This window comes from Desmodus rotundus, chromosome 4 (genome assembly GCF_022682495.2).
Source record: "Desmodus rotundus isolate HL8 chromosome 4, HLdesRot8A.1, whole genome shotgun sequence".
In the NCBI taxonomy this organism is placed as follows: Eukaryota; Metazoa; Chordata; class Mammalia; order Chiroptera; family Phyllostomidae; genus Desmodus; species Desmodus rotundus.
This window is the reverse complement of record NC_071390.1, coordinates 175,258,933-175,403,111: the sequence shown is the minus strand read 5'-3', so window position 1 is coordinate 175,403,111 and position 144,179 is coordinate 175,258,933. Positions and strand designations below refer to the sequence as shown.

Genomic DNA, 144,179 nt, shown 5'->3' with positions numbered 1-144,179 from the left:
CTTTCGTTCATTTGGGGACTTGATGGAACAGCTCTGAACACTAAGTCCTGGAGCTGCAGCGGGGAGCAAAGCAAACCTCCTCCCTGGCCCGGTTCGAGGGCTTCTGGGGGGCAGCGGGCCTCAGGCTGAAGCCCTCAGACAGGTAGCTTGGCCTTTCTGAGACTCAGTTTCTTCATCTGTAAAATGGGCATCATCCCACCTCCCCACAGGATTGCTGAGAGGCTCCAAAGTAAAAGATGTAAAAGCTCTACTCCAGTACTCAGGGGTTGGTGAGTATTCCTGGGGGGGAGGGAGGGTTCTTAACTTTCCCCGGAGCTATTTATCTGCAGACAAAGAAGGTACCAAAAGCTGGATCAAGTTACTCACTCATAAACGGGCAACGGGGAATTTCATAAAGAGACCACTGTGAGCGCAGTGACTTATTGAGTGCGGAAGACTGCTAGGGCAGGGCAGAAATCACTCCCACTTACACTTGAAGAGCGTGGTTCACAAAGGCGTTTCTGTAACGCACAGCACGCCTCCCCCAGAGTTAGCCTTGCTCAGGTGCGATGTCAATGGGCGGAAGCTGCTCGCCGGTCTGCCCGCCCTGGAGCTGAGACACTGAACTGCATAGTCAGGGTCTTCATTCCTCACAGAACTCGAGCGTACACTGAGAATAACTGAACCCAGACAAGGGGAAAAAAACAGCGAAACGCCCATCTCTACACACGGGGTACAAACTGATGCATACACTGCAGACGCCGAGCCCTCGGCCTCTCTCAGACAAACAGGAGTGCCCCCTATCCACGGCTTCACTTTCCACAGCTTCAGTTAAGTGCGGTCCGCTGCAGTCCGAAAACATCAAATGGGCAATTCCAGAAGCAGGCAATTCATTAAGATGAAAACTGCACACCTTTCTGAGTAGCATGATAAAATGGCGTGACATCCAGCTCCATCCCGCCCAGGACAGGAATCACCCCTTTGTGCAACTTTCCCACACTGCCTCCTCTCCCTGCCCATGAGCCACTTAGCAGCCATCTCAGTTATCAGACCCACTGTCTCTGCGTCAAAGTGCTTGAGTTTAACCCACCCTTATTCTACTTAATAATGGCCCCATGGTGCAAGAGTGGTGGTGCTTAGTATGCCCAAGAGAGGCTACAGTGTACGTAGGTACAGGAAATGTCCTGGTACATATAGGGCTCGGGAATCCACCGGGGGTCGTGAAACGTAAAACGTATACCGCACGGATGAGGGTATAGTAAGATCATATAGTAAAGATCATATACTTTTGCATCTAGTCAAGGTCAACTGGTTATTGGTTGAAATATGGGATGGGGGGAGGGGAGGCAATGTCACAAGGGGAAAGTTCATTAAAATATGTCTGGGAGAGGGGTGGGGGATGAAGGCATTTAATAAAGTCTCTTGACACTCATCCTCCCAAGTGGAGAATCTTATGAGCTCCCTCTCTTGGATCGGATCCTGCTCGGTGCCTGGACCAGTTTTGCCTCTCTGACACCCCATCTCTGCCCCTCTCATTGTCCATGACAATCTGAGTTTACCCCAATCTGCAGAGTTACTGGAATGGAAATATCTAGTTGATAAGAATTCTCCATTTCTCCTTCTACAGTTGAGCTTTGTGTTTTGGCCGTGTCTTCATGGTTCTCACTGTTTCCTCGCAGGTATAGCACAGTTCTTTGTAACGCCAAAGCTGGAGACAGAAAATTCTCCCAGTGTGTACATCAACACCTTTGTGCTATTTCCTGCACTACAGAGAGAGACAGAGAGATTGAGATTATGACAGAAGCAGCCTTTGGCTTGCTTTCTTGTTGACCGTTTCCAGCTCACTTGTGTGCAGACTACACTCCACAGCAGCTACCATAGTTGATCCTCAAGATAATACTGTGTAGTGGCCAGGTCGATTTTTTTTTTTAAAGGAACAGATCATCCTGACTGGTGTGGCTCAGCGGATTGAGTGCCAAGCCGCAAATCAAAGGGTAGCAGGTTCATTTCCCAGTCAGGGCACACACCTGTGTTGTGGGCCAGGTCTCCAGTAAGGGGCGAGGCAGAGGCAAGTCTCCCTCTTTGATGTTTCTCTCCCTCTTTCTCCCTCCCTTCCCCTCTCTCTACAAATACATAAATTCTTTAAAATAAATAAATAAATAAAATGAACAGACTTAGGTCTCATCCTTCAATCTCTTCTAGTTCCAGGATGACAGGGAGCCTCCAGTCGATCACTTAATCTCTTTATGATAGGCTGTCATCAAGCCTCTGTGACCCTCAGTCTCTTCCTCTGTATGTAGCCCAGATGTTTGCTGTCTCTTCATCCAGGCTTTGCTGTTTCTGCTTTCACTTTGGCTACAATCCCTTATAGCAATAGGCTTCTGTGCCAGATTCCATAAGAAATCCAGTCACAACAAGTTCATGACTTTGTTGTGATCATATCTGATCATCGGTAGAGCCCTAGGAAGAGGGTCAGACCATGCAATGCACAGCAGCCTTCCATTAAAGAGCCCACATTCTCCAAAGGTTCCATCAAGTTCTCTCTCTCAGCATCTCCCCTCCCCCATGCACCCTCACAGGCCTCTCCTACCCATGAGAGAGAGGGACTTCTTCCTTTCCTCCTGAGAGCATCTCTGGTCCAGTCATCCCTCCCAGGCCTCATTTGAACGTTCCCCCAATCTAAGGTAGTCCCTTCCAGAAGAGAGAGTTGAGGATACAAGTCTCTCCTCCTCTACAAGGAGAATGGGAAGGGGAGTAACATGTCCCTGGGTTTTGATGACAACCATAGGAAGGAGTGGGTGTAAACATTCTTTGTAGAATGTAAAGTATTAATCAAGTGTAAGGGATTATGATGGTGGTGATAGCAGAAATGTGACATAAGAGATAAGAGAACTAGCTCAATGTTTCCCACACATTTTCAGCTACAATGAACAGTAAGAAAAAATGTGTCTGAAGTCTAGACGGAAACACACACACACACCACTGAAACAAAGTTTCACAAAGCAGTGTCTACCTTACTCAGCGTGGTCTACCCTAATTCTTCACTCTCTTCTGTGCTGTGCATTTTCAAATGCGAGTTGTGGCCACGAAATTCCTCTCAAAACCCACCAGTGAGTCACCAGAAGAACCCTGATATAGTCCCACTCTTATTCTCTAAAGAAGAAGAAACCAAGGCCCGCTCATGTTTTTAAACGAACATTTATTGCCAGTCTGCCCACCCATACCATGTAGCGAACTTGGGGAAAGACACGTTTCTGGTGCCCCCAAGGGCTTCCTGGGCCACCAGAGAGGGGTGTGAAGAAGCAAGTCTGGACAATGACTGGCCAAGCTCACACCATTCCAGGGAAAGGACTAGAATTCATACTGCACATATTTTTTTTTAATTTCTTCCCTATAGTTTTGAAAATAGCAAATTTTTAAATTGGGTTTTTAAATATTTCCATTTACAGTTGATGAGAAATCGAACTTTCTTATAAATGCTCATAATTTTTGCTGTATACATCATCTTCTAAGGCCTGAGAACGAAGCAAACTAGCCCAAGAGGGAAGGCTTGGCCTTAAAGGGGCAAAGAATGCAAATTCCTAGATTTTTAATAGTTTTATCACTTAAAAAGCTCTTCCACCTAACACTGTTTATTTTATTTCAGTCTTCTCAATAATCCTACGGTGCCCTGGCTCCCAGTTTATGGACAGAAAGCTGAGGCACAGACAGGCGGAGACCCACCCACGGTCGCTCAGTCCGCAAGCAGGAGGAATGATAAATCCTTGATGGGTCACAATGGGAAATAAGGAGGCCTCACAGGTGAGGACTGGGGTAGAGGAGGCCTGGGCTTCTCTTGAGATATAGTTAGGATATGCAATAATCCCTTATAAATTTGAAATCGCCAAGTCTTTGTCAAAATCGTCTCTACTTTCCTCTGCGTCATAAACTGCCCTCATAAACATCACTCTATCGCCCTTTCCTGGCGCAGACTGTTCCAGGGGCAGAGCCAGACAGCGGCATCCCCAGGCCACCCCCAAACCCCAAGATACAACCCAAAAGTCCCCTGTCTGCACACCCCTCCTCCCGGCGTGGCGCTGACTCATGTTCTCTGCTCCCAGAGTGGGTTTCCTTCTCCAAACTGTTTATTTATTTCCAGAAATTCTCACAAGGCTAATGACCAAAAAAACTGACATTTGTCTAAAAGTGCTCTGAAGGGGAGAAAATGCAAAGCCCCTGAAGGGACAGTTGTGTGGATTGGAGAGAGGGGATTTTAAACCCCAGTTGCCAATCAGGAGGTCATCGTGAGAACCAGAGAGTTCAACTGCAATTGATCTACACAAGGCCTAGGTGCTTGCAGGAAAAATGTAAATAAATAGAACATAACACTTCAGTATGGTAGGCCTACCAAAGAACTCCCTTTTCAAATTTCCTTTGTCACGAACACAGACACACAAGCACACACACACACACACAGAAAATACAAGTAGAATCTGAGATGCACTTCATTGGGAATAGGCTGTAAGTTCATAAAGTGGTTTGTAAGGCTTTCTAAAGCCCATTTACCTATTGGTTGCTTTGCATGTAGAGGTAGCTGCAAATGTTATTATTAAAATAGTAAATGCAAGATGATTTTCTAAAGGCCAAACATGTTCAGCATAGAATGGGAAAGAAGGCTGAAAAGGCAGTAAAAGCAAAAAAAAAAAAAAAACCCAAAAAAACAAAAAACAAAAACCAACCATGTTCTGTGTCGCGGCAAGGAGACTACCCTGCAGGAAGTGAGCAGCCCTGGAAGCACCATCAGCAAGGTTAGCTACATGGCCCCACCTGCCTCACAAAAGGTTGTCCTTGCAGCGCAGGAAGGGTAGACTGGAGGACAGCAAGACTGGGTGAAGCTTGAGCTGGTATTTAATATTCCAAAGACAAATGATTATTGTCCAGAGAAGTGAGAGGAGACCACCCTCCATGGGCTTCCTCTGTCTCTGCATATCTTGCTTATGAGTGTGGCACTGACTACCTTCCATTCCAGGCTCTCTCTTCAAGGGTCCTCGTATAACAGTCTTGGAGGAGATAGCGTCTCCCTCCAGAACCAAGAGAAAGTCGGCTCACAGCCGAACGATAGATGTAGTGTCTCCCTGGACCCTCCCAGAGCAAAGAGCAGGCATGCTTACTGCCGGTTTTAAAAGAGTTGTGTCCCTAACCTCAGGGTCCCTCTTCTGTAATGCAACTCACTGTGTGTGCAGATGTCTTCTGGTTCCCTTTGTGTTGGCCTGCTGACACTCTGGACACTGCCATTGCCACGAGCAATAAATGGTCCTTTGTCTTTGACCTCTGAGACTCGTGTCTTCTACCAGCATCCATGAAACTGTGGCAGGCTGGGGTGTTACTTATACTTAGGGAACAATGTCAGGCCCTTCACAGCTCTTGACACAGGGATATAACTTTACAGCAGGAATGGTGAGAAAGGCATACATCTGAAAGAATTTTAAGTTATTTTGGCAGTGAGAGAAGAGAAAGTGTTAAATCTGAAATAAATGTACTTTCTCTCTTCAATACCCTCCCTCCTTTCCAAAGACATGTCTGTGAATATAGTCAATTCTTAGTCTTTTGTTGTATGAATGAGAGAAAAGCCTGAGAGGTACAGATGATTATGGGATTGATTTGTATCAGAAAGAATCTGAAGTAGATAATGAAACAACAGACAGAAAGGGAAAGAAGAGATCCTTGGGGGTGGGGATAATAGCAGGCTGGACTTGAAGGGCTTTGGGAGCTTTTCAGGAAAAAAAAAAAAAAAAGCAGCTGTTTAGGAATAGTTAAGATCCATGACTGGGTAGCAGAGAGAGAGATAGATTGATAGATCGATAGACAGATAGAACGGTGGGTAGGTAGAGGACAGAGATGTAGCTATAGATAAAGACAGAGACAGAGAGAGACAAAAATGAGAAAAGCAGATTTCAAGGGTTGCTATGAATTATGAAAGAGACCTCTCTTTAGTTCTTTATAGGATTCAGTAAAGGTTAAAATTGTTTTAAATTTTTTTTTATTGCCAGGCTGCTGGTTTTGTTTTTTATTTTCCTATGAATCTAAGCCAAGGCTAACTTCAAGGCAAAAGCCAACAGGCCAAGATATGTGTGGGTTACAGGTGCAAGACTTATGAGAAGGCAATTCGTTAGATGTGCCAGATTTAGGGGGAAAAGGAATCTGTGATAGCACTCAGGCTACTGGCTTAAATATCTTGTTTTATGGGGTGCCATTTACCACGCCACGTAATACGGGTGGCGGAGCAGGTTTTAAGTGAAAGTTCCAGGGTTTGAACTTGAACATGTAGAGTTGGGAGTGCCCAATGGACATGTAGGTGGAGTGGCCCAGCGTCAGAGGCAATGAGAGGGACCTGTGGCACTGGAACTGGACCAGAGGCTGTCGCCATGGGTGGGTCCCTGGAGCAGGGCCAGGCCAGCAGGACAAAACAGGATGAAGTGGGGTCACGAAAGCCAAAGAAAAATCACAGGTCAAGAAAGACGATTGAATGCTGCTGGGAGATCCAGGAAGAAAGAGACTGGGATTGTCTCAAACACTCACCCTTCCCAAGAAAATAAAAATAGCAATAAGAGGTAGATGAAAGACTTAAAAGAAAAATAACTATATTTCAAAACAAGGCCTCTGCCCCTACAGGCCACACGGGGCAGAGAAACACACGGCCATGAGTGGGAGGGGAAGTGATGCCTGCCGGGCTCTGGGCCAGAAGTCAGCTGGGCAGCCAGAAGTTCACACCTAAGGGGGAAAGCAGTCCATGCAGTGTGGTGGGGTCAGCGGCAGGCTTGGTGCATGCAACCTGGAGCTGAGCAGGAACCTTGCCCCCACTCGCAGAGGCTGAGGAACCGTGGTGGCTGCCGTGGGCCGTGGCAGATATCAGACCGCTGCCTGCATCAGCTGGGAGCCGAGGCGGCCATGAGGACAGCGGGCCCCCGTGCAGGTCACCAACACACCCTGTGCAGCTCTCCTATCCATCACAAACTCTATCCTCTGCACCTCCCAGGGCTCCCAGCTCTGTCGTCTCAACTCAGGGACACCGCCATACTGGCTTCTCCTTCCCTGCACTTCATCCTGGGAAGTCACCAGGCAGGGAGCTGGGACAACCACAGCTCACCTTGCAGATCTACCAGCACTCTTGGGGACCCCTGGCCTGCACCGCCGGGTGTTTGATATACGAGGCCTGCTTCTCTATGTCCTATCCAGTGTTTGTCTTCTCAGAGGTGAGTGTAAATCTGGTTCCTGGTACTCCATCTCGGCCAGAAACAGAAACTGGTTCTATGGCTGTAAATGCCATCATCTGTCTACAAGCCGTTGATTCCCAAGCTCCCACTTCCCACCCCTGTCTCTCCAGCACTCTCCAGCTGCCTACCTGACATCTTCATTCAGAGGTCTACCCACTACCTCAAACTTACTTGGCCCCAAGCGCTTGTCCCAGCAGGGGGACCAGGAGAGGATGAGGCGTGGGAGGCACCTGGTGCAACACATTTAAGGAGGCACTCATTCTCCCAGTGGTGCAAGTGTGGAGTCAGCACCCAAGAGTGAGTGCCTCCTTAAATGCTATGTCCCAGGTGCCCTGCAGGCAGGCCTCACCCTGGCCCCACCCTGGGCAACGGGGATACTGTTTGGGAGAGAATTGAAACTGTTCAGCAAGAGCTGGCTATGGCCACGGTACAGGACAGCAGTGGACCAATCAGAGACACAGAGGAGATCAAGGACCCGAGGGGCCACTCTCCACTCGCATTGCACAGGTCTCCTCCTTCGGTCTGCTGGGAAGCACACAGCCTTTCCTTCACGGTTCGTAACCTGCTTATTTGTCGCTCTTTTCAAGTCTCCAGGGTTCATTTCTTTATCCACCTGTCACCTCATTAGCCACAAGTGGCATTTTTGGTGAAGAGGACATTAGGAAAAGTTTGAGGATCACAGACTCAAAATTTAAGGGCCCTCTAGCAGATGAGAAGTAGGAAGCCATTTCTTTACTAAGGATGCTCGACCCACACACCCTCAGAATGCCACTATCTTGGGGCTGGACAGAAAGTTCCAGTGAAAAAATCCAAAAAATCATTAAATCTTCCTATTTTGTAGCTAGTGTGGTTTGATGAAAGGAAGTCAAATAAATATATTGAAAATCACCTAAGTTTTTCTAAAAACCATTCTCCTCAAATATTCAGTATACCTGCCTCTTGTCTTTCTCTCATTGCAGACGGCGTGAGACTTGGCAGAGCAGAATGAGTAGTCACTCACCATGTAAATCCGTATCTCCTGGGCCCTGCTAGGAGTACTGTGATTCCCACCAGCTCTCTCCTACACCTGACTGAAAAAATATGACTCCCCATTCCTCGATTTCCAATATAATAAACTGAGATGCCCCAGTGCCCCACAGAAGTTGGCAGCAGTACCCAAATCCTGGACTCCCACTCAGCAGAGCTATTCCTACTTCAATCGGCTCTTTCCCCTGGTAATGATTTCCCAACAGGTTTGCTTCCCATGTCAGTCAGGATGGGCTCAGTTATGCTGCTGTAACAAACCACACCCAAATCTCACAATTTAAACATAGACACACACAAAAATTTTTATGTATATGCACATCTCTAGTTCAGTTAGATGTGGTGGGGGCAGCGGGGGGACTTGGGACTTGGCAGGGAGCTCTGTTCACCCTAATCATTCAGCAGGCCAGGTGGATGAATGCTTCAATTAGATACATGTTTCCAAAAGTGGGAAGGGGATGTGGAAAATCATACATGCTTTTTTTTTTTTACTTTCTGCCCAGAAGAGATACGTCATTTCTGTTCAAATTTCATTGGTCAAAGCCAGTTTCATGGCTGTAGCTGATTTCAAAAAAGGGCAGGGAAGTACCAGTTTACCACGAGGAGAAGGATGTGGTGAACAACCCGAATGACGGCCATGCTTCCTGCACAGTCTGCAACCAGAAGAGGAGGAGGAGGTGGAGGTGGAAAAGAAGAAAAACAAGGAGGAAGAAAGACTAAAAACTCCATGTACTAAGGGATTAGAAGGCTTAAATTTTCTTAAGATGTCTGATCTTGGGTAATTTACTTAATCTCATAAAGTCTTAGATTCCTCACCTGTGAAATAGGACTAAGAGTACCTGCCCCACCTGGTGTTGTGGAGATTCAGTTAAGTAACCTGTGTGAAGTGCTTCCCCCAGGGCTGGCACGGAGTAGACCCCTCGGGAAACAGCCATTGTTTGCCTCACACAAACAGCTGTCAAAGCATTTTCAAGTCCATCAGCACGTCTGATCCTCACGTCCAGCCTGCAAGTCCAGGACAGGATTATTATTACCCGTGTTTCACAGATGTGGCAACAGAGGTTCTTCTACCTTGAGCTGCCCGAGTTGGTATGTAGGATGAGGCCCGGGAAAAGCCGGGTCCTCAGACTCTAGCATGGGGCCCTTGCCTGCATGTCCTCCTTCTCCTGCTCCCTCTCTGTTCTGGGCTCTTATTTTTAAAAACGCGTTTGTGACAGGTGAACATTTAGGCATATATCAAAGTGAATGACTGGAAAATAAGAATGTAAATGAGTGAATTTGGCCCAAGCCAGAAGACATAACACCTGTGTTTGCAGAAGTCCGTGGAAAGCCCCCGGACAGAGTTTTGGAACATTTTTCACACACGTCAATGAAAAACTCCCTGGGGCTGCACACACAAGACAGACGTGTCCAAGGACTTCAGGGGTCCCTGGGTGAGATCATGCCCTCCCAGGAAGGAGGCCCAGGAGACAGGGAACCACGCTGGTATGGTTTCCATTCAGCGCTGCATGCATTGTTGCATTTGATAAACATTAAACTATCAGTTGAGTAAAAGAATGAGCTCTGCAAAATGACAGCTGGAAAAAGATACAACGCAAACACTTTTGCCCCTCCATCTTCGTCTGGGGAGAGGCTGGTTTCTTAGTGCTGAAAGTGGAAGCTAGAGCAAATTCTGTCTTCTCACAAAGTGAACCTTAGAGAGAGGACCTAGACTTTCCGAACAGAGAAGTGCAAGCCTTGCTGGCACCTCCTGCTACCCCTTGCCGACTGCTCGGGGAGGGGAGGGTCTCTAGGTCTCACTCTCCCGTCAGTATGCAGCTGATGCAGAGAGAGAAGTGGACGGGTTTGCTGGACATCTTGAGGAGCAAATTCCATCTGCCTTCCCAGATCTCTGGAGCTTTCCAGAAACCCATCTCCAGAACTAAGTCTTCCAGCATCTGCCCTGACAGCTCCCCCACCCTATTCTTTTCCTTCTGCTTCCCAACGACTTCACAGCTGAGACTGGGGCGCATTTCTGATTGTCTCTTGTGTGGGCGAATATAGGAAAATTCATGCTACTCGATTTCAGGAGGTCTGGGGAAGGCTAGGCAGCAGGGGGAGGTTGAGCCTCACTGGAAGGGACCTTGAAACTTGTGTCCCTGAGTGTGGTTCCCAGCAGGGTGCAGACATGTCTAGGTGAGGGACCTGGAAGACCTCAAAGCCTAAGGTGGGAAGCCTGCAAGGTAGGGGAAAGCTGGGTGCTGAGAGAGAGAATTCTCCTCTCTACTCTCAAATCTTCACTAAAGTTACTAAACTTATAATATCTACCTATGTGAGTAGAATTTTTTTTGGGGGGGGGGTAAATAAAATGGCCAAGGGGCCAAGGTCTGTCTCTGAACTGGCCCAGAACCGATGCAAGATGGTCCACAGAGCCGCCATCGCAGAAACAGAGGAGACCACGAGGAAGAACATCAGAAATGTGCAGCAATTGCAAGGGTGACTCTGGAGTCCCAGCATCAAAACATTGGGTCTTCAGACTAAGTCTATGTAAAGCCCCGAGGAACAGCTGACTTACTCCTGTGTGTGTCTGCTAGTTTAGTCTCCCTACCAAAGCTTCCCGAGGGTAGAAACCAAGGCTTGTCACTGTACCTTCACCACCCCAATACCTTTGCACACAGTTGGCGCTCAATGCCTGCGGACACATTATGCTGTTTTCACATTCCCCCACACACCCAGCACAGCTCAGTAAAGACTTGATAATGAATGGAAGGAGTATGGACACCTTGGTTTTAACCGCTGGTCAGCAGTTTGCCAGATGTGCCAACAAAAACAGGTGCTTAGTCCCCCTGGGCCTCAGATCCCTCATAAATAAAGTGAGCATTAAAAATTTAGTTGAAGGACCATTATCTTAGGTACCTGATTGGGTGAAGTGATGGTGAAAATAACGAATATAGAATAGATTCATAAATTATATTGGTATACATGCAATGTTTACATTTTTTTAATAGCATAAACACTGGGAATGCACCTAGGAAAGAAATGGGTTTCAGCACAGGCCATGCGTGGCTGTGAAAACACCCTGAGCAAAAACCGCCACTTGGACACAGCAAACAACACCGGTCCCTGACCTGCCTGCCATGAACAGTCCCGCTCGCCATCCTTCCATCTGCTGCCTCTATCGCTGCAGGCCACTGTCTGTCTCCGTCTCTTGGAGTCTTTTATCATCTCTGTGTCTCTGCAAGTCTCTTTCTTCCTAGCTCAGTCTGTCTCTATGCCCTTTTATTCCTGCTTTTTGCCCATCATTCCTGCCTCGCTGCCTCTTCTGACCCTTCTGTCTCAGCCTCCCGTCCCCACCCCCACACATGGCCCAGTAGTTCCTCCCTCTGTTCACCAGTCTGCTTCTCTCACAGCCTTTCCCTCACATCTCCTCATCACCTTCTGTGTCTTTCTCTCTCATCTCTCTCCTTTGTCTGTTCCTCTCCGTATCCTTGCCTCGTCTCCCTGTCCTCCGTGCATGGGACTCCGTCTCTGTGTCCATCTGTCTGCCATGTCTCCCTTAGGGGTCCGTCCTTCCCCTCTTCCATGCCTAATTTGTGGTGCCCAAGGAGACAGATTCCATCCTTAGCATGACCTTCCACATCAGCCCATCCCAGAACGCCACACGCTCACCGTGACTGTTTCTCCTCAGATTCCTTGGGTCAGGATCTCCCTCCCTTGTTGCCTTCAGGCAGGAGCCAGGGCTTGTGTTCAGCAACAGCACAGCCCAGACCTGGGGGGTGGGGAGGCACGTGCCTGGCCTTGATCTGCTCTGGGGCAAGAGCCCTGGTCCCCCTCCCAGTGGGGAAAGCAGTTCAGGGTAGGTCCAAAACAATACCACCCCGAGCCCCCACAAAACGTGTAGACAACATTTATCTTTCATCAACCTGAAGGGTTTTGTGATTTTTTTTCTGATATTCCCAATCATATGTGCTCATGGTAGAAATTTGCACAGTATGAGAAACAGTGTAGATGCAGAAAGAGAAGGTACTTGTTGTCCCACCACCCAGAGGTGGCCACGGCCATCATTTTGCCATATTTTTTCCCGGCTTTTTCCCACAGTTTTTTGGGGGTCTTTATATAAATCAAATCACCCTCAATACAGAATCATGTCGCTTCTTTTTTGTTTTTTTAATACTCTATCATTTTTTCATTTCCCTTTGTCCTAGAAAGCTTTTAGCAAGCATGGTTTTCTCTCTTCCTGGGGGGCAAAAAGGAAATCTTCACTGGCCCCCCAGTTCTCACAGGAGAAATTCAAACACTGTCACATGGCTTCCCATTGCATCCCACATTTACCAATTCCAGAACTCTGCACGCTGAACTGTAGCCAGTCAGGGCTCTCCCCTAAGGCACCGCTCACCTCAGCCACTGGCCCCTCCACACTCTGCTCCCATCCAGAACACAACCGCCAGCTCTTCCTCAGGAGTCAGCTCAGCTGTCACCCTCCTCGGGTTGCCATTCTCATGCAGCCCAGACCCTCCACCCCAGAGAGACATGGCGGTAGGTCTGGGCCTTCAGCGGGCCTCCTGCTCCCTGCAAAGGGTGGCCAGCCTGGCTGTGTTTTGCAAGAACGAGCACAAGTCACTCAACACTCGAACTGGTGCCCACCACAGAGGGCCATCTGACTGCCCGCTGTGCAATCACACAGGCCACGTGTTTCCCAGGCGGCCCAGCTTTCTTATTCCCTTTGCTTTTTCTGGAGTGCATGACTCACCAGGGCCTGCAAAACTTTTTCAAGTCCATGCAATATCAGCTTCATCTAATGTGAAAGGATCGATAAATTTCAGGTAATTATTCCTCCAAATAAATTAGTGGAAATGAAGGGAAAGATTTGAGTAGATGTAAAACAATAAATTATTGTTTTCATTACATCAGCTACTATGCATGAAGTCCTCGCTCTCTGCCAGGCACTGTGTTGTTTTACTGAGCATTATTTTAAATAGTCCTGATTCCAATTCAGTGAAATAAATGGTGCTATCCTCCCCAATTTACAGGTGAGGAAACTGAGGGCCCAGGTTACACAATTACTGTAAGGAAGAGGCATAACTGTAGCAATTATGAGCCTGAGCCCTTGAATAAGTTGCTATGATGACTTCTGACTGCTTTTATAATACCTACTGACAAGTAGCTTTACACACTTCCATCGAGTCCTCGGGGTCAAGTTCAGTGCCTCTCAGACTTGTTCAGGTGTTGCTGGAGGGCCTAAAAGTCAGACAAGATACCTAGACGTGGTTACACAGTTGATGAGATTTCTGGAACGGGAGCACTTTCAGGAGCAGAGAGCGCTATGTGTCCATGATGTTAAGAGTCACCAGAACAAGGACCCACAGAGAGAGGGGTTGCCCAGTGAGCCTGGGGACTGGAACCCTCGTCCTGCATTAACCACTTACCACCTTCTCATTAATTTTGTTGCCGGGAAGGACGGGCACGCAAACATTCAGGGAAGCCAACCGGGCTTTAGGAATTCAGAGCTACTGCAGCAGAAAGACCCGGCAGGGAGGAAAGTTCACGCCGCGGAGTGCAGGGGCTGGGGTGAGACCTCCCACTCTAACCCTGGTTCAGCTACTTCCAACCTTACCCCACGGTGCAGTTTTCCCTTCTAGAAAAGGGGCATAAGTTAGTAAGAACCTCCTTTGACTACTGCGAGGATCAAATAACACATATAATGCACCACAACAGTCCATAAATACTATCAGCCTCATCATTATAAATTTGCTTTTCCCACAAAATTGGAAGGGCCTGCCCCTGTCCCCGGTTTCTGTCTGAGCATCTGGGTTCCTCCGCAGGAGTGGATTTGCAAACGCTGCTCGAGTGTCCCATGAAGAAGCTCCTTCCGAGGATGGCACTGCCTTGGCACTGCCGGCCCCGGGGGCGAGGGACTACAGACGGGTCAGGAATTTTTCTCCCAGTCACGCTACACGTTTGGTTTGTTCGAGTAGCGTGTGTTGCTGCTGCAGGTTTTCTTTAATCTGACAAAGTAAAAATCAAGTTTCCGTGACTTTGAAAATTGAAAACTAAAATCACGATTTCCTTTCCTGCTACATCCCATATTCAGTGAAGTCGGGGTTTGGGTCCACGGAGATGGGACAGGTGACAATCACGAGAAGGAAGAACGAAGGCCCAGGGCGCTGTGCAAAGCACACAACAGGATGAGCTCACTTAGAGCCCAGACAGACTGTACCTATTTCAAGATACAAAACATGCATTGCTGGTTTTGCAAAAAAAAAATAAATAAATAAATAAAATAAAATCACAATAAGACATTTCTGTATTTCCAACACAGGGCTCTTGTCCCTTCATTTTCTTTACCATCTGCAGGCTTTGATTGGAAGCATCCCCACCCCGCCCCCTTCTTAGACTGCCTCCCCCCACCCCCCCACCACCACACACAACTCCCAAACAGGCTGGCGAGGGAGGGAGGGAGCACATAGCACGTGGGGGCGGAGGACAGAGTTCACCCTGTGGAAAATCATTAATCATCTTGAGGTCACCAGCCCTGAACACGCTTCCTTCTCAAGCCCGTCCTGTGGGCGATCTGTCTCCTAACAGGTTTTGTAATGCTGAGTTGTAAAGCGTTCCTGATGAATTATTGTTGGCACTCAGTCCAAAGGCTTGAAGGCTGGAGTCCTCGAGAAGAAAAAGCAGACCCTCTCTCCTGCGCTTGTTGTCCACGGGGCCAGCACAGGGCTTGCATTGCGGTGCAACTGGAGGGTCTGTGGGCCCCTCATCCCTGAAGCCCTGAGTCCAGAAAGGGCCTGGGACACTTGGGGTTCATCGCTGCACCTTGAAACAGGGGCATCCGAGGGCAGCTCACACCCTACACATACCCCGTCACAGCACACTTCTGGGGAAGGGCAGGACTTGTGCTCCCATTCAACAGATAAAGAAACTGAAGCCAGGGCTGTACTATGGTGTGTTGGAGGTGACCCAGCTACTTGGTGGCTGAGCCAGGATTAGAGGTCAGGTCTCCCAGATCCCATCCCCCACCCTTCCTCCACTCTGCTTATATTGAGCCACATGGTGCTCCAGTGAGGTGGGCTGGCCCCCACAGGACCTCAGCCCTTGCCAACCCGACCTCACCTGAAGCATCTGTTCCAACCCTCAGCTCTGCTCCCAGGTCCCCCACTGGCTGGCTTCCTTCTGGTCCCCCAGAGCCAGTGTAAGTAATGCTTTACTATCACTTGTCCCATTTGAGATAAGAAGAACAGGCTTTATTATAACCATTTTAAAGATAAGGGCAGACAGGCTCAGAAGGATTTAGTGACTTTTCTTCCTGACCCTGAATTTAGGAAACCAGGATTCCCTGCAAGTCACTTGCCATATAACCCTAGGAAGGTCATTTTTCTCTTTTTGGGCCTCCATCTTCCTATCATGGGAAGACTGTAGACTCAAAGATCTCTGAGGTTCTTTCTAGGAATAATATTCCAGGGCAGTGTTTCTCAAACTGTGTGCTTGGAATCCCGGTAACTGAGGAGATGGCTGTAGACAGGTATTCTGCAGAACCATCTGGGAAACACTGTCCTATGTTGGCTTCCGAGGCAGATACTGTAACCCAGTGTAGCTGAGATGCCTCAGAGCCTCACGCAGAGTGAGAAACGGAAAATGAAATCCATCGGCGCCTGCACTGTGCCAGGCATGTGCTGAGTACTTCCCATGTCTCATCGCATTTGATCTTCCAAGTCCTAGGAGTGGGTATTCTTCTTACTTCCACTTACAGCTTGGAAACGAAATGAAACTGAGGAAACTTAGATTACGCATATGGCAGAGGATGACTGCTTAAGAAAATGACACCAAGGAATGTGTTCATAACCCTTAAAGGGCTGTGGAAAGCTTAGTTGCTATTTATTTGATTTGCCATCAACCACAGGGAGCTGTTGCTTCACTTTCACCTTTCCTATCTCAAAAAGTGCATCTACCAGCTGAAACTAAACCGCACCTAGAACTCTAGCTGCAAGGGAGTCTGGGAAACATAGCTCTCTTAGCTTTATATCCTCTTCAGTACAAGATGTCACACCAGAAGGAGGGTGGTATGGATGCTGAGTGTCAATGACCTCACTCATCATTCACCCTCTGCTGAGTCAGGTTACCAGAGTAACTCTCCTCCTGGACTCTGCAGGTCTGAGATGTCAGCTGGGTAATTGGAAAGGGGAGAAGGAATTGGCATGGAGATGGATTTGAGGTGGAGAGTGGCATTCAGAGGTGAGGATAAGGACACAAAGCTCCTGCCCAATGTTGCAGCAGAAGCAAAAGAGAGCTGGAGAAAAAGAAGAAAACCGAAGGTGGCATTGCGTGAAGGGTTCATTTCCTCAGATTAAAGCAGCCTTGAGGGGCTCTACCCCTGGCTCCCCTCATCCTCACATCGCCATCTTAAGCATCTTCTCTACTTCTCTGAGAAATACTTCTCTTTTCACTTTCTTTTCCCAGCTGTGTGAGGGCCCAGTGGGTCATAAAACCTGGGTGTGAGATCCTGTTAAGGGACGCACACACTGGAGAGTTGCTACCATCTCCCACCTGTAAAACCAAGTAACTTTACTCGCTTTCTGCACTGTGCTCTTTCTACCTGGAAATACTGCAGTCATTTAAGTATAATTTCAACTCAGTATTATTTCAGTTCAGAGGAACAGGATTTCATATAACCTTTTACCATAGATTGATTTTTCATTTCTAAAAATGAGTCTATTTTACTCTTGCAATCAAGAAAACATAAGTTAAAAAATATAATGTCTTGGAACAGAATGGGGTTTCTAGGACCGTGAAATATTCTGTTTGATTCCACCACGGCGGGTCCATGTCACTGCACAGCTGTCCGGGCCGCAGCAGGCCCCACAGAAACAGCAAACTGCGACGCGAGCTCTGCACACGGGGGGAGAGAGTTTGCCAGCGAAGGTCCCTCAGTGTTAACAAATGTAACACTCGGGTGGGAAAGGTTGACAATGCGGGGGGTGGGGAGTATACCTGTGGGGGAAATTCTAGGAAATCTCTGTACTTTCCCGTTAATTGTTCTATGAACCTTGAACTGCTCTTAAAAAAATTAATTTTAGAATAATGCAATGTCTTGACGAAACAAAATGACAGCACATACACACTCTCCCATACACACACACACACACACATTTTTGCAGTCACAACTGCCACTTAGCATTTACAATTATACTCGTGGGATCGCAGAATGTTTGAGCATGAGCAGACATGAGAAATCATGTAGCCTGTGGTACCCAACCACATTCTGAGGCCCCTGAGGATCTGCAGAGATATCCAAGGGCCCTTGGGCAGAGGAGATGGTGCTGACTGAGACCTTTCTGCCTGCCCGAATCAGAAGGGCTTGGCTTTCATTGATTTCACATTTTCAACTTGCCTTTAGATTCTGTTTCTTAAAAGAAAATTCACTGCAACACACACACACACACACACACACACACAGAAGTACGAAACCAGGGAAAGAGTTCAAGCTCCCTAGCTTCTGCCATTTCTCAGATGGGACAGCTGAGGCCACGAGAGCTCAAAAGCCCACCGATAGTCCCACAGAGGCAGGAGAGGGGGGTCCGGGTCTGGAAATGTGACGAAGCTGCTTTCCCTCCCCACCCACTGCAAGCATCCCAGGCAGAGTGGCCCAGACAGACGTGGCTCGGGTCCAAGGGTCAGATCATTGTCAGTGCTGTTTGTTTGCACAATGTAGAACACTGTTTAAGACCTAAAGCTCTGAGGCATCCCCTGGCGAGACTCTCTGAATCAGAGTCCAGAGGAGGGTGTTTCAAAAGCTTGTGGTCTGGGATGGAGGGAGCCGTGGAGAAGACAGGGCGGCTCTTCCAGGGGGTGGTGTGCTCCCTGTTCCGCGTCACATCCCTTCGCAGTATTGTAAACACAAGTCCACTGTATGTTTTTAAACTGTGAGAAGAAGCAGGATCCTGCCGCATGTTTTGACATAGCCTGCGGGGAGGGAGAATGGGACGAGCGGATCTCGCCTGTGCAGAGTGTAATTGCTTCTCGCGCCTGATGGTTAATCTCAGGCCGGCTGTGCTGTCCGGCAGTCTGCCACTGAACCGCCCACCCCGTGGTGCGGGCAAGACACCTGGGAACAGTGGCCGGCTTTGCCACTGGTGTGCTCTGGGACTTTGATCCTAGGTTTCCTCACCTGAAACCGAGTCTTGGCCTGGATCACAGTTTTCGAACTGTCATAAACCACTGGGCTGGTTTCACAAAGTGGGTGTCCTGGTGAGATTTAGGTTGAAGTTCTGCTACTAAAAGGAAGTTGGAAATCCACTGGGCTAGCTGTTGCCAATACCTCTTTCAGCGCCGAGATATTGCAATTCCAGATTTTACTTCTCTGTAAGGTGCTGAAAAAAGTTTCACTTCCACCCAAAGCAGATCAAGAAAGGCATCCTTAGTCTATGGAAAGTTAGCTGAGGATCTCCGGGTGTGGATCGCAGAACCTCGTCACCTCCCTCCCGTTATCTCTCATACCTACGTGGTTAGGGGCTCCCTCCTCTGTCGCATGCCAGCACCGTGCCTTGTACCAATCACAAGGCCATACAGTTATTGCATCGCTTCCCAGCATTGCCACCACCCCTGCCTCCAACCTTCCACCCATCCCCTCTGAGCTGCCTGAAGCCCGGGGCTGTGTCTTATTCCCCGCTGAAATTCCAGTGCCCAACGCAAGCCCTGGTATATTATAGATGCTTGATAAATAGATGCTGAATCGAATTGCATTCCGAACAACTGGACTTTCTGTGAAACTCAGCTAACTTTCACATGTATGTAATTTCAAGAACTATATTCTGGCCTGGGATAGAGACAGTATCCATTCCATCAGTAAGCAGATGTTGAGCATCTGCAATGAGCCAAGCACTACTCGAGGGCCCAGAGATGCGTCTGAGAATAAAACAGCTCCCTCCTCTGGTGTGAAGCACTAGGATCACGTGACACAACTGGCCCTGTAGTGAGTGTTTGGCCCAGCTCTGTCCTCCAGTCAGGAGTCACATGTGAAAGCTGGAGCCAAACACACGAAGGCCTCAAGAAAAAAGAAGCGATCAGCATTGGGTTTTTAATGAGCAAGAGCATTCTAGAACGAAGCACCAAAACACCAAGTGGAACACAGCAGAAAGGGCACCACAGAGGAAAGACATCAACCAAGAGGAAAGACTGTTTCTCCCCGAGTTTCCTGTCCCAAAGACTGCGGCATGTGGCAGAAGGGGGATGGACTTTGACCATGCTGGGTTTGCATCTGGTCACTTTCCCCTGTCTGCTGTGGGATAACAGGGAAGTTGCCTTCACCTTCCTCAGAATATCTGAAAAGGAAGACCATGGACTTGGTTGGTGATATGTTGAGTTGCAAGTGACTTTGGGATTCCCAATGGTGGGGTTCAGGAGGCATATGGACAACCAAGTGTGGAGTTCTAGGGAGGGGTCTGAGCTCAAAAGAGGGATTTTGGAGTTAGGTCACATGTGTGTGTGTGTCTGAAGCCCCTGGTGTATATGATGACACCCAGGGAGAAGAGGCAGACAGGAGAACGGAGGAGTGGTGAGGAACGAACCACAGAGAACACTCTCGTGAGAGTGGCCAACACTCTGGGAAATGGGTTTTCTCCTCTGTGAGCCCCAGGTCCTTGCTTGGGTGACCCCTGTAGCTCCCATCAAACTGTCTGGACATCTGTGCTTCCCCTCAATACTGTGAACTCTTTGAAGGCAGGGCTGAGGTGTAGATCACCTTTGCATCTCCCAGAGCTAGCCCAGTGTTTGCTGAACGAATAAAGGAAAAAATGAAGTCTAGAAACCATGTCTTTTGAGAATCAGCTGAAGAATCTGTCAGTGTTGTCTCGGAGAAGACTTGACTAAGGGAACCCCGAAAGGACTGACCTATGGAAAAACCACAGAACACCACTGTGTCAGTTGTGGGAGAGCGGTTATTTCAGTGCAACGCTGGCCACTGATGGAATGGGCAGTCTGGTAAAGTAGTGAGGTTTTCAGCAGGAGTAGGGCACTGGAGTGGGGGAGCCTAACCACTACCTTGAAGGCATGCAGCTCTGAGAGTCTGATTCCAACATGGCGCCCACGCAACTCCCTCCCCTGTGCCTACTGACTGCAGAAGGGAGGGATGGAGCCCATCCTGAGCCAACGAAGGTGAGATCTCTGTAGGTAGGGGCCACATTTGATGGAATTTCTAGAAATCCAGCTGATGCAACCTTTCCTTGGGCATTCTGGGCCCTCAGCATCAGGCCCCGGCCTGTTTCTGCAGCCTTCTCTCTCATGAAACCTCTTTCTAGTAATAGATATCTACTACTCATCTGGCCCACTCCCAGCCCTGCCCTCCCTTTGACAGGAAGCCCTTTGAGAGTGGGGACCAGGCCTCATTAGGCAGCTGTGTGGCAGTGAGTAAGAGCACAGGTGCCAGAGCCAGGCCACCTGCCTTTCCCAGCCCGTATCTGCTCATAGAACTATTGTGAGGATTGAAGGGTTAATATGCACAAAGTGCTTAGAATGGTTGTAGCATAGAGCAGGCCCTCAAAAGAAGTGACCTACTGGTACCATGTTAGTTCGTCCTGTGCCCCTGTACCCAGCACAGTACCCATCAATAAAGGCTTGCTGAGTGTGAAAACAAAAGAATAAATTAGCAACTAAATATTGATGTTGCAATCACTGACTAATCAACACACACTTATTCATCTCTAATGAGCGCCCAACACTCAGCTGGATACTGAAAAAGACAAAGGGAAAAACATACAAGCTTCTTAATTTCTGAGGATTTTGCAATTTGATGATAAATGAAGACAAATATCATTTTTTTAAGTTAATAAATTTGAACCAAACTCTGACACAGGTTTATAAAGTAACAACCAGCTCAGGCTCTCCTAGCTTTCATAGGTGATCTTTTCTGATCAAGCTCTAGACTGGGAGGGACCGCCAACGAATGCTTAAGGAAAGAGAAAACCATGTGGGCTTCCTCAGCGAGAAAGGTTTTGACTTTCGTGAGTAATGCTCTTAATTTTCTTAATATTTTACAAGTTGCCCAGAAATATTCAAACAAGGCGATGTGGGGAGGTGAGGGGAGGGGTGTCAACCCGGGCCACGTGAAGCCCATTGGGTTTACACCCTCTATCGATGTCAGTTTGGTTAAGCCGGGCCGTAAGCTGTGAAGCAGGTGTGGTTTGGCCCTGGGCGAGTCCTGGAGTCAGTCCTGTCCCTCTGCTCCAGTGTGAGGATTCACAGAAATGCCTCCCTGGAAGAAGAGAGAACTCTCAGGGGTCCTGCCCTCCGACCTACCAAGGGCCAAGGTGCAAAACCGGCTTTGGCCAGTCACGCCGCAAGGACCCCTTGCGGTCAGTCGTGGGCTTATGTGCAAATTCACCATCAACGTCCTCACAAAAGAAAACATAAGCACCATTGATTACCTTCTAATAACCATTTTATTACACATTTTATATTTATGAAAGGGCACTGGGAGAGGACTGTTATTATTTCTCTAATGCAAAGCAGATGGGCCTGACAGAGGTAAATGGGACTTTCTGGGTGTGGCCCTGAAAGTTTGTGTTTTCCCGGAAGGTTTTGAGCCGGGGCCAAACCAGACCCAGAAGTTCCCATCCACCCCTGTCTCAACACATGACTTTCATTAACAAAATTGCATGCTCTTTTCTGCAGAAAGTGGTACCATTACTCTAATAAAAACATGTCCATTGTGGATCCATTGCCACCTACGTGGTAGTGAGGAGGACTCAGAAGCAAGAGGGCAGAGGCTGGTGAGAACAAAAAGAGGCTGATCTCACTGTGGGAGGCCTCAGCCATTGCACGTCCTTCCGGGCCAGCGCTGGACAGGAGTGATGTGGATAAAACTTGTACCTCTAGCGAGATCACCGTGGGATCATCCCCTGCAGAGGAACCCACCACAGAGTTCCTTCTGCTCCAGCTATTGACCAGCCCTGCCTGTTGCACATGTCTTGTCATTGGAGGCCAACAAAGCCCCACCAACTGCCCTCCCTGCCCTGCAAACCTGCTCCCTGGGGCTCATCTAGACCCGCCCACTTTGCTCCTGACTTTGCCTTCTTCTCCATCCCATCCCTGCCCCTGCAGTTTCCAGTGTGACGCTCACTTTTAAATTCTTTTTGGATTTCTTGTGTTGGCCATGGTCATGGTACATTCCACCTATTTCCGCCAGATCCTGGTAGGCTCAGGTCAACCCTGGCCTGACCAATATCCACTCAGATTCTGAGATGAGCGAAGCTGTGCTCATCTTGGTGGAGGTGTTTCCCCCTGTACCTGTGGTTCTCAAGCTTTGAGGGGCATGCAAATTGGCTGGGGAGAGGTAAGAAATGAACCCCTGAGTCCTAGCATTAGAGACTAATTCCACAGGTCTACAATGGGCTGAGAATCTGCAACTCTTACGGTAAATGATTTGAGTGGAGGAAGCCCTTGGGACGCACTGAACAGCACAGCCCTAAAGTGTCCCCCGCGTGCCCACTGGTAAGTGGCCTATTGAGGAAGTACAACCACCTTTTGCACCTGTGCAATGGCCACCCCTTTTCAAGCACTTTCACCCCCTACTCCTGCTTTCTCCCCTCTGATTCCCTGCATTGTCAGGGACACTATTATGTCCATCTCACAGAAGGGAGGTAAGACTCAGACTGGCAATGGGAATCTCCCACATGCCAGTGCTCAGGTCATAACGCAGATTCCTGCCTCCAACCGGAGCCCCTCCTCCAAACCCCAGCGCCAGGAGCAATGCCTGGCACACAGCAGGCACTCGACAACACCTCTCCTGAACAGGGAAATTAAAGGGCAGCCCAGTCCTCGAACAGCATCTTGTCTCGCTCCCCACCTCTCTGCCACTTCGACGAGCACTGCCCCTGCAGCAGAGCAGACACACCACAAAGGATCTTGTCCTTCGGGACAAGTGGGCACTTTGAGGACAGAGACCGTGGGTCATACCCCTCTGTGTCCTTGCTGGCATCTGAGAGGGGACCAAGGATGTGCCTGATAACTCTGCATGGAAGGGTTGCATGTGCTTTAGGGAAAGTCGTTTGCACTGAAATCTGGTTTCTTACCCTAAATGGAATCCTCCACTGGTTGGAAGATTTTTGAGCTGCAGAGCAGGGCCCATGGGCCCATGGTTATGTGAGAAGCAGCTCTTGTTGGCAGCCCACAGTGAGCTCAGAAACATAAGGTGTAGTATGGCCCAAGGAAACAGGGTTTGGAGCCAGATAGGGTGTGAGCCCTGGCTCTAGTCATGCACCCACGAGTCGCATTTACAGTCAACTTCTGAGCCTCAGTTTTCTTGTCTGTAACATGGAAACAATCCTCCCCCATAGGTTCGTTGTGAGCTTTAGGAGGCTGATTTTTATAAAGACCTAGCTCCTGACAGGCAGTTCTATTAAATTCTGGTTTTAAAAGAGGGTTGAAAAGTATAACCTAACTAGAGAAAGGAGACGAATACACAGGGGGAATGTGAGTCAGAGCCTGAGACCAAACAGTGTGGTGCTCCCCGGAAGAGCTGCAGAGGCTTGGAAGGGAGACGCTGTCTGGGGAGGCTCTCAGAGGGAGGGCATGGCACCACCCTGGGCCTCCAAGGAGGAGAACGCGGAGGGCCAGAGAATAGGAGGGGTACCCATCTGGGCTGCAGTAGGTCAGTGGATTGAGAGGGTCAGTGGGGGAAGGGAGTATTCTTTAACTTATGACTGATTCAATATAGAAAAGGTTTGAAAAAGTCAGGACCTGGAAGGCAATATTTTTTCCAGGGGAAGTCAAGACCAAGAATGGGAAATAAAATCAGCATATGCAGCCCAGGACGGCTACACCAACCTACCGGAGGCCCACAGACTAAGCTAGGTGTCCGGGCAACCTAAAGAGAAGGGAACTCAGGGGGTGGTTCTTTAATTCCCCAAACATATGTTGTTCTTCAGAAGACAGTCTTTTCCCCCCAGGAGTGGCCTTACAGGAAATCTCACATTGGCATTATTTCAAATAAATCTTTATCTCTTGAACGAGGTTCATTATCTACGATGAGGTCCACAGGTTCTTACTCAGAGTCCCTCTACATGAGAGGGCAGTTTTATTCAAAACCTGGCGGGACGGAGCATGACACAGCCTCAGAGCACTTTTGAGGCTTGGGCTGGGGTCTGCCGGTGTGGGGCTGCCCGGCCACCTCATCCGGGGCACTGACCTCCGTTGCTGAGCTCCTCAGTGGCTTCCCACCGCTCTTCCAAGAAAGTCCAGCCTCCTTACCATGGCCCGCAGAGACCAGTGGGGCCAGGTTCCTGCCTGATCCCCAGGCTTCTCCTTCCCACCCACTCGGCACCACCACACGCCAGCCACACTGGCTTTCGGGAAAGGTGCCAGGCTCTCTCCCACCTCCAACCCCTTCCGCTTGCTCACTCTGCCTGAAGGGCTCCACCCCCAGCTTTTCACACCAGCCAGTGGTTGCCTCCTTGTTCTTTGGGTCTGGACGTACAGTCACTTCCTCCCACGGGTCTGCCCTGCTCACCCCTCTAAATCCAGCTTCTCCTGTCATTCTCTAGCTCACTCCAAACGTCTCTCCTCCATGCTGCTCATTATACCCTGTACCGACTTCACTGCCATTTTGCTCATGAATTGGTGTCTCCAACTAGAATGTAAGGGGCAGGGATCTTGCCTGGTTTTCCTCCATCGTATCCCTAGGGCCCAAGATAGCATCTGACACATAGTAGGTGCCCAATACACATCTGCTGAACAAGTGGAAAAAACAAAGGCTCCCTAATAAGAACCTGGAGGATCTTGGAAGATCCTTCATTCAGGAAGATACCCTTCCAAGGAAATCAGGGCACCCAAAACAATATTCGCTCCCAGCAGAGTGAACGCAGCCAAGTGTAGTGCCCAGAGAACTCATAGGTCTTTCTGCACAAGGTCAGGTTTCTCTCCAGGTCTGGGGAGAGTCCAGTTTGTTCTTTGCCACACTGTTTGGCAGGGCTGGGTGGGCAGGAGCACATACAAGAAGAGTGGGATTCTCTCCTCCTATCCCTTCCAACCCAGTTCCCAAAAGAACGTTCCCCCAGTGGGATGAAAACATGCTTGTGATCCGAAAGCACCCAGAGTACTACACGGCATAACAAAATAAAAAAGAGACACTGTCTGCAGATGAATTTGAAAAATTCCCTCACTTGGCCCTTTTCTCATACCAGGGTCCACTGGCATTCACACACCGCAAAGGGCAGCAGCCTCTCTTGAAGTGAAGCTTCCACCCTACCCCCCGCAAAGAGGAGCAGCAACCAGGGCGAGGCCACCCACCGCCGCCGGCAGCCAGACTGAACTGAAGGCTTATTATCACCTTCCAGTTCTCTCTGTTCCCTTCGGTTTCCTCCTTCTCCCCCACACTCTTCTACAGCTCCAAAGGGGCCACCTGGCGCCCATGCCCGAATTCCTGCTCTCCAGTCCGTGCTTCTCTGCAGACACCTGGAGCTGGGAACGCGACCTAGAAACTTCCCCAACTGGACGCCAAGGTGGTCAGGGACTTCATTCCTGCTTGGCCACGCGCAAAAGCCTTCCTCGCCTTGGTTTAGCCAACTGCAAAATAAGCAAACTGTTCTCATTCATGTCCCACCTTCATGAATTTTACTATTTCTACATGTTACCTCTTCTGTCATTTAAAACATGAGTATCTAGTGTTTGCCTTTATACTTACTTTCTAGTTAAACAATAATATAATGGGCTTGCTATGTATATTTTTCCAATGTACATTCCAAATATATAGCTATTTAAAAATTCATCCATCCACCACTGAAAGACATCTTGTATTCCATCAGTCAAACATATGCACACTTTGGGAAATGCTGGGATTAATTAACCGATCTCCAAGATAAGTTCCTACAGTGTATGCTTCTAAGTATGACTGCAGAACATAAAGGAACTACTTCTAATTCCTGAGGGCACCAGCCTTGCGGCCGGGACTTCATCACATCCGTGGTGATGAGTCCACTCTTTGGTATCCATGGAATCCCAAATGCACTGCTGACAGCAACAAGCCCCAATAGGGAAGGGCCTATTCTTAGCATGAATTGATTTTGCAAGCACTTAAGCCTCTATTATGTGTCATATCCGATGCCAGATACTTGTGGAACAGAAGGAGTAGAGGATGCAGAGCTGTCCCCATCAGGCCTTGGGGAGACGGTCCAGCGGGAGTCAGCATGTAAAATGAAAGTTCGAGCACAGGCTGCAAACTTCTTAAGGGAGAAGCCTGAATATTATCCCCCTGTGATCCAAGCACAGGGCACACTGCCCCCCATACTGGAGACTTTATTGGCTTATCTGTTGATGGTCTATCATGAGAATATCTACAAAGCACAGGGCTGTTGTAGAGACAGAGGTCATCCTGCACAGGGGCATCACAGAGGTCTCTGCTCAGCAGGCTCTGGAAAGATGAGGTGTTCTCTAGTGAGCAAGTCCCTCCAAGCAGACAGAACTGCGTAAGCAAAGACCTGGAGGAAGGAGATGCAGGAGAAGCATAGAGACCTGAGAGTCATTTAAAGGGGCAGGGCAGTGGGGTTGATGAGGCCTGAAGATACGCAGGCCAGTTGGTCACGTGGGAGGCATGCAGGCAAGCGGAGGGGACTGAGGTTGCCTTTGAGCATGTAAGGAAGACTGGGAAGTGGCAGGGCGCTCTGGGAGAGAGCTTCCCATCACCTGCGTGACACAGGGCCAGTGTGCCACAGGGACCAGGAACCCCTGTGCCCTGTGCAAAGTGCTTCAGGTCCATGTAGCCCAATTCTCCTGGGTACAAGCCAACACCTCATCATACTTATTATTTGAATTTCAACCTAAATGTTTGATGTGTTGAACAATAAATAATGTTAACTGATTTGACTAGGTTGGCATTTTCAACACCCAGGAACTTCAGAATAATACTTCCTTTTTAAATACAGAGAGAACTTGAACTAAAATAGATCATATGCTGGACCACAAGGCAAGTCTCAAAAATTCAAAAGAAGCAAAATAATGAAATCAGAGAACACACTATGACTAGACTAAAACTAACTTAGAAAGAAGTAGCAGAAGAAATCTAGCCCTGGCCAGTGTGGCTCAATGGCTGGAGTGGCATCCCATACTCCAAAAGGTCTGGTGGGCTCTTGACCCAGTGCCATTCCCCCATGGCCAGGAGAGTAGACCGGCACCGGAGCCAGGATGCCCGACACCCAGGGTCTCGCCTTCCTCTTGCCCTCCTCCTTGCAGCTCCATCAGCTCAGCCCACCCGACTTAACCTCCTGCACAGACAGCCCTGGACTTTACTGTCCCTCCCAACAGACCCTTGGGATGCCGCTGGAAAAGGTCTCCAGGCAGCGTTCAAACAGACTCCCTCTGAACAGAAGCGCCAGCTCACTCCTTCTCAAGGGCCCCATCTACAGAAAAAATGTCTGATCTCGCTCTTCCTGAGGAGATGTTTTCTATCAATCCCTGAAAAGGGATTTAAAATGACATAAAGTATCACTTCTTAAAATTCCAAATAGGAAGACAGAGCCCGTTGAGTGTTCATGTGATTTTGTGAAGGTCTGAGCCCCTGGTGCGGGCACTCAGCGGGGTCCCCAGGCACGGAGACTGAGGCAGGCGACAATTGTGCATCCGCAATCTCCCTGGATTAGGACTCTCCTGAGTGCTCATGGATGGAGCCTGTGGTGGTCCTTCAGGGGTGCACAGTCACAGATGGGCAGGCCGCATGGAACGGAAACCGTGTGGCGTGCAAATTATGTTTTACAGAGAACAGCAGTGTTTTCATTTGCTCCACGGAAACTGACAATGACCCTATCGGTAGACTGTGCAGATGAAGTGAACCAAAACACAGTATGTCTCCTAGTAGAAAAAATGAAATCACAAACACATTTATAGGACAGAGTGAGTACTCGAAGCACACTTGTGTGGCTGAAGCAAAAAATGTGTTCCTGTATAAAAACCACATGTTCTATCTTCTTAAGTTAGGGCAGGAGAGTACTTAATGCTGTGGCCCTTGCCCCTGAGAAAACCTTAGGCTCTTAACCTTTTTGATCACAGACCCTTTGAGACTCCGGGGGATGGTGGCCTGTGTCTGCCACAGCTTTACCTGTTCCACGTGCTTCCCCATCTCCCTCCTTCTTGTGCCTTTGTGGAGCTCCTCCCCCGCCCACGGGGCTCCGTTCAACCGTCACTATCAGTGAGTGGGAACAGGATGCAGATGCGACCCAGGCTCATGGCCAGAGCCCAATGCGCTAGTGCCAGTGAATGGTGAAGGCACATCTGTGCGACCCATGCAGGTGACTGAGACTCACTCTCTTGCTGCTCGGTAGTACTAAGCCCGGGAAAGGTGAGGGTGGAGTCCCTGGCATCCAACACAGACAAAGAATCCCAAATCAGAATGAAGTGAGAGGCCAGCTGAACTGAGAGATGGAGAAAAGAGAAAGAGCAACCATATTCAGTCACCCTGGAAGCTATTAGTGTCCTGAGTAGGAGTCCATGAAAAATAAGCCAATAAATTACCTTTACGATCAAGGTGTCTTATCTTATCCAAACAAGAGAGTCCAGTATAAATAGGTCCACTCCCTAAAGAAGACACACAGACCTACCCATGCATAAAACAACTCAGAGAAGTGCAAGAGTTTGCTGCACGTGAGGTTAGAGGCGGGAGTCCTTCCAGGGACCCTAAGTAAGCACCCCCACCATGCAATTTTCCAGGTGGTTTTAGAGTAAAGCTGAGTTTACTGTCAAAGCCCTCTTCTTCCCATGCCTCAAGTTCGAAAAGCTTGCCCCTGTGAAAATGTGAGACCCTGGAAGGCTAAACACCGTGAGTCATGACTAGGCAGTAACAACCATTAGCGAACGGTCTGAGGATAAAAACCATGATTCAGAACTACCTGTGTAGGATTAGTTGGGCACAGGTGATGAACAAGGGACATTTGGCTCTTAGGACTTGCGTTCAAGCAAGTGATTGTCCCCATGTGAGCAGCTTCCCCACGGAAGTAATGAAAAGCCTGAACATGCTTCCAGAGGCCCTTTCACGAACAGGTCTGTTCAGTGAACCACCAGTGCCTCTTCCACTTCCGACTGTAGTACCATTGAAAGCCAAGTCAAAAAGGAAACACTTCTTCGGGGAGCACAGCCCTTTGCCTTCCGGCAGCTGAGAGTCCCAGTGTTATGCAGGCTCACTTTGGTTTCTGCTCCGCAGAGCTGTTCATTAGGATAATACGCAGGGGACCTAGCAATACAATTAATGCATCACATTATCCTTCATTTCCAGGAAGACTGGAAAGTCAGTTAAGTCTCTCTGGGAGGGCTGGGAAATAAACATGTTCATCCACTTATACATATTTTATCCCACATTTTAAGATAAAATGCCAAAATATGTGGGACTAGAGACATTGGAGCAGTAAAATTGAGGTCTTGCAGGTTGAGACATAGAAGTACCTTTCCTCTGGAATCATCTCATGCAGAAAATGAGGGAAGGAAACACTGTAGCTGAATACAGTGTTTTGCTCTCCTGTGCCCACCCTGGCAGTGATGGAGAAACAGAGGGCCCGGTGGGATTTGCTTGAAGAAGGAGGACAGAGAAGAGTGTCCTGGTGAAAAGCTTGCCCTGAAGAGAGTGACCTCCCTTATAAAGCCTGACCAGAGAGCAGCGTGCTTGCCTCGGTGGGGTGGATCCGGGTCCAGCCCAGATAGCCCTGGGGTCCAGCCCACAGGGCTCAGGCCTGACCTGTGGGCAGGGGGCCATCAACGGGCCGTGAAGGAGTAATGACAAGTTAGAAAAGTGGGGCAAGTGCATGGCGCCTGCAGCCTCGCTGGCCGCAGCCCAGGCGGCAGGTGGTCCTGTGTGCTGGAGGCCAGTTTCAGCAGCCCTGGGGGGGGCAGGGGAGGGCGTCCACAGCCCCGGAGGGGGACTGGGTGGACAGTGCCAGAAGACACGTGGCTCCCGAAGTCAAGCGTGGCCGAGGACAAAGCTGAAGCAACGAAGCTAGCCTGTGTAGCGCTGGGACTCACACACCTGCAGAGGACAAGCTCCCGGAGGGCACAAGGCGCGCCTGCTTCGTGGGGTTCTCGGGACCCTCCGCAGGACTTTGAGAAGTCGGGAGCCAGGGACCCTCCCCTCCACCCGCTGCTGTAGGCAGAGCTGCTTTATTTTTCATATTCCACGGCGTCACATGCAGACAGCCACCCTCTTGTCGCTCACGATGGTATGACCTGGGCCGCAGACGTGCCAGTGGGTAAGCCAAATGCAGCTCTGCCCGACGGTGGTCGGCAGATAAATAGGACACGGGAATATTGCGTTGGGTTCCACCATTGCGGGCCCAGCTGAGACCAGCTGCCAGATTCCCAACGCTTCTCTCTCTGGATTCCCTGTTTCTGTAACATACGACACTGTTTACGTGAAACCTTTTAACTGAAAGGTAATGAGATGAGATTGGAATATTCCAGACACAAGTCCATGTAAATGATTCTTAAAATCTTGGGCCTGAAAGGAGGAAAGAGTGGGAAGCTCTATTTTCTGGTGAGTAAATACTATGAAAGTCACAGTTATCACTGTTGCCTGATCTGTTATCCAAGAGTCTTTCCTGTACACAGCACAACAACAAAAAATAAACAACCTGGTTAAAAGGGGTCAAAGGGCATGTGTTGCCATTCTCCACAGAAGCTATACAAGTGGCCAAAGGGCACGTGAAAAGGTGCTCGACCCCACTGACCACAAGAAGATGCAACTTCACAATAGATGAATGGACCGACACAGGAGGGTACATACATGCCACAGAACATCATCTGGCCATAAAAGGGATGAGACTGTGACGGATACTACAATGTGGATGAAGCTTAAAGACATTATGTTATCCAAAATAAACCAGACACGAGGGCCAAATGTTGTGTAATGCCACTTACGTGAGGGACCTAGAGACAGAAACTCGAATGGCGTAGAATGGTGGCTGTCAGGCTGGGGAGGGAAGGTAGGCGGCTACCGTTGAATGGAAACAGAGTTTCTGCTGGGGAAGCTGGGGAAGTCCCAGAGATGGAGGGTGGCCATGGCCACACCACAGCATGAGCATGCTCGGTGCCACTGGACTGCACCCCAGAAAAGGATTAGAATGTAACTTTATATTATATATATTTACTGCAACTTTTTAATCCCTACCCAAGAATATGTTTGTTGATTTTAGAGAGACAGGAAGAGTGGGGGAAACAGAGGGGGTCAGAGGGAGAGAGAGAGAGAGAGAGAGAGAGAAACATTGATGGGAGAGAGAAATATCGGTCGGTTGCCTCCTGTACGCACGCTGACCAGAGATAGAACCTGCAACTGAGGTATCTGCCCTGACCAGGGATCAAACCTGCAACCTCTGGTGTACGGGATGCTCCAACCAAATGCCTCCTGGCCAGGGCTTGCCACAAGTTTTTGAAAAGGAATCTGTACTCTCCATAGTTTCGCACGTCTTTGAACAATGATCATATACCCTGGTTGAGAGTCTCTGGCTCTTCCGGCCCCAACCATTTGTTAAGATGATGTCCTGTCACCAGGATGGGGCTGAAGTCACCCCGATGAATGAAGTTGACGCTCTGGAGCCTGACATTTGCCGTCATGACTAAGTGGGTGCACAAGATTCAGCATGACCCAGGCTACCACCATGTGGCAGAGAACAGGAAGAGACAAAGAAAAACTGAACCTCAGCCTGAAAACGTGAAGCCCCTGCAGTCTCAAGGGCTGAAGGAGCCGGGCCCGCTCCATAGACCTGTGCTGTGTCAGCCGACTTCCCAGCTCCGAGGCGCTGGCTTCATTTATGCAGCAATGCGGTCACAAGAGGGAGAAGCAGCAGCAAAAACCACACCACTCCATCTGCGTATGAAGCCTTTGTTTAGAGAGGCTCAAAAGGGAAGTTCTTAGTCTATAATAGCTCTGCCCTGAAAATTCCTTCCGGGCCTCCACCGACCTCAGTACTATATAGAGATGTCAAGTGTTTATCCAAATGGCCACCCGCTCTCTGTGGCTCGGCCTCTTTCTGCATGCGGCTTCTCAGGCCCCTGACCCTCGGACCGCCCTGGCCGCCCCTGGGCTCCCAGAGCCCAGTGTCCGGCTGTCCTCTTGCTTGCCCTTTCTTCAGTTTTCTCATCACTTCTACTTTATCTCATTTGCCCCAAAGATTGGTGAGGTAAATATCTACAGAAAGGGTAGAAAAACGGAAATAATCGGCACTGAGAAAGCAAGGGAGAAAGTACTGACACCGTGCAAGCCAACCAGGCTGCTGCTGCTGAGCTTGGGAAACAGAGACACAGCAGCCCCCTTTCACAGCATCCTTGTGACGATGAAGGAGCCTGGCAGCTTCTGAGGGACACAGATCCTCCGAGGGCAGCAAATTCTGAAATGGCTCACCTGATGGAGGGGCACTGAGGGCCGTGGGGTCCTCTCAGCACCGTACAGAACATGAACGATGCCGTGTGGCCTGGTGTCCCAACATTCGCGGTTTACCTGCTGCGGGTGTGCCTGCTCGGCAGAACCGGACCACTCTCTCCTGCGCTCCGTTCTCTCTGCAGTGGCCACAGTGGGGATCAAAGCCTCTTCCAAGGATCGGCTCTTCTGTGCCACGCGTCCTGTCATATGGAAAAACAGAGTCACAGGGCAAAGCCAGTGAGCGGATCCCCGCTCCAGGTAACTCCACTCCCAAAGCCAACGACCCAGCCACCAGATGCCTGTGGCTACCCAACCCCTTCCCCACCCTCTGCCTCGCTCTCAATGTCTAAATAATTGAGAAACGGACGGAAGAGCCAAGTGGCATAAATCTTCCAATGTGATTGACGGTGAACGGGTGAGGGCAGCTGGCCACAGTGCTACGTCCTACTCCCTCCCCCTTGATTTGGAGGGAAGAGGGGTTCCCCTCCCATCCGCCCTGTGAAAGACACAAAAGGGAGCACAGGGACTCATCTCCTTTGTCAACTGTGTGCCGGAGGCGGGCTGAGAAGCCTGAGACAAGCTGAGAGACACAGAGAGAAAACCTGGCTGGTGTGGCTCAGTGGATTGAGTGCTGGCCTGCAAAGGAGCAGGTCACTGGTTCAGTTCCCAGTCAGGGCACATGCCTGGTTGTGAGCCAGGTAGCCAGTAAGGGGCGGGTGAGAGGTAACCACACATTGATGTTCCTCTCCCTCTCTTTCTCCTTTTCCCCTCTCTCTGAAAATAAATAAATAAAATCTTTCAAAAAGTGAGCAAGAAAGGAGAGGAGAGGGGCAGTCAGGTGAGGAAGCATGCTTGAACAGTGACCTACGATATAGTAGGCCCACCAATTACTAATTTAGGGTAGTAGTCTATTTTTTCAAAACAGCTAGCAGACTGGGAGGTGTGTTACCCTCTGGATAGACCTGCTCGGCAATTTCTTAGTTGTTTGCCGTGCAGCAGACACTGCTGGCTAAGGAGGAACTGCCGTTTCCAGCACCTGCTGCCTTTTCTAGATTGCTCTCCTGCCCTGCCCGGAACTACGGATGGCCTTGTGACAGTCCAGCTGTGATCCATGGGAAGTAGGAAATGGCCCCTGGAGGTGTCCGTGGTGGGCAGAATAACGGCCCCCAAAGTTGTTCGCGCCCTCATCAGTGGCATTTGTGAAGCTGTTCCCTTCCCTAGCAAAAGGGACTCTGCAGATAGGATTAAGGTAAGGATCCTAAAATGGGGAGCTTATTCTGGATTATCCAGACAGGCCCGAAATTACCATAGGGGTCCTCATGAGTGAACGAGTTGGAGAAGGCGGTGCCAGAGCAATGTGAGGGGCAACCAGAGCAGCTGCTGCTGGCTTGGCAGGTGGAAGGGCTTCACGAGCCAAGGAATCTGGATGGCCTCTAGAAGCTGGAGAAGGCGAGCAAGCAGGTCCCCCCATCAGAGCCTGCGCAGAGAGGCAAAGCCTTGCTGACACCCCAGCTTCAGCCCAGTGAGAATCATTTCCGACGTCCGACCTCCAGACGCATAAGAGAGTAAACCTGTGTTTCTTTTAGCCACTGTTGTTTCTGTGTTAAATTTGTAGTCATTTGTTACAACAGCAATTGGAAACTAATGCAGCATCTCTTCCCACATAAACACACGTCATCCTTTCTCTCCTTCCTCCTTGCTGCGTGGGATGTGGATACAGAGTCTGGAGGGACAGCAGCCAGGTTGCAATCATGCAACAAGATCCATGAGGATGAAGGACTCATACTCAAACAGCGCTTGGTCCTTGATGGCTCTCCTGAGTCACCAGCCCTGGCTGCCCCTCCCTGAACTTCTTGCCACTTGACACAAATGAAGTACAACACATTTAAGTCCCTGCAGCAGAACTGTGTGCAGTGGTGTGCCGGAGCTGGCCCACCTCGCCTCTGAGAGGAGATTCTGAGACTTTGAGGAACTTTGTGGGCCAGCTACTAAACACAAGCTTTATTAAAAATTAAGTTATATAATCTCAGAATCAAAAAAGTTATGTTAAAAATAAAGGTAAGAAATACACAAAACTCACCCATTCCCAAATATTTTGCCAACTTTACAGTGCTCGTGGGGCAGTACACCTCTGCCGCTCTGAATGGGGGGCACCACGCGTCTCCTAGCTCTACACCACACAGCACAGCCCACACTGGGTGGGTGAGGCAGGTCTTCCTGACCCCGCCCGTAGTCCCATCACACAGGGGGCGCCTGAGGTCAGCCGTGGAGCGAGCATTTCCAGCATGGAAATCAGCAAACACTACAAAGCAGAGTTTTATTTCCCCCAAGGAGTCAACTGTTAATCATTTACTGACCTGCCACTGGTTGTGTTTCTGCAGCCAAATGCGTTTCCAATTAACGCATCCCTAATGGTTTTTAATGCTGCTTGTAATAAGAGCCACAATTGTGAACTCAAATTCTATTTGTCAGGAACTGAATTCTCCTAGTTGTTTTCTTTTTCTTAAATAAAGATTTAGGTACCAGGCACTGTGCTAGGCAGTCTCTTTCTTGTTCTATCTCTTACATAATCCCCCTTGCCTCCCCGAAAGGTAAGTATGAAAATCCCAGGGAAGGATGGTTTGGCAATGATCTGAGGCCAATTGAGGGCCAAGAAAGGATTTGAACTCCTTTCGTCTGACCCAGAAACCTGTGCTTCTTCTCCAACAACACAGGGTATTTTGCACATAGTGGGTACTAAATAAATATTTGTTGAGTTATTGCAACAAATGTTAACTCTTCCTTCCAGATAGCTGGGGAGCCAGGACGCTGGGCTTTCACACCATATGTGCAGAAGACGCTGGCACCAGGCTATTTTTCCTGAACATCAAAGAGAGCCCTGAAACACTTATGGTTAGGAGATTGAGTTTCATGAAAGTATTAAATTTATGTTTTTTCGAACAGCATCACTGGGGGAGGGCCCGTGGTTACAATTCTCTCATCTTGAAATAGACACAGAGTAATTTCCTCCTTTGCTGGTTGTCAGCCTGGCTCCCAATCACTTCCCCCAGAGCTGGCGGAATTTCAATGACTCTAAAATTAATCTGCGGGGCAGAGAGTTTGTCCAGCGCCTTGAAATGCTTGGAGCTTTGCTGTGGCCTCCAAGTCAGCGCCTGGGATGGGAAGTTAGGAGGTCAAAGGTGAAATCCTAGTTCTTGGCCAGGTTGGGGAACTTTGGACAATCCTGTGGACACGTTTCTTCCTGGGTTTCATGACAAGAAACTGCACAAATTTTTCTGAACTAGAGGAATCAGTAACTAACATAGAATTGCTTAGGCAGATACACAGAATCTTTAACATTTATTTGTTCAACATTTATTTGGACTCCTAAGGAAGACAGACATGTGAACAAATGAACAATGAGATGTTTCACTCCACGGCGAGAAAGGCAAGTGCAGGCTGCTTGCTAGGACTGCACAGAACCCGGGAGGACTACTCCCAGGGAGGAGGCGAGGGGGAGATCTTCTCTGAGATGATGACGCTTAGGTTTACAGGGAAAAGTGAGAAATCAGGGTACAGGATTACAGGCAAAAGGAACAGTGCACCTACTAAGCAACTGAGAAGGTCGAACGACTAGCAGTTCAGTGCAACAAGCATAGAGTGTGAGACACGGAATGGCAGAAAAAAGAGCCAGAAGAGGAAGCAAGGGCCAGGCTGCAGAGGGAGTTCCAGTACCTGGAGCTTCTCCCACAGGTGATGGGAGGCCCCCAGACGTTTTAGCTACAAGGTGACACTGCCATCTTTGTGTTTAGGAGCCATCCTAAAAGCCCTGGGACCCATGAAAAAGTTATTGCAGATGAAAAGGTAGGAGAGGGGGGCCAAGGATGGAGCTGTGGTGGGAAGGCAGGTCAGCAGGCAGTTTCAAAAAGGCTCGTTCAGAGAGTCGCAGGGCGTGGAGACAAGGTTAGAGCTATTCTGGGAGGACCCGAGTTTCTGGCTCAGGCAACTAGCTGGAGGGCGAGAAGGGAGCCCAGGCACAGGACCCGGTGGCAGAAGCTTCAGAACGAGTTCCCAGTAGGCTGTATGTGTGTCATCCGAGTGAGGTGTCCCACGGGGAATGGCGTGTGACTCCGGAAAAGACCACGCTTTGTCCGTCCTTGCATCTACTCGAGAGCAGATCCTGGCACACATAAGGCTCGACAAGTGTCTGTGTGCTGGAAGCCTGAGCAAAGCCTGGGAGAAGCGTTCGCAGTAGAAACAGAGGTCTGACGGGGGAGGTTAGCAACTTACTGAAAGTTGGTAAAATTAAGCACGAATAAAACTCCAGAGAAAGAGAGTCTCTCCAGTGAGGAGCGGAGAGGACCAGGAATGAGGCCATGGGGAGCGCTGGCGTGAAAGGGCTGGGTGAGACAGGCCGGAGCAAGGGGATGGGCTCCGAGGGCATGGAGAGATCAGAGGGTGATTCAGGGGTGGAGACGACAGCGTCACAAAGGCCAAGGGAGTCAGATGGAGAGACAAGGTCCTAAAGATGTTCCCTGAGAACCACCTGGGGGGTCTTTGCAAGGTCCAGTCTAGTGGAATGGAAGAGGCAGGAACCACAATGCCCTAAGACACAAGGTAGGGGTAAGGAGAGGGACCCTGGATGGGGTAATTGAGGGACTCAAGGCAAAGGGGCTGATGCTTTAGGACAGGAGAACCTTATACATGGCTGTGAAAGGGTCGAAAATATAGGAGAGAGACGGGATCATCTACTTTACCAGATCCCACAGGAGGTGCCAGGCAGGAGACTGGCAACAGAAGTGGAGAGAGTAGGGGATGAGGCTCCACGCGGAGACTATGGGAAGAGACCGGCCCCGAGATTCTTTGTGGGTGCAGAGGCTGGACAGCACAGCATTTACCAAAGATCAAAGGCCGGGGAAACCCTCTCCATCCGAAAATAGGTAAGTGATTGTAGCATAATGTCACATCTACCACATGAAATATTTTGCCCTCATAAAAGATAATGTTATAAAAATATGTGGCCATATGAAAAAATGAGTTATAAAATAATGCTAAATAGAAAAGATGGGTGATTAGCAATTCAAGAGTTACAATTCTTATTAAGGGGAACTTCAGAAAAATTTCTAGGACGTTAACACCAACTATGCTTATGTTAAGGTATGAAGATTTAGGGATGCTTCTTAGTACTTTGTCTTTGATTTTCAAAAGTTTACTAAATTTGCTCTGAAAAAAATGTTAACATAGGAGTTATTTGATGATAGCCAAGTTTTTCCACAGACAATGATGCTCGTTCTTCTACGTTAACGCGTCCAAGAATTCGAGACAGCGTTTCGCTCTGCTAGAAAGCCTCCTGCCATCCTTCAAGTTACCATGATGGAACCCTCTCCTGCCTCGTAATTTACTCCTCACCTTTTCCTTCACAGCCCTTTCCCTGAAGAATCTGGAGGCCGCCACTGGCATGAATACAGGCCTTCAGTTGGAATGTCCAAAGCACTGCTTCCAACCCACAGGACAGCTTCTGTCCTCGCCACAGGGCAGGTGGCCGAGGTGCCAGCCAGCCCTGAAGTTACCATGTGTTCCGTTCAACACTCTGCCTAAGGTCTCGCCTAATTTTTAAAATGTAATTGAGACAGGAATTTTAGGGGGAGAGCCCAGGGGTTGGGATGAGACAGAACTGAGTCAGAATCGCCAAGTCTTCCTATTAGGGCATGACAGCGATGGAAATGGAGCTTCGGTCTCTACATTTGAGAGATGGGGGTAATGAAACTTACTTTACCAACTTTTGAAAATTTTTTTAAAAGGCACCACATCTGTATGGACATGTATATATCTTAAATCTACATATGATAATATATCTATATTTCTATATTTACATCTATATTGACTTTAGAATTGTGCAGCTCTGCTTTGCACTTTTTCAAATGCTTTTATTTATTTTCAGAGAGAGGGGATGGGAGGGAGAAAGAGAAGAGAAATATCAATGTATGAGAGAAACATTGATCAGTTGCCTCTCGCATGACCCCATCTGGGGATCTGGCCCACAAACCAGGCATGTACCCTGACAGAATTGAATCAATGACCTTTTGGTTCACAGGCTGGCACTCAATCCATGGAGCCACACCAGCCAGGGTGGGTTTGCGTTTTCCACAAACTATGCAAGACCCTGAGCAAGTTACCTAACCACCAATGACTGAGGACAAGATAGAACAACAAGGGACATATCTCCGTGGATGCTGCTGAGGACAGATGGTTGTAAAGGCCAAATGGATTAGCCTCTAGAAAGCTTCCAGAACTTGTGCACGACTCTGGGAAAAGATGGGACAGACCACCCAAGTGTAAATGGGCCTTGGGACAAAAATTAAATTCCTTGTGGAAAAAGAAAGGTATGTCTCTTGCACTCCTGAGTCTGTGCACCGAACATGCCCGGGGGAGAATGTGGAAGCAGAGGTAGCCGGCAGGACCAACCTCCTGCCCCACTTCCGATCTAGCAGTCTCATTTTATAGCCCAGTCAGCGGCGCCCCAGAGAGATGAGACCAATGGCTCCCAATCACAGAGAACACTAGAATCAGGCCTTCTGCCTCTCGGGCCCATACTGCCTCTCAAAAATAGTGTGTTCTCGTTTTACCAAAAGGAGTAGAATGGGAGCGCTATGCCCTAGGTCAGCATGAACCAGAGCATCGAGGCTGGGCTCTTTCCCCAAGTACAGTGCTGCAGGGCACACCAGGGGGCCTGAGGGGTTCTCCCCATAGCGCTCACTTCCGTCAAGGGGGGGCTCAGTGCCGTGAGGGCCCAGGCCTGTGACTCCCCCTCCCTGCTTCAGCACTGTGGCCACACTCCAGCACCTTTCAGCAGACCTCACGGCAGGACTGCCCAGGAGAATCTCTGCCCATGAGCCTCTCGAACCTTTGATCCAAGTGACATGGGGCATTTTCTGATCTCAATTATTGTGTTGCTGAGAACTACTTTGTTTACAAGTGACTAAAACTACCATGAACTCACTTAGACAAGCATGTGAGTTTCTTACAAGGATGCTGTGTCTCGCTCAAGGACAGACAGGTATTTGGACTCCAAGGTATACTGGAACCAGGGGTTTGAATGCCATCAAAAACTGTGCCTCTATATTTTATTTCTAAGCCACTGTTCCATTTCTAAATCCAGTACTCCTAGAGAAGGAACTCCCTGGTCTGTGTGGGTCAGGGACTCGGCACTGAAGTTAGAGGGGGTGAGTCACAATGGAATGTTCCTGCCTCCGCTCCCACATAGGGAGGAGGTGGGAGCAGATAGGCACCCAGTGTTCATCTTGGTGTTAATTTATTAGGTGTAGGGCTGTGTAGTAGGTTCTAGGAGAAAAGGGCAGTTGGAGAAGAACCGAATCCCTCCCGCTCTGGAAGAGAAAGTGACACAACACAGCCGAAGCAGGGCCACCATGTTGGGGAGATGGACTGGACTCACACCTCACACAGGATTTGGATTCCAAAGTCAGCAAGCAAGGCGAAAAAGGTCTCTAGTCAAACGTAATTGCCCTACATGCTTGAATCCCGCCCAACACAGCAAGATGCCAGGGCACAGAGACAGGCAGAGCCCGCACCGACAAAGACAGCACAGAGCCCCGCCTCCCCTCTCACTCCGGAGTAGGTGCGCACTAACGGCCTGGCAGGCAAAATCCCTGGGCTATTGGTAGTAGTCTGTTCTTCTCACGCACTTTTACCAAGTTTGTGGGTTACATCTACAGAAGTTAGACACAGGTAGGATACGACTCATTCGCTTTCCAAAGCCACACACACAGCACACAGCACTGAGTTTGAGAACCAGGATCCGATCCCTGGGCTGCCTGACTTTTCAGTTCACAATCATGCCCCAATACCAAGCAGTCTCCCAAAGTTACTTATGCCCCACTCCCTGAGCCTTTTGAAGACAGAGGTCCCCACCTGCTCCCCCTTGGGAGTCCTGGGTTCCAGTCCAGGAGCAGCTCGGGGCTCTGCTCAGGTGCGTCCAAGTGAGCTGGGCTGAGCTGGGCTGGACTGAGCTGAATGGAGAGGTCATGTGGACAAGCACAAGGGGGCGGTGATCCCGGGGTGGCTGGTAGGATGCCATCCATTTTCCCAGGTTGTATATGCTATAAAGAGCTTATCAAGGAGATGTTTATAAACGGGGAGCCTTGCTGTTTTTAACAGATTATCTGTAACATATTGGTTCAGTGACCTGACAACCCATTTCCAGGAACTGTTAGTTTACACTTAACTCTTTTCCTGGACAGTAGGCAGATAAAGAGGCCCCCAGGCAGACAGGGAGGAGGCTGGCCATGCCCAGAGCTTCCATTAAGCAGTTACGCATGGGCTGTGCAGGCTCTGAGGCACCCTAGCATCCAGCCAGAACTCACGCCTCACTCTTTCCTACGTGGCCATCAAAACCTTCCACCCTGCCCTGCCCAGGGCTTCCTTCTGACCACACTCTGTGCCGAGGCTCCTGCCCAAACAACACAGAGGAACTCTGCTGCTGTTCCTTTGGTCAAGTATTCAGGTCACCACCACGCCGCAAAGGCCACCAGCACCCCAGGGCAGGTCCAATTATATCTTCTGATATGGACAGGAAAACCTGACCTCCAGGGACACGAACTGACATGTACTGAGCCCTAATCTGTGTCAGCTGTTCTCACTTCCTTGGTCTCATTTAACCTGAAGACTACTCCAAGAGGTAGGTAGTACTTTCTTCATTGTTTGCATAGAGAAACTGAGGCTCAGAGCGATCGGCTTAACCGGCCTTACACATTTACAGGTGGTAGACCAGGAGTTCTCACTCAGATCTGCCGAAGTTTAACATGTATCCCTCTTGGATGTCCACCCAATAGCCACACTCACCTCTCCAGAACTCAGATACCCCATGGTCACGTGCGTCAGGGAACACTTAAGATGCTCCCCATTCTGGGGACAAAGCACGGAGAGTCTAAACCAAATATCCTCAGCCCTCGATGCTCTTTGGAGCTTCCTGGAGAGTGCACACGCTTGCACACACACACACAAGTGCACGTGGCCCCAACTGAGCCCAAAGAAACCAATCTCTAAGGGTAGAACCTAGACATCTGTATTTTAAAGGCTCCCTAATTCATTCTCAGCCAGATGTGAGGATCGCTGGCCCTAGTCCTTACCACTGGACTGGGCTGAGCATTTCACAAAATTCTGGCCAAGAAAAGGCCTGAAAAGTCTTCTTGGAAGTAGAGTTATGGGGAAATTTTACTTCTTTCTTTAAAGAGACAAGAGGATGGAATAGGGTCTTTCCTCTTTATGACCTCGAATTCTATGGTATAAAGATGTGAGGCCAGGAGTTACTGCAGCCACCTTAGGACTATGAGGGAAATAGCCTAATAGCCAAGAGGCTGAAAATTGCAAAAGGAAGAATCTGGAAACTTGATAGTATCTTAGAGCAACGTAAAGAAATCTGGAATCACCTCACCAAAAGAACACTCGTAAGAGGTGATCAATAGTTTTCATTGTTTAAGACACTTTAAGTTAGATGTTCTGTTACTTGCAGCCAACAGATACACCCACTAAGGAGCTTCAACTGCCTACTGCCGGACCTATTTCTAACAGGGGCAGAAGTGCATCGGCAGGCGGGGCCCACCAGACAGTAAGGCCTACACCCCATCTCGCTGCCCAAAGGACTAGTAACTAAAGTGAGCCCTGGGCACGTCATCACATAACTAGTTACCATGACCACGCTCCCAATAATAACCCTAACATTCATTATGCACTTACTTCATGCCAGGAACCCTGCAAAGTGCTACAAGTGTGCCATCTCATCCCATCCTTACAATTACCCAGTGAGATAAGTATTTTCGTCTATGTTTTACACATTAGTAAACTGAGACCCAGAGAGGCTAAGAAATTTGAACGAGTTTGCTCAGCTAGCCAGTGGCAGAGACGGGATGCTAACCCCAATCTGCCAGCTGCTCTCAAGACTTTTCTTCTTTCCAGGAGACCACATCGTTTCATTTCCCTGTGACTTATGATGCTCTATGTGTTCACACATTCGCTGAAGTGCTTAACGATGCGAATAAAAGGCATTCATCATCGTAATCCCTAATGGAGATAACAGAAATATTAGCAAAGGCTGAAGTGAAAACAGTTCAAGTGAGGCCTAATTTTTTACTAGGCCAAGGAATGATTTACTTTATCACAGCAAAGAATTTTATTTGACAAATGCATACTTTATCATCTCTGGTCTGCTGAACATGTAAGTTTACATTCTTCCTAGCCATAAAATTTAAATAATTTTTGGCTCCAAAAACTTAAAAGAAATCCTATTCTAGGTTCAAGCACTTCCCTGGAAATTTAAATGCTAAATATGGGGCATGAATATACACCATTTCCGTCAGGAAGGACAAACTCTGGAGTCACAAAGAGTCGGGTTCAAATCCCAGTTCTGCATCTTGCTGACTGTGACATTGGACATTTTATTTCCCCAAGGCTCAGCTGCCCAGTGTGGAAGCTGAGAACCCCAACTCCCACTGAGGCCCAGGATGAGAATTAAATTGACAGCCAAGGAAAACTGCACAGCAAAGTAGATGTGCTATAAAGCTTCGTTGTCATGAAAAATATGTACATAGTACATGGCGCAGTACCTGGAACAAAGTAGCTACTCACTAAATCCTTGATGCCTTTCCTCTGTCTTCCCTCTCCGGTTCCCCTCTGGTTCAACAGCCTTCAGCGGTTAGCCTTCAAAGAGAGCCTCAAAAACAAACCATTCTAGGTCATCTCTGTCCTTGGTTGTAGAAGCAATGAGACAGCGCACCCACATCTTGGTTCACTCAGCTGTCAGCTTTTACAGCATCATCCCTACGCCCTGACCCAAACACAGGGCACCTAGCCAATCTATTGGTGGGCCACCCGCCAATTTAGAAGACAAATTTGAGAAAGTGTCAGAGGATCGGGATAAGGGACAAAACAAAGGGGGGAGGAGGGTGAGAAGAAATGGTTAAGTTGGCTCAAGAGCCAAGAGTGTTGGGGAAGCTGGAAAGAGACAATGCCCCACCCCCAAGTTAGAAACAAGTGAGGGGATTTCAAGGAACCCTGGAACGCTAGTGGGAGGAGCACGAGACAGGCCTCCGCAGGGCGGACGGGCAGGTTAGTGCTCTATCAGCGAGGGGTGGCCACAATGGGACTCTGAGTCACACCCAGAAAAGCAGGTACAATGACCGATAGTTCATGGACCTGTTTGGAATCGTTAGAAATTTTTGAGGACTTTCTCCCCATGACTAGACAGTCTCATCTTAGCCCTGTTAAGTTTTCAGGGCAGGCACCACAGTCGTCACCCCCATTTTACAGATGTGCAAACTGAGGCCTCAAAGCTGGCCTGTGTTTTTGGTCACTTAAGGGAGAGGTAGCTACACAGAGAGATGAGTTTGTTCAGTGGTTTCCAAATGGAATCCAAGACTCTGCAGTCTGGGGTGGAGCCCCAGAATCAGTGTTTTTTTAAGCTCTGCAGGTGATTCTGATCATCACCCAGGTTTGGGAACCACTGATACAGCACCTAACAGACCCACTGCAGATAAGGAAACAGCCTCGGCAGAGGTGGAGGAACTTGCCCAAGGTCACATAGCTGGTTAGTGGTTAAGACAAGGTCAGTGCCTCGGCTGACAGTCTCCAGGAGAGAATGCTTGCCAGCTCACCCAGGGGCTGTTTATAGTTAGTTGTGACAACCTACATTATAGATAGGCTTCATTCATTCAATAAACCTTTATTGGGTGCCTCTTCGGTGCCAGGTGCCAGGCGCCAGGAAACAGCTAAAAACAACAAGGTGCTTGGGCTTAGAGAGTGTGTGGTGTGAGGGGAGGGAGACAAGTGGCTTCACACCTGCAGGGTGGCATGGTGGGGCTCCAAGATCGGCCGGTCCTTCTAGCCAGGGCTCTCCAACAAAGCTGTGGTCAGACAAAAGGCTGTAGGATTCACTTCCCCGTACAAGCAAAGGGCACAAGAGGGCTTACAAGTTCTATCCAAAAGCAGGGGGGGTGGTGCTGGTGGGGAGGACCCAGGCTACAGAGGGAGAGAAAAATAAGGAAAACAAAGGCTCCTTATATGGAAGGTTGGTTACTTTTGTTTTAATAAGCCACTTGTGTGCTGTGACTTTATACAACTCAAGTTAGAATAAACGATTTTGAATGAAAGGTTTCTCAGGCTATTTACTGGGTGTATAAGAAACAATTTGACGTTACTAAAATATGTTAAGACCAAAATAGAGGCACCAGAAGAAAAGGCACAAGTTTTCATTATGGTACAGAGATCATATCTGCCTTTGCTCACAGTGGGTGATAAAAGTCAGTCCACGTCCGTGCTGTGGAGGGCCTGACCAGGTCAGTGACCCTGCTTCTGAGCCAGCCAGACCTGGGTTTGGATCCCTGTGCCATCCCTCCCTAACTGTAAGACTTTGGACAGATTATTAAACTGCCCTCAGCCTCAGTTTCCCCCTGCCAGAGATAATGCAAATGCCCTTTGTATTAGTCATCCGTGCCAGGAAGCAAATTACCCTGAGGTTTAGTGGCTTCAACAACAATGGTTTATCTCCCCTAGTTCCTGTGGATCAGGACTTTGGGGGCATTTCAGCTGGGTGCTTCTAGCACAAGGTCTCCGGTAAGGCTGCAGTCAGATGAATAGCCAGGGGATTCACTTCTGAGCTGATGCTGACTGTTGGGGGGATGTTCTTTCCTTGGCCTTCACATTGCTGCCTGAGTGTCTGCATGGCATGGTGTCTGGCTTCCCTCAGAAAGAGGAAGCTGAGGGAATAAGGTAGAAGCTGCAATGCCTCTTAGGACCTCACTGTAGAAATCACACACCGTCTTACCTGCGGTACTCTAACAGTTGCACAGGTTAGCCCAGGAGGATGACACAGGCTGACTACCATATAGCCAAGTGCTGGAAACAGCCTAATTGCCCACCAGCAAATGAGTGGATCCAAAAACTGTGGTAGCCCTGGCTGGTGTGGCTCAGTGGATTGAGCGCTGGCCTGCGAATCAAAGGGTTGCTGGTTCAATTCCCAGTCAGGGCACAGTCCTGGGATGCAGGTCAGGTTCCCAGTATGGGAGGTGCATGAGAGGCAACCACACATTGATGTTTCTCTCCCTTTCTCCTTCCCCCCTCTCTAAAAATAAATAAATAAAATCTTAAAAAAAAAACAAACTAGTACATTTACATGGAATACTACGCAGCAGAAAGAAAGAACTCCTACCTTTTGCGACAGCATGGATGGAACTGGAGAGCATTATGCTAAGTGAAATAAGCCAAGCAGTGAAAGACAAATACCATATGATCTCACCTATAAGAGGAACCTAATGAACAAAACAAATAAGCAAAACAGAACCAGAGGCATGGAAAGAAGGTATAGACTAACAGCGACCAGAAGGGAGGGGAGTAAGGGGGGAAAGAAGGGTAAGGCTCTAATCAAGGAATATGTATAAATGACCCATGGACACGGGCAACAGGGTGGGGACTGACTGTGAGAGCAGTGGGTGGGTGGGGCAGGGGAGACCAACAGGGGAAAATTGGGACAACTGTAATAGAACAACAACAAAACAAGTGAAGATGTTCACAGTGAGCCCAGTGTTCACACACTGCATCCATAGTAAGTGCGGTGAGCACCTACCACAGCTCTCCACAGCTGGGCCCCGGGAAAAAGCCCAGAGACATTAACTGGTGTGGCGAGTCATCCAGCCACTGGGTTTCTGAGCCAAGAGAAGAAGCGTGTTTTCCAGTCTGCATCCTTAGGGTCCCTCTTTCCCTAGAGGAAATCCCAGTAGAGACAGAGGTGAGGGACTACCAGCTAGAACAAAGCAGTCACTGGAGTTGAAGTAAACAGATGTCTCAGGAGGAAGGATGGGAAAGCAGGGAGAGGATTCCAAATGTCAGGCTGAAGAAGACACTTTCCTTTGCTGGAAAAGAAAATGAGGAGCCACTGAGAAGTCTGGAATAAGAGTGACTTAGTTCAAACCCGTGGGTCAAGTTCATTCTCATGGCTGTGTACGCAGCAGACTGGAGGTCTGAAGGAAGCAGGATGTTGGGGCGATTTGAGCAGCAGTGTGGGAAAGGAGAAGACGTCCAAGAGACATGTGGCTGGGAATCCCATCCACGAGCAGGCTGAGGATGCAGGTGAATCAAGGATCAAGGAGGCCCAGTCACCAGGCTCAGATGCTAGTGGCTGGCTGAGCTGCCATCTGTGCAGTGCTGTGATATCGCCTCCCTCAGCCTGACCTCCAGCCCTGCGTCTACTTCAGTCTATAGTGTGGGAGGCCTGAGAACATTCAGCATGACTTGGACGCAGAACTTGAAAACAAATAGTCTGTCTTTCCTCGTTTCCAGCTCTCCAGCGTGGAAAACTGATGCCGTGAGGGGCCAGACTGAATGGAATGCATGTGGTTCTGAGCTCAGCCCCAAGGCCCTGTTCTACCCAAAGGCTCCCTCCCCAGGCTGGGTGCTGGGAGGGTGGGTCGTCTCACTCAGCGCTGTCAGTCTGAGCCTCACTTCCCCATCACATCTACTCTGACCACTCCCTCAGCCCTGTCTGGCCAGAACCGACCTGCGCTCAGCACCCCGCACACCATCTACCTGGATGGAGTCCCTCCTGATAGCTAGGGTGCTATGATACCCTGCTACCTGAAGGCAGATACTGTATCCCTAGGGATTGCACATCCCTAGGGCCTAGGTTGAATGCTATGATTTTGCTCTCTGAAAATGTTTGACAAATAATCTTCTCTCCCAATTTCATGATAAGCTAGCAGCGTTAGTATCCCTTGGGAACTTGTTATAAATGCAGAACCTCAAACCCTACCCTGGATCCACCGAATCAAGATTCTCCAGGTGATTTATATGCGCAAACCAACTCAGAGAACAGACTCTTTTTGTATTAACGTAGCGTAAGATGACATTTGCTTTTGAAGCCAGTTGGGTTAACTGTTGACCCTGATTCCAGTCATGGGAAATCCATTTTTCCCCACCCTCACTGTGAAGTCACATCTTCCTCTATCAGTTTTGCTGAAGCAATGCAGAATCTAATTACACTCTGCTGAGTTACGCATGTGCCCAGACTAGAACTTGAGGACAAAACCCCGATCACGTTCACCTCTGTCTTTGGTACATAATGGTCTTATGTAAGAAGTAAGAAAAACACAAACCAACGTCAGCTGAAACCAGGAACAACTGACTCATGCTATGAAACAATTCCAGGGGGGTGGCTTGATCAGGACTCCGTGTCAGGGACCGGATTCTCCCTCTGCTCCCTCGGCGGCAACTGTGGACCTGGGCAGGCACCCCCTTGTGTCTTCACCATTGCCGGGGCTCGTCTTCCTCATTAGAGTGCAGTAGTCAGCTTCCTCTGGACTTCGGGGGGGTAGCAGCTTCTTTTTTTTTTAACTCTTTTCTTTTTCCGAACCCTCAGCAAACAACCCCTCCAGTTCCATTAGCCCTGATGGAGTTATTCACTCATTTCTGAGCCCATCACTGAGGCCAGGAGGAAATATCCTAATGTGTTTACGCCAATGAGAATACACTTCTAGAGTGGCCAGTGGCTGGAAATGGAGGCGGGCCCCAACGGGAAGCCAGGCAACTGTCATTGGGAGAAGTGACCTGGATGCGGGGGAGGCAGCGGACAGATGTCAACCACAGTGCTCAGCGGGTCTGCATTTCCATTTCCTTTGAATCTTGCAGCTGTTTTTCAGGATGCCCAACGTTACTGCAATCACTTGCGTGGGTTATGGCCAGAAAAGCTTTCTATTTTTAAGTGACACACAAATGATTATGCTCCGTCACATTGTTTCAGTGATGGACTTTAAAGCGCCCTGGCTTACCTCCTCCAGGAATAATAAAGCAGTCACAGGAGTTCCTTGGGCCATTCCAGAAACCACTCCACAGCGGTTTGCCACACATAATAGAGGGTGCACTTGAAAGGCAACATCCAATGACCAGTTCTGGCTGAAGACTTTTGTGTTTTTCAAAAGTTCAATAAGCAGCAGAAGTGACCACAATGAGTCTGAAACTTTATAGCATGCGTCTTCAGGAGACAAAGTGCCTAAAACTAGATGGAAAGACTTGTAATTTTATAAATTAAAAACTGTAGACAGGAGAGGTAACAAAGTAAAATAAGCATGAATCCTACGTTTTTGTTTCAAAAATAAAACCCGAGGTATGGGGAAAATTGTAATATGGAATTCAGCAATCTGCTTTGGCCATATGCTGTATTGCATGTTCCCTGTGCCTGCTGTCCTCGAGCCAGAAGGCTCTCAACGACTGGTCAAGTTTAGCTGGGAGAGACAGAAAACCAATGAGGCCAAAGCAGGCAGGGGAGGGGCAATTTTCTGCCCTCACCTCGGGAGCAGAGGGCAGACTCACCACCACCAGACTCTTTAGACCCACACTGCTGGCCTAGGTGGAGCATGGCGGGAGAAGGTGGGTGGATCAGCACTTGACATTACCACTTTCCAAAGCAACGACTTAACACCCAGGCCTGGTCTGTTCTCAGAAAGGAGGTCAGCAGTGTGATCCTCACAAAAGGCAGGCAGCGGACTTGGTTCCCAGCCATACCCATCCCATCCCCGACATGGATGGTTTTGTGGGGATCCTGGCTCTACCACGGACTCCAGGAGGCCTTGGTGTTATCAGCGCCTCTCAGCGTCAGTGTCCTCATGGGTAAAGGGGACAATGACAGCCCTGTCATACACCGGAGGAAAAGAGAAGCCCATGTGACCAGTGCCTGGAAATGTCCAGGCCAGAGCAACACTACAAAGGCAATTCCCTCCCTGCCTCGATCAGTTCCACTGAGTGCCCGAACTTTATACACATGCAACTGAAGTATTCTGTAAGTTTCCTGACTCCTATTAAATGCCCGTAGCACTTAGCTCGTACAATCACGTACATGTGTGTGAAATCATGTTTGAATACTGCAATAACTGGACTGAACAAAATGAAAATCCTCAAGTTTTCACGCAGATGTAAAGACACCCCCCAAACGAGCAGAAGAGCATGGCCTCGCCTCTTGCTGAATGTGACAGTGAAGTTTAGTCGGGCAGTTTAGTTGAGCGACTTCAATCAATCACAGCCTTTGCAGCAACAACAGCAAAAACAGAAACCTCTCCTAAACTGTAAGGTGCTTGAGGGTGGAGAGCTCTTTAATTCAACTTTATATTCTCCTAAAGAACACAGAGAAAATATGTTTTCTCTAGAAAACATCAGCATACATGAGGAAGATGTTGACAAGAAGGATAAACTAAATTACCTTGAAGGGCTTACAACCTTGAAAGGCTTATTGAAAGGATGCTCAGCCCTGACCAGACGGCTCAGTTGACTGGAGTGTCATCCGTACAGCAAAAGGTTGGGGGGTTTGATCCCTGGTCAGGGCACATACAGGAGGCAACCAATCAATGCTTCTCTCTCACATCAGTGTTTCTCTCTGACTCTCTCTCCCCCCCTCCTCTCTCTCCAAAATCAATAAATATATCCTCAGATGAAGATTTTTTTAAAAAAAGGATTCTTAATTGCTATACAATGAAACGTATAAAAATCAAAGTAGAATAAGATTGGACTTGCTGCCTAATTAACAGCAATCACAATTTTTAAACTTTCTTAGATTTCCAATCACTCTTGACCAGTGTCCCCCTGCCCTGGGGATGGAAGATTCCCTCCAGGGTCTGGCTCTACCATTCCGTGACCTCTGCCAAGTTCTTTTTTCTCTCCAAACTTCAGTTTCCTTAGTCATGCAATTTGTGAAATAACAAGTTTTCTAAAAGTTCTTACAGCTGTAAAATTAGGTGGCCAAAATTCCTGCACACACTTGTAGCAGAAACTGCGAAAGGCACCCTGCCGGGGCCAACCTGAGAGACATGGACTAGAACAGATCTAGAGCTACCCTTCCTTAAGCACGTGACCTATTAAACAATAAAACACAGGGACCAGATGACTGTGATTTGGGGCAGGAAGAACAATGGCCACCCGAGAGGTGCTCATGTGGAACTCTGGGCTATGCAGATGTGGAAACTTTCTGGAAGGGCAGCATTCGTTCCTGTTCCCATGTAGCAAATACAAAGCACCCACCACGCCAGGCACTGTGCCTTGGCACAAACACAGGACACAGCTGTGACCAAGACAGAGCCAGGCCCTCGTGATGACCAAAGGCAGGCTGGCAGAGGGCATTTGGAGAGGAGGGAGGAGCTCCGGGCAGAGGGACCTGTGCAGGCAGACAGGAAGGCAGAGCAGCACGCAGCACACAGGGGTGAGTCTCTGTGCGCAGCGGTAGGGCACGCACAGAGGGCTGGCAGGAGATGAGCGAGGGAGAACTCGCTGCCGTGCAGCCCCTGGAATGCCAGGCCACGGAGTCTGGACTTGAGTCCGTGCAACACAGCAACCTCGAAACTCCAAGTGACTGAGTGCGCATTAAACTTCACACAATCCCTGATGTTACAGTAAATACACTTTGTGTTCTGGAACCAGAAGGAAGATGGCTGAAAGAAAAATCCCCGCAAAAAGTAGATTAAATAAATTTATTTGCAGAAGGAAAACATCTGAACATCAGGTACAAGTCCGATCCGCAATGATCCAACAACAGTCCTAGCCCGTCCCGAGGGCACTCGGATGCAGTGGGCAGGAGCGAGTCCTGTGGGGCACCAGCTGGACGCTAACCAAACTCCACAAAGCCCTCTCACCTGAGCGTCCCGCAATACACAACGACCATGATACAGTGATAAAAATACAGTATCAAACACTCACCACTCTGTGAGCTATAGATACAATATAAACAATTTAGGTCCTTTTTTAAAAAAATGAAAAAAATATATTTCTATTACAGCTTTATTTCAAGCATTTTCAGTTAGATACAGCTTTGTATATTTTCACTCACTATAGACAGCAAAAGATTTGCCTTCTTGAGTATTTGTAGATAAAAGTATATTACTTGTTTAAACGTTTGTACTCCGAAGCACGCTTTGCCATGTGGGAGCCCCGATAAGAAAATGAAAATGTGCAGTGGCGAAATCCTGGCTGGTCATCAACACTTGGATAGTTTCCATATTTGTTTAAAAAATTGACATCTGGGTAAAAAAGAAATGAGGACATTAAGGAGAACCAACATTATTCTTTTTCAATGAAGCAGTCTAATTCCAGAGAATGGGCTTTCCATTTTGAATTCAAAGTGTGTGGTCCCAAAGTTGAATTCTTTCCAGTCCAAGGAGCTGCCTGCGGCTGTGAGGCAACACTTAATGATGAAGCGGGTCGGGAGGAAAGTGTTAACTGAACTATAGAGACGGTCACTGATAAAACGAGTTCCTAGCGGCCCTCTGGCCCACACGGAGGCGGAGGGCAGGCGGAGCAGCCAATACCAAAGAAAAACGCGCTCACTGAACGGCACACATGGAGCTTCTGGGAGGGTGGACAGTCCTTGACATGGGTTCCTGGTTGTAGTTTACAATGTCTGCCTTCACCACCCTCTGTCGTAAAAGAAAACAGGGTTATTATCAGGACATCAGAACATCTAGAAAGAGCTCCTTAAAGTATATTTTTATTTTCTGAACTTAGGTGAACTCCTCATGACAGACATCATAAATGAAGCAGGAGCTGATATTAGAAGAATCAACCAGAAGAAACATGCAGAGCTGGGGTCGGGAGGGAAGGGGCTGGTTTTTTAAGTTTTTTAAGTAACAACTTCTTTATTGAGTCTTCCCTGATTTTATGACATAAGTTTGAGGTTATCACAAGTCTAATAAAAAAACGACAAATTAATATGAAATATCAAATCCTGGTTATAACTTAACATAAGGAATTAAAATTAATCATTCATATGTTTTAACTGATAGACAAGACTTTGTTATTTCAAAGTAAAAAATGTCATTATTTATTAATATTTCCATAAGCCACTATCCCTAGCCATAACATTTTTTAGAATGTTTACAGCAATTAGCGAGTTAGTGAGGAGGGGTATAACTGTTAAAGAGGAATCACATATAAAGGAGAAATGTTTTGAGAAACCCAATATTTAAAACTGCCAATTTTTAAAACTTTCCTCCCAAATCCCTAACTTACTTTCAAACTGCTCATTAATGGGTTCTGAATAATGACTATCAAAATATAGAATAAGAATTTTAAAAAGTTACCGCATACTCATTTTTAAAATAATTTAAACCAAGAGATACTTTTAACTCTTCCTTCCTTCCCTCTAGCCCACATTCAAGGATTATCTTAAATGATAAATTTAGCAATATGCCCTAATATTCCTCTCTAAGTAATAATTAAAACAAATACTTTACTGTTTTCAATGCTTTTACTTAGTCTGCACAAACAAGCATACAAAGAAGGGTAATTCAAGGCAAATTTTAAAAATACTCTTTCAATTACCAGGCTATTTCAGGAAAAATGGTAAGGAATGAATAATGAAATAACTGCCTCCCTTCTCCACTTCACTGCACATGTAATAAACACAACCATAAAGACAAATACGTGTGAAAGTAACTGAAATGTTATTTTAATTTGTTCCCAATTTCTTGTTTAATTCATAAGTCTCTTGGCAAAGGATCAATTTTTCAAAGTTCTAAAACAGGACGCATGCAATATTAATTCCAATAATGTACAATAATCATTTGAACTTCTCTATTCATAAGGGAAAAAGAACAAGATAGCATTCACTAGTTCTCGCCACCCTCCCCCACCAACTGCAACAATTTGTCCGTTAATACCTGCACTACTGTACTGAACAGAGTCAACTCTGGGCAGAGTTGGTACACTGATGGTCTTCTTCCCGGTACTTCACTATCTCTGCCCTGACAATATGCTGTCAATTCCATACAACATAAATGAGATGAAGAAGAAAAAATAGAGAGTATGTTCAATGATTGAAAATAGAAGGGAACACCAATTTAGAAAAAGAAATATGCACATAAATTTAAACGTCACAAAAGAAAACAGCAGAATATAGACATATAAAAGGAAAATAAAGACCCAGAAACATTATTCTTTATAATTCTATTTAATTGTTCAAATAGACATGTCTACTGAACTTCCTACAAGTTGTAAGTTCCAGTTTTGATATCACAATTACAAATAATATATATAATCCACAGTATTTCAGAGAAAGACCAAGAATTATGCTGCTTTTCTATGCTAAAGTGCAGTAAAAGTATTAACTCCATTTCCTTCAACAAACATTACTGAGGATCTACTACATGCCAGACCCTCTATCCTGGGAATGTGCAGGTAAATCACACAGGACCAGTTCCCAAGCTGCTGTGGCCCGAATGGGAAGAGACACAGGTGTACATCTAAGTGTTCTACTAGCAGACTTGCAGTATGTTTGGGAACATGGAGGACGGAGTGATTAATTTTCTGTGGAGGTGGGGAGAGGATGCATATATCAGAGAAAGCCATATGGCATTTACAATTGTGGCATATTTAATAATTCTCATTACTTGTCAAAGATCTCCTGATGCTACTCACTGCCCCATTCCTCACAACCCTAGCATCCACGTTCCAAATTCCATATAAAAATTAACAAGTCCAAAATGCCCTTTTCTATCATTGAAAAAAAATCCGGGCATACAATATTTAAGCACAACAGCTGTTCTCCTCAAAAACCTAAGAGTTTTGCTAAATAAAGAATCAATGCTTTGTCAGGTTTTTGTTTGCTGTAATCCTTAGAGTGAAAAGGCTACATAGGACAAGTGGGCACGACAGAGATAACATGCTCTCCAAAGATTTAAACTTGAAACTATCCCTCCTTCTTCTCAATTTCAAATCTTATTTCAGAAAACTCTTGCTTCATAACAGCATCTAATAATTAACACATGTAGAAAAACATGTTAAGGAGGCTGTAGGTTGTGATAACATTTATAAAGCCTGAATAAACAAACACCCGAGAGGAAATGAGCAGGGCGCTACAGTGTATGAGCTTTCAGTGGGCTCTGCTGCAGTTCTCCAGCAAGCGGTATTAACTTCTGGACAAGACTCATGATTTACTAGGCACTCAGCATGATGCTATCAAAAGAAGCAGTACCAATGGCAACATGAGGTACTGGGGGCAGGGCGTGTCAGTGAAAAGCTGAACACCATTATCCGCCCTGCCCGAACCTAATTGTTTCATGACAAACTGTGGGTTACCATAAAGAAAAGGGATTTTCACAATCAGTAAGCAACGCATTAATCCTCCAAAATGTTGGTTTAAACCCCATCCTATAAACACAACCAAGATACTGACCTCTGGTCAAGACATTTGGTCAAAGAACTGACTAACACAAATGGCTTGGGTATTCACCATTAATTTTCATCAAATTCAAGAAGAACCAAAAAGGCAACATCTTTCTTGGGGGCCTTGGTTGTTTGACAAAAAGCTTTGTACAAAGTTTCTGGACTGGAAGCCAGAACCAAGGCTTTGCTTCCTGTGAAGAGCGAAACAGAATTTCCATGGCAGGTGATTTCACAGCAGACAGCTTGTTTAAAAGTCATTCACTGATGTTTTCAGAGAAAATGTTACCTACAAAACACCAACTTTTATTTTTGGAGCCACAAAGTACACTCCATTATTCTCTGCCACTAGTCAGTGGAGTGAAAATAACGAAGTGGCCCTGCCAGGAAAGCAGCTTTGTGTTTGAACACCAGTTTAACCCGACTCTGGCAGAGAGGAACTAGAAAGAGACTAGATACTAAGACTATGCATTTTCTTTGCAGACCGCCTAATGCATCATTAAAGAGCTGAATGCTGAACTTCCTAGACAACAGCAGTAGTAAATTTATTTTTTATCCTCAAGATTGAACTACTTTGTAAACAAAAAAATCTGAACAATCTGGGAAACTAGGCATTACTAACTATTCCTAACTTTTACACTATCTCAGAGAAGAATGGCTGGGACAGAGAAAAGAAGGGACAGATAAACAATGAAAATAAAAATTATCAACTAAATTGGGAATTGTGAGGCATGAAGAAACTAGGGTACACTAATTGTTTAAACATCTGCCTGCCCCCACTTATGCTGGGGGTTCCTTGAGGACAAGGACTTCAATTTACTCATCTCCGTACCCTCAGATTCTAGTGTGGTCCCAGCACAAAGCAGACCCTCAAAAATCGTTTGCTGCAGTCATCAACTGCATTCCCTTTCATTTCTCCCTGTTCCCCTTTCTCTTCCTTACAAAACTTGCATCATATGTTTATAACTCACTTTATATGACCCCCAAACAGGAATGATCTAGGTTAGAATTAAAGTAATCTCTTTAAATAGTCAGTGAATGGAACTAAGACTAAAAAGCCTTATTACAAATATTTGTCATCAACAAAATTACTGTAGCATCCATTTCCACATGACTGGTGAGTGTCTACCATCTTCCTCCTTTTCTATAAAATAAATAAAAACACTTTTAAACATTACACCACATTCCCTCAGGAATATTTTAAAAGGCATAAAACCCACAAAAACTGGGCACAAGCTTGCTTTCTCTTACTCCCTCCACTCCCTGCCTCCCTCTCTCCCTCCTTCTTTTCCTCCTTCCTTCCTTTTTTCTTCCTCCCCTCCCTTCCTCTCTCTCTGTCTCCATATATATTTTTTATTTTATGTATATCTTGCAAATGTAAACAAAAACATAAAATCTGAACTTATGTTTTTTCCTAGTCCTTGACATCCAAATGGCCAAGAAGTACATGAAAACAATGCTCAACATCGCTAATCGTCAGGGAAATATAAATTGAGCTAAAATGAACTAAAATGAGCTATAACCTCATACCTATTAGAATGTCTACCACCAAGAACGCAACAGATGTCCTGGCGAAGATGTTGAGAAAAGGAAACCTTTGTGCACTGTTGGTGAGAATGTAAGATGGTATAGCCACTGTAAAAAACACTGTGGAGATTCCTCTAAAAATTAAATATAGAAGTACCACATGATCCAACAGTTCCAATTCTGGGTATCCAAAGAAAGTGAAAATACTAATTCAAAAGGATATATGCACCATCGTATTCATCGCAGTGTTATTCACAACAGCCAAGATACAGAAACAGCCGAAGTGCCCAACAATAGAAGAATGGATAAATAAATGTGGCATACACACACGCAGACGTATACACAATGGAATTATTATTCAGCCATGAGAAAGGAGGACATTCTGCCATTTGCTACAACATGGATGGACCTGGAGCCCATTATTTTAAGTGACATAAGTCACAGAGAGAAAGACAAGTGCTGTATGGTATCACCTATAGGTAGAATTTTAAAAAGCCAAACTTTAAAACCAGAGAATAAAATGGTGTTTACCCAGGGATGAGAGGTGGGGGATATTTCACCCTAAGATATCATTTAAGGGTGAAAACTTACAATCAGTAGTAAATAAGCACCAGAGATATAATGTACAATATAGTGAACAATCAAACCTCCTAAGAGCCTAGAACTTCATTATTCCAACTACTGAAAAGAAATCATTATGTAACGTTACAGAGATACTTACTATCACTTCAACAGCATTCACAGTATAATACGTACAGTATCAAATTAACATGCTATACATCTTAAACTTACACATTATATGTCAAATATATCTCAATTTATAAAAAACACTCTGCTTAATGTGGCTTGCCAAGTGTATTCTTAGAAACATCTTTTTAAGAAATGAACTTTCAAAAATGTTTCCACTGAGAAATGTTAACTGTGAAATCAATAATGTAATTGGCAAAGGCAGCAAATCCATCAGGTTCAGGAAAGGAAATTGAGGCTTCTCCACATAAAGGATTCTGACAAATTGAGAAAGGCTCTAGCATTTGAATTCATCTTCAAATGAATGGACTCAAAGTATTGGGTTGGCCCAAAAGTTATGCTGTTTTTCATACAATGGCTCTAGTGGTTCTTATTTGTCTTCAACTTCATCCGAAACAATTTTGTTACTGTATTGTGACAGCTGTCATATTAGCATGCGTTAAAAAGAACTTATTAAAATTAGTGAATGTCTGTACAGCCATTTTAATATTGAAGATGGAAGAAGGTAAGTAACATTTTCAAGATAGTATGCTTTATTATTTAAAGAAAGGTAAAAATACAACTGAAATGCAAAAAATGATTTGTGCAGTGTGTGGAGAAGGTGCTGTGGTTGATAGAATGTGTCAGAAGTGGTTTCTGAAGCGGTTTATTGACATTTTGGCCAAATAATTCTTTTCTGTGGGGCTGTCTTATGCATTGGAAGATGTTCAGCAGCACCCCTGGCCTCTACCCACTAGTAGTCAATAGCGGGAGATATCCAACATATTCAAAATATCCAAATCAATAAAGTTATTGGTGAAATTGAAAAAATGTGTCTTTATTTTACAGAAAAAGTGTAATGGACTTTTTGGTCAACCCAATAAATGCCAGCAACAAACTGAAGACTGACTGACGCCTCACTGCGTAAGAAACAAGGTGAGGTGCTCTAACAAACAAGGCGGGAGGTGCGGGGAAGTCGGCCCACTTTGTAGTTAACACAGCGGACACCTCTTCAGTTAAAACATGCCTAGGTGTTAAGTCAGACTACAAGTGAACTGTGAATATTGATAAAGCTTCTAGCTTCCATAAAGTTTGCCTCTCAAAAGTACCCAGTGTACTTCACCTCTCGAGTTTTCACTGCAGCTGCGCGCTGCCACAGAGCTCAGGCCCAGCACTCTCTTCCAGCAGGCCCGCCCATCACTGGGTCTCCCCGTTCTCCATTCCTGTAGGTGAGAAGTGCTTGGGCTTCTCCTCTCTCTCCTCCAGTCTTTCCATAAGACCTACTGATTCTTCTCAGAAACATCTCTTATATCCACTCCTTCCCTTCCACTCTGATTCTGGTGCTTATCACATCGAGGGCAGTAACCTACTTTCCTTGCTTAATCTCTTTCCACTTGACCACACAAAAATATCCCATTAGATTAATCCTACCTAAAAACTGCTATCATTTATTTCTCTGCTTCAAAAATTATTTCCCACTGTCAATACGTTAGATAAAATTTATTACCTTGGCATTCACAAATCTCCATAATCTTTTCTCAAATTCCTTTTACACTCCAACACAAAGTCATTTATTTTAACCAAACTGCCCTTTTTTGCCAAAATACAACTTAAGCTTTACAACTTGTTCATGCCAGCTTCTCTCCCAGTCATTTTCTTAACCCCTGCTCCCCACTCCAAACTGCCCAGGAAGTCCTCCCCCAATATGGTAGAGTGGAAAAGTCTAGGGACGATGCTATAAGGCCCTAGGCCCACCACTGCCTACTCACAGCTTAGTGGATCCAAAGTTGCTAAACCTCTCCACAGTCTGTTTCCTGCCCATAAAATAAAATGAAGTGCCACCTGCTCCACAGAGTTATGACGGGGATTAACGGAGATAACACGGTTCCTGGCACATGGTATTGATACACTAATTTTCTTCATTGAAGGCAAGGACTACATCTTAAACTCCTTTAAATCACTGTCAGACCCACCACTCTACCACATAATATAATGTATGATCAATACATCATTTATAATTATTTGATCATCATTCATAGACTCTCTAATTAACCAGACATCCTTTTTCAAACACCATTTAGAAATAAAAACTAAAAAGCAGAGGATGCATTTGGTCTGCCAAGTTCCATGTAATCAAGCAAATCATGTGGCTTCTCTTTCTTGTATCCCACCTCCTAGGCCAAAAACAAGTAAGCGTTTTTATGTGTCTGTGAGCAATTTACATGGCACAAAATACCTTCACACTGTTCCTGGCCATAGTTAAGTGCGAAAATAAATGTCTTTTGAATAATGAAAAATGAAAGTAGCGGCTTTCCAGAGACCCAAGGATTTTAATCAAGTCTTAAAAACAGCCACATCAGCATAACAATTTTTAATAAATAATTGCTTTGTTTTAAAACACATACACACATGTGCAATGACCATAAAAATAAGACACTGAACTATGTCAAAAAGAATTAAAGAAAAATTTAAGGATGGGGAAAATGGGGTGGAAATGGAATGGAAGGGATTCTGAAAAAATGTAATTTATTTTTGCTTCTAAGCAAACCACTTCTGAAACTTAACTTCAAACTATAGGCTCTTGTTGATTTTTCTTCCTACCAAACATGTAAATTGGTGTACTATTACAGTGATATTTTTAAATGTTTGACTGTTGGTATTCATGTTCATTTCTTAATCTTAGAAAATTAACTAAGACTAATGAAAGAATTCAGAAATCCTCAATAATCAACACCACTATTAAATTAACAATAAAATAACATCAACAATTAATATCATTAAAGTAAAAGGATGTTTAAGAATATAGAGTGTACAGACTTATAAAAATTTGAAAAAATACTGTTTACCAAAGCAAACATGGAAGATGTCAAGTAGAGAAAACTCTAATTGAGACTTTAAAATATAGTTGGGATTGTGTATGAAATATTTTTAAAATATTGTACAGTAATCCTGGAAGAACTTAAGTACAAAACAACAACATGGTCAGCACCTTAACCCATTATTTAACCATTATATTATATTAATCTCATTTTTCCAACAAAAAGGACAAACTGAAATCTCAAGGGTATCATAATCTGGCAAAAAGTTAACATCCTCCATCTTCTGCAGTAAACAGTGATTCATTCATACACACAATCTATTTCTAGGATCTTTAGGGATATGTACACAGCATATATAAATGTGCAAGAATTCAGGGGTAAAAATTAATATATTTTAAGAAATAAATTATTCTTTAAAATGTACAGTTCAATATAATCACCTGTGACTGTTCTATTTCTGCTCTGTTTAACTTGATTCCAAGGATTTCAGCAGCAACTTTCTGAAAACACAGGAAGACCTACATACCAAAAATAGGTTTAAATGATTTAAAACAGGCATGCTTAAGTTACCTTCAAATAAATTGAAGTTCCCAAACAATGATAAACAGCAAGAATTGCAAAAATATGATATGCCAGGTTATTCCAAAAATAGCTTTATTTGTCAAATACAGCAAGACTTCAAGTGTAATGATTTTTTAAATGATTAAACCCATAATTTGAAAATTCATGATATTCAGTGAATTGGTCTACACATATACATTAATCCCTAAACACTTACATTTTTAAAGATTTAACATAAGACAATTACAAGTCCCACATTAAGAAAAAAAAAACTAGCAAAACCAATCCCTGTAGGTGCTACAGAAAATAGGACTGCATTAGTCTGTACTTTCCTACCTGAGTTTCTCATTGCCAACTCTAAATCTGTCTTTTGATATGGCTTTAGCCTATCCCTTTAATAGTCTTTGTGGCCCTCATCAAGTCAATTAATTCTCCACATCTCTGGAGCAAAACAACTTAGAAATCCTTACTGTATTTTATCTGTTCAGAATAAAGATGCATTTTACTCCATTATCTGTAAACAAAACTCTACACTTTTCTATAAACAGCCTTTTCATACATGGTTAGCTTATGCTGAGTCCACTCTGATTCCCAGAGCTGCAAGCCAGAAATTACCTATAATGGATAACTTGTCTTTGCTTCAAAAGTGTACTATCATTTTTTTATCCCTACTTATCTCAAGATTACTTAGTGAATATTTATCACAATTTTATTAATTTAATTTTGATTTCTAATCAAAAAGAGATACTTACTCTGAAAGGCTTATGTCATTTGCACCTCAAAAAGTACCATATATTATGGATCACTGATGAGCAATGTTTAGGGAAAACCAGTAAAGTTAGTGTGTGTAACAGACAGAAAGAGGGGATTGTAAAAGGAAATGAGCAAAGAGATTAATGAGGTATAAATCATGTAAGACCTGGTGGACTTTGGTTTTTACTCTGAGTGAAGTAGAAGCCATGAGGGTGGCTTGATGTGACTTCTATTTTAACAGGTTCGATCTGGCTGCTGGACTGTGCATTCAGCAGAGAAGATCAGGGTACAAAAGAAGAAACCAACCCTGGCCACTGTGGTTCATTGGTTCTGGAGCGTCATCCCATAAACTGGAAGGTCATGGGCTCAATTTCTGGTCAGGGCACATGCCAAGGTTGAGGGTCTGGTCCTGTGTAAGGGCGCGTATGAGAGGCAACCAATCCATGTTCTTCTCCAGCATTGATGTTTCTCTCCCTCTCTCTCCCTCTTTTCCCCTCTCTCTAAAATCAGTAAGCATGTCCTCAGGTGAGGATAAAAAGGAAAAAAAAGACACCAGCAAAGACACAAAATAAGAGATGATGAAGGCTTAAGACAAAGTCATAGCAGTGCAGATGGTAAAAAGTAATCACCATATTCCAGACATATTTTGAAAACAGAGCCAACAGGACTTGGTGATAGACACAGATGTGGGGTGTCAAGAAAACAAAGGAGTCAAGGATGACTCCAATATAATGTTGGCCTTATCAATTGGTAAAAGAACTACCATTTATTGAAGTAGGAAGGCTGTGAAAGATGTGAGGAGGAAATAGCAACAGCTGAGTTCTGGATCTAAATTAACTGGGACTGCCTATTAGACATCTAAGTGGAGGTGTCAGGGGGCAGTTGAATACTGAGTATGGACAAAGCAATGAGACTAGATGAGGACACCAAGGAAATTAATTTAGAAGAAGAAATACACAAAGACTGGGCCCAAGGGCACTCCAATATTTAAAAGCTGGAGAGATTAGAAATCAGCAGAGCAGACTGAGAAAGAGTACTTAGCAAGGAAGAAAATCAGGAGGTACGGTATCCTGGAAGATAAGTGAAGAAAGTATTTTAAAGAGAAGAGTAATCAACTATTTTACATGCTGCAACTAAGTCAAGAAAGATGAGAACTAAGAACTAGCCGGTGAATTTAGCAAAAAGTCGGTCATCAGTGACCTTGATAATAGCAGTTTGGGTGAAATATTAGGGACAAAAGCCTGGCTGGAGAAACTTGGAGGAAGAGACAACTCTTTCAAAACAGTCCACTGGGAAGTAGGGGGAAGAAGGTGATAGCTAGAGAAGATGTGGAATCAAGAGTTTTCTTGTTTTTAAGACAAGAGAAGTCATACTATTTTGTATGCTGATAGAATAATCCAGTAAAGAGAAAAAGTGATCATGCAGGAAGGGGAGAAAATCACTAAGCAATGTTCATTACTAGACAAAAAGCTGGCCTTAGCTAGGAGCATGAGCAGTTCATCCCACAGTAATGGCGGAGAAGACAATACCTGGGAACAGATACAGGGCGGGAAGGAGAGTGAGATAAAGGTGGTGGCAAGAGTACATGGAAGTTGTCTTGTTTCAAATTTATTATAAAATAGGAAACACAGTCATCAGCTGAGAAAATGGACAAGGAAGTTTTGAAGATTTGAAGAGAGGAGAGAAGCTATAGACAGTCATTAGTTGAAGGGGAGAGACAGTGGTCTGTGATCATGGAGGATAATTACCAAGCAGCATTAAGGGCCCAGTAAGTGATGGTGAATTTTCAGTAAAAACTCCAGCATGACTCTGTGTTTCTCCCTGACCACGTTCAAAGACATGGGTGCAGCCATAAAAAAGTGGGGGTTTGATTTAAGCCAGAGGTAAGGCAAAGTGAGTCTGATAAAGTGAAAGAGGGGAATGGGAATGGGGTGTATACTCATGGCAACAATTTTCACTGGTCATGATATTTATTTTTTTTAATTTATTTATTTTTATTCAGTTACAATTGTCTGCATTTTCTCCCCATCCCTCCACCCCACCCCAGCCAATCCCACCTCCCTCCCCCACCTCTACCCTCCCCCTTGATTTTGTCCTTGTGTCCTTTATAGTAGCTCCTATAGACCCCTCTCCCCACTGTCCCCTCCCCAATCCCCTCTGGCTATTGTTACAATGTTCTTAATTTCAATGTCTCTGGTTATATTTTGTTTGCTTTTTTCTTTTGTTGATTATGTTCCAGTTAAAGGTGAGATCAAATGGTATTTGTCCCTCACCGCCTGGCTTATTTCACTTAGCATAATGCTCTCCAGTTCCATCCATGGTCATGATATTTAAATTAGGAAGAGTGAAAAATTAAGACATGAAAGGAAGTCAGGGACACTGCAAGGGTATTAGGATCAGTGTCTTGGAAGTCCTGTTGAGGTGGCAGACTGACTGGGTTAGGGCACTCAAAGGTGTGAGCTGAAAAGACAGGATGCAGTGGGTGACTAGGATGCCTGATATGAAGATATGAGGTAACAGAAGGGCTGCAGTGATTTGCAATGACAATGCATGGGACTAAGCGGCTGAGGTGGGTGAAGGGCAAAGATTTGAAATCACTTAGTATTATGACAAAGGAAATATTAGAGAAAAGTATAGTAAGCCAGGAGCTCAACTTCTCGAAAAGTGAGGGGAAGTAACCTGGAGTTGGAAGTGACTTATAATTCTTAAAGTGATTCCACCAAACCATTTCAAAGTTGCATTAAGAAAAAATGAGAATTTTTAATAGTGGTTCAACATAAGTACACAAAAAATACTTAGTGGTTAAACACAGGCTAAAATACTGGAAGTTAAAATAATTCTAAAATGGCTAAAGACCCCTAGGCTAGTGAGAGTAGAATCCCAATACATGGATAGACTTATCAAGGAGTATCAATACTATATTTTTTTAATAGTGTGTGTGGGTATATGCCAATATTTGTGTTATTCTGGGGGAAAGGGTTCCAAGAGCTCAAGTTTTTAAATGTCAGATTGAAAAAAAGATTAAACACCCTTTATTTAATATTTATCCTGAGCATAAAAACCATTAAGGAAATCATAAAGGAAAAATATCAGAAAGGATTAAATCACAGAAAAATTCAAACTTCTTTTGGTTGAATATGTCGAGAAAATTAATGAACAAAAATCTGGGCAGTAAAGAATATTTGCAAAAATTCTGACAAATGGTTGTTATCCCTGATATAAAAATGGTCACAACAATTTTAAAAGTGTATTACAGCCCTGGCTGGTGTGGCTCAGTGGACTGAGAGCTGGCCTGCAAACAGAAAGGTCACTGATTTGATTCCCAGTCAGGGCACATGCCTGGGTTGTGGGCCAGGTCTCCAGCTAGGGGCGTGAGAGAGGCAACTGATAGATGTTTCTCTCCTTCTCTTTATCCCTCCCTTTCTCCTTTCCCTTCTCTCTAAAAGTAAATAAATAAAATCTTTTTTTTTTTTTTAAAAAAAAGCATGTTACAAAGAGATAATAGGTAATAGGCAGAAAATAGGTAATGAAATTTTTCAACATTCAACCTCAACAGCAATCAAAGTGTTTAAAATTTAAATAGCAAAATACCCCTTTTTTGCCTACCAAGTTGAGAAATATTTAAAAATAAATAAATCCTGAATGTTAAAAAAAAGAGTGTAGTGGTATGGCACTCACACAATATGCAAGTGGTAATTTGCAATATGTTTCAATTCCTGAAAAGGAATCCACCTAAAAGAAATAATCAGGGGGATCACTGTGTAAGTTATATAAGTGTCTAACCACTATGCTGTACACCTGAAACTAACAGAATATTGAATGTCCACTTAAATTAAAATGTTTCAATTTTTTAAAAAAGGAAATAGTCAAAACATCAAAGCTTACGGACAAAGTTTTACATTAAATTATTATGTCAAAACTTGAAAACAACCTGTATGTCTAATAATAGGGACTTGGTTGAATGGATTTTTTAATAGTTATTTAATGAATTATTAAATCCATTTAGTAATATTAAATGACATGGCAAAATTTTCTTCAGATGCATATATTAAATAAAGAAGTAAAACAAAATTATTTCTATATTATGACCTTAATTCTTTAAAATAAATATTTAGTGTGGTTAATACATTGATACCTGAAGTGTCACTAGTTAGGTTTACGAATCCTACCTCCACCACTTATTAGCTGCGTAACCTAGACCCCCATTACAGAATCTCACTAAGACTCATCTACGAAATAGAGATGATTCCAGTAGGACGGTGCCTGTCACGAAGTAAGCTTTCAGTGAACGCAATCTGCTGGCAGCAGCACTAATACTTGGGAGGGTCAGAAAAGGAAGACTAGAAGGAACCCTAAGAGGTTATGAACGGCCATCTCTGAATGCTAAGATCATGGGTGATACATATTCTTTTTAAACTCTTATATTTTGAAATACTCTAAGACAACCATAAAATTATGTTAAATGAATTATAAAATATACACAGAATAAACATATCTAATCTATTTTATGTCTTCAGTAAGCATTAATTTGTTGCAAAAGTTAAATAATAGAAGTGTGCTTCCCACAAATAATGGTAAATAAAGGTAAATAAACTTCACTTATAACATTCAAAATTCATTATTTTACTTACAGAGTCTCCTGTCTTTGCTGAGACAAAGTGGCTACTAAAACCATTTTCCTGGCAAAACCGTAAGTGTTTTTCAGGTTTTACTGTTCGCATATGCTCCAAATCAACTAGAAAGGTGAACAAAAACAGGAAGAAAATGTAATATTGGAGTCAATCAATATATTTTAACATGTTCAAGTTAGATTTATTTTCCAATATTATACCCCAGCTTAGACACCAGCTGAGGAATCTTGGGCAATTTCCTTAATTTCTTTAATGCCTTTGTCCCTAAATCTAAAAACCAGGGCAAACAAATACACCTAGTGTTTGAGAATTAATCTATGTATAGTGCACAATGACCAGCACTGAAGTGCTCAAAAAATGAAAGTTATCATTCTTATTATCTACACAGCTTCAGGCACACTGATGATACTCAAAAAATATATATACTTAGTATAGTAAGTTTAAACACAGTGATTAATAGAAAGATGCACTTACCCAAGTATATTTGATTGAAACAGTTTGATTACTGTAATAATTATTAGTTCTGCAATTTTCATAAAAATTGGTGTTCACACAAATACATAATTTTCTGTTAAAACATATCAATATTACATAGTTTATTTAACTTATTTAAAGCCATGGTTTAATTTCACAAAGACATGGCTCAGCTGCTTTCCAAACCTAAAGTACGCACGTCGAAAGGAAGGGGCAAGCATTTATTTCCTTGAATACTTGTCGGGGCTTTAAAGTAAAGCGCAGTATTCATATCCAATACTGGTTTTATCCGGCACAGTCTATTTTTTCAAGTGTGATCTTTTATTGAACAGTTTCTCTTTTTACAACACTAGAAACCCTGTAAGTGTGTTGACTCAATGCCGTCAAATTATAAGGCAAATATATTCACAGGATTTAAGGACAACTAGGCTCTTTGAGTCAATATAGGGAAAAAAAAGTTAAACTGATTTCCTGAGGAAGGGACCCAACTGACTTGTAAAAACTTGTAAATTTGCAAATCTAGTAAGCCTACATAATAGTGTCAATTGATTATCAACTAAAAAGTCCTCTCATTTTACATTAAAGGTTTTATTTTAAAATTATATTGAAGGTCTTTAGTTTGTAGGCTCAAGATCTTTCTCTAGGAGATTTTTTGCTTAGTGAAGGGATTCCTGAGTCCCATTTTTATTGCTTAGCTTGAATAATATGGAGCTTTTTTCTTTTCTGGCCACAAGTTGCTGTTTCTTAAACATCAATAACACCTTATTTACAAGAACAGGCCAAAAAATGTCCAGATACCATAGGCATCAATATGTGGAAGACTAACATACTAAGTTATTAGCACTGACATTTATACATCTAGGTTATCATAATATTAAAGCTAAAATACTTTCCTAATTTAACAAGAGTAAGAACAAGTCATATCAGTAGGATAAGTCCCCAATGAAATCACTGTCCAATTTTTTTTAAATGAAGTTTGTCATTTTGTGTGTATCTGTCTTTTCAGATGGAACAGTCTATCATTGTTCAATTTTTTTCTTTCTCTTTTTTTCCTCTCTCCCTCTGCCAGTCCCCAGAACTCCTGAACTACCACCTAAGTTTATCTATAGCATTGGGGGATTTACTATCCAAGCAAGAGGGTTTTTTGTAATAAAACTAGCAATAAAAGACTAGTATGTCACTGATCAATTTGGGGGGAAAAGCGTTTATTGAGTTTATCGACAAACATTTATTGAGTACCTATTATATACCAAGTACTGTGCTAGGTACTAAGAACCCAAAGATGAAAAAGATACAGTCCAGGTCCTCAAAAAATCTTCATCAGTATTATGAACATCAAACACCATTAAAGATATAAAAATTATTTTAAATAACTGAGATTCTGACAAATGTGAAAGCAGAGATTTTTTTAAAAGGCCCTCACAGAACTTCAAAGTTTTCTTCTGTTGTGTTAGAATTTAGTGGGCAACATTTAAGAGGGCTCGTTAAGAGTACTTCATTCTAAATAATCCAGAAATGTAAATTCCAAAGGTATAGTTAGAGTGAAACACTAGTAAAATCTTTCTTTTCTTGCATTTTTATTTTTTTCTTTTATTTTTAAGAGCATTCTTAAAATGATTATCCAGCGCCTACCTCTCATACATGTGAAAACACCCTCACTGCTATGACTTCCTTTCTCTCCTTCAGTGAACCACGTCATTTTGCTACACGATATCGCCTAGCAAATGTATGTATATATGTATATTTATATACACACACATATATATATATAATTTTATATTCCTTGCCCAAGGACATCTTCTCATTGCTTAGAGAGAGAGGAAGGAAGAGAGGAAAGCATCGGTGTGAGAGAGAAACACCCACTGGTTGCCCCCACAGCACTCAGACCAGACATCAAACCCGCAACTCAGGACGTGCCCTGACCAGGAATGGGACCCGAGACCTTTCAGTAACGGGATGATGCTCCGGCCAACTCAGCCATACCAGCCAGAGCCTAGGTGTTCTATTTTATTTTACAAAATGGAATTACAATTTCCTAATAACAATAATATATGCTCATTTTCCAAATATTCAGAAAAACCACCATGAAAATGAAATTTAAGATGCTATCAACTAAAGACAACTATTGTTAAAGCATAGGGTATGTCCTTCCAATGTCTAAGCAATTGAGGACAAAGGCATTGATATTGTCCATTTGCCATTTCTTCTACCTCAACCATACTACTGGGTTGGCTGAAAAGTACATATGGTTTTTTCTGTAAAATAAAAGACACATTTTTCAATAACTTTATTGATTTGGATAATTTGAGCATCATCCAATGAGAAATCTCCAGTACAGAATTTCACAAACCACTTTTGACACATTTGATCAGTCACAGCACCTTCTCCATATACTGCACACATCTTTATATGCATTTCAGTTCTGTTTTTACCTTTTTTGAATTAATAAAGAATATGTGGAAAATGTTGCATATTTTCTTCCATCTTCAATATTAAAATGGCTACAGAAAATTTCACCAATTAAGTTTTTTTTTAAAGCATACTGACAGCTGTCACAACACAATCTAACATTGTTTCAAATCAAGTTAAAGACAACTATGGCTACTAGAGACATCTTAAGGAAAAAGCCAGAAAAACTTGGTGGCCAATCCATACATCCTGTTTAACCATGCACTTAACATTGTCAACAGATAACCACTTTACTGATCATCCATTCATTCAACAAACATTTGAGCATCAGGCACCATCCTGGATGCTGCATACATAACAATGAGCTTACATTGTAATGAAGAAAAAATGACCGACAAGTAAAATATATAGTATGGCAAATGCTGACAGATCTTAGGAAGAAAAATAAAGGGTACGTGAGAGGCAGTACTCGTTTAAACAGGTAGGTGAAAAACCTTAAGGCGCCTAAGGAGCAAGAAGATCTGGGGGAAAGTCTTCCAAGCCGAGAAAACTGCAAGTGCAAAGGTCCTAAAGAAAGATTATTTTTCGCAGATTCAAGGAAAAGTCAGGAGGCCAGAGTGGCTAAAATTAGTTCAAAAGAGAGGGAAACAGTGGAAAAGAGACTTGAAAAGCCAGGGCCAGATCATGTAGAGGGTGTAGGCCCCTCTAAGAGAGATGGGAAGTTACTGGAGGGTTGTGATAAAAAAAGAAAAAGTTATAATCTGACTCACATTTTAAAAGGTTCTGAGCTCTTTATTGAGAATAAACTACAGAGGGACAAATGTAAAGCAGAGAAGACATTGAGGGAGCTATAATCTAAGAAAGAGAGGATGGTAATTAGGACAAGAGTGGTAAGCAACAGAGATAGTAAAAAGTGGGGCAGATTCTCAAAATATTTTTGGAATAAAAAGTAAATAGGATTTGTGCCCTGGCTAGTGTGGCTCAGTGGATTGAGCACCAGACTGGGAACCAAAGGGTCACAGGTTCAATCCCCAGTCAGAGAATGTGCCTGGGTTGCAGGCCAGGTCCCCAGTGGGGGCACACGAGATGTAACCACACACTAATGTTTCTCTCCCTCTCTTTCTCCCTCCCTCTCCCCTCTCTCTAAAAATAAATAAATAAAATATTTTTTAAGTAAATAGGATTTGCTGCTGGATTTGAAATATATAGAAAAGTCACTTGAAGATAGTTAACCTGAATTTAAAGTGAGACGGTGTATTTGTGGGGTTTGCTCCAGACTCATTTATTTAGCTTCATGAGTGGATGGAGATTTAAGTAGAGCTAAGGTTTTCCCAACCTTGTACAACATGTGAAAAGAAAAACAGGTGAGTTGAAGATAGCAAACGCAATGTAGTGATTACATTTGTTCAACAGGGAATCTAAGTCAATTAAGAAGAGGGTGGAGGAAAATGAAAAATTGGTAAATCAACTGATTTTATGGTCTTACGTGGATTTTTAAAACATTATTGAAGTTGTGTTACTAAAGGAGGTGAGCTGGAAAGACGAGATAACAGAGACTGGGATGCATGAAATTGGTACTAAAAAGAGGGTACAGACACTGATACCAACTCAATCTTCAGAATAATTATGTCTGTGTAGATGTGTGGGAGGTGCAACCTGACTGGAGATGGAGAATTCAGTGAACTGAGAGACCAAGGTATTAGAGTAATCTGTATTAATATTGAAATTACTAAGAATTATGACAGCATACTAACAGAATGACTGTGACCAAGGAGCCAAAATCTTCAAGGAATTCGAGGAAATGATATAGGTGTTGGCTAACAAATATAAGTGGCAGGAGGTATGACCATATGGCTTGATAATCAAATCTAAGGGCTTTTAAGGAAGATGAAGACTGATCTGAGAAGAGCAGTATGGAATAAGAAGGTCACCTCTCCCACCTTCAGTCCTAGAGATAAGGTGCATATAGCAGGGAAAAAACCCACACTTCACAGGGCTTCAGGAGAAGGCAGCACTGTCCTTATGGGAGAATTAAGAGACAGAACAAGAAGTTTAAAACTTTTGTTTGAGGAAGATGTTAAGAATATAGGAATTTTACTGATATCTTTTTGTAAGCTACTGCAGACCCAGTGGAAGTGCCGCAGAAGTTAAGAAAGAGAAGCTGGTGGGACTGCTCACTGGCGATGGGACTTGGTTTAAGCCACTCTGAGCCTTGCTTTTTTTGCATGTGAAATCAGAATGATGCTTCCCCTGTCTGCCAAGGTGGCTATTCTAAGTCCAGCTGGTGTCTCTTCAAATAAGAAAGAACAAAATAAATAAACTAAGCAGAAAGAACAAAATAAATAAACTGATCATTTTGTGATGATCACTTAAAAAATCTAATTTTTTTTCTGAAATTTTAATTAAAAGAATAAAGATATACAAACTTTAAATGCTCATTATAAAAAAGGGAATTATATATCTGGTTATTACTTATTAGTACTTTAAAAGTATTCATTAATAACAATAAACCATAAATCTGAGCCTGTAAGATTATGAAATAAGATACTCCTAGCCTTAGCACTGATTTTATAAAGTCCTTTACAAAGTACTTGCAGCTGTATATACAAATTGTGAACTTACATATTTAAAAATGATCCATCATGATTAGCCAAAACATGGCAAGTAAAATACCTTTAATAATTTATTAAATTTGATTTACATGTGCTTAAGATTATGTCTATATTTTGATTTCTAAAACACACACTCATGCTAATTAGGTAAGTCTATACCAACTTTTCTTTTTAAAATTTTATTTTTCAATTACACATTGCACTCAACATTATTTTGTATTAGTTTCAGGTGTATAGCACAGTGATTATACAATCACATACTTTACAAAGTGTTCCTCCCAATATTTCAGGTGCCCACCTGGCACTGCTATATCCCTGTGCTTTATTTTACATCCTTGTGATGATTTTGTAACTACCAATTAGTACTTCCTAATGCCATCACCTTTTTCACCCAGCACCCAAACCCCCTCCATTCTGACAACCACCAGTCTGTGCTCTGTACCTATGAATTTGTTTCTGTTTTGTTTGTTTGTTAACCTTGTTCTTTAGATTGCACGTATAAGTGAAATCATACGGTATTTGTCTTTCTCTATCTGGCTTATTTCACTTAGCATAATACCTTCTAGGTCCATTCATGCTGTCTAAAATGGTAAGATTTCATTCTTTTCATAGCCAAGTAATATTCCATTGTATCTCATATATGTACCACTATTTTTTTACCCACTTATCTATTGGTGTGCCCTTGAGCAGCTTCCATATCTTGGCTATTGTTAATAATACTGCAATGAATATAGGGATGCATATATCCTTCCGAATGAATGTTTTGGGTTTATTCACCCTGAAGTGGAATTGCTGGGTCATAAGGCAGTTCCATTTTTACTTTTTTGAAGAACCTCCACACTGTTTTCCACAGTGACTGCACCAATCTGCATTCCTACCAACAGTGAGTGAAGGTTCCTTTTCTCCATATCCTTGCCAGCACTTTTTTGTTGATTTACTGATGATGGCCACTCTGTCAGGTATAAGATGGTATCTCATTTTGGTTTTAATTTGCATTTCTCTGGTAGTTAGTGATGTTGAGCATCTTTTCCTGTGTCTATTTGCCATCACTATGTCCTCTTTGGAGAACTGTCTATTCAGGTTCTCTGCCAATTTTTTAATTGGATTGTTTTTTGGTATTTAGCTGTCTGAGTTCTTCACAAATTTTGGATATTGACCCTTATCATATATGCCATTGGCAAGTATCTTCTCCCATTCAGTAAGCTGTCTTTTCACGTTGTTGATGGTTTCCTGTGACAACTTCTCTTTCTAAGACCTATTTGTTTACTGGCATTCAGGCATCCTCATTCAGGATCTCCACTGCACCTACCTACAGGACTTCTAACATAACAGAATTGTCTTCCACAGCACAGTATGAACTGTAACAATGGATCCTCATTCAGGATCTCCACTGCACCTACCTACAGGACTTCTAACATAACAGAATTGTCTTCCACAGCACAGTATGAACTGTAACAATGGATCCTCATTCAGGATCTCCACTGCACCTACCTACAGGACTTCTAACATAACAGAATTGTCTTCCACAGCACAGTATGAACTGTAACAATGGATCCTCATTCAGGATCTCCACTGCACCTACCTACAGGACTTCTAACATAACAGAATTGTCTTCCACAGCACAGTATGAACTGTAACAATGGATCCTCATTCAGGATCTCCACTGCACCTATCTACAGGACTTCTAACATAACAGAATTGTCTTCCACAGCACAGTATGAACTGTAACAATGGATCCTCATTCAGGATCTCCACTGCACCTACCTACAGGACTTCTAACATAACAGAATTGTCTTCCACAGCACAGTATGAACTGTAACAATGGATCCTCATTCAGGATCTCCACTGCACCTACCTACAGGACTTCTAACATAACAGAATTGTCTTCCACAGCACAGTATGAACTGTAACAATGGATCCTCATTCAGGATCTCCACTGCACCTACCTACAGGACTTCTAACATAACAGAATTGTCTTCCACAGCACAGTATGAACTGTAACAATGGATCCTCATTCAGGATCTCCACTGCACCTACCTACAGGACTTCTAACATAACAGAATTGTCTTCCACAGCACAGTATGAACTGTAACAATGGATCCTCATTCAGGATCTCCACTGCACCTACCTACAGGACTTCTAACATAACAGAATTGTCTTCCACAGCACAGTATGAACTGTAACAATGGATCCTCATTCAGGATCTCCACTGCACCTACCTACAGGACTTCTAACATAACAGAATTGTCTTCCACAGCACAGTATGAACTGTAACAATGGATCCTCATTCAGGATCTCCACTGCACCTACCTACAGGACTTCTAACATAACAGAATTGTCTTCCACAGCACAGTATGAACTGTAACAATGGATCCTCATTCAGGATCTCCACTGCACCTACCTACAGGACTTCTAACATAACAGAATTGTCTTCCACAGCACAGTATGAACTGTAACAATGGATCCTCATTCAGGATCTCCACTGCACCTACCTACAGGACTTCTAACATAACAGAATTGTCTTCCACAGCACAGTATGAACTGTAACAATGGATCCTCATTCAGGATCTCCACTGCACCTACCTACAGGACTTCTAACATAACAGAATTGTCTTCCACAGCACAGTATGAACTGTAACAATGGATCCTCATTCAGGATCTCCACTGCACCTACCTACAGGACTTCTAACATAACAGAATTGTCTTCCACAGCACAGTATGAACTGTAACAATGGATCCTCATTCAGGATCTCCACTGCACCTACCTACAGGACTTCTAACATAACAGAATTGTCTTCCACAGCACAGTATGAACTGTAACAATGGATCCTCATTCAGGATCTCCACTGCACCTACCTACAGGACTTCTAACATAAGGAACAGAATTGTCTTCCACAACACAGTATGAACTATAACAATGGATCCTCATTCAGAATCTCCACTGCACCTACCTACAGGACTTCTAACATAACAGAATTGTCTTCCACAGCACAGTATGAACTGTAACAATGGATCCTCATTCAGAATCTCCACTGCACCTATCTACAGGACTTCTAACATAACAGAATTGTCTTCCACAACACAGTATGAACTGTAACAATAGTTTAACAAATAGATATGTCAAGTGTATAATAATAATCAGGGCTACTGATCAGACTGATGTAAAATTTTAAGTAAACTTTAAAATTCTTAAAAACATTATGATTACCTACATTACTTTTTATATTAGCCTGAGGCTTTATAATATTCCTATCTTCCTAAATATTCATTTTTCAACATGCTACAAGAACATATTGTATAATGAATATGACTTTTTTATTCACATCAGAATGTATTACTTCATGTTTTTTTTTAAAAATGGAAAGTATTATATGATGCTAATTAATTATATCATTGTCTCTTCCCTGTCAATGGGAGGACATATTAAAAGTATAAACTATTTTTGCTCCTCAGTTCACATGATGTCAGAAACAGAACATTCTCAGTGAAACAACTATAAAATATGTCACTATGTAACTTAAAGAAGCAGAAACAAAATACAAATATAGCACTTGCACAGATTTTTCACAGTAATTTTTAGGTTATCAAGGAAACATCTAGAGTGTTGATCTGGTTATACTCAATTCAAACAAACTACTTGTCACATTAACTACCTCCAGGAAGTTACTCCAAACACAAAATAAACTGTTTATGCTCCTACTCAGATAGATAACATGACAGATTGTTATTAGTTGAAGACAGATGAAATACATTAATTTGATTGTGAGCATGTGTTTAATTTTACCCTGCCACGTACACTCTCTAATGCTGTCCTTCCATGGTGACATAGTAAATCATCTGTATTAGAAGAATTGGAAATGCAAGAAAATAAAAACTTAAAGAACTTGACTTTGGCTTTGTAGATTCTTGAACCAGCCTTCTTAAAAAATGTAACTGCCTGAAAATCACTGGGTTCCACAAAGAGATAAAGGAAAAAGGGGTGTCATCAAAAGACTTTAATTCTAGTACAAATGTTAAAACCTTTATGCTTTTTAACTTTTTTCTTTTTTTTTCTTTTTTTTAATATTTATTTATTTTCAGAGAGGGGAAGGGAGGGAGAAAGAAAGGGAGAGAAACAGCAATGAATGGTTACCTCTTGAGCACCCCCCACTGGGGACCTGGCCCACAACCCAGGCATGTGCCCTGACTGGGAATCGAACCAGTGACACTTTGGTTCATCGGCCCGCACTCAATCCACTGAGCCACACCAGCCAGGGCTAACATTTTTCTTGCATACTAGTTTTTATATCTTTGTGAAATGTTTCTTCTTTCCTTTGTCCATTTTCTACTGTTTTAAGTGTTTACAGTAACTATAGATAAGGACATTTGCCATATTTGTCCTGAACCTTCCCCTCAGGTCAGAATTCTCCTTTTAAATATTTCAGGATATGTTAGAGACACAGAAATTAAGATTGTAAAAAATCAAACACACTGAAATACTAAGCTCAGTATTGTTTAAGCTTTCAGTATTTGGTTCTCTTGTCACATGCGCTAAAAGCAAACAAAAAATGTGCACAGTACAATAGCCATTTACAAAGTATTTGCTGAGTTAAAAAATATTTTTAGGCCCTTAGACAAAGAACAAAGTATCAACTGTGTCTAACATAATATATATTCCTTCACTTTATAGGCATATAATACAGGACTGAAAATTAATGAACTAGAGTCTCACATCATGGTAAGAATATCATACACATGTATTGAACAAAAACAGCGAGACAGCAAAGAATTTACATAAATGCTAGCATTTATATGAAAATTTTAAATGACAAATTAAGTTTTACTTAGTGAAGTAGACAGAAATAATGAAACTAAAACAAAAACAGCAAGGAAAAGATCAGGACAAAAGATAACAGTTAACCTCTAAAGGTTGAGAGAGGATCAATAAAGGTACCTGGTAGGCAGGCCTCTAGGGTGCTGGAGAATGCTCTATTTCCAGGAACAGCTATTCTTTAAAGTACACATATATTGTACAAACTCTTCTGTATGTAAATACCACTATATTTAAAAATACCTATTAAAATTACAATAATAATTTGGCAGTCCTCTCTTCAAGCCTACTTATTTTCATATCATCGTAAGAAGGGTCACCGTCACAAAAATATTCATGGTTTTCATTAATTTTTCCCAAGGATCTTTATTAATCATTTAATTATCAAATCATATTCTTTTGAACTATATATATGTGTCATAAACCTTGTAATTTTCTCTTCAATTTATTTATCACCTGACTCTGCCAGATCCTCCTTTGCTAATTTCTTTGCTTTTAGTAATTTTCCAACAATTTTATAATTCTCCAAAATGCTACAAAATTTGCCTAATCATTCTGTATTGTATTTCTACTGAATAGTCATATATATCCACAAACTGACCTATAAAGGTTCTGAAGCAATAATGATAAGTAGCTAACTCTGTAGAGTCACCAGAAAATACCAAAAACAGGCAAGTACCAAGAGGACAGGGAGGGGAGTATGTAAGAAGTCATATGATTTCCTCAATTTATGTGGCTATCATTAATTAGATTATGTAAATTCCCTCTGATCATGTATAATAACTACTTCTCCTCTAAATTCAGGCTGAAATGAAATAAATGGTTTAAATGAGGGCCATAGAGTAAATCTTTCCACATTCGTGGTGGTATAACTTTTAATGCTTTCTGTAACATTTCTGCCTAAATCCTAAAGATTAGCATTTTCTCAGATGCCAAAAGCATAGAAGAATTGGAAAATTAATAAACTGCTTTTATTTATCTTAAATCATGTTTTCGGTGGGCTTTCTTCATAGAAATTCTTTTTTTATTATTCTATCTCTAAAGATAGATACTTCTCTATCTTTAGAGAAAGAGGTGAAGGGGGGAAGGAGGAAGGAGGGAGAGACATCGATTTGTTGTTCTGCTTATTTGCGCACTAATTGGCTGATTCTTGGGTGTGCCCCAACCAGGGGTTAGACCCTCAAGCTTGGCGCATCAAGACTACGCTCTAACCAGCTGAGCTGAGCTCCTCAGCCAAGGTCATAGAAATCCCTATTAATCTCATACTGGCCAAGTACTATATGGGTTTATCTGCAATGTTCTGCATGACAGACACAACAAGATCCAAGTACATGTATGCCTTTCATCCTAAACTTGCATGAAAAAGAAAATCTATTTGTCTTGTTTAGACACCAGCATATCCTGGGATTTGACAAAGAACAGAAGCCATAGTAACGACTGCCTCAAAAGGCAATTATATTTTGGCTATTTAATTCTTCCTTATATTTTCCTCTACTTCCCAGTTGCCCACAATGATCACATATATATTGGAAGAGGGGGAAGACAGAACATGATTTAAAATAACAAAAATTAAATAGTAAAGTGAAAACTGGAGAAATATCTGTTCCAGCTTTAGGGCAAGATGGCGGTGTAGGTAAATGCAGTACTCACATCTTCCCACAATCATGTCAAAAATACAACTAAACAAGAGAATAACAATCATTCAGAGTCTCCTGGAATCTAGCTAAATAGAAGTCCTACAACTAAGGATATAAGAAGAAGCCACATCAAGACTGATAAGAGGGACAGAGATGCTGACTGGGCTGTTCTCACACCTGCACATGGCAGAGAAAAATCAGGAGGGATGCTCTGGCCAGATGGTTCGGTTGGTTGGAGCATCATCCAGTACACCAAAGGGTGTGGGTTCAATTCTCATTCAGGGCACTCACTTAGGTTGTGGGTTCCATCCTCAGTTGGGGCACATATGGGTGGCAACCAATCAGTGTTACTCTCTTACATCAATACTTTCTCTCTTTCTCTCAACTCCTCTCTAAAAATAAACGTATCCTCACATGAGAATTTTAAAAAATCAGTAGGGACATCTCAGCTGTGGAAGAAATACGTGGGTGTATATGTCAGCATATATGTGGGTGTATATTCTCCCCCTGAGGAACAAGGGGTCTTAGCCCCATAGTTCCTCTCCCCCTGAGGAACTTGTTCCTCAGCCCAGAATTCCAGTGCTGCAAAGAGAAGTTCCCATAAATTCTGGCTGTAAAAACCAGCAGAAATTGTGGGTTGAATTACACAAAAATCTGTTGGAGTTCCAGGCAGTTCCTTTTAAATGGCTTGGGTACAGACTTACTCAGACTCACTCTCTCTGAGTTCCACTGACTTGAAAGGCACCAGTGACACATGGGGAAGAAATGAAGTGTGTGGCATGAAGGTGAGTGATGGAGTAGCAGCTTTCGCCCAGACAGAAGTGCTGGCAGAGGCTATCGTTCCTTTTCTGAGCTGTTTCCTGGACAGAGCTGGCATTCGGGCACCATATCTGCTTCTCCACCAACCTGGCTATCACTGTTTGCTCTGCCCTGAAGATTCCCTAAGATCGTGCCCCACAAAATTTCAGGCCCACCAAAGCTGTTTCCAGTAGCTTTTCTATATGAATGTCCTTTCTTCGCTTATGCTTCAGACTTTCCTAAAATCTCTCCAACAAGCAGCATCTGGCCTCAGTGTGCCCCATACCTCTCACCAAGTCGCCCCAGGCACAGCAGTTGCAGCAGCTGGCCTTGGTTCAGAGCTTGGCCTTGCATGGGCACATCCAAGCCTAGTACAAGTAGTAGCCATCTGCAGATGGCTTTGTAGCTCATGCCAGATGGCCCTGGGCAGAACACAGGCAATGGCTGACCTTGGTCTGCACCTCCCCAGAAGTCTCATAGCCAGCACATCCAGTGGATAGCTTCAGACCACATCAAAGCACCACCCAACCACCTCCATAGTGACACACTCACGGGGCAGACTCAGAGGGCACCAGAGCCCTATGAAGTAAGTCCTGGTCTGTGGGACTTACAGCTGACCCTCCATAGTTGTTGCAGCCAGTTGTCGAAGTCAATCAGGCTGGAGTAAATCCCTCTCATTGACATGCCAAAAGCAATCAATGCTCAACTACAACAGGAAGGTATATAAAACCCACATGGTAGTGGGGACACACCTGGGCAATCCAGCTTGGGTCAATGGGGAGGCTGTGCCACTGGACCCCACAGGACACCTACTACATAAGGCCACTCTACCAAGCCCGGGAAATATAGCACCTCTACCTAATACGTAGAAACACACACAGGGAGGATGCCAAAATGAGGAGACAAAGAAACATGGCCCAAATGAAAAAAGAGAACAAAACTCCATGCAACGAACTTAACAAAAAGGAGACAAGCAATCTACTAGGTGCAGAGTTCAAAGCACTGGTTATAAAGATGCTCAATGAACCTAGGAGAAGAGTAGATGAACTTAGAGAGAACTTCAGCAGCATAAAAAGGGACATGAAAACCATAAAAAAGAACCAGTCAGAAATGAAGGATACACTAACTGAAATGAAGAATAATTCACAGGTAATCAACAGTAGAGTAGATGAAGCCAAGAATCAAAACAGCAATTTGGAATGTAAGGAAGCAAAAAACACCCAATCAGAACAAAAAGAAGAAAAAAGAATTTAAAAAATTGAGAACAGTGTAAGAAGCCACAGGGAAAACTTCAAGCTTACCAACATTCATATCACAGGGGTTCCAGAAGGAGAATAGAGAGGAAGAAATTTAAAAGCTATTCAAAAAAAAAATGATGATGGAAAACTTCACCAACCTGGTGAAGAAAGTAGGCATACAAGGCCAAGAAACACAGAGGGTCCCAAACAAGATGAGCCCAAAGAAGCCCACATCAAGACACTCATAATTAAAATACAAAAGTTAAAGACAAAGAGAAAATCTTAAAAGCAGCAAGTACAAAGGGAAGGAAAAAGAAAAAAAGACATAAACAGATGAGTATGGCTTTGGTTCCAATCAAACTGTTTATAGACACTAAAATTTTATTTTCATATAATTTCCAGGTATCATGAGTTATCCTTCTTTTGATTTTCTTCCAGCAATTTAAAACTTTACATTCTTAGACAGCAGGACACACAACGAGAAGCCACAGCCAGTAGTCTGCTGACCCCGGCTCTACACTATCACTCAAATCACTCTGCTGCCTAAAACCTTTTAGTGGCTTTCCATATAGATCTTAGGAGAAAATGTGGATTCCTTGGGGCTTTGTTTCTGATTCTCAACGCTTCCTGCCTTGTACCCTACACTTCAGCTATGACCAAATCTTACAAATTTCCCTCGTATTTCAGACTATTTCCTAGCTTCTGTGGATTTATTTATTCTTTTCCTTCTTCCTGGACTGCTCTTTCTTGCCATTCTTTGTATGCAAATTCCTACATACCCCTTAGGGTTGTTTGATATTTACTTCTGCTATAAAGTCCCCTTTACATCACTCCACAACACTGTCTATCATACTGTCTGGTCCCTCCTACCGTTGTGCTTGGTACAGCAAAGGCACGAATGAACAAATGAATGGATGAGTGTTTTAAAACATAAGAGAAAAGTGAATGTGTGCAGCCAGTGTTTACAATAACAACAAAATCAAATTCCAACATGTAATTATGTTTTTATGGCCATCAAAACACATGTGAGCCCTGGATGGTGTTGCTCAGTTGGTTAGTGCGTAGCCCAGTAAACTGAAAGGTCACAGGTTCCATTCCGGTCTGGGCACATGCCTGGGTTATGGGTTCAGTCCCTGGTCAGGGCGAGAGGCAACCAATCAATGTTTCTCACATCAATGTTTCTCTCCCTCTCTTCCCCTCTCTGTAAAATCAATAAGCATGTCTTCAGGTGGGAATTAAAAAAAACCAAAAATGCATTTTAACCAAACTGATTTTAGAAAAATTTTTAAAATCTCATAAAACAGAAAGCATTTTCTTAATTATAAAATATCCCTTAGACTTTAATATTAAACTGTAATGTAACAAACTGAGAAGATGGTGCCAGCTCAATATGTCAATAAGCCAAGAAATAAATAGTAAGACAACTGTCAAAAGAATGCTTCCCCTAAAATAATAATGGATCAACTTAAAGGATAGGCACAAGTACACAATTCCTAACAGAAAACCTTTGAGAGAAGAAAACTTCATTCCTAAACTTAAGACTTAAATGTAAAATTTAATCAATTTTTACCAATGCTTATTAAAATACAGAATAGTGACCAGTAATCTTTAATGCTTAAAAAGAGAGAAAGAGATCCTGAAAAGGAAACTTACTTGCAAACCTAGAAAACATTCATCTCCACTTACAAAGAATTTAGTTCATAGTCCCAGTATATCAGCATATCAAATTATAACTCTATGGATATAAACTTCAGTCTTGAGGGAAAAGTTGGGATAAAGAAGGAAATAAAATTATACAACTATCTTCAGTGTTCAGTTTTAAACCAAAAAATACTTTTTTACAGAAACTAAAATAAACAAAATTCAGTTGATAAGTTTTAACAACACTAACTAGTTTTTTGTTTGTTTTCAGATACCTGTTGTTTTGTTTTGTTTTTGTTAAAGTGAACTGACTCCTCTATACTTTTTGCTAATCCCAAACTACAGAAAAATCTAAAATAGATTTAATAACCAGTCCAGACAAGATTTTTAAAACTCCTCATTTAGGTATTCATTTGCAAAAGATCCACTTTTCTTACATAAGAAAATCTCTGTCTCCTAATGAAAATGTAAACTCATATTTGAAAAGTAAATAGCTTGTGTTGGAAGATTAACTAAAAATTTTCTGGCTTAAAAGAAAATAAACGCACATAGCCCAAATCCCAAATCTAAGAATATCTAGCTTAAAACTAGTAGTCTTCCTTTTACCAGGGTGTGTTACTAAATGATACACTTTAACTTTAAAATGCATTCAAATACTGCTCCTAATTCAAAATTAAACCTCAGAATATATGTCATGGGTGTGATATATTCTATAAAACTAAAACAATAAACACATGAGTTTATACCCAAAAGAGGCAAAAGAAAACTATTGGTCTGTATGAAACATATCGCAAGTTCAAGAGACGACAGAAAATCCACTTGAAAACTACAGTTCTTAGGTAGAAAACAGTTCTTATGTTAATGAATCACCTGATTCTGAGACACTCAAAAACTAGACTTTTATTGACTACTCCAAGAAAAAGACCTCTTAATCAGAAAAACTGACACCCTTCCTTCCTATTATATGTCAAAAATACAATCAGTATTTATGAATAAAATTGAGATTTCTTAATGAGTATTGTAATTATGAGGGAGCAACGAAAACAGAAATTACTAAACTCTGATTCCACTTCTTTTGATTTTATTTACTTATTTTAGAAAGGGGGGAGGGAGGGAGAAAGAGGGAAAGAAACATTGATGTGAGAGAGAAACGCTGATCTGCTGCCTCTAGTACATGCCACGACCAGGGACCGAACCAGCAACCTGGGCATGTGCCCTGACCAGGAATCAAACCAAAGACCTTTGGCTTTGTGGGACCAATGCCCAACCCACTGAGCCACATCTGTCAGGAAGACTCCCCTTCTTTTAGAATACTCACTATCTGAAGAACAGATGAAGACTATACTATGAATATTTAGTATGAATGAGCATAATAGCTTTTCAGGTTAGGTCACTAACAAGAATTTTCTATTCTTTCTTTTAACGGGAAAATCTATCACTTTCTCAATTGACTGGGATCCATCAAGCGTTTAAGTTTGAACCTGGTTCATATTTCCCTCTTTATAATATGCTGTAAAAGTCATTTTTTGTAATTCAGAAATAATCACAGAGAAATCATCAAAAATGGAAAAATGAGTTGACTATTGGACATCCAATCAATAGAAATTTTATGTAGCACTTCAAAACAAAGCTTCAAAAGAAAAAGTCCACATAACAAGAAAAAATATGTAGGCTAAAAACCGTAAGAAAAAAAAACAGCCCTGGCTGGTGTGTCTCAGTGGATTGAGTGCCAGCCTGTGAACCAAAGTGTCACCAGTTCGATTCCCAGTCAGGGCACATGCCTAGGTTGCAGGCCGGGTCTCCAGTAGGGAGCACGCAAGAGGCAACCACACACTGATGTTTCTCTCCTTCTCTTTCTCCCTCCCTTCCTCTCTGCCTAAAAAATAAATAAATAAAATCTTTTTAAAAAATCATGTGTGGAAAAAGATAGAATGAATATATATACATATTAACAAATAGTTGGTTCTCTGAGGTAGAACTATGAGATTTTTCTTATAGATTTCTGCATTTTCCAATTTTTCTAAATTGTATATGTAATGAACATTCTTTAAATCCTAAACATATCCATTAGAGAATAATTTTAGAACATTTCCCATTATAATGTCTTAGAATGTATTATACAAGTGATATATTTTTTAAAATTCAGTATGCTAATAATTTCAATGTAAGTTATAAATATATGGAAATAGAAGTGATTTTTTAAAAAAAATTTATTTACTTTTACAGAGAGAGGGGAAGGGAGGGTGAAAGAGAGGAAGAGAAACATCAACGTGAGAGAGAAGTATCGACTGCCTACCTCTTTCATGACACCAACCATGGACTGGACTTGCAACCCAGGCATGTGCCCTGACCAGGAATCGAACCAGCCACCCACTGACAATGCCCAACCCACTGAGCCATGCTGGATAGGGCAAAAGTGATTTTTTTTTAAGATTTTATTTATTCACTTTTAGAGAGAGGTGAAGAGAAGGAGGATGAGAGGGAGAGGATTATCACTGTGTGGTTGCCTCTCGCGTGCCCTGTACCAGGGACCTGGCCTGCAACCCAGGCATATGCCCTGACTGGGAATCGAACTGGCGACCCCTTGGTTCGCAGCCCACACTCAATCCACTGAGCTACATCAGGCAGGGCCAAAAGTGATTTTTTAAAAACAAGTATATCAATGGTATCTTGAAGCCCATGTAGTTATAGTTTCTCCTATATTTTATGTTTTATTAAAATTTAGTAATATTTTTGGATCTCCCCATTTGGAATTAATTTGTTAACAATTTTTATTATATTTTCTTTTATAGATAAGTGTCTCAGAAGAAATCAAGCACTGTAATAAAACCTCATTTGGATCTCCGGTCAAGATGAAGGCGGAAGTAAGAACACTTCACCTCCTTGCACAACTACAGAAAAAAATTACACCTAAACTACAAAACAAATATCACCCAGAACTGCCAGGAAATTGAGCAGTATGGAAGTCCAATAACCAAGGATTTAAAGAAGCCACATTCATCCAGACGAGTAGGAGGGGCTGAGAGAGGTGGAGAGACACAGAGCCATGGGAGTGGCATGGAGAGGTGGCAGAATGGGCAGTCCCACTTTCATATGTGGTAGATAAAAATCAGGGGAGATACCTCCAGAGCAAGGGATCCCAGCCCCAAACCAGACCACCCACCAGCCCAGGGTTCCAGCTCTAGGAAGATAAATCCCCATAACTTCATGCTGTAAAAACTAGTGGAGATGGGGGCAGCAGAAGAAACTGCCAGATTATCAGGAGACTCCTTTTAAAGGGCCTGCACGGACTTAGGACTTAGGCAGACCCACTCACTCTGGGATTCAGCACCAGAGCAAGAGCTGGAAAGGCACAAGTGGCATATGTATGGGCTGGAAACAGGGACAGTGCTGAGAGACAGATTCCTCCTGGACAAACCTCCAGAAGCCAGGCAGCAGTACTCTCCCCTCTCTGAGCTCTCACCACACAGAGAGCCACAAAGCAGTGAAACAAGTTGCCCTGCCCTGGTGATCACCTAAAGCATCACCTCACATAATTTACAAGTCCACCCTTCTACAACAGGCCAGGTTACTAAAACAGGGAGTCAAAGCAGCTCTACCTAACACAGAGAAACAAACACAGGGAGCCTGCCACACGGAGGAGACAAAGAAACATGGCCCAACTGAAAGAAGAGAACAAAACTCCAGAGAAAGAATTAAAGGAAGAGGAAATAACCAACTTAACCAGATACAGAGTTCAAAACATTGGATATCAGGATGTTCAAAGAACTCACTGAGTACAGCAACAGCATAAAAAAGACCCAGGCAGAAATGAAGTTTACATTAAGTGAAATAAAGAAAAATCTACAAGGAACCAGTAGTGGAGGGGATAAAATTGAGTATCAGATCGATGATTTGGAAAATAAGGAGGAAAACAACATTCAATCAGAACAGCAAGAAGAAAAGAGAATTCAAAAAAACAAGGATAGAATAAGAAGCTTCTGGGTTATCTCCAAATGTACCAACATCTGAATCATAGGGGTGCCAGAAGGAGAAAGTGAGAGCAAGAAACTGAAAACTTATTTGAAAAAATAATGAAAAAAAACTTCCCTAATTTGGGGAAGGAAATAGACATGCAAGTCTAGGAAGACAGAAAGTCCCAAACAAGTGGACCCAAAGAGAACCACACTAAGACATATCATAATTAAAATGCCAAAGGTTAAACATAAAGAGAGAATCTTAAAAGCAGCAAGAGAAAAGCAAAAGAGTTAGCTAAAGGGGAGTTCCTATAAGACTGTCAGCTGATTTCTCAAAAGAAACTTTGCAGGCTTGAAGGGAATGGCAAGAAGTATTCAAAGCGATGAAAAGCAAGGACCTACAACCTAGATTACTCTGTCCAGAAAAGTTATCTATCATTTAGAATTGAAGGGCAGATAAAGTGCTTCCCAGACAAGGTAAAGCTAAAGGAGTTGATCATCACCAAGCCATTATTATATGAAATGTTAAAGGGACTTGTTTAAGAGAAAGAAGATCAAAACTATAAATATTAAAATGGCAACAAATCCACAACTATCAACAACTGAATCTAAAAAAATAAACCAAGCAAACAACCAGAAGAGGAACAGAGTCATACATATGGAGATCACTTGAAGGTTTATAAGCTGGGAGGGGGAAGGGAGACAATGGAGGGGAAAAGGTGCAGGGACTAAGAAGCATAAATTGGTAGGTACAAAATAGACAGGAGGACATTAAGAACATGAATTGTGAAGCCAAAGAACTTATGTGCATGACCCAGGGATAGAAACTAAGTGGGGGGATAGCTGGAGGGAATGGGGATACCAGGTAGATGGGGAAAGAGGGTAAAGTGGGACAACTGTAATAGCAGAATCAATAAAATATTTTTTTAAATAAAATAAAATAAAATAAAATCTCATTTGGAGCCAATTAACCTGAAAGGCTACAAACAATTCTATTGCCACAAAAAAATCAACCTCCAAAATCAAAATATACTAGCTCTGATATTAAATAATAGTGCTGAAAACAAAAGATACACAAACCAATACCAATAAAGAATCACATGTCACTAAAACAGGTGTACAAACTTTAAAGTTAACCAAAAAGAAAAGTTTTGGAGCTCACTTTGTAATTGATCACATCCCATTACATTATACACCTGTAGCATAAGGTGAAAATATGTCTGCCTGTTAGTTGTCAAACTATGCCTTTCCCATAGTACTGATTTAAAATAATATTCTGGGGGTTTTTTTGGTTCTTTTATACTCTTCAGAGATATTTTATATGTAAAGTATATATAAAATCACCAATACACATTTATTTACATTCCTTCTGAGCATATTTTTCTCCTCACTGTCATCAATTACTCTGCAGTTGAATTATTTTTATTTTTAATTTTTATTGAATTTATTAGGGTGACTTTAGTTAATAAAATTATATAGGTTTCAAGTGTACAATTCTTGAACAATTTTTGTGCATCATCTATATACTATATTGGTGTACACCACCCAAAATTAAGTCTCCCTCTATTACAATTTATTCCCCTTTTACCCTCTTCTTCCTCCCCCTACCCCCCTTCCCTCTGGTAACCACGGTAGTGTTGTCTATGTCTATGAGATTTTTTGTTTGCTTTGCTTTGTTTTGCTTAATTCCTCCACTTTCTGTATCACTCTAAGCCACCTAAACATTAAGCTTGTTTGGGTGAGCTTCTTTTTGTAGACTCTCCAGTTCACTGTTTTGTTACACAGGTCTTGTGGTAAAAAGACTTCAACTGTTTTTAAAAGAGTGTTATATGTTTAAATATTTTTAAAACTAACATCTAAGCACAATAAATATTTTTTTATTTTTTAAGGATTTTATTTACTTTAGTTTTAGAGAGAGGGGAAGGGAAGAGAGAGGGAGAGAAACATCAATGTGTGGTTGCCTCTCGTGCGCCCCCTACTGGGGACATGGCCCACAACCCAGGCATGTACCCTGACTGAGAATCGAACCAACAACCCTTTGGTTTGCAGGCCAGCACTCAATCCACTGAGCCACACCAGCCAGGGCTAGGCACAATAAACATTTCAATCCAAACCATTATTTAAGACTCAAAATATCACTGACAAGCCAGATGAAATATTAAAAATGAGGATACATAGCAGCACTAAAAAAATAAGGAAAAAGTGCCAAGAGTAGAAGACAAACAGCAAATTTAAAATGAGCTAATAGGATCAAATGTCTAAATGCAGATCTAATATTAAAGGTTCGAGTATGAACTCTGGAATAGGTAGAGTGGATCAGTTACAGTTTGATCAAGCAGAACCACCAGGGTGGGTGATGAGGCAGAAGGATTTATTAGAGGAGTTAGACCTTACGTAACTGTGAGAGCAGCTGGAATGGCAGGTGTAGGCTCTTGCCTCTGCATCTACTTTTGAGCCTGCAGTGACTCTAGGACAGCCAGACCAGCAGTCAAAAAGGGACTGGATAGAAGAGCAAGGACAAAGTGGAACCTGTGAAGATGAGCTCAACAGATAAAGACAATGGAAACACAAGAACAAACTTTAATCTGTTAGGACAACAGGAACTGCCAGTGACAAACTGTAACTCATATCTGTCTCTCACCAACATCAACCCTAATGCAAAGGGTGATCTATGGGAGAAGCTTGCACCCCTCACTAAGGAGCCGTAAGTGCATGGCAAATATTCAGAGGTGAAAGGGAAATCTGGCAGGAGCTGAAGGAACTGCTGATCCACGTGCTATCCAAACGTACAAGGTGAGCTGGCAAATCAATGATGAGCTGTCATAGTGCCTGGTACTCCCGGCACTGACCCTCAGGGAGTAAAAGGCATGCCTGCCACTTTACTTCCTCCTTAAAATCCAATCAAAATGTCTCTTGTTCCCAATGCTAACCAGAACAATATAGGGAAGGGAATTTTAGGAAACATATTATTTCCAGTTTAGCCAAGTTGACCTAGCACAATGCCACGCTTGAAACAGGTCAGTGCCTTCACGTAACCTCAGACTGTTAAAAAGATAAAAATAAAGGAAGGACAGCAGTACAGAGTGGTCAGATCCTTATCAGTCCAAAGTAACCCTTCCTAATTTCCACAATGGGCAAAGGATCTCAGTTACTGCCTGTCTATGTACCCATATTAGAAGTCTGATTGTCAATATGCCATTAATACTCTATGGTCAGGGTGAAATATATTGCGAAGTCCTGAGGTTTTTCCACACATTCAAGGTAAGAACTGCTAAAAACTCCAATAATGACCTTCACCCTAAATTTAAAAACTGAGATCAACTACTAATACTATTCAATTCTATTTTCATATTTAAATAGAAATAAGCAAGAGTCTACGGATCTTAAAGAACCGAAAATGTCAATGTGAGGCCACAGACCTGCTGACCCTCAAGAAAAGTCAAAAATGAAGGACAAAGAAAAAATGCAGGCACTCCACTGTCACATCTCCAATCTCTTCCCGCTCCGGCAGTGGGCACTGCAGAGGTGGCAGCTGCTGCTGATTCTGCCTCTTTCATTTCAGCATCGGGTCATGGTGATGGCCGCAGCAGGATTTGGAGAGCAGTCCAGAAGGCTGGGGCTCATCTGTGATGGCACTATTCATGTCTTGGTAAGATTCTAGGTAACAAAAGTGTCTGATTTGTCAAAATCAAAAAATGGTACACTTAAGATTTCTTCATGTCATTGTAAGTAAATTTTACCACACACACACATATACTCTAATTAATGACATGAATGATGAAGCATTTAGGTATAAAGTATACTGTCTACAACTTATTTTAAAATGCATCAAAACAGATGAACTGCTAGACTGACAGAGGGGTGGACGGATGCACAGGTATGTGACAAAGCAAACACAGCAGAGTGTTCACTGCAAACTCCAGATGAGGGGTCAGCAGATTTTAGCTTATGGCCCAAATCTGGTCTGCCACCTGTTTTTGTTATGGTCCATGAGTTAAGAGCAGTTTTTAAATTTTGAAACAACTGAAAGTAAATGAACAGAGAAACTCATGACATATGAAATATGACATTCAAATTTCAGTGTCTACAAATAAAGTTTTATAGGAACACAGCCACATTTTCTTTCACTTAGGTATTGTCCGTGGCTGGATTTGTACTACAAAATGGGACAGGTGAAGAGTTACAACAGGTACTATATGGCCTGCAAAGCCTAATATATTCAGTATCTAGCTCTTTTCAGAAAAAGTTGGCTGACCCCAACCTAGAGTGACTATACACGTGTTTACTATAAAGTTTATTCAACTTCACTGCATGTTTGAAATTTTTTTATAATAGAACGTTAAAAATATCAGATCAATAATCAAGCTGATTCTTCAGCTGACCACCAGATGGGGAGGGGAGAGTCTATCAGTCCTAAGGGCTGCAGCCAGCTTTTTAAAATCCTACCTGGACAAATCATGTGCTTGGAGCTGCAAAAGGTGAGAAAACTAGAACGCGGACTCTGGTATTAAAGAGATGCTCCCTCCATTAAAAATAAGCAGAGACATTCTATGTACCAGCCAATGAAAGTGACAAGGAAGGCTGATCTCATATGAAGTCTTACATCAAAGAAGGAAAGTTTAAAAATATCCATAAGAAATCAAAACACCAAATCTTCTCCCATTCTCTCTCTCAGCTGAGGACTGGTGTTAGATTCCCAGGACCGTAACAAAGAACCACAAACTCACGGCTGAATACAACAGAATTTTATTCTTTCTCAGTTCTGGAGGCTAGAAGTCAGGAATCAGACGCTGGCAAGGCCATGCTCCCACTGAGGGCTCTTGGGAGAATTCTTTCTTGCCTTTTCCTAGCTTCTTGTGGTTACCAGAAAACTTGTCATTCTTTGGCTGGCTTGTAACTGCATCACTTCAATCTCTGCCACCATCTTCACATGGCTTTCTTCCATATGTCTATGTATCTGTCCAGTCATTAGATTACACATAACCTAATCTAGTATAACTCAACTTGAGTACATGCATATAGACTTTATTTCCAAATAAGGTCACACTCAGAGGTACTGGAGGTTAAAATTTCAAAATCTTTTAGAGAGAAACAATTTAACCCCCAACAAAGTCTATGCTTCGTGTTTCACTGAGAAACTGGAAACAGTCAAGAGGTCACCAGATCTACACATCATACATAGTAAAGGCATTGGTCTGGAACTCCTGTTACTATGAATCAATAAATGATCCATTCTGTCCTTCTATCTGGAACCAAACTATTTATTTGTACAGTGAATCTTATCTCCTCTCACAACTTAATTAACATCACTTCAGCAACTATAACATCTCTCTCCTATATCACATCAATTTTACTATTTCATTTCAATCAGCATACAAATCTCTCATCTTAAAAAACAAAAGAACAATTTTAACACTCTTGACCATGCTTCTTTCTACAATTTTGCTTTCCCTACAACAAACTCCTCAGAAGAATCATCTACACTTATTAATCTAATCTGTCTTTTGTCCTCACCACTTCACCAAAATTGATCTCATAAACAATAAATTCCTAAATTCATTAGTCAATTACTGATCCTCTTCTCACCTATCAGCAGGACTTGACATAGGGAAGCCTCCTTGGAACACTCTCTTCAACCAGTTCCCAGAATATCATATTCAACACTAAAACCAGATAAGTAACATTCTGTGAGATGTTGTAGTAGAAATACACTGAGATGTAGTACTTTTAAGTCATTCTCTCAAATTATATTAGTTTTATCAAAAATATCAGCAAAATTAAAGGACAAAGGTTAATAGACAAAAGTTTATTGCTTTCCTATATACCAATAATGAACAAGTAAAATTTGAAATTAAAAACAATACCACTTCCATTAGTACCCCCAAAATTAAATACTTAGGTATAAACTCAAAATATATACAGGAAATATACAAGTAGAATAAAACTACAAAACTATAACACAATCAAAGAATTAAATAAATATTAAGAACTAAATAAATGGAGAGCTATTCCATGTTCACGGATAGAAGACTCAATACCATCGAGATGTCAGTTCTATCCAAAGTGATCTACAGATCCAATGTAATCCCAATCAGAATCCCACAAGTTATTCTGTGGATATTGACAAACTCAGTATAAAGTTTACATGGAAAGGCAAAAGACCCAGAAGAACCAAAAACAGTGCTGAAAAAGAAGAACAAAGTTAAATGATGACACTACCCAACTTCAAGATTCACTAGAAAGCTCTAGCAATCAAGACTATGTGGTATTGCAAAAGAACAGACAAACACATCAATGAAAAAGAACAGAGAGACAAGAAATAAACCCGTATAAATATAGTCAACTGATCTTTGGACAGTACAATGGAGCAAAGACAGTCTTTTTAACTGCTGGTGCTGGAACAACTGGACATCCTTACACTCTTCACAAAAATTAACTCAAAATGGATCAAAGACTTAAATATAAAGTGCAAAACTATAAAACTCCATAGAAGATAACAAAGGAGAAACATAGATGACCTTGGTATGGTCATGACTTTTTAGATACAACACCAAAGATACAAATCCACAGATGTAAAAATGGACAAGCTAAACATCATTAAAATTAAAAACTTCTGCTCTGGTAAAAACAATGTCAAGAGAATGAGAAGACAAGACCCAGACTGGCAGAAAATATTTGCAAAAGACACATCTGACAAAGTAGTGTCATCTAAAATATACAAAAAACCTCTTAAGACTCAACAATGAGAAAACAAACCACCCAGGTGAAAAAATGGGCCAAGGTCCTTAGCAGACACCTCATCAAAGAAGATATACATATGGCAATGGAAAATGGCATCTGAAAAGATGTTCCACACCATGTATCATCAGGGAGATGGAAATTAAAACAACATACCACTATAAGCTACTAGAATGGTCAAAACCTGGAGCACTGATCACACCAACTGCTGGCAGGGATGTGGAGCAATTGGAACTCCAGCTCACAGCTCATGGAAATGCAAAACAGTACAGCCACTTTAGAGGAGAGTTTAATGGTTTCTTACAAAACTAAACATACCCTTACCATACAATCCAGCAATCGCACTCCTTGGTAATTGCCTAAGTGATTTGAAAAATTATGTCCACATAAAAACCTACACAGTGATGTTTGTAGTAGCTTTATTTATAATTCCCAAAACTTAAAAGCAACCAAGATGTTCTTCAGTAGGTGAAGGGATAGTTTGCTAGAAAGAAATGAGCTATCAAGCCATGAGAGGCCATGGAGGAGCTTTAAATGCAATACTAAGTGAAAGAAGACGATCTAAAAAGACTGCATACTGTGTGATTCAAAATACATGACATTCTGGAAAAGGCAAAATGATGGAGATGTAAAAGATCAGTGGTTGCCAGGGGTTAGGGGAGGAGGATGAAGAGCAGGAGCACGGAGGATTTTTAGACTAGTGAGAATACTCTGTAAACCATAATGATGGATACATGATACATGCCTTTATATATTTGTCCAAACCTATAGCATGTATAAAACCAAGAGTAAATCATAATGTACATTGAGTGATTATGATACATCAACATAGTTTCATCAACTGTAACAAACATACCACTTTGACAGAGTGTTAATAAAGGCGGGGGGAGAAAATATGCAAGTTGGAGTGTATATGGGAAATCTATGTACCTTCCCCTCAATTTTGTTATGAACTTTAAACTACTCTAAAAAGATCTGTATAATTTTTTTTAAAAAAGAATATCAGCAAGCAGACAATTAATTCTGAAATTAAGCTCCCTTGGATATTACTAAAAATAAGGACCAAATGCTGTATCAAACTGTATCAACAAATGCTGTTTTCCTAAAATCCTTCACGGTATGTTAATTCAGATCTTTCTATCTCAGAAACTCCAACATGAGCAAATTCATCTCTAGTATCATAAAAAGCACTCAAGATCCTGCATTAAAGTGGTATGTGTGTGTATCTACAGTTAAGCCAAATTTGGTCCATATGTATTCTTTTCAAGATTTTGATGATTTAGCATTACAGAAGGATGAATAGAAACTTAACCTCTGGCAAAATTTTTCACTTTTAGGTCTTGGCAGTTTTGTTGGGTTTTTTGTTTGTTTGTTTTTAACAAATGTGTACAGAATTCTGTGGCAAGAAAAATCTTACAGTATAATAGTCATACACTGGAGTTGCATTAACTTCAAACACATAAATAATTATCCTCCCAGGATTATCACTTGGAGGCACTATTCTCCTCTTCCCTTCCCTCTCCACATCTGCTTGTATTACAGCAATGAAAAAAAGAAAAAGAAATTAAAGCTTAGGTTATAGGCAAAATTTGATTTAAAATATCACACTGATAACTTTAACTCAAGTTTTATGACTATGACATTACTTTCATAACTATTATCTCTAGAGACTTAAGCTGGAAGTAATGTTAAAATTGAAGAGGGCAAAAATTTGCCTGATTGTTTAGTTTCAACCAAGAGAACCTCTGACATTCCACTGTTTGTTTGTTTTTTCAGTGGCAGCTGACATTCAATACTATTATGGATTAGTTTCAGATGTACAGCATAGGGATTAATCATGTACTTTACAAAGTGTTCCTCCCAATATTTCAGGTACCCACCTGGCATCACACAGTTATTGCAGTATTATTGACTGTATCCCCTGTGCTTTATTTTACATCCCTGTGACTATTTGTTAACTACCAATTACTACTTCTTCATCCCACCACCTTTTTCACCCAGCGCTCCACCACTCCTCCCCTCTGCAATCGCGAGTCTATTCTCTGTATCTGTAAGTCTGTTTCCATTTTGTTTGTTCCTTTATTTTGTCCTTCAGATTCCACACACGTCTAAGTAAAATCATGTAGTATTTGTCTTTCTCTGACTTTTTTCACTTAGCATAACAGCCTCTAGGTCTCCCCAGACTGTCTCAAATGGTAAGATTTCATTCTTTTTATGGCCAAATAATATTCCATTGTATATATGTACACTGCTTTTTTAGCCATTTGTCTATTAATGGACACTTGGGCTGCTTCCAAATCTCGGCTATTGTAAATAACGCAATGAACATAGGGGTACACATATTCTTTCAAATTAGTGTCTCAGGTTTCTTCAGATAAATACCCAGAAGTAAAATTGCTGGGTTATAAGGCAGTTCCATTTTTAATTTTTTGAGCAACCTTCAGTTTTCCACAGTGGTTGCACCAATCTACATCCTCACCGGCACTTGTTTTTTGTTGATTTATTGATGACAGCCATTCTGACAGGTGTGAAGTGATTTCTCATTGTGGTTTTGATTTGCATTTCTCTGATGATTAGTGAAGCTGAGGACCTTTTCATCTGTCTATTGGTCATTGTGTGTCCTCTTTGAAAAAGTGTCTATTCAGGTCCTCTACCCATTTTTTAATTGGATATGTTTTTGGTGTTGAGTTGTCTGAATTTTTTATAAATTTTGGATATTAACCCTGTATTAGATGTTATAATTGGTGAATATCTCCTTCCATCCAGTTTGTTGATGGTTTCCTTTGCTGTGCAAAAATTCTTGAGCTTTGATATAGTCCCATTTTTTTATGTTTTCTTTCATTTCCCTTGCCCAAGGAGCTATATCAGAAAAAATACTATGACATTCCCATCTTTAGAAAAAATTCCTATGAGACTTACATAAAGAGTCAATGCAAAAGCCTTATTTGGGAAGAGAAGGCAGAGCAAAACCAGCTTCTTAGGCTTAGGTTATTGCTTAGTCTCACCCAATCTAAAACAATTCATGCACAAATGAGTAACTTCAAAAATGAATCTCTGAGGACAGGACCGTGAAGTGAGACCTTGATACAATGAGAACCAGGAGGAAGAAATAAAATGCTTTAGTAAGATCCCCCAAAAAGCTTCACCCACATCTATGACTTTGACTTTTACACAATAATCTTCTCATGCTATTTGATCCTTTACGTTGATTCCTATTTAATATCCCATCTTCCCCTGCCTGTTCATAAACTGGTCACTGTCCATTTTTAATCTTAGAAATCCAATCTTCCCTGTAATTTTATGGCTGTACCTTGAAAACGATCAGGTCTCTAAGAGTAGGGACCATGACTTATTCTTTTTGTATTCCCGGAATTTAGCAGGATTCCTAGACAAAGCAGGCCCTCAACAGATATTTGCTAAATAAATATATTACTTTGTTTGCACTGAGGAGATTATACTCCTGTTATTCAATGATAGTAATCAAAATATTTGGCTGACCTTTAAAATATTTTATTATTAGTTTTAGTCAAGATAATCTTTACTCTCAAGTTATGACTAATGAAAATACTTTTCACCCTACATAGTAACAAGTAACAACACATACTTTAGAGGTTTAGATTTTCAAGACCACCCTCAAAACAAATTTCAATTTGTGTCTTTTTAATCATCATAAAATCGTCCTTCTCCTTGCTTCGAATTTCAAGATATGTATGGTATAAGAAAATGGCTCAGTCTCAGGATCCAAATGACCAGAATTCCCAGTAGATCTGATATTCTGAAATATACTGATCCACTGTTGAGTTTTTCTAACTATTTCTAATTTTTGAACCTCTCTTCACAAAAATAGCTAACCCAAAACATTAGTAAAAACAAAAATACTTGAAAACATAAAAACCTTATTAAAGTATTACTGCTTCCAGCAATGACAAAATAACTGGGACGAGATTTTCCTTCTGCAATAAACAACTAGAAATCTGCACAGAATATATAAAGTGACACTGAACATTAGGCAGGATAACCCCTGAGAGATGAGAAGCAAATAAGGAGAGCATTGTTATCACTCTGACTTTCTACCTGGAGGTACTTTCTAGACCAGGAAGTACCTCCAGGAAGAATACAAAGAGCACACAATCACCTTGTTGATGTGAAATAGGTGGACTGGGAAAATGCATAATAAAACTGGAGTAAAGGGAGAAAAAAACAAATCCCTGACAGACACAGAAAGTGCATTTAACAGAACCCAACACTCTTCATGTTAAAAACATGACACAAATATATCCTGTCATCACCTCTGTTCAATGGATGTGCTAGCTGAGGCAATTTGGCAAGAAAATTAATTAAAAGGAATTCATAATGGAAAGGAAGATGTAAAATTATTTCTACTTGAAGATGTCACAATCTTATATGCTGAAATCTTTAAAAAATCCATTTAAAAAAGCCTATTAGAGCTAACAAACTAGCTCAGCAAGGTTGTAGGATCAACATACAAAAATCATTTGCATTTCTTTACACTAACAATAAACAATCCAAAAAGGAAATTAAGAAAATACTTCCATTTATTATAGTATAATAGCATCAAAAAGGATAAAATAGTTAAGAAAAAACTTAACAAAAGAAGTACAAATTTCATTCTCTAAAAGCTACGAAACTTTGCTGAATGAAATTAAAGTAAAACTAATTAAATGGAAAGACTCCCCGTGTTCACGGATTGAAAGACTTAATATTGTTAAGATGACAATACTCCCCAAATTGATCTACAGATTCAGCATAATACCTATCAAATTCCCAGCTGACATGTTTTCAGAAATGACAAGCTAATCCTAAAATTCATGTGGAAATGCAAGAAATACAGAAAATTCAAAAGTCTGGAAAAAAAAAAGAAAAAGGTAGGAGGAATACAATTCTGTAAATCAAATATTTAAGGATTCAAGATTTCTGTCAACCTCTCTAAATACACTTTACCTTAGCATGTTGCATTTTGCCTGAAATTCAGTCCTTGCATTTATGTACCCAAACCTTACAAACTTTCAAAGACTAAGTTTAAGTTCCACATTCTTTGTAATCCTTAGCTGACAATTTTTTCCCTCCCATTGATACAATAGACCTAAATTACATGTTGCCTTTCTTCTGTCCTTTTTGTTCATTATCTTCATCTTACTTCCACAAATAAGACAAGTTTCCTCAAGGCTGGATTCATAATATATGTGCCTAGGAAGTAGCCATGTGCTAAGAAAAAGAACTTATTACTTTAAGAATTAAATATATATATATTTTTTAAGATTTTCGTTATTTATTTTTAGAGAGAGGAGAAGGGAGGGAGGAAGAAAGAGAGAGAAATATCAATGTGTGGTTGCCTCTTCTGTGCCCCGTACTGGGGACCTGGCAAGCAACCCACGCATGTGCCCTAGACTGGGAATCAAACCAGAGATCCTTTGGTTCACAGGCCAGCACTCAATCCACTGAGCTACACCAGCCAGAGCAAGAATTAAATATATATTTTTAAAAATAATTAAATATATTAAGTTTGCTATTGCCTTTCTGTGCTGCTTAATTTTAAGGTATTTCAAATTAGGAAGAACTTAGAACATGCCTTTAGCACATATATAGAATCACGCATAGATCTGAAAGCATCGTAAAACGGATCACCTAATTTAGCCTAATTAACCACCAAATTAAAAGTAATTGTTAGATAAAATGCAGACCATAATAACATTTAATCTTATTTTTTGCCATTGTTAGCAATATATGTATCTCTTTTACAGTATATACCAGTTAATCTCTCCTATTCCCTGAATGATAATGAGAATACATTTTCATAGTAGCAACTGGTGACATTTCAATAAATCAATGTGCTGCAGTGATACCTAAATAAAAGCTTACTTCACTATAATGATGCTTCCAGGCTTCCCTCAAGTCAGGTGGTTACTTGCAGTTAATGATCTGTGACATACCACACAAGTAGTCCTAAAAAGACTTATTATCCACTGCATGTGCAACAATATTTGCTTTATGGATGGCTAAATGAATGAAGACATTCAATGTAACTGTAAAAGTAAAATCAAAAGAAAACTTACAAGTAACATGTTTTCTTTAAGTAAAAGGGCTGTGACCGTTTTCCATTAATACTTAACCTTTTGCTGGAGCAGTGCAACCACATGTCCATAAAGCCCAAGAGCTGCTCTGGGTTCACGCTAAGTCACTGCTCCCAATCAGAAGAGCAGTGACTTTCCAAAAATGTGAGATCATCAGCCTCTATCGTTGACAACAAAGTCACATCACAAAGCTTAGTGCGCAATAAAAAAAGACAATACATAAGCTGAAAGCATGTCTCTTAATCAAATTTATGTAACATACACAACACAACATGCCAAGAAAAGAATTATTATTATGCCACACACAAAATTTGCTAATCTCAAACAATACTCTATTTTTCATAGCTGCCAGACTTTGTAAGCATTCATATGTTTATCATTTATAATTTTATTTCATTTACTAGACTCAGCTTTTGTCCACCATATGTATGTCCACTGTGGATTAACTATTCCCTTAGGTACAATTAAAGCCTTTCCATTTGTTGTAAGAAGAGCTAAGTATGAAGGACATAGCCAGAAAAAACATTTATACCTCAACCAAAAACAGAAGCACATTCAAACTCAAACGATGGTTTATGCAGCATCTTTTTTTTTTATTAGACACATGTCTACAGAGAAAAATAAACTTGAGATAAAAACTCATGGCAACTGTACACCAGCTTTCACCATTTAGATTGAGTATCAAAACTATATCAACTCCACCAATTGAATTTAAATTATTTTTCAGAAAAATATACTTCTAAACTCTAAGTGAAGTGAAGGGAGGCTTTCAAACATTAACTATAACCAAAATTTTAATCAATATTTCAGTATTTCAAAGACATTTTTAAAATGTTTAATGTTTTTGATTTTTAAATCCTTAAATTAAAAATAGATAGTAAATACCTCCTCTGATTACCTATAACTAGAACACAGGATTTGAAGAGAGAGTGAGAAACACAACAACTAACACATATAGCACCTTTTATACATATTAGACATGGTTCTAGGAACTTTATCTATATTTAATTCTTACAACCACCTCCCTAATAAGGTCGGTTCTATCATTACTCCCACTTCGCAGATGAGAAAACTGAGTTACAAAGAGGTTAAGTACCTTATCATGGTTACACAATAAGTGAGCCCATATCTGAACCTAATTGATCTTAGAAGTCTGTGCTCACACTGTTTCTCTATATTGAAGATATTAAAGTGCTAAAACATAGCATAAAAGTCATAAGGAAAAATACAATTTCTCATTAAAATTATAATTTTGAATGAAAATTAAGAGATCAATTAGGACTAAGGGTTTAGTTTTCAAAAAAACTGCGTGTATTGTAAAAGGTTTTGTACGTGATTTTATGTGGTAGTAACTCATAAGCACCAAATGAATCTATTATTAAACTTCTTCCAGATAAAAACCTGGGCTCAGAATTTTACAAAAGCTAGAGGGGAAAAAAGCCTTGTTCTTGTTTTCACTTTACCATATCAAAAGATCTATAGTTCCAGCTTTTACTGAGGTAGAGAATTAATTAATAATTGTGTCATCATAGATAACAAGTAGTATTTATTGAGCACTTTCTTTGTCCTGGATAGTAGAGATAACTGTGACCAAAACAGTCTCTGCCTTCATGGTGCTTTAATTACAGAACTCCTGCATAATTCCAAAGGGAAAAAATTGTACTAAAAAGGTGGCTTTTTCAGAAGAATCACACAGTTTTGAAAGAGAAAATAGCTAATAATTTTTAAAATCAAGTGAGAAACTATCCAATGTTATGTCCTAGTCCTTATCCACTTGTTGACTTCCCTCAACCCTCTATAAAGACTTTAGGAATTGAGAAAGTCCCCACAGACCCCTCATGTTCTACCTTTTTACTTAATCAGAGTCAATGCAGTAAACTGAAGAATAAGGAATGGAGACGGCTCACCCAGAACTGTATCTAAAATAGAATATTTTACATTATCAGGTGCTTGCACACACACACCCCTCCCAAGTCTCTCTTTCTTCCCATGGACATAAAACATGGTGTCAAACTTCCCAGCCTTTAAAAACTCAGAGTTCTGACCCACATTCCCTCCACCTGCAACCCCCGCTGTAGACTCTTTGCACAGTGGCATTACATGTACATGTTGCTTCTACTCGCTGTCCACAGTCCATTTCCCTCCCTCTCTCTTAAACTCATTCTAATCACCTTTCACCCCCCACCCAAGAACCTGCTTGACAAGGTCACCACCCATTCTTTAATAGCCATTCTCGGTCCTCATCTGTTGATCACTCCCTTTTCCTTAAAACACCTTTGGCTTCCAGGACACATCACTCCTACCTCCACTGACCACATTGCAAGTCTATTGTTGATCTCTTTTCACTTCCCCAAACTGTAAAGCATGGCTATAACCCAAGAATTAATCGTTGGACCTCTTCTCCTTTTATATTCACTCCCATTTAAAGTTCATTCACTCTGAAGGATTTAAATATCATCAATATGCTGTTGACTCCTAGACTTTTATCTCTAGACCTCATCTTGCCCCTGAACTCTAGACTCAAATATCCGATTGCCTACTAAACATCTCCACATAGATGCTAAGTACTTCAAACTTAACATCTCCAAAATCAAACTTTTAATCTTCACCCAAAAGTTGTTCTCCCATATTCTTCTTCATCTCAGTAAATTGAACTTCAACATTCAAGATGCTTAAGCAAAAAATCTTGGCTTTATCTTCTCTCCTCTACTCCACAACCATTCTATAAGAAATTCCAGCCCTGGCTACAGTGACTCAGTGGACTGACTGTGAATGGAAAGGCTGACAATTCGATTCCCAGTCAGGGCACATGCCTGGGTTGCAGGCCAGGCCCCTAGTTTGAGGGCGTGCAAGAGGCAATCAATCATGTATCTCTCACACACTGATGTTTCACTCCATTTCTTCTTCTCTTCCTCCTCTCTAAAAGTAAATAAATAAAAAATCTTAAAAATAAAATCCATCACCCCTACCTTCAAAATATATCCAGCAGCCAAACACTTCTCACTCTCTAGACTGCTATCACCCTGCTCCATGCCACTGTTATTTCTCACCTGGATTACCTACTACAGTAAACTCTCAAAACAAGAACTGCAGTGACCCTTTCAAGTTAAACCACTGCACTCTGATCAATGTCCTCAGTGGCTTTCCATCTCATACAGAGTAAAAGTCAAAGTCCTTACAAAGGCCTATGAAGCTGTTCCTGATCCATCATCTTCCTAGGGCCACCATCCCTCTTAATACAGTATCTAACTTCACCTCTACGATTCTTTCACTCACTATTCCTTACACATAGCTACACACACAGCCACACACATGCGCCTCCTCAGAGTTCCTGGTGGGGAAAAAACCCCAAAGTACTACCTCAAGGCCTTTGGAGCCTCTTTTCTTCTGGGATAACTCTTCTGACAGATAACTATTCGGCACTCTCTGTCCTCCTTTATGTCTTTGTTCAAATGTCATCTCCTTAGGCTTTCCCTGACTACCATGTTTAAAATCTTAACACTCTCCTCCAAGACTTCTTTTTTCTCCCTTTCCTGCTTTATCCATTACACAACACCTTTCACCATTTAACATGGTATATATTCTACGTATTTATCACTTATCTTCCTCTACTAGGAACATGGCAAGATGAGACCAGGGACTTCTGTCTGTCCATTTCTGTATCCCTAACCCTAGACATGTAAGTGTTCAAGGGCTGTTTGTTAAACAAGTAAATGGATAAAGACATGAGATAGCAAATAAAGAAAATACCTACTGAATCCATTTATTTATACTGCAAAAACTAGACATGAAATAAAATTTTAGAAAATAATGTCACAGAAAATAAAAATTAAATTCTAAGCACAAGAACAATTTTAAGTTAAAATGCTATCTTTAGAGGCCCCCCAAAACTTTCCAAAGTTGGCCATATTTCTAGGTTGTGCCTGGCAAACAGTAAAAATTCAATAAATCTTAGCTAGATTTATTATCATTGCTATTGTTACATATATACACCTATCCACGTATATAAAAAGGGACTTTTAATAATCTAACAAATAAATAATAAAATGAGCCCTAGAAATCATCTCTGCAAAGATAAGGCAGGGTTTAAACTAACATAAAGTTAAAATTAAACTCTCTTTAAACTATGTGGCAATAAGTATGTTCAATTAAGCAGACCGACTAAACATAGTTTGAGTCATTATATTTCAGGAATGGGGGTATGTATTATACCTAATAAGTACCTTCAATTTATACCTAAGGATTACCCTAACTGAGTAAGTTAAGTTGCCCAAGGTCATGACATTAGATGACGTAATGGCACCAGAACAAATGCTGAAGTTTTTTGATCCCCACTCTAGCGTTCCTTTAACCTGTACTGGGTTTGTTCCATAGTCACGGCAAATATAATTTTCAAAAGGGCTTAGGTTATATTAATAAAAATTTCAAGTCTCCTTTTCAAAAAGAAATATTTTATAGCTTTGTTCTTTTAATATTTTAATATTAATTTAACATTTAAAAAGTAATTTTTCTTTTTTTAAAGTAATTTTTCTAAAATTTATAATCAGAGATTCATATAAAAGAAACAAAAGTAAGGTGGATTATGCTCGTTTCAACATTTAATAAACTTTCTCTAACATGACAAGAAGAATATGAACAGAAATTATATAGACAGATTATTATGACCCAAACATGCAATTCCCCAAAACAATACAAACAAAACCACAAAAACCTTAATACTTCTCACACTAAGTAAATTGTAACACTGTCAAAATGATCTGAAGTAGACTTTCTACAAAAAGTAACTATGCAGTTGCATAGTAACATCACTGCAACAACAGTCAGGTGAAAAATCATTTTTAATTAGTATTTTGAAAAAGTATTCATCTAACACTTTCTTCCCCAATATCTAGCAGTCACAATACCAGATTGAATGCAAGCTTATGCATTTAACTTGAGAAAACAACTCACCTGAACTTGGAATACTATCAAAATGCTCTGACAGTACAGCAGGAGTGTGAAGTGTCATGCAAGAGAACAGCTTTGAGTGTAAATATTAAAATATTCTCTCAGTACACAGAATACTGATGCTATTAGTATGAGAATAAGATGCTATCAGCTTCTTCCAGTGAGGAAATAATCATAGCTCTATTTGCCAAATTTACATGTAAAGACAGGAAAAAGTAAAAAAAATAAAAAATAAAAAAGCAATTAAAACCAAAATATTAGGTCCACCTGAAAAAGACACTTGAAAACTATATTTTGGGATATTATTCCCAGGAAAAAAGAACCAAAGTATTATAACAAACAGACAAGGGGACAGAATGGTTTAATTTAGAACAGAGGTGTCAAACTCATTTTCACCGGGGGCCACGTCAGCCTCGAGGTTGCCTTCAAAGAGCCGAATGTAATTTGAGGACTGCATAAATGTAACTACTCCTTAACTAGGGGCACTGCTGCCAGGTAGAAACAAGGTGCTGGGCCAGATAAAACAAGGTGGAGGGCTGGATTCGGGCTGCAGGCCTTGTGTTTGCCACCAGTGATTTAGAACAAAATTAACCTTTCAAATCCTCAAAAGTTTTTGTTTATACCTTATAAATTATAAACTCTCTTAAGCAAACTGACAAATATGACTCACTCATTCACTGTTATAATTATCGTAGATGATAAGTTTTGTAGGAGCTAATATGAATCCTTCAAAATAGAAATCCAAGTAAATGTTACCTACTTTACAGATTCACATTTCTACTCTCCACATAAAATAAGAATTTTTGAAGACTCAAAAGAGTCACAATATAGTCAAGTACTTTCATGTAAAATCCCATGAAGTTTTTCAAAATGGACATATAACCACCTCTTATACTCCTCTATTACAAAGAATACAGAATAGTCTTCTAAAAGCTTTTTGATAATTTTACTGAGAGTATCAGTAAAATTTCCGACTTGAAATTTACTTGTTTTACTAATACATTTCCACTGAGTTCAGAGAATACAACTCACAGGGTACATTAAAATGTAACCTTTGAACCTGGCAGTGTAAAACATCACTTCCTGGGCAGAGACAGTACTCCAGGAACAATCAATCACTGTTAAGAAGAATATACACTCAACATTGTTAATTAGTGTTGATGCACTCTTCTCTACGCCCTCATCTGTCATGAAGATTGTTTAAAAATCTGAGTTATTAGTCTTTATTTGGGAAAGGATCTGGTTAATATCTTTAAGAGTAGAAATCACTCATCCATCCACTCTGTCCTGGAGCATGATAATTCCTACCTCCAATTCAAGTTACGGATAGCCACCACCCCTCCACTGACTAAGAACCTATAAATCAGGAAGAGGGCAGCTCCTATGCAACCCCTGTTAATTTCTGTTTACAATCTATCCAACTGAGAATGTTAGCTAGACATGGAAGAAACTAGCTGATGGATCAGATAGTGAGAAAACATAACAGCTTAAAGATAAAAAATAACAAAGTGACAAATTAAAAATGCACGTGATTATAAAACATGGATTAAATTTAAAATTACTCATTAAAAAAATTAATACTCCTGCACGTTCATTTCATTTCAATTTGAACTTTTCCTGAAACACTGGGAAAAAAATTAAAATTGTACTTCAGTACAGATTGTGATTTTTGAAATTAAACACAAAAATTAAAAAATATTTTAAAAAGTAAGAAGTATAGGTTTCTACCATTATTTAAAAGTCACATGTTAGGGGGGGGAAAGCAAAATATTTAATTCTCTTATATTCACTTACTCTAAATTCATGGCATAAAATCTATGACATTTTATCTCAAACATGATCCAGTACAGTTCAACTTTGCTGTATTTCCTCAGAAACTTCCTGTGATGTTAGCAACCATGATGAAATCCAATAGGCCCCTTGGCCCTGAAGGCCACCTAACAGATTTCCTGTATCTACGTATGTATTTTTTCTCATTAAGAAAACCGTTTACCCTGAATAACTCATCCCAGGCCATAAACACTTCTAATTTCAACAGTCTTCATGAAAAGTCTTTTTTATTCATTCATTCATTCATTCAGGCACTAAGTGATGAGGTCCTCAGCTTTCATGGAGCTTAGATTTCAGTGGGGAAAAAAAGACAAGAAACAAACAAGAAACAGTATCAGGTGGAAATGAGAATATGCAGATAACAGAAACAGAAGGTCCTGCCAGAAAGAGACTAGATGGCTCCTCTAGATTGAGTGGGTGAGGAAGGCAACTCCAAGGAGAGGACATGTAAGATGAGATTCAAATGATCAAATAGAGCCAGCCAAACAAAGACCAGGAGGAAAAGCCTTTGAAGCAGAGAAAACCCTTAGGTACAAATTAACTTGGAATGTTTTAGGAACTGAAAAAAGACAAATGTGCCTTACGCATATAGTGGACAAGGGAGCATGTAGTAGATGAAGTTTGAGATCACCTAGTGCTTGACAAACTTGAATACGGAGTTTGGATTTCATTCTAAGTGTGATGAGAAAGCATTAGAGGGTTTAAGCTGAAAAGTCATATATTATGGTTTTCCACTGGGAACTGGATAGTGTAAGAGCAAAGCTAGGAGCAGGAAGAACAGTAATGGGGCTGCTACAGTAGTTCACATGAGAGGTGATGGTGCTATGTTAGGCCACGGCCAAGGTCCACCTGTATTAAGCCCCAAAGTGGACATGAGTTGAAAATCCCTAGGCTCTTTCTTCAGTGCAGGCTCTGATCAAGGGAGTGTCCCAATGCTGGGAGAACAAGATCTTTAAGGCCAGGAAACTGAGTATTAGGCCTGGTGGCTTTGGCTCCCTGAATTGCAGAAGTTACCCTATATGGTAATACACTGTTAAGTGTTTCCTGGTGCTTATTTGTCTGGCTCTGTAGCTTGTCAGACATCTTATTCTACATGGGGCTGTAGACATCATCAAACTTCAACAGAACTTCCCACAAAATGCATGAAATAAGTAAATGACTTACCCCTTTCTCATTTTGAAATTTACCTACCAGGAATTTACTTTTACTTATTAAGGAAAAGTAGGGTGTTCTATGAAGATTTGGATATACTGTATTTATTAATCTCAATAACCAAACAGCAAAAAAGGACAAAGTTTTGGAAAACTTCAATACAGTAGAGAAAAAGATCAAAATTAAGACCTAGATTAGCAGGTACAATCATTCCTTAAACACTCTCTGACTCAGCCTTTGTGCAAATCCACAATGGCTAGCTGCGAATACACGTAACTGGCACACAAGAATGTTTGCTAAATGAATTGCCCTACCCAGCACATGGTCTGAGAATTATTAATCTGGAACAAAAACAAAGCCACTTTTATAAAACTTCTATTTCAGCTCTACTGACTTATAATTTGTGATCATTCAAATCGAGGCTACAGTCAGTACTTTTAAAAGGCTACTATGATTGCCCTGGCCAGGTGGCTTGGTTGGTTGGAGCATCATCCCATACACCAAAAGGTTGTGGGTTCAATCCCCAGTCAGGCACTTACAGGAGGCAATCGATGGATGTTTCTCTCTCCCTTTCTCTCTGACCTTCCCCCTCTCTCTCCCTCTCTCTGGAAAAACAATAAACATATCCTCAGGAAGGATTTTTTTTAAAGGCTACTATGATTAAGATAATAATAACTATTATTGAGCATTTACATTGGATCAGACCACATGCTAAGTGCTTTTCATGTATTATCTCATTTAATTTTTTTAAAACAACTTTATCAACATCAGAAACAGAAATCAGGAAAAAAATCCCATTTGATATAGCAACAAGAAAAATAAAGTACCTAGGAATAAACCTAACCAAGGAGGTAAAAGACCTGTACTCAGAAAACCTTACAACACTGAAGAAAGATATTAAGGAAGACACAAACAAATGGAAGCATGTACCATGCTCACAGATTGGAAGAATTAACATCAAAATGGTCATAGTACCCAAAGCGATTTATAGATTCAGTGCAATCCCTATTAAAGTACCAATGTCATATTTCACAGAAATAGAACAAACAGTTCAGAAATTTATATGGAACCACAAATGACTTTGAATAGCTGCAGAAATTTTGAGAAAGAAAAACAAAGCAGAAGGGATTATAATACCTGATATCAAATTGTATTACAAGGCCACTGTAATCAAAACAGACTGGTACTGGCACAAAAACAGGCACATAGACCAACGGAACAGAACAGAGAGCCCAGAAATAAACCCAAGTCTCTATGGTCAATTAATATTTGACAAAGGAAGCAGGAGCATAAAATGGAGCAAAAATAGCCTCTTCAACAAATGGTGTTGGGAGACCTGGACAGCTACATGCAAAAAAATGAAACTTGATCACCAGCTCACACAATACACAAAAGTAAATTCAAGGTGGATAAAAGACTTAAATATAAGTCGTAACACCATAAAAGTCCTAGAGGAAAACATTGGCAGGAAAATCTCAGACATTCCACGCAACAACATCCTCACAGACATGTCCCCTAAAGCAAGGGACATAAAGGAAAGAATAAACAAATGGGACCTCATCAAAATAAAAAGCTTTGCCCTGGCTGCTGTAGCTCAGTGGACTAAGTACGGGCTGAGAACCAAGAGGTCACCAGTTCAATTCCCAGTCAGGGCACATGCCTGGGTTGCGGGTCAGGTCCCCAGTGGGGGCCATGTGAGAGGCAACCATACATTGATGTTTCTCTCCTTCTCTTTCTCCCTCCCCTCCCCTCCCTCTAAAAATAAATAAATAAAATTTAAAAAATTAAAATAAAATAAAAAGCTTTGCATGGCTAAAGAAAACAGCATTAAAATGAAAAGAGAACCAACATTATGGGAAAACATATTGGCCAATGATACCTCAGACAAAGGTCTGATCTCCAAAATATATAAAGAACTCACACGACTCCACTCCAGGAAAACAAATAATCCATTTAAAAAATGGGCAAAGGACTTGAACAGACACTTCTCCAAGGAAGACATACAGAGGGCCCAGAGACATATGAAAAGATGATCAGCATCACTAGCCATTAGAGAGATGCAAATTAAAACCACACTGAGGTACCATCTCACACCAGTCAGAGTGGCCAACATAAACAAATCCACAAACAAATGTTGGAGAGGATGCGGAGAAAAGGGAACCCTAGTGCACTGTTGGTGGGAATGCAGACTGGTGAGGCCACTGTGGAAAACAGTATGGAATTTCCTCAGAAAACTAAAGATGGAACTGCTTTTTGACCCAGCAATTCCACTGCTGGGATTATACCCTAAGAGCCCTGAAACACCAATCCAAAAGAACCTAGGCACCCCAATGTTCATAGCAGCACAATTTACAATAGCCAAGTACTAGAAGCAACCTAAGTGCCCCTCAGCAAATGAGTGGATCAAAAAACTATGGTACATTTACACAATGGAATTCTACTCAGCAGAGAGAAAGAAGGAGCTCATAGCCTTTGCCACAGCATGGATGAGCATTACGGAACTGGAGAGCAGTATGCTAAGTGAAATAAGTCAGGCAGTGGGGGACAAATACCATATGATCTCACCTTTACCTGGAATATAACCAACAGAAGAAAAAAGCAAACAAAATACAACCATAGACATTGAAGTTAAGAACAATCTAACAATAACCAGAGGGGAGGGGGGAAGAGACAGTGGGGAGAAGGGTTTTCAGGAACTACTATAAAGGACACATGGACAAAACCAAGGGGAAGGGTGCAAGGAAGGGAGGGAGGTGGGTTTGGCTGGGGTGGGGGAGAAGGGTTGGGAGAAAATGCAGACAATTGTAATTGAACAACAAATAATTTAAAAAATAAAAATAAATAAAACAACTTTATCAAACAGCAACTATTACCCTTATTTCCAAATGAGGAAAGGGAGGCTTAGAGCTATAAAGCAGCTTGTCTGATGTCACAGTGCTGTAAAGTGAAAGAACTGGGCTTGTGAACAAAGCCCATCTAAATTCAAAGTCACACTCAATACTTCATTTAAATTCTTAATTAGTACAAAGAAAGAACACTAACAAATCTCTTACAGCTTCTCAGAGCAGAATATCAAATAAAATAAATTCAAGAAATGTGCTTTAAGCATCATATACTTTTAAGTATCATATACTGAAATAATTTGCTAATTACCAATTCTGTCTTTGTCATTAAAGCAAGTCCCTTTCTCTGCTGGCTACTTCATTAACCTATTCTAGTTACTCTTTACACTTAAATATAATGAAACTCAATTCTTTACAAAAATAAACCCATGATTCACCCTTACATAAGACTATCCTCAATCCTCAGCCCAAATTTCTGAGTTTACTAGATTTTAATAAAAAGAAAATGACTTTATAACTAATTATGAGCTCTTACTACGGGACAAACTCACAGATGTGCACGCACTTTGTGTGGACATTTTCTATTCTACTACACTGGCTAAAAGCTGGCTACGGCTGCCAATACATTCACAGCCTACACCCATTTCTGTTCAGCACATGCTGTACGTTAAAGAAGCAAAGAATAGGACACAATGATGAATTTTAAAATGCACAGTTAGGCAGAAGATGAGTTGTATAGACAATTAGTGTAATAACCCAGTTTCAGATGTCTTTCCATTATGCTTCTTTCTCTTTGCCTTTAACCAGTAGGTAAAGTCTTTGCTTTTTAATATAAATTTATCCCCCAAAAAGAAAATGAATGTATACTATCATATTAATATAGTATCAACTTAGAAACATAAATTATAATCTCTTTCATTATATGATCAGATGAAATTGGGCCAGTGACAGATTATACAGTAAATAATATTCAGGGAAATGCTCATCTATAATCTCTTCATTTTACATATTTAACATTCTGTGTGACTGCATACTCTATTATATGATTACATTCTGAAAGAGAGTATTATAAATACAAGAAAGAGGTTAGAGCCAAGCCAAAAGGGAAGAAAACTCTTGATTTGATGCTATTAAAAGTCAAACATAACACTACGATACTTTTTGCATAAACTCATATAACTTATATACATTTTTTTACACAGAAATGGCATAACCAGCACAACCTAATAGCCCATCGACTGTGATATCCTGTTTTTGACAGTGACCGACGCCGGACCCCTCACGGGACAGCATAAACACACAATGTATATAATTATGCGCCACTGCGCCATTACTCCAGATGGTAGTTACGTTGTATCCTCGAGGAAATGAAAACAAATCCCAACCTCCATCCCTTCCCTACTCTGTAATTTCCCAAAAGGTGATGGGAAACCTCAAATAAAGCACAAATTTAACCATAAAATAAGCTAATGCTTTGGTGGCATAATGACCAAGAAATGATCTCCTAAAATGAAAAGTTCCTTCAGGACTTTTCCTTCAGAACTTAGGTTCTAGAAATAGAACCTAAGCTCATCAGATTCATGATCTATAAAGGGGGATTTCAATGAATTGAAAAGAATCTGATTCACTCACTTAGAATTATTTATAAAATAGATGAGTAAAATTAAATTAATGCTTTAAAAAACCTGTATCTTTTACTCAAGCCATCCATCTTGTGATATGTAATACTGTTTTCTAAAAACAATATAAAATTTATATTTTTAACTCTTCAGAGAAATGATATTCATACCTGTTTTGTAATGGTTTAAAAATAAGGCTTGGGTCTATTAAATGCACATTTAAGTGTGCAAAACCACATAATAAAGAAATCTTGGTTTAGTCCTTCAGGAAGCACTATTTCCTAAACAATTACAGACAAAAAAAAAAACAAAAACACCACACTATACTCTAAAAGGCCTTTGGAGAAGATAATTCTCTTCGTGATATTCTTGGGTATTGATTAAACGACATTTGTAGTCAGGAAACAATTCCTGACCTAAGTCCTCCATGGTATAATTTGAATTAATTTTCTTTTTCTGTCCTCAAATAGCTGTAAAAGATTAAGTCATATCATGTTTTCTATATTTGAAAATCCTTATTAAGTACTTCTTTTCCAAGTAACTGCATTGCAAGATGATGCACCAAGTAACAGTCTTGTACTGCATTCAGTCTTTTAATTTTTATATGCTGTATATTACTGCCCAAAAGACAGATCTCAAAAATTACTTATACATCATTTTTACCAAGCACTACACTTGCTCTATTATGACACACTTTCTAAAAAAAAAAGAAAGAGAAAAAATTATCTATATGTCAGAACCTCAAAAATGCAGAAGACGAACTTTACGAGAGACGGGAAGAAACAATGCATACAAACTTCCACAGAGGCACTGCACCCTTCCCTAGAACAGGGGATCATTAATGAAACGTATCTCCCAAAGTCTCTGGGGCAGAGCTGAAGCTGCAGCGCAGCATCATAAAATCTGCAGCTGTGTTGCTTTTCTTAATAGTCCACACTGCTTCCTTCGACCTCAGGAAGCCAAAACACACACTGTCAGAACAGAACTTACCTTAACAGGAATTGGCCAAAGGAGCAGAGCAGTTATGATAGAGCAATCATCAAAACCGTTATTGAAAAGACGTATCCTCAGGAATTTTCTCCTCAAGCAATTAGCTTACTACAGGAAAACTATCTATTTTTGTTTCCAAACATCACATTTTTTAGAAAGAAAAACAATAGAATAGGCAAGTAAACTTCTCTAAATATAAATAAGCATTAATAACTTACTTTTATTGCCCACCAAAGCAATCAGTGGCTGAGTTTCTGATTCCTCACTTACTTTCTTCACCACAGTATACCAGTCTTCTAAATTCTCGAAGCTTTGATAATTTGTAATATCATATACCAAGAGGATTCCCTGTCACAAAGGAGTTACAGGACATTTGTAATGCACTACTTGAAAAAATATTAGTACTAAATACTCTTAAGTAATGCTTCAGATATGCCTAGAATAGCATAAAAACACAAATGCAGACTGTTTTATATACAAACTAACTTCAATTCAGTTACTAGCAAACAGATAATACTGAATGTTTTCGTTCAACATAAACCCAAATCCAGCAATGCAAACTAAGTAATAATTTTATCAAATTATAAATGGTCTCCCAATAAAATATCTGGGATATGCTTGTTAAGTTACAATAAATGTAAGAAAATCGCATCACAGAGGAAGAAAAAGTCGCAAGGTCTACAATCCTGTCTGTCTCTTTCATGAGGTCAAACATTTAAACCTTCCAATAAATAACCATCTGTTGCTGCTCTTTTTAAGTATTTTCAAAAATGGACATTCCATGACATCCCTTGATAGTCCATTTCAGTGTTTTAACACAATTTTCTTTAAATGAAATAAGCCCATTTCCTCTTTTGGTCCTCTGTGCATTTGGAGAACAACGTGCGAGTATCCTCCTTATAATAACCCTTCATGTACTTGAAGACAGCTAAGAAACTCCTTTACCGTCTCCTTTCCAGAATAAACAAACTCAATTCCTTAAACTTGCCTCAAAGGACCTATTTTCTATCCCTTTAATCATAGTTGTTAGTTCTTCCCAGGACACTCTCCATACAGTTTTTTGACATCCTCTTTAAAATGAGCAATGTAAAACTGGACATGATACTGTAATAAGAGCATGAACAAAGCCAAATATAACAGAGGGACTGCTTCCTGCCTCTTATATATCATATTCCTTTTAATATATCCCATTATTTTCTGTGGGAAGGAGAAGTAAGTACACACACAAAAATAACAGTGCCACATTCTTGATTCTCATCCAGTTTGTGGTCAAACACTTAATACAAAGCACTGCATACAATATATGTCTGGATCCTAATAGCATTCATGTCTCCTCCTTAGGTTGTAATCATAGATACTGACTGCATTTTTGCACCTATCATGTACCAGACAGATATCCAGATCTTTTCATTAATCCTCACAAGCATGCAAAGCCGGTGTTATTATCCTTATTTTACTAATAAACAGAGGTTAAAATAACCAAGGTCACACAGCTACTTAAATAATTGAGCCAGAGTTTGAATCAAAGACTGAATGAACATAAAGTTCACTCATTCATTCCACAAACTATATGCCTGGATTGTGCTGGGTGCTAAGGATATAAATTCCAAACTTCAAAGACCTCACAGTCTCAAAGCAAAGCCAAACACGTAAAGAGACAAATATACAACACAGAAGTCATGGACAGAGATATCCTGGTAAATATTAATCAACTGATTCGGGGGATGGCAGGGGTAGGGGTGGGAAGAGTGACATTTGTAGCATTTGCCAACTTCTGTAGTGTAAACACTGCCTTGTGGCCATCTCCAAGCTATCAAAGTCATTTCTTAACACAGAGCTGGGTAGGACACCACTGTATAATATCTCTACCACACAGATATACTAAAAGTAAAGAATCGGCCCTTGCTGGTGTAGCTCAGTGGATTGAGCGTAGGCCTGCGAACCAAAGGGTCACTGGTTTGATTCCCAGTCAGGGCACATGCCTGGGTTGCAGGCCAGTTCCCCAACTGCGGGCGTGCAAGGGGCAACCACACATTGATGTTTCTCTCCCTCTCTTTCTCTTTCCCTTCCCCCTTCTCCTAAATAAATAAATAAATAAATAAAAATTTAAAAATTAAAAAATAAAAATAAATAATCACCACAGAATACATAACAAAAAATATGTAGCAAAATAATTAGTAAGGTGCATTTTGAGCACATTTTAATATGATTTATGAGTTTATATATAATTTTTAATCATAAATATAATCAACAACTGGCTCACAAAAACTCCTGGACTTAACAATAAAGCTCCCAAGCTGGCTCTAGCTACTACTGTTACGATCTTCCGGTACCATGCTCTTTTTTTTTCTGCACATCATTTATTTAATTACCCAATCCTCAAAACCTTATGAAACAGGAAATTGAAGTAGAGAGGTTAACTAACTTGCCAAAAATTGAACATCTGGTTTCATACCCAGGCAGTCGACTCCAGAATCTTTGCATGTCTTTGTCTCTCTTTTCCTTTGTCCCATGCTCTTTTATGGACTACACCAGCAACCAAATCACTTAGTTTCTCTGAGTGTTGGATTGTTTGCCTAGAAAATTAGATCACTGGCCCTGGCTAGTTGGCTCAGTGGATTGAGTGCAGGCCTGTGAACCAAAAAGTCACCAGTTCAATTCCCAGTTAGGGCACATGCCTTGGTTGTGGGCTAGATCCCCAGTTGGGGGCACGTGAGAGGCAACCACACATTGATGCCTCTTAGACATCTATTTCTGTCTTCCCAAACGCATTGAGATAATTTCCAACACAGAATTATTTGAATTTCCAGTCAAGATGGTGGCATAGGTAAATATGGCTCGCCTCCAAGCACAACCATCACTCAGAACCGTCAGAAATCAAGTTGAATGGAAGTCTGACATCTATGAAATTAAAAAAACCACATCCACCCAGAATGGTAGGAGGCGTGGAGACATGGAACGGGCTGGTCCCACTTCCACATATGGTGGATACAAATTTGGGAGTATCTGAGGACCAAGGAGTACCAACACCACACCAGGCCCCCCAGCTTAGGATTCCAGTGCCAGGAAGGGAAGTCTCCATAACTCCTAGCTGCAAAAACCAACAGGGATTGACTTGCCGGAAGAAACTTCTGGAGTCCCAAGCAATTCCTCTTAAAGAACCAACACACAGACTTACTCAGACGCATTCCCTCTGGGCTCCAGCAGGGGGGTGAAGACTGAAAGGCACCAGTGGCATACAGGAAGAAACTGAAGTATCTGGCATCAAGGCAAGTGCAGCTTTTTCCCAGACAGAAGGGTGCGCAGAGGCCATTGTCCTTTTTTTGAACCCTCCCCCAACAGATCCAGAGGGCCAGCAGATGGGTGCCACATCTGAGACTCCTTCAACCTGGCTCACATTGTTTGCCCCACCTTGGAGATCCCTGAGGCTCCATCCCACCCAAATTACAGGCCCACCCAAGCAGTTAAAAGTGGCTTTTCCTTGTGAATACCTGCTCTAGACTCAGTCTTCACAACTGCCTAAATCCTCTCAAACAAGCAACACTTGGCCTCATGGAGCCCCCAGTCTCTGTATTTCTTGCTAAGTGGCCCCTGGCCCAGCACTAGCAGCAGCCAGCCTAGATTCAGATTGGCTTAGCCTGAAAATCTCCAAGCCCAGCACAAGTAGTAGCCATCTCAAACTGCTTTATCATTCAGGCAGGGTGGCCCTGGGCAAAATGCAGGTGGAGGCTGACCTTGACCTGCACAACCCAAGAGCCTGCACATCCAGTGGACAGCTACAGACCACATCGGAGAACCAGCAGCCTGCCCCTGCACAGTTGATCCTCCAGAGAGGGTGGAGGTTGGTGGTCAGTGGTCACAGCCAGTCCTTACAGCTGACTGGCCTGGAAAATACCTCCCATTGACCCGCCAACACCAATCAATGTTCATCTACAAGAGGAGGGTGTACTCAGCCCACACGAAGGACACACCTCAAGTACCCAGCTTGACTGACAGGGGAGGCTGTGCCACTGGACCCTACGGGCCACACTACAAAGACACGGAGTTATAGCAGCTGTACCTAATACATAGAAAAAAAACACAGGGAGGCTGCCAAATGAGGAAAGAAAGAAACATGGCCCAAAAGAAAGAACAGATCCAAACTCCAGAAAAAGAACTAACCAAAATGGATATAAGCAATCTATCAGATGCAGAGTTCAAAGCACTGGCTATAAGGATGCTCAAGTAACTTAGTGAGGACCTCAACAGCATAAAAAAGATCAAGTCAGAAATGAAGGATACACTAATTGAAATAAAGAACAATTTAGAAGGAAACAACAGTAGAGTGGATGAAGCCAATACTCAAATGATTTGGAACATAAGGAAGCAAAACACAACCAATCAGAACAAAAAGAAAAAAGAATGCAAAAAAGAGGATAGTATAAGTAGCCTCTGGGACCACTTCAAGCATTTCAACATTCACATCATAGGGGTGCGAGAAGGAGAAGAGAAAGAACAAGAAATTGGAGATCTATTTGAAAAAATAGTGAAAGAAAACTTCCCTAATTTGGTGAAGGAAATAGATATGCAAGTCCAGGAAGCATAGAGAGTCCCAAACAAATTATGCAAAGAGGCCCTCTAAGACACATCATAATTAAAATGCCAAGGTTAAAGATAAAGAGAGAATCGTAAAAGCAGCAAGAGAAAAGCAGTTAGTCACCTACAGGGGAGTTCCCATAAGACTGTCAGCTGATTTCTCAAAGAAACCTTGCAGGTTTGAAGGGATTGGCAAGAAATATTCAAAGTCATGAAAAGCAGGGACCTACAGCCAAGATTGCTCCACCCAGCAAAGCTATCATTTAGAATTGAAGGGCAGAAAAAGAGCTTCCCAGACAAGAAAAAACTAAAGGAGTTCACCATCACCAAACCATTACTATATGAAATGTTAAAGGGACTTATTCAAGAAGAAAAAAATCAAAACTATCAACAATAAAATGGTAATAAATATGTATCTATCAACAATTGAATTTAAAAACAAAGCTAAGCAAACAAGAACAGAGATAGGATCATGAATACAGACAGCATTTTGATGACTGCCAGGTGGGAGGGGCTGTGGGGGGATGGATGAAGAGGTAAAGGGATTAAGAAGTACAAATAGGTAGTTACAAAATAGCCACGGGGATGTAAAGCACAACATAGGAAATGGAGCAGCTAAAGAACTTACACGAATAACCCTTGGAAGTGACAATGAGGTGCCTGAGAGGCAGCCAACTGATGTTCCTCTCCTCTTTCTCCCTCCCTTCCCCTGTCTCTAAAATTAAATAAATAAAATATTGTTTTAAAAAAACTACATTTTGCAAACTCTAGAGAAATTGCTAAGAAAAAAAAGAAAAAGAGAAATATTTTTAAGTATGATTGATAGGCTAAGAGAAGATATAAAAGTAAAAAGATAAAAGTAATACCAGAAGAAACCGAAAGAGAAAAACAAAGAACAAGAACAAGGAATACAAATCCAACATGACAGATATTAACCTAATTATATCGGTAATCCATTTAAATGTGAATGATCTAAATATACCAATTAAAAAACAGAGACTGTCAGAGTGTATGAAAACCAAGATTCAGCTATATGTTGCCCACAGGAAACTCACTCTAAATATAAAGACATAATTTAAAAGTAAGGAGATACAGACACTAGTAAAAAGAAAGCTAGAGTCGCTACTATATTAATTCCAGACAGAGTAGACTTCAGAATAAGGAAAACTGTTTAGAGTATAAAGATCAGCATAATGATAAAGGGGCCAATTCTCCCAGAAGACATAACAACCCTTCATGTACATACAACTAACAATGGAGTATCAAAATGCATGACACCAAAAATGACAGAAGTATAAAGAATTCCAAATCTACAGATCCAGTAATATAATTGGAGACTTCAACACCCCTATTTCATTAATCGATACATCAAAGAGAAAATCAGTAAGCTAAACCAAATTACACTAACAATCAGCTTCACTTAATTGACATTTACAGAACAGTCTGTCCAACGGCATTAGAATTTACACTCTTCTCAAGTTCATATGACACATTCACCTAGGTGGACTACATTCTGGGTCATGAAACATACCTTAACAAATTTGTAAGAATAGAAATCATACAAAGTATGTTAGTAGACTACAATGAAATTAAACTAAAAATCAGTAATGGAAAGACAGTTGGAAAAACTCAAAATATTTGGATATTAAAACAACATACATTGAAATACCGCGGGTCCAATTTTCACCAATATGTCCCCTAAAGCAAGGGACATAAAGGAAAGAATAAACAAATGGGATCTCATCAAATTAAAAAGCTTCTGCATGACTGAAGAAAACAGCATTACAATGAAAAGAGAACCAACTATATGGGAAAACATATTTGCCAATGATACCTCAGACAAGGGTCTGATCTCCAAAATATATAAAGAACTCACATGACTCTAATCCAGGAAGACAAAAAACCCAATTAAAAAATGGACAAAGAACTTGAACAGACACTTCTCCAAGAAGGACATACAGAGGGCCCAGAGACATATGAAAAGATGCTCAGCATCACTAGCCATCAGAGAGATGCAAATTAAAACCACAATGAGATACCATTTCACACCGGTAAGAATGGCCATCATAAACAAATCAAAAAACAACAAGTGTCGGAGAGGATGTGGAGAAAATTACCTTTTGACCCAGCAATTCTACTGCTGGGACTATATCCTAAGAACTCTGAAACACCAATCCAAAAGAACTTAGTACCCCAATGTTCATAGCAGCACAATTTATAATAGCCAAGTGCTGGAAGCAACCTCAGTGCCCATCAGTAAATGAGTGGATCAAAAAACTATGGTACATTTACACAATGGAATACTACACAGCAGAAAGAAAGAAGGAGCTCCTACCCTTCGTGACAGCATGGATGGAACTGGAGAGCATTATGCTAAGTGAAATAATAAGCCAGGTGGTGAGGGACAAATACCATATGATCTCACCTTTAAGTGGAACCTAATCAACAAAATAAACAAGCAAAATATAACCAGACACTGAAATAAAGAACAAACTGACAGTAACCAGAGAGGAGGGCGCAGAGAGTAATGGCGGGGAGAGGGGAAGGAGTAGGGCTAGGCTTGGCTTTCTGAGGAATAACTGGAAGCAGTCTTGAAGAAACAAACACTGGTGGCAACACAACAGTCTTGGAGGGTATGTTATAGACTTACTTCTAAAATGTAATAAAGCAAAGTACACACACACAATTTAACCTTCCCAAAAATGAAAGTTCTCTATTCTCAAAATGCAGGTAATTTGTCTCCCCATTTGTTTGATAAGTAATCTAGTTTTTAATTATACAAAGAAGTAAATCATATAGATTATACAATTGTCATAACGTCATATACTTTGCTGAGTAAGTACAATCTATAAGAAGAAATAGTAAAGCAGGAGAGGTCTGTAAATATAATTAGTTGTAAGTTGGCAAATATCCAGCTAAGAAATTCATAGGAAAAGACAGCAGAGGGTCTCAGGGAGTCCAGCTCTCAGATGTGATCTTGGCCCAGTTGTCACAGAGACACCAAATGCTTTTGTTGGCGGTTAACGGGCTGTCTCGTGTGTGTGCGGGGCACTGGCACACAAAAGTAGTTATGTTCTACCTCACAAATGACTGGACTTCATTGAGTTTATGCTGAGTAGGGCAGTGTTTGCAAACCACTTAGATTCCAGGATGGAAAGAGCTACAAAAATGAAACATGCAGTCCTTCTCTGAGGTTTGTTATTAGCCTCTGTTAGCCACAGGTTCCAGGGCACTAAACACTACATACTGTGTGTTTGCTCCTAACCACTATGAAAAATAGCCTATAACATCTTTCTGAAGACTCCTACAAAATTTTAAGGTAATTCAAAATCTGGGAATTTAACTGGGATATAGTTCAATTCTTAGAACTAGTTCTTATCAAAAATATCTCAACAATTCTTTCTTGGGTATCAATTCAATTTTGTTTCAACCCACACTAATCAATAGACTATTACTAAAGCTTAATGCTACTGGGGCGGGGGCGAGTGAAGAGAGTAAAATAATCACTTAAGTTAATTCCCAGACTACAAATAAGCCTCTTCATGGATGTTAAGCAAAGATTTTCTTTTAAATATTCACTAGCTTAATAGCCCAGATGGCTTTAAGGTTATTCTTGCTATACCCAACATATAAACTAAAATAAACGAAAACAAAATCCTAACAATACATTAAACCGATATCCTCGAAACAGCTTATCAAAATACCATGTATGTAAGAGTGCTGTTCTGTGGCACATGCACAAAATCCAAGGAATTCATGAGATAGGCTGTATACAGCACCTTCAACAACTCTGGAAACAGTACTGATCCACTTAAAGGATGATTATATGATAATATAAAGTTATTAAATACATTAAAATGCTATTGGAATGTTTGTGAAAGCATTGTTCTTAAAGGTAACATTTTCCCCAACTTATGGTAGTAAATTATAGTCAGAGCTTCTCTGGCCTTAATAAAAAATTTACACATTTTAACAAAAGAAACTACTCATAAATGTACTTTATGTATTTTACATAGCATTTAATTTAGAATCTCTGGAAAGCAGAGAAAATTTATTATATTATCACTAATTTATGACAAGTCATCTTATCACATTAGATGTAAAACTTTCCTGAGACAATTTCATGAAAATGTTCATGAAATTCTCAGAAATACTATAGTATATTGTTTAATAAAACATGGTATATCCCTATAACATTTACAGCAATTGTAAAATACAAGTAATATAAGGCACCATCAAAGAGAAGAGAGACATGTACCTTTAAAAGAGAAATCTTATGTTTACAAGTTCTAAAAAAGAACGTAACACCTGCTTCCTCCCAAGATATGAGGTACATTAGAAGTAAACGGAGAAATTTTACTATACTCAAGTACTCTCAGAAAGGATGGAAATTTCTGAAATTTCTACAAACTTGCCCACTAATGCCTACTGATTATGAGCGGACATGTAACAGCATAAAATATACACTGTACAAAATGATTTGAGGGAACAGTCATACAACATTGTGAATGTACTAAATACCACTGGTTAATACACTCTTAAATGCTTATTTCATATTATGTATATTTCATATCAATATTAATTTTGTGTAAGACCAAAATTTTATAATAGTAATAAACTAAATAATCTCAACATATCAAATAATAATTTTTTTAAAGGATGTGACATGATAAAACTGAAAGAATCCAATGCATGAGTGTTATATTCCCCTAAATTTTAAGTGGGTTTATTAAATGACTTTTATATTATTTACCCCAAGATGTATAAAATCTTCCTGTTCTCCACTAATTCTAGCTACATCTATAAACCATAAAAAAATATTCTATTTGACACTCATAATCAAATATCACAGGAAGCTTGACTACTTTTCTTTTTTTTTTAATCCAATTTGTGTCCTTGAAAATATATTTTAATGAAGCAAAGAAGAGAAAGACTGTTATTTTCAAATCCCATTTTACCAAGTATGTGAGTGAAACAAGGACTGTTAATTCCCACAAAGTTTTGTCTAGCAATTTTTCTTTAGCTTAATATTCACTTTAATCATAATCAGTTTAAAACAAAAAAAATAAACAATAATAAAGCCAGAAACTAAAATGTGAGATGTACCTTTTAAAAGAAAAATGAACTCGTATAAAATATCAAGTCATATGGTCACAAGTAGAAATATTAAATGAGCAGAAAGACTTTTTAGGAGACAAAGAACAATGTAGTAGAAAAGGCAAAGAAGAAAGAGTTCCAAGAGCCCAATCTATGTATCAATGATATAAAAAACAAAACTCTTGGACCATTCATTATAGACAAATCAGTACCATATCAAGCCTCATATCTGTTATAAAATAATTCGGATTCTATTTTCCATCAAAAATTAAAGCAATGGTATTTAACAATCATCAAACTTCATAAAGAAAAGTGCTTAACATTATCTGTCTTCATTTTCTAGATTCATTTCTTATGAGCAACACAGTTCCACATAACCAAGTTATGCTTCTCCCACTGAAAACCTCAAACTCCCCCCAATGCCTCATGGCGATGTGAAAAAGACATACTAATTAAAAATGGAATAAAATGCATAAACTAATAGCATGTCCATAATCAACTTTTTTTTTTAGATTTTATTTATTTATTTTTAGACAGAGAGGAAGGGAGGGAGAGAAACATCAATGTGCAGTTGCCTCTCACATGCCCCTCATCGGGGACCTGGCCTGCAACCCAGGCACGTGCCCTGACCGGGAACCGAACCAACGACCCTTTGGTTCTCAGGCTGGCACTCAATCCACTGAGCCACACCAGCCAGGGCTATAATTAACTTTTTAAACTATACTATTACCATGCTCATTTCCTATCTGTACAGTAATTTAAAAACATAAGTCATGTCTATAAAAGCTCATTTTGCCAAATACTTTTTGTTATATAATATATACATCTCCTTAATATATACATCTCCTTATGAAAAGTCATCATTATCATGTTAAAATATTGTATATGCTTCACACATATAACTAGTAATAGTTTTCTGATACGATATATTGATATTTCTATTAAATCCGGATAACTATAAATATTTAGTAGACAGGTTCATAGCACAAAAATATAAACATATATATATGCTTTTTGTCCTTACAACTTAAAATGAAATTAAATTTTCCCTTTCTATATTGTTCATTCATTCAGCTTACATGTTTTGAAAGTAGTCATTATTATGAAGTCAGCTAATATGAAAGTACCACTTACCACTCCATTTACTCAACTGCTGACAATACTGTCTTGTACTATAAGTAGTGTATGAACATGAGAGTCACACGGGTTCCTTGACCCAAATTGTCCCAAACATAATTTGGGGAAGATGAAACCAAAGGATTAGCACAAATACAAATCTGTACTTACCAGACAGAAACCATGTCAAACTGTGTGTGTGTACCCAGCTCTGTGTGTGTGTGTGTGTGTGTGTGTGTGAAGGAAATATCTCCAGTGCCAGAATAATCACAGAATTCATGTCATACCTGTGCTCCATAGATATAGTTATCCAACATCTTTCCTCCTATTGTCTGCCCTCCTATATCCCAAACTTGAAGAGTAACATTCAAGTTTCCTAGAACATAAAAAAAATATGTAAAAGTAAGAATACAAAAAAAGTTAGTAACAATGTAACAACTAAAACAGTTTCACAGAACACTAAATTACAACAAGAACCTCTGAACCTAATTTGCCTTTTAGTCTGCAGACTCGTATAGTCAGATGTCTGGAACTATGAAGTAATGTTATCAGAAGAAATCATAGTGGAAATTTAGGTTTATACTTTTATCCCATTTCCATAGACCCACATTTATAATCACCTTCAAAACAAAAGAAAATAAAGAAAGCTTTAATTCATAAATCTCTTAAACCTTAAAAAAATTCTTAAACATAAACTAGAACAATAAAGCACTTGTACCTGGAGTAAGAAATATACTTTAAAAATAAAAATTGAATTTTATATACTAACCTACCCTGTTGCACATAGTGAATTTTGACGTTAAGTTCCATACTCTCAAGGTTCTAAAACCCTCAGAATGATAACAGACAACAAAAATGGCCCTATAGTTTCAACTTAAATTAATGGATTTTAAAATTTCAGTATCAGCTATCATAAGTAATAGTATAAATAATTAAAAATTACATATTTTCTTACTTAACTTATAAAATATAAACACTTATGATTCCCTCTTCAGAAGTGAGGTAGGATACATCCTCCCTGTATTTACTAACTATTCTGATGCACTTATACCTGTTCAAAGCATTTCCACTGAAACCAATTATAATATGTGCTTCCATGATTTCATAAAATAGAGTGTCAAATCTTTTTCCATATGCAAGCATTATAAAAGCATTCTAAAATACAAAGCAATCTTTAAAATTGTTTTGTTCATTTTGTGAAATATGATACAAAAATTTATGAGATAAGCTACTCTATTTAAAACAATTAATGACTAAAAAAAGACCGCACTCAATACGCTTTTTAGTTTAACATTTCAAATTATCCCTGCTAACAAAATTATGCAGTTTTCTCCACAGGGAGACAAAGTCTCAGTACCTTCAAAATGAGCTCGCCCACCAAAAACTGTATCTTTCTGCATGACTTGCAAATTAGGAAAATTCAAAATAAAAACTTAGAAACTAAAAAAATGGTCTCACTTCAAAAACAAAAAAAAAAAAAGGACTATAAAGGTATGAATTTTTATACCAACGTAAAACACTAAAATCGGAGACTGTTTGTGACACCGTTCCACTTTGCAACACCAAGAAAGTACCGTGCTGGGGTATGCAGCCAAGCTCCGCCCTCACCTCTCAGTGCTGCGGGCGCGCACCACAGCCTTCCCATTGCTGGGGTGGAGGTCTGCTCCATCTGCTAACAGGACTTACGGGAGGCCCTCCCATCAGCATTAATGGGGGCTCTGAAGTTCACCACCCGTCCTCACCCCCACACTCACACTTTCAACGCTCACAGAGGCATGACATGTGCTTACAGCTCTTTGAACACGAAAACCAAATGTCACAGGCTAAGGCTTGTCCAACAACTTGTATAAACCTAATTTCTTAAAAATCTAAATTTTTCAAGATTCAGAGCTGAAATCATTCCCCTATAATGTTGTCTCAAATTAAGCAGGTGACATAGGGCTGACCATCACTGGAATTACAGCAAATACTTTCGAAGCCCTTGGATAAACTGGCAGTATTCTATTCACTTTATTTGCAAAAAAACAGTGTTCAACAATATTAACTTTTTTAGAGTAAGATTTTAGGCAACTTAGGAAAAGGCACCTGCTCCCATTTTTTTCAAGGACAATAAACTCTATCACTTAACTTCCCGTCAAGAAATGTGAAGCTCCTTTCCTTTAAGTTCTGGGTCTCGGACCCCATCTGAATTGAGTGTTGTGCCTCCTTCAACTGCCACTTTAGGAACATGGTTTTTACCACACTTTGAAATTCTGACAACAACCAGCTCAAGACTCTAAATCATTTATTCAACTGTTTCCATCTAAGAGGTTTGTGTTTATGTGCTGAGGGTATTTTTAAATCCATACCTTTCCAAATAAACACGGTTTGTTGTGGTTGGCTTGTTTACTTAATACACACATTCTAGTGTCTCAGAAATAGAAACAGCTATGCATTACCCATTAATATACAATGCTAGCCCCCCAAACACTACTTTTACTATTACTGTAACCTCAACAAATATTAACTTTATAGGTATTTCATATAGCCAGAAATATATTTTTAATTTCCACATTTGCTTTTGAGTCTTATTAACAGATAAAAATAAAAATTTTAAAAATTACATAAAGATGGAATTCAAATCAACATTCATTTTAGTTTCTGCAGGCATAAACATGAAGTTTCCCAGTATATTTTCAAAATGGCATACCTATAAAGCTATGTAAAAGTATTTAAATAACCAATATTGCAAAATTTTTTAAAAATCAAAAATCTAATTTTCTAATAAAAAAGTTATAATTTTCAGCAATCTAATCCCAAATGCAAAATGCTACAAAATCCCTGCTCCTCTTAAGAAATGACATGTAACTAGAGAAAAATATAAAATAAAATAAATGAGGTGACAAAATACAGGTAAGTTGCTGTTGGTATGAATCAAAGCCACGAAGAGGATTCAACAGTGACCTTGTAAAAGTACACTTGGTGCCTTGGTTAACCTTACTTAAAGTGCTGCATAGTCAAGATGGAACTAAAAACACAAGTCTGCCCACTTCTTGTACTGAAGACTTAGAAATCCTTTTCACAGTAGAACGCTGTTTACTGGACTGTACCCACAAGCTTCCTGAAAGTATTTTGACTAAGGCTCTTAAGAAGCTCTATCAGCAGAATCTCTGACTAACAGATACACTATTTTAAGCAGTAAAATCTCACAGTGGTTGCATCCAGACTATACAGTATACCAGATCATGAAATATACTAAAATGGATGAGTATTTGCAAAGTAATGACCTTGAAAATGTGCGTGCAGAGAATGTGACTAGATAGACAGGAGGTATCACACTGCTAACAATATGAATGGACATAAGAGTTACTAGAACACTAACGGATATTAGATTTGACTACTGCGCTGCTTTACTATAAATCCAATAATGCTACCTGCAATATTTAAGTGAATGATATAAATATTGATTATCTTACATTTAACACTTACAGTGTATTAAAATTAAGGTTAAAGTATATTAAGGATGTACTATGTACTTTGTAATTTATTCACTTTTATTTCTTAATGTATCTATTAATTATATAAAATCAAGATACATTAAAGCAATTTTTTCCTACTGAAATTTCTACCAGAATATTGAGTCCATTAAGTAGCATAAAACCAACTGCCTTTTCAAGAAAAAGAAACTTTTTTTCTGGAACTCTGCCCATAAAAATAAAACTTAATAAGGAAAATTAAAATATACATTCATTGAATATACATTTCCAAATGTTATTTTTAACATAATTACTTTATAACTCTAAAAATTATACTATAATTCTGGATTTCAAAAATACCTAATATTTTTTGCAAAGTAATCAAAATTTAAAAACTAGTAGTATTGTGTAACAGATCAGAAATCATCACATATATCAAATATATAGTGTCCAAAACAAGCCTTAAAATGTGTTTATTATTTGAGTAGATGCTTCCTCCTTTATTTAAGTCTTCGAACTAAAAAATCAGAAAAATTAAACAATATTAATGAGACAGAAAGATGGTGCTTTTGTTAATTAGCATCAATAGAAACAGCCAGTAACTAAACACATACTGAGGTTTTCTGTGTGCAACTGGCGTTTCTGAGGAGACTGCTGCGAAAAAAGTCTTCAGCAGTGTATTATGGGATTTGTGCATGTATTCTGCTGGTGACTGCTGCAAATATAAATTTGGCAGTAACCTATCCATAAGAGTGAGAATAATAAAAATGAAATGAAATTGTCAGTTTTGCATGTATTAAAATAAAATACAAATGAAACTAAATATGTATCTGTTTCTCATTTAAACCTCTTGCTTCAAATAATCCATAATGGGAAATTGGATTTCTTTTCTCATACTGTATCTTCTAACTTATTTTTCACTGGTAGCTAAATAAATAGAGACCATCACAAAATGTAAGAGTGTATTACTAGTAAGATATGCTGAACACCTTTAGTTACCATGAGTTTTCATGAGCTGCTCTAAGACTTTCATGGACAGCTGTCTGAGAGATGGGGTGTCTGAGAGATTATAGTATTTTAATAATGTTGGATTTTATTAAGCCCTTTACACTATCACTCATATTCCAGCATATGATTCTGACACTACACTTGCAACCGTTTTTATTCAAATGGATTTCCTCAGAGAGGAGAGGGATGTATTGGTTTATAAGGTCAATCAAGATAAACTGCTTTTAATAAAATTCTTTAAACATATAATTTAACCATCACAGTGAATGGACAGAGCATTTTAAAGCCCCAATTGTTCAGAAACTAACTTAAAACAGAAACCACTCTTTTTTTGTTATTATTTCCCTGTATTTCCCACTAAATGCGCTGCAACTGGCATCTAAATAGTTTCTTTGCATGGTGAACTGAAACATCTTGAATGCTCAATCTGTATTTTTATGAGTGCCTAGGGACCCTAAATTTTAGTGGTCTATTAAATGCCAGCAATTTCATGCTGCCTTGCATAAAACAGCATTCACATATTAGAGCACAGAAGTTCCATAGCTACATTATACTTCTGGTCCAACTTTCAAACAACAAAACTGAAGCAGAGGCTAATCAAAATAATATTTAAAAAAATAATCCTTTCCAGTCTTTTCCATTTAGTTTATACAATATCTGTTGACAACTGTACAGCATTTGATTTCTTTATAACGTTTTACAATTTTATAAGCAACTATTGTTTATCCTTAAAAAAATCTGTAGTAGTCAAAATCAGGAGGAGAGTGGAAGAGTACTCATATATAAACTTTATTCTCACACATGGACAATGTCTTCACGGTAGATGCTGATGAAAGTTAACCTCCCTAAGATAAATTTAGTGATCACATGTATTTTCACGTAGAAGCAACCCCAAAATTTATTTCACACATTTCTGCTTGTCTCTTATTGTAAAACATGCACAATTTTCTTCGTTATACTTTCAGTCTCTTACCTGGCAATGTTATCCTTCTCAAAAAGAAATCCAGTCCTACAGTTTGTTTGTACTGTTTCCCAAAAGTTTCTTGAGCAAAACAGGTAGCTAAGGAGGTCTAAAAAAATTAATGCACATAGTATCAAAATGAATGACTGTTTTAGAAACATAATATAATATCACTCCTAAATCTTATTAAGTCACCTTAATGTTCACACTCCCATTAACCCAACAAACAGCTTTAAGCAGCTCTAATCAGTTACCAGGAGGGACTTAACGCCCCACCAGGTAAACATCACTTGCCAAGGCAATCAGGGGACAACAGACTAATCAGGTCTCTTTAAATCCCCTGACTGTCAAGCTCCTTCACCTTGCTGGACGTGAGAATTAGAAAGCTATCATTTGAAATAAAAGCATCCTGATAAAAGATCTGAATCTTATATCCATATATATCAATTTAACTCAAATTTCAGAGAACTCTAAGTTTCATTTCTGAGATTAAATATTTTGAGTATTTTGTGCCCTCAGCCAATAACAAGAAATAATTAAGGAGGGGAAAGCCTGTTTATAGAATTTCTTTTCTCCCCCCCAATCCACAAGAAAAGTATCATTATATATCCAATTTTTCTCTATATTAAAGCTGTTAAATGAAAGTAATTCTATAGAATAACTGATAATACAAAGCTTTTTTAAAAGTTGGTATTTTTAAGATTAATATTAAGCAGGCAAAAATAAATTATTTTCCACCCATGAACTATAAAGCTTAAAAGTCATAGGAATATTATAACCAGAACAGACAGATATAGTATCTGCACTTTTATAAAAAAACAACTCGAAACTATATTCAAAACTCAAGGGCTTTCTTTTAGCGTACCATGTCTTATTAAAGCAAAAGAATAATTAATCATTCTGGTAACAACTGAAGTAAGTCAACTTACAAGCTTCTTAAACATTTTAAATTCACTACTTGTAAACTTTCCCAAATAGAAGAGAAAGGCAGCTTCGTGAAGCTTTTATGCTCCGCAAGACAGACTACCAAAGTTAAGGAAAAATAGCACTTTTATTTTAAAAGTCAAAATTAGATGTCAACTCCTAAAATACTTAAAATTTAGATAAAATTCCCTACATAGTTTATTACAATTAATTTTGAAGTACAGCAGTGCAAAAGAAAATGACCAAATTTCAATTCCTTTAAACAAAGACTTAAAATTCCTTTATTTTTCACACAAATGGCAACTTGCCCCAATTTCAATTATTTTATAATAGTTAAATATTCAGTATTTTAATAAAATTTCTAAGACACTTGGTCAAACATTTATTGAGCACTACAAGAAAGATGTTCTGATAAACAATGAGAAATAAACCCACTACACCAAAATGAAAATTTATTTGGCTTCCTTAAAGCATATAACAATACTATAAAAACTGAGAAATCATAATAAAAAAGGTAAATACTCCTTTTTAAACCCTTTTTCATTCAGCCTTATTTATGCCATTTAACTTGTTTAACTCAGAGCACAAAATCATTTGTGAAGAGGCTCAGAGTTCTAGAGAGAAATAACTATCATCACCACTACTTTAGGTATTTCAGAATGTTTAATATATGGATGACTGAAACAGTACTTTAAGTCAGAGAGAAACTCAGGGCATACGTAACATCAGCATAATGTTATTTAAGGTAATTTTTCACTTTTAAGATCTCAAAGTTCAATATTTTTATATTAATGAATATTCAGAAAAATTCTATGGTTCTTTTCTTGGAAACTTCTACCCTCATACTTTTGAGGCAAACATAAAGCTAAGGTTTCAAATAAAATGAAGTGGAATCTGTCAAAAGTGTAGATCATCGGGAACACAAAATATTAAAATGGATTCTGGTCTCATCTCTGGACACCTTTCTATAATTACTATAAAAATTAAACAGTATCAACCAAATCAGGAGGAGGCACTTCCTCAATAATGTAGTATTTACACTATTTTTCATATCCAGTAATTTGTCACACATCATTGTATAAATATCCTTCTTAATTATAAAGTGAACAACCATCTACCATATCTGAAACATTTTATCTGATTCAGTGTATTTGGCAGGGGGTAAACTTTTTGTTAACAATTTCTAACCATACTACACTTACTAGTACTGAAAAGACATCATAAAAAACATTTTGCCTCAAAAAATATTTTAAAATATGTAATAAAATCAAAAGTATGAATCAAAACAGGAAAGAAGTGGGAACATGTGTTACTAAGGGGAGGAGCTGAATTTCTCTTGGAGAAACTGTTGGTGGTCATCTCAGTAATTTACTGCTTCTGTCGGTATGTATCAAAATGCTCTGAGCTAGAGCAAGCAAGACAAACTATTGCTACAAAATATGGCCAGGCGTTAAATCAGAATACAAATTAGAATGAAAGAGAGGCTGAATCCATAAAAAAAAAAGACAGTAAACGAATCAGAATGGAACGTTGGCAGCTGCCAATAATTTGAGAGCTAAATGGGGTGTGGCAATAGAAGTTTGACGCGTGTGTAAAGACAAAAGCTTCGGTTTCTGGTGCTTGTATCTGAAATTTTCTGGCAGAAAAAGACTTTGCGGTTTTAAAATAGACGAATCAAAATGATGAGAACTAAGTCGAAACACCATAAAGAGTATCACTTACTCTCTGAAGAAGAATGACAGTTCTTCAACAATACAGAAGGGGGAAAAATATGGTTTGTCCTATGCAGAATTTTAGACAGAGATGAAAAATTATAATTACACTAAATTAAGAGAAACACGTGTATGACAAGCTAAAAGAAAAACCTAGATACAGAATTATGAACCAATTTCAACTCAGTAACACATGTATGATAACAGATACTGGGAAAAATAAAAGTTTAAAGAAGAATTATGACAGAATGTAGGAAAATGGGCAATTTTGTCTTTTTACAAGTGTATTAGTGTTATAGATTGTCATTACAATTTTATACAGGAAGTAAATTGCTGATCTGACTAAAAAATTTAGGAAATAAAAAATTATTAAGCATTCAAAAGAAAATATAGATGAGAACACAAAATGTAACTTAAATTTTTATTGAATAAGTGGTAGAAACAATGTGGATTGGTTTAAAACAATTCATCCATTCAAAAAGTTGTTTTAAGTGTACAAAAATTAATATAATACTTTTTAAAGAAAAGTGGTCCCAAGTTCTTCTCTTCCCGAAAATGCTTAGAGGTAATCAGAGCATATTAGGTAAATTGTTTTCCCTCTGCAATAAAAATCAATAACAAAATATAGAACAAGAAAGAAAGAAATTAACAGAATTCCCCAAATTTTGCACATGAATGACACGTTTCCCAAGGACCCCCGAAACTCAAATCTCAGAACCAAAGAGAAGGGGCAGCCGTGCTGTGCCAAATCCCAGGGATTTGGAAGAGGCCAAGAACATTCGTCACCAGGGAAACCAGGGTCCAAACCAAGCCGGGAAAAAGGAACTGAGAAGCGGAAAACGGGAAACTAACTGGTAGTAATAACCTGAAGGCTCTGGCTGGGAAAAGGCAGGGGAGAAGAAACGAGACAGACTTCAGCAGTAGTCCCAGAAATGGGGTTGGCGCCTTTGGCAGAAGCGACAGGTGTGAAGGCACCCCGGCAGAGGGTGGGTCACAGCCCCCTTTGAGATCCTACGGACCGAGCTCAACAAAGAGCATGTACCCGGCAACGTGTATTCCAGTTCCGGAGCTCCGCAACGCTGGGTTAAAAACCCCCGCCTAGGACGTACGGGGACTGGCTGCCTGCTACTACTACCACGCACGCACGCACGCACGCACGCACTCCCATTCATTCCACGGACCCCCACCGAAAGCTGGACTTCTAGGCGAGGACCCCCTCTTCCCTGCTAACAGCTCTCCCCGCAGCACCCAGCCCCTACGAGGACCCCAGCAGGTATCTGTTGAATGAATGTGCTGACAGGTGCTGTGCTGGGCACAGAGATGGGCAGGTGTGAAGTCCATAAAACAGCCACTACCGTTTTTTGAGTGCGCCCACGTCCTTTTTGTGGATTTTCACATTGACCGGGTATTCGCACACTTCGCGCTTTGAGGCGACCCCTGGCCACACCCCCCGTACAGAGGAAGCGCGAACAGGTTAGCAGTTTGCCCTCCAGTGACCCGACCAGTAAGTAAATTCTCACCCAGGGGATCTCATTCCCAAGCGCGTGGGAGCTCCCGGGGAAGTGGAGGCATCAGAAACGGTAATGGGGGAGGGGGGTGCGGGGCGGGGGCAGGCAGGAGCCTACAGTAAAAAGAGAGGAGCAGCCTGGCCAAAGCCCTGCCGGACCCTTGCCAGTCATCAGAGGAGAGAAGCTGGAAGGCTTCCCGGGGAGGCGATGCTGGCCCCAGTCTTTAAGGACAAGCAGGAATGCAATGCTGTCAAGGAGTTGGGACGTGACTTTTTTTCTTTGTTTCTTTTAATTTAAGTGGGGCCGGACAGCTCTCGCCGGCTAAAACGGGCCTTTACCAAGTGCCTGTTTCGTGTCCAGCCCCAGGCTACGACGACCAGGCGGGCTGGGGCCCAGAGGCCCAGGGACTCAGGGAGGAGGCTGGGGGCGCCGGGGCCGCGCCAGGGTTGCTGCAGGCTTGGACGGCGAGCCCGCTCGAGGACTGACCTTCCCGGAGGTGCCGTCCCCCAGCACGACGATTTTCAGTTGCCTGTCCTGGCTCTCCTCCTCAGAGTCCGACATGGTGTCCCGGGAACCAAGTCTGCCTCCCCCCACCCGCCAAGGTAAAGGGAGGAAGGGAAGGAGGAAGCTCTGGGGGCGGGGAGAGGAAGAAGGGCGGCAGTGAACCCGGGGAAGAAGAACCCCTCGCCCGGGTGCCTTAGCGACCGCTGGAGAAATCCGGGCCGATCACTCGCCGGGCGCCATCTTGCCCACCCTCCCTCCACTCTCCACGCGGCCCGCCCCCTTCGCACTACGTAGGGCGCGCACGCCCACGTCTGCTCCAACCCGAGCGGACCCCCGAGCGTCCCTGGCGAGCCGCCCCATTCGCAAGCAGGCGTGACGTGTTGCTACCCTCGCCAGGGCAGTAGAAGAGGGGTAAAGAAAAAAGTGTATCTTTCAAACTAGGCAGAAAATGGATGTCTAGCAGGTTCTCAGGCATTCTATCAAATTCTTTTGTGTCCATCTCCCCCAAGACTGTCCCTTTGCGAGTGGTGTGGCCCGCGTCGGAGGGGGGGGCGGAGAGGACAGCTGGGCTGCGTGCTTTGGTTGCCTTGGAAGCCAGGCACGCAGTGAAAGGCGGTGGGGCGGGGAGAGCGTGCCTCGGTGCCCCAGACGCGGGTTGCCCGGGGAAGCGCGCGGGGGCGGGGCCCTGGAGCTGGAACAACAGAATTTGACGTTTCATACATCAAGCTTGTATCTTTGAGCGGGAGTTGCCACAGCATGGTCCGAGGAACCCTGGGGCTCAATAAAGTCAAAACTATTTTCATAATATTACACCTTTTTCTTTTGCCTTTTTCACGTTCATTCTCTCACACGTGTAGAGAAGTTGTCCAGAGGATGCATGAGGTGGATGACCTCACTCTGGCGGCAGATAAGGGAGCCTGTGCTTATTCTGTTCCAAACATTTCTTAGTGTTACTATCCAGGCAGTAGTGATAGCTATAATGTAAATAAACAAAGGCTCTTTAGGGTTACAGTAATTCTTAAGAGTGTAGAGGGGACCTGAGCCCAACATTTTGAGAACTGCTATCCAGTAGGGTAGGTAAAAGACAAAACTAAAAATTTTAATAAGGTGAGATAAAAATCCACAATAATTCTGGCCTACCATGTCTGTCTCGTTGTTAATTACTTGACATGGATGATCGTGTTCACTCCTCATGGTAACCCTAAAAAAACAGGTTGAATTTTTATCCCATGTTACAGATGAGGAGGGTTACCTCACCAAAAGCAGAGCTCAGAGGCAGTGTCCTTCGTGGAATATGGGTTTGAATAGGAAAGCAGTGGAGTGTAAGAAACAGCCAGCCAGGAGACAGCCCTGCAGTTCTAACTGCACACCTGCACTTACTGAGCGTGCGCCCTGAGCCACAGTTTCCTTACCTAGAAAATAGATGTATGGTACCACTTCCCTCACAGGGTTGAGAATTAAATGTCCTCAACACCTGCCCGGCAGGGGTGTCCAACCTGCACCTTGGCATGCGGCCCAGGATGGCTATGAATGCAGCCCAACACAAAATCATAAATTTACTCAAAACCTTTCTTTTTGCTTATCATTTTTCGTTAGTGTTTCTGTATTTAATGTGTGGCCCAAGACAACTCTTCTTCCACTGTGGCCCAGAGATGCCAAAAGGCTGGACACCCCTTGTGAAGGAACACAGCACAGTGCTTGGCACATGGTAAGCACTCAATATTAACCGGCGTTACGATCACCCTAATCACCTGTCCCATGCTGGAGCACCGCAGCTTTCCAGCCATGTAACCTGAGGTTTCCTAGGGGGACTCTCAGTCTCTTCCTCCGTAGACAGGGCTGGTCCACAATAGTAGCTGCCCAGTTAGTGTCAGTTCCCTCCACCACCAACAACTTTCTACATCACTGGGTGTGGTGATGAGAATTAGAAGAAAAAGGCATGTGAAAGGGCTTTGCAAAATACTTTGTAAATGTTAGTTTCAGGAATCTGTATCTAATGAGGATAGATTTAACCCCTTCTTGTCCATGAGAGAAGTTAATGTGCAGGAACTTGGTTTTCCATTCTTCCCTAATGAAGAGGGTTATGTGACCCAATGAGATAGAAGAGGATGTCATTATTTAAATGAGGACATAATGTTTGAGTCTGCTCAGTCTTCAATATATCACCTTCCAGGCTTCTTGCTATGGGGAATAATGCTAAGGCACTTCAGTGATCTAATCCATTATTTGAAGAAAAAAAAATTCTCAATTGGCACAATTATTTTGGCCAAAAACTAGATTTATCTATGGTAATAGGACTGATTTTCATGTGTAGTTTCATATAATGGAAAATGCAGGGGAAAACTCTGCATTTTCCAATCATTAATTTCCTCAACAACTGCCTTGATGTAGAGACATTATTTATTTGGATATAGTTTCATCCCTGTGATAGTGTTGCTAAATGAAATAAAAAGCCAATTGCATTAAGTTAGTGACTATATTTTACACACCTATGGTGAGATTCCAGGTTGAAAATTAGATGTGAAGACTTGGAGCCATATTTGTAAATTAAAAAGAAATAAATATTCCTTTGTGTGGAGCACCTTGCTAGCTAGCACTGAAAGCTTCCGGTGTGGTGTTTTACCATGCTACAGAGAAACAGAGCTGACCCACAGGGAACGAAGATGTCTCTGTGGGTCCTCTATCAAATGCCCACGCAGGGCCACAAACTAGGGGAATCTTTTCCCATGTTCTTTTTTTTTTTTTTTCTGGTTAGGGTTTTTTTTTTAATTTTTATTATTATTCAATTACAGTTGTATGCCTTTTCTCCCCATCCCTCCATGTTCTTAAAACTAGCAAGTTAACAAAATGCTTAGAGAAGAATTCTAAAAACAAGAAATTAGAGTTCTTTAGATATGAAGAAGTAAACATAATTCCACAAGATAAACCTGACTGCTATCTATGAAACCAACTTCCCACCTAATTTTAAAATATCTTTTCTGGCATCTGTAACATATGATAATCCAAATTTTGTTGGAATACATCCAGATTCAAGGAGTTTATTCCCTCATGAAGCAGCTTGGACAATGGCCCAGTTATTAGAATATTCTTTCTGAGGTGAGCTGAAGTCTACCTTTGTAGATTCCAACTAATGGTATTGGGTGTGTCTTCTGGAGTAAAACAGAACTTTCCCATTATAATAGAGGTCTTCAAATCGATTCACTATATTAATGATTGATTTGACAAATATTAGGTAAACGCCTACTGTGTGCCAAGCATTCTTGGTCACAACTCTTCTAAGCAATGAGGACACACATACAAAGCGAGCAAAATCTACAAGGGCTCTGTTTGCATGGAACTTGTAATTTGGTGGAGAGATGTAGTAGATTAAATAGTGACTGCCCCAACAATATCAGGCCCTATTCCCTGGAATCTGTAAATGCTATCTTATTGGGAAAAGCATCCTTCAGATGAGAGTGAATTCAGGAGCATGAGATAAAGAGATTATCCTAGATTAGCAGGGTAGGCCCTAAATGCAAGCAGATGCATCCTTAGAAAGAGAGGGGTGGATCTGACCCAATGTGGCCACAGAGGCAGAGACTGGAGTGATGCAGTGACAAGCCAAGGAATTCTCACAGCCACTAGAACCTGGAAGAGGCAAGGAACTGATTTGCCCCCTGGAGCCTCCAGGGAGAGCACAGCCTTGTCAGTATCTGAACTTCAGTCTCATGAACACTGATTTAGGACTCCTGCCTCCAACTGTGAGAGAATAAATGTATGTTCTTTTAACCCACCAGGTTTCTGGAAATTTTTTACTAATAAAAGGAGAAACACAGAAATTTCATAAATCAAACTTGAAAATTTCAGATTCAGATAAAGAAAGATTTTTTAGAAAACAGATGGTAGATGGGATAAAGACTAAAAATACCTGAATATTTTGTTCAAACACTAAATAAATGGAGAGATGTCCCATGTCCATGTGTGGAAACACAGAATTGTAAAATACAGCAATTCTACCAAAAGATCTATGAAGTCAATGCAATTCTAATAAAACTTTTCATAGAATTTGAAATAATGCACATACAAGGCAAAGATCTAAAAATAATGGAGATATTCCAGGAAAAGGAGGGCAAATAACTGCTTTTACCAGATATCAAGACTTAGTATAAGATTAAAATAATTAAGATATAGTGTGTTTATTATTTGAGGAATATAATTATTATATTATTATATCTTATTTCATTTTCTAGACAAATGGACCATTATAACAGAACAGAGAGCCATGAATTGGGCTCCCACATACATGGAACTTTGATATATGACAAAGTATATATGATAGTAGATAAAAAGGGGAAAAGGATCATAGCTGGAAACCATATAGGAAAAGGCATAAAATTGGAATCCTACATTTCATCATACACGTACACACATGCAAAAAAATAAAATTCAGTGAAACTAAGAATCTAAATGTGAAAAACAAAATGTAAATCATTTGCAATGACTTTCTTGGGATACTCATGGATTTCTTGAGCAAGACACAAAGTGTTAATCATAAAGGATAATATAAAAATTACATTAAAATTAAAAATGCTTCATCAAAAGATACCATACAGAAAAAAAAGGAGGTTAGAAGTTACTATAACATCTGTTATTTAAGCTACCCAGTATTTTGTGATGGCAGCCCACACTAACTAAAACAGATTTTGAACACAATTCCTTACATAGCAATATCTAAAAGAAAAATAAGTGGTACCTGCCTAACTTTTTCAGCATTGAAAAGAGATTAGAATTTCCAGGTTTTCTTAAAGTATTATTAAACTACTATAATTAAAACTATGTGGAACAGGCACTGGAATCGATACATAAATTCTTTCAAAAGAAAAATGGTCCCAATATATGAAAAAATTAAGTGGATAGTAAATGTGGTGTTTCTAATCAATGGAAAAATGTGATGTTACTCATTGGGTGTTAATTTTTCAAACTGAATGTCTATCTCATTCCTTACTCACATAAAAGTAAAAATGTATTCTTAGAGGAAGCCATAACAATGGGTAAATATTTACAACTTGGAGTAGAAATAGTTTATCTAACCATGGCACCATTTTCCATAACTGATGTCTGGCACTCAGTGAAACCTTGGTATGTGAGGCACAAGACTTCAGCCACTCAAGTGACTGAAGATGGAGAGCAATTGTGGCGGTAGAAGCACACCTCAGAGATGCAGGTATAAGACATGGTATAAGTAGCTGATATGTGTAAGGGTTTATCAGACAAGATTGAGAATTTTGTCAGGGAAGTTGAAAATATAAAAAAGAATCAGTGGAAATTAAGAATAAAAATATAATAATTGAAATTAGCCCAATGAGTACACTTAATAGCAGGTTAGACACAATTGAAGAGAGAAATAATAAGGCAGAAGGTAGATCATAAGAAAATATCTACAGACTGAATAACCCAAAGACAGCTTGATAGAAAATACAGAAAAGACCATAGGAAACATATGGGGTATAGTCAACATATATAATTGGAATTCCAAGAGATATACTTTCATTTTTCTGTATTCATCATGAAGGTGGCCCTCCAGAGCAGGGAGAAGATGACTCACTTTTCTTTAATAGCTGTGGGCCACTGGGATATTCGTTTAGAATAAAATAAATCTTGACTTGGACTGTACATACACCATGTTCAAAAGTCATTGCCAAACATTTTGTACAGCTAAGTCAAAAGTAAGAAAGCTTTGCCCTGGCTGGTGTGGCTCAGGGGACTGAGTGTCGGCCTGTGAACCAGAAGGGCTGGGTGAGTTCCCAGTCAGGGCAACCCGCGCCTGGGTTGTGGGCTGCAAGAGGCAACCCGTGGGTGTTTCTCGCCCTCTTTGTCTCCCTCTCTTCCCCTCCCCCTAAAAGTAAGTAAATAAGATATTTTTTTTAAGTAAGAAAGCTTTTTAAAATTATGATATTTTCATGATTTTGGAGTAGGTGAAGATTTCTTAAAGACAAAAGAAACCAACCTTTAAGGTTAAAGTTGATTAAATAAGTTACAATAAAATTTTAAAGTTCTACTTAACAAAAGACATTTTTAAGAAAATAAAATCCCCACAGTGGAAGAAGATACTTTCAATACATATAACACACCAGGGACTTGTATTTAGAATTGGAAAATATACTTATTTAAATAAAAACAAATACAACCCAATAGAATATTGGACATGAGGCTTGAATGGACATTCTACGAAATAGCCGATAACATACAAAAGTTCTTAATTCCATTGGCAATGGGGTAAATGCAAAGGAAAACCACCATGAGCTACCATTACACCCCACCAGAATGGCTAAAATTACAAAGACTGAAATGAGGCCGATTGCCGGGGATGTGGAGTCATGAAAGTTCCCATGCACTGCTAACAGAAGTGTAAATTTCTGCAGCCACCTTAGCAACCTCTTTGGCACATCTACTGGGGTGGGCATATGCTCCATAGTGCAACAGTTTCATTTCTTAGTATCTGTCCAACCAAGATGCATCCAAAGACATGCACAAGAATGTTTACAACATTATTCATCACTCTTCAAAACTGAGATCAATCCAGATGTCTAGCAACAGCTGAAGTGTGGTATAGTCACACAGAGGGGTATTATGCAGCAAGGAAAATGAAAGAATTACTGCATGTTACAATTCGGAAGAATCACATCAATATAATGTGGAATGAAAGAAGCCAGACACATGGAAGATGAGTACGTCTTCCATGATTTCATTGATACAAAGTTCCCCAAAATGCACTCTGGTATTAGAAATCAAAATAATGGTTACCTCTGAGGAGGAGGAAGAGGGTAGTAGTAAGGAGCAGGGCACAAGAGAAACTTTCAGAATATTGGTATTGTGCTATTTTTTTACTTGAGTGGTGGTCACATGGGTATGTCCACTTTCACTGAGGCATAGTTTTCAGATTAGTGCACTTTTCTGTTAGTATATTACTCTTAAATTAAAATGGTAAATATTTATACATATGTGGTTGATAGTAAATGCATAGTAATAGTAAACCTAGAAGAATATACACCAAGTTATTAATATCAGTGAGTTCAGAGAATTATCACTTCCCATGTTACATAATTCCGTATTGTGTACACTTTTTACAGTGAGAATGAATGTGTGTTTTAACCGGGAAAAAAACATGAAAAAATACATCAGTAATAACAAAAAACTAAATAGTACCTACAGTCCTTTATATAGTGGGCAGAGGAGAACTTTGTCGTGTGCTGAGTAGATTCCACAAATATAGAAAGCATGTTAGTTTTATAAATGTGTAGGAGCCTTTGTCTGAAAAGCAAAGAAAACTTCCTTGTAACAGAACCCCAGGCCAGTGTGTGAGCTGCAGTTTTCCAGCTGCCCACAGTTCTGCCTCATTGCTTGGGGATGTGTTTCATTGAATCCTAAATGTAGCTCCAGACAAAACCAAAAATGTACAAAGCAGGAGAGTTCTTGAATCACCTCTACAGCTGTGAAAACCAGGCCTATCACAACTTACCAGTGAGCCTGGCATGGTTAAGTAAGGTAATCCAGAATGTTTTTTAAAAGTGGAAGTTATGGTACAAATGCAAAATATTATTTGAAACTTGATTATGGCACTTTTGGGATGTGAATTTCCCTGAGCATTAAGAACCAGCATAGAGAACTCAGTGATTTTGAGAAAACTATGGATTTCCAGACTCTGGCCTGGCAGGGGCACAAGTGTTCTCCAAGAGATGCTGTCCTTTACTTTGGTTGCTTCTGAAACCTTGTTTTACACAGCTCTCCTCTACAGCATAACCGCTTTACCTGGGATGGCCCTTGGCTGTGTCACCTGGATTTCCAGTTTACCTGTGGTGTTAAGATCAGACAATCACACACATTCACACACATGAAATATTATTATAAAGTGTCTTCTTAACTTTGGGATAGCATTCCCCTGGAAGCAAGTTCTTTGGGACACTAGTCTCATGAGTTTGCTGTTAAAATAAAGCTGGAAACAGCTATAGCTCCTCCACTTTCGGAAAGTACAACGCCCCTGAGCATATCACACTCTGAGGCAGTAAACGATCTCTTTGGACTTTTTTAACCCCAAATTTCCCACACTTCTTTGACTAAAGTAATATTTATTGGTATCATGCAGAACTAACATTGCATAAAACATTATTTCAGAAACCCTAATTCAAAACTAAAGCATTCCACTAGTGAAGGGTAATAGGTAAGCTCATTCCCAATATTTAGTTCCTAATTATAGAAAGGTTCACATGCGAAGATCTCAACTTCTCTCTCCATATATGGAGCGTTCAGTCGTATAATGTGCAAGTGTTTTGATTCAGAACGTCCTTTGTCATCATCACTAAACTACATTAGTGTAAGAACAGGAAGAGCTAGCTGCTCATAGTGTTAAGTACAGCAGTGGCCTAGATGCAAGTGGATGTGATTCCCGTTTGTAGTCATGTTGATGACCTTAGACAAGTAGTTTAAAATCAGTGCGTTTCAGTTTCCTTGTCTACAAAATAGAGATTGTAGTAATCTTCATAAGGCTGTTATGAGTCTCACCAATAACACATACACGGTGTTTAGTACAACACCAAATCTATGTTAGAGCCTATTATTAAAGTGTCTCATTTGGATATCAAGTAAGCACATTAGAATATAAATATTCCAATGAATTTTGCCTGTAAAGCAGTCACCATGAAAAGCTATACAGTTAAGCCAGTGGTACCAATATTTTTGAAGTATCTATTTTGGAAGGTAAGTGAAGGGAAAGAGTAAGCTTCTGACTAAACATGGATAAATTAAAGTTTGGTATGATGTGTGAGAAACATTTTCCTAAGAAAATAACTGAATTCAATTAAACATTTGATGTAGACCCTGCATATGCAAACCTATGGATTAATACTATATTCTGTGTGATGGTTAATTTTTAAAAACTAGAGAAGAAGGAATTCTACCTTGAGACTACAACATAGAAATCCTACCTAAGTTTCCAGCCTGCTGGTCTACCCTCAAGTTGCAGAGGTGCTGCACTCTCAGAATCGCAGGAGCCAATGCAATAAATCCAATCTCTGCCTCTCTGTCTCTTTCACTCTCTCTTTGCACGCACACACACACACACACACACAAGCTAGCGGTTCTCTTTCTCTGGAGAACCCTGATACCTGTGGTAAGGGATAAAAAGGTGAATTATGACTCTTTTGGACCAGTATATGCTACCTTTGCAAATAAAATAATTTAAGCTCTGGCTGGCATAGCTCAGTGGATTGAGTGCGAGCCTGTGAACCAAGGGGTTGCCGGTTCAATTCCCAGTCTAGGACACATGCTGGGGTTGCAGGCCAGGTCCCCAGTAGGGAGCATGTGAGAGGCAACTACACTCTGATGTTTCTCTCCCTTTCTCCTTCCCTTTCCCTCTCTAAATAAATAAATAAATAAATAAATTTTTAAATAAAATAAAATATTTTTAAAAATAATATACTAATTCCTTGGTTTTTTTGGTTTGAGTGCCCATTATGAACAAGACACTTTGTAAGGAACTTGAACAGATATCTAATTTCAGCCTCAGAATGATCCAACAAATTAAAAAGTAGTAGAGCTTAAATTATTATAAATTACAATTTGTAAATTGCTTTACAGAACATAACACCCTGAAGGGGGGGGATTGAAGTATTTAAGAAACGAAACAGGAAGTAAGGGAATGTGAAATTAAAAAAATAAGTACAAAAAAAGACATTACCCTGAAAATGTGTTGTCATTTACTCAGGAAACATTTTGAGTTATCTTGAGCTAAGCCTAATTAGCTTTTTCCAAAGCAAGTTTAATTTTGGTATAGTGAAATAAAGCACATATTTCCCTGATTACACAAGTCACCACTATCCTGCACCATATACATGAAAATCATTTAAGTATGTATACTGAGAGAAGTATGGAATATATTGAGATTCATAAAACATGGTTTAATTTCAGCTCCGATTATTATTTGGAGACCTTAGGTAAGTCCCTTAGCCTCGGTTTTGTTACCTATAAAATAGAAATAAGAGTAAGCACCTCACAGGTATACTCTGAAGATCAAATTAAATACCATTATTTTAAAGAATTCTGTAAACTATACAAGAATGTGCAAGAACTTGTTCTTTTTGTTAATTCGAGCTTCCTAGATACTACTTTTTCTTTTGTCCCACCATGTACTTCTTATAGCAGAGCTAGGGGAAGGATGAAGTCAAGGAACATGTATAAAGGACCCATGGAAAAAGACAATGGGTGCAGGGAGGATTGAATGTGGAAGGTGGGGGTGGGTAAGACTAATGGGTGGAAAATGAGGACCACTGTAATTGAACAACAATGAAAAATAAAAGAAGTAAAGAATTTCAAAAAGTAATGCTCTGAGTTTTTTTAATGGAACTTTTAGAAATAGAAATTTTAATCATTGAAATTAAAATCTCTGTGAATGGGTTAAATAGTACATTTGAAAAAGCTCAGTGACTGCAAGATAGGTATAATGAAATTATCCAGAATGGACCACAAATATATCAGGAGACTTTTTTAAAACAAGAAGAATTAAGAAAGATGGAGAATAAGATGAGAAAGTGTAGCATACAACTAGAGTTGGAGGAAGAGAGGCAAGAGAAGATGCGTAATAAGCAATATTCTGCAAGGTAAAGCTGAAGGATTTTTAAAAACTAATGAAAGGCATTGAAAAGCAAACAGAGAAAACACAATTTATATAAACTGACACCTAGATTCATTGTGGTAACACTTCATAACCTGCCTAAGACCCTGAAAATAGGTTTTTTTATCATATAAAACCTATTATAAGCTAATCAAAGACTGAAATTAATGTATTTTCTTGTAATCAGGAAAGTGGAAATAATAACCTGCCATGTGATACATTTAATTGTTATTTTTAAAGCACTTGGAGTTTTCTTGTGTTTTGTTTTCCTCCCGCTCTCCTCTCTCTTTCTGTATCAGGCCAATTCATTACTTTCTGGAACTCAGACCACAAAGCCTTCTGCCAACTATTTATGTTCTTTCCTTACTTAGGTAAAGTAAATCCCATACTTTCTCAGTGGGGTTAAGGTCAAGACTGGAGGGAGCCACTCCTTCCTAATTAGTTCCCCAGACTCCTCTCTTTCTCCCGCCCCCCTTTAAATGGCCACAACAGTCTAGGAAAATGTTTGTAGTCATAATCCTCCAGATAACTGAATCTTAGATCAAGCAGCTGGTTTCCAGAGGAGACTCCTTGCTGTGCTGCAATTAGACTGAAGCTGAACTCCAGTAGTTCAGCTCACAGCTGAAGTACTAGAAGGGAAAATACCTGTCTCAGGGCTCCATTGTGTATGATATGCTCACCTGAGAGACGCCTGCTTCTGCTTTCCTCTGCCCTCACCCTCAATATCAATTTTCTTGTTAGTCGATGAGAAAATATACTTCCTGATGGGAATGCACATGAAGGTTCTCTACTGGTGACTCCCCAGATGGGAGGTGGGGGAGGATGCATGCTTTCAAAGAGTAATGGCAATTAATGCCCGTCCCAGAAATCTTGAAAGTCACTTTCTATTTAAATAATTCACTTAATTTCTGACCTACTGAACAATCATCTATTAACAGTTAGTGGCACCATATCTGGTTCAGATTTTGCAGATAAAACCATCCTAATTATAAATACAAAGTTGTATCTTAAACTAAGAAAAGTGACATATGGTGAATTAGAACATCATATCTTAAATGCCACAAACAATGGCACTT

At 41.1% G+C, this 144,179-nt stretch overlaps 1 protein-coding gene across 3 annotated transcripts; it reads right to left on the bottom strand.

Moving 5' to 3' along the window:
• Positions 1–51,096: 51,096 nt before the first annotated feature.
• Positions 51,097–132,719, bottom strand: RAB28 (RAB28, member RAS oncogene family). Of its 3 annotated transcripts, XM_024573779.3 has the most exons (7): positions 132,441–132,719; positions 127,823–127,919; positions 122,674–122,762; positions 111,817–111,946; positions 65,813–65,916; positions 60,308–60,385; positions 51,097–52,052 (listed from the first exon to the last, which is right to left on the bottom strand). In XM_024573779.3, exons 1-7 carry the CDS (start codon positions 132,513–132,515, stop codon positions 51,960–51,962), a joined length of 666 nt encoding a protein of 221 aa, XP_024429547.1. In that variant the 5' UTR covers positions 132,516–132,719; the 3' UTR covers positions 51,097–51,959. The 3 variants fall into 3 exon arrangements, with proteins under 3 accessions (XP_024429547.1, XP_045038911.1, XP_045038912.1); XM_045182976.2 differs by lacking the exon at positions 60,308–60,385; XM_045182977.2 differs by lacking the exons at positions 60,308–60,385; positions 65,813–65,916.
• Between the last annotated feature and the right edge of the window lie 11,460 nt (positions 132,720–144,179).

Bases quoted from the DNA above. Each gene is read 5' to 3' on its own strand.
- RAB28 (XM_024573779.3), bottom strand. From the start codon at position 132,515: ATGTCGGACTCTGAGGAGGAGAGCCAGGACAGGCAACTGAAAATCGTC. The intron at 111,947-122,673 runs GTATGACATGAA...CCTTTGTGACAG, and splicing joins ACTATATCTATGGAGCACAG to GGAATCCTCTTGGTATATGA. The intron at 65,917-111,816 runs GTAAGTTATTAA...TCACCTTTCTAG, and splicing joins TGCTTTGGTGGGCAATAAAA to TTGATTTGGAGCATATGCGA.